The following is a 144,179-nucleotide window of genomic DNA, read 5'->3' as shown; positions in this document are numbered from 1 at the left end:
GAAACATGCAGACCATCAGTAGCCTGTAACATTTACAACTAGCAGATTAGGTAGCTGCCATCCCCAGTAACACATTTGAAGCACTTGACACCAGCAAGTGCCAGACAAAGTATGTTACTGAGCTGTGGATGATAAGCGTATCTCAAACAGCAGTAACTGCTGTAACTTACCCAACACATTCCCATACCAATTAACATCTTAACTGCACACACATTGCCTAAAGGATCTAGGGAATTTGACAAGGGATTAGTTTAGACAACTTGGTGTTATTTTTATCATGATCCTACCAGTGTTGTATCTTCCCTCTAAAAAGATATGATAAACAGTGTTGTCTGGTAGGCAGCAAGCTTCAGGTTGTTACTGTTGCCTCCAGGTTAAGTTTTTAAATCTTGGCAAGCAGAAATAGGGGCACTCCTGAGCAATACTAATACAGCAGTCTGTTTCCTCACACTGGCCTGGTAGACATCTAGCGTGCTGTAGAAATGCTTCCAGTATAGTTGCCTAGATAGAGCAGCACTGGGCTGGGATGTCCTTTTCAACCCTGTTTACCTGCAATTATATGTAGAGATAAAAACATGAGTACAAATTAGAGGCTTCTTTGAACTCCTCCAGAAAATCTGGACAAACATTAAACAAAATGGCAAGCCCAGCGTGGTCCGCTAGGATTCCTCTTCCGCAGGAGAATTGGTTGGTGTCATTCCAAGTTAGAATCATATTCACATCCCTACAAAACTCTCTAGGAACTAGACCAGTGTAAGATCAAAGCTCCTCTCAGTCTTTAGTGCATTTAATCTTGCCATCTGTCTCTGTAAGGTTTATGTGCAATTATCCCATTTTACAGATGGGGTAGAAGGTGTAGAGGCTAACAGATTTTACTAAGGTCATACAGGAAGTCTGTGGGAGGAGGAGGTATCTAACTGGCTAACATTATCACCTGAGTGAGACACCATCTCCAGTGTTGCACTGGAGGTTTGCCTTTATCACTGCAGTGGACTCTGAAAGGAGACAAGGAGAGTTTCTGCTGACAGTGAATGCATCTATGTGAACATATAAAGGGAAAGAATGAAGGGAATTGTATGGGAGGGTTTACAGCTTTGATCACTTTTTTTTATGGTACTGCAATAAGATGTTAGTAAAGAAAAGCAAGTCTCTTTGGGAAACCTAAAAAGAATGCAGCTCCTCTCCCTGCCATGAGGGGCTCTGAAACCCCTTGGGATGAAAAATCTTGGTTCAAGCCGTAGAATATTTATTGATTAAAAATAATAGCTGATGCTTTTTCAATGCCTTTGATTCTAACACACTTTGCATGCTAGAACTGCTGTGCTAGAAGTGATACTTCTGACATGCCGACACTTGAAGAGCTCCATGCAGAGCAGCATGCCACACAACTGTTGCTGAGGGGAGGAAATGTGGCGAGAATTAAGAATGCAATTATTCAGCTTGGAATTTTGCCAGAATGCAAAGAGCAACACCCAGCTTCTTACAAAAAAGAAACTCATTAGGTCTTTAGTTAGAAAATATGGAAAGATTAAAAAAACCTTAACACAATACACTTTTCATGCTTCAAGGTAAGGACTGGGAATTTTCTCAGAATGCAATAGCTATTATCAAGACTTATTCAAATTTGTCATTGCGCTTTCAGAAGTGCTACCCTATGACACCTCTAGGCCAAGATACAGCCTATCCCTCAGAGCACCACCCCTTTGTTTCTTGCAAAGACAGGAGAGTATCCAAGTCTTATGTGTGACAGGCACTCTGCTTCTATCCTCTTCCCCTTCAAATCCTGTAGGCATGCCAGAGTCTCCTGGCAGAGCTGCATGGAGCTGTGGAGCACATCCTGGAGTGTCTGTATCAGACTGGGTAGGGCAGGGCCAGACCAGACTGCTCACAACTCTGTCACCAACTCTGCCTTCAGTCTGGGAACTGAGTGTTTGAAATTGAAGACTTCTGCACTGGTGCATCATGTTAATGGAAATTTCCCAACCCTGCTGGCATTTCTATGTAAAGAGGCATAACCTGGTTTCAGATCTATCCATGTATCTATCTAAATAACAAGATAATCTTACAAATGAAATGTCTGTTTCATTGAAGTCACAGATTAAAAACCATAGACGGCCACAAAACTGAACATTGCTATGAGATGACAAGATAACATGCGTCACCTTTTCTATGGTGAAATAAGAATTCCTTTTTCTACAGTCAGCCTTTCCCTATGCCTGCAAAGACCGCTGTGCATAGCTTTTGTTTAGTTTAAAGAAAACCAAACCAACCAAATGAGAAACCCCAGCCCTTCAAACAGTGCTTTCATAGGCCCAGTGTATCTTTTTATCTGGTCTTTAAAGGTGCAGAATCTTCTTGGAAAACTATTCCCTAGCATCAGACCACATTGTCAGTGTGCCCAGGTGGCCAAGGCCAACAGCATCCTGGCTTGTATCAGGAATAGTGTGGCCAGCAGGAGCAGGGAGGTGATTGTCCCCCTGTACTCGGCGCTGGTGAGGCCGCACCTGCAATATTGTGTCCAGTTTTGGGCCCCTCACTACAAGAAAGACATTGAGGTGCTGGAGCGTGTTCAGAGAAGGGCAATGAAGCTGGTGAAAGGTCTGGAGCACAGGCCTTATGAGGAGCGGCTGAGGGAACTGGGCTTGTTTTGTCTGGAGAAGAGGAGGCTGAGGGGAGACCTTATTGCTCTCTATAACTACCTGAAAGGAGGTTGTAGTGAGGTGGGTGTTGGTCTCTTCTCCCATGTAGTTAGTGATAGGACGCGAGGAAATGGGCTCAAGCTGCGCCAGGGGAGGTTTAGATTGGATATTAGGAAAAATTTCTTTATGGAAAGGGTAGTCAAGCATTGGACCAGGCTGCCCAGAGAGGTGGTGGAGTCACCATCCCTGGAAGTGTTCAAAAAACGGGTAGATGTGGCACTTGCGGACATGGTTTAGTCTAGTCTACCCTTGATTGGTTTAGTGTGGACTTGGTAGTGTAGGTTAATGGTTGGACTGGATGATCTTAAAGGTCTTTTCCAACCTAAACGATTCTATGATTCTATGATTGTCTATTCTTGGAAGCAGGAGGCTTTCAAAATTGCTCTGGGATAGAAAGGCAAAGAAAGTCATTAGCCTTCTCAACTGCATAGTTCTTATGAGGGCCAAAACTCTTCAGGTGTAACACCAAAGCTACCAGTGCCACCTTGTTGTTTTGACTCAGGCAAAGGAACTCCTATTGCAGAAGGTTAGCCTTGCAGACAGGAACAATGTTAAATTGCTGTTCTCCTTCACTGTGAATCACAGATGTCAGCACAGAACCCACCTCAAAAGAAGGGAGGGAGTCAAACATGCTTAGCTCGTGGAGAAATCACCAAAAGATTTCTTTGCCCTTCCTCTGAAACATGTGGAATTGGCTGCTGCCTGAGGTGTGACACCAGCCTGCATTGAGGAGACACCAGCCTTGACTGAGGTGTACAGTTCCAGAGGACAGAGAAGGGTTTGCATCCTAATGGGAGTATAGTTCCAGACAGGGACTCCTTTTCCAGTGCTGTACCCTGGAGCAAGAGAATTGAGACATAACTCACCATGGTCAGAATCTCTCCCATTCTTTCAGGAAAAGACTGTACTTTTATCCACTTAGAAAAAGCCAGCTGGAGCCCCTGGGAACTACAGCAATCAATAAATAGCAAAAAGCTACTAGAAATGTGGCTGGTATGAATATTGGCAAGTAGACATATATTTCTAAAGCTGAACATGATTTAAAAGAGACATCTCATGAAATTACTGAGGGAAATTACTTGGTCTATTAAGCACAAAAAAAATCTGTGAGATTTTCTTAGTCTCCAGCTTTGTTTTCCATTAAATTTTAGGGGCAGATGATCAGATTTATAAACACTTGCTACTTACTTTTCTCTGCCCTGTCTCCATCACTTACGCTTTTTAGCACAGAAAGCTTTAAGACTGCTGTATTTAAATTCTGGATTTTCTCCTTTCTTTATGGAGCACTTTAGGCCTACAATATGATGCTCTGTTTCTTAGCATACACCCTAGTTCCTCAGGGATTTGGTGATCCCAATTAGTTGCTAAAAATGGTTCCTCAAAACTGTTCAACATGACATACTGGTGCTCCAGGCCTTCTCCTATGACAAGCTGCTCTTGCTGAATGATGCCCTCTTTTCTTTACACGCCAAATTTACCTGGGAAGGAAGTCTAAACACTCAAATCAATGATGGAAAAAATTACAACACTTAAGAATAGTTTCGCTGCACAAATTGCAAAGCATCTCAGGGCTCAGATAATTCAGACGTTACTATGCACTACTGTCATTTGGAACAACCCCTAAAAATGTTATGTATGCAAGCAAATATGATACAAACAAGTTCAAAGCTGAAAACTGAGAGAACATACTTATTACCTGGGTGGGAGAGAAGTGTGTGGAGACTGACTTCAGTTGCTTTCAAAGTCTTTTTTTCTGTTTCTTTTTCAAAACGGTCAGCATCTCTTTAAAGCTGTTTGACAACTCTGAAGATTGAAAGCAGAGCTTTCCAATGCACATTTAGCAGCAGTCCAGGAATGCTAGCAGGATGCAAAAGCCTTCTGTACAACCAGACAGGGACTAAGAAGAGAAGTGGCCAAATATGGTACTGCTTCAGCATCCCAAATGCCTTCGCAGATACATGTGCCTGAGTAGCAGCAAGTTTTTATCACCACACACAAGAACTAGGTTATAACAGAGAACCTTTTCGATGCCGCATTTTTCTGTAAAAACTACAACTAGTGTCCGCTGTCCATGCCCCCCCCCCCCTCCCCTTTTTAAAGTAAGATAGTGTCTTGGAAAGTCCCAGTGTGATAGCCATAGGAGACTCCTTCAGCACTAGCGCAACTGAGCCCTTGCCAGAGGCTCCGTCTGTTGGTATATGTGAAGGAGCAAGTCTACACAGTCCTGCTTTTGGAAGGGTTTCACAGCTTGTGCAGAGCTCCCTGATGCTGCAAGATGACAATTGCTGGCATCCAAGACAGCAGTTTAAGGCCATTTGGAGTGGTCAGTGCTTCACTGTGGGCACAGCAGATAAGTTAAATAAGGACAGAGGAGGTGTGTTGCGTGGGATTGCAGTCTTGATGATTCTGACAATGGAGAAAAGGGTTAACAATTTCATTTTTGTGTACAAAGTGGCTCTCTGCCTGCCTTATCGCAACAATTTATACCTCAAAGAAGAATTACCTTGACAAGAAAGAATACATAGACTTGATGTTAGCTTCTTCCATTTGTAGAGCTGGATTTCTTACAGCAACGTAGCATAGAGGTACTCAAGTTAGTCCTAAATGAGAGACTGGACACCAGAAGCACTCATATGAAAAACAAAATACTTCTGAGGAAGACCTTCCCTTCTCTTTGTTACAGCTAATGCTGCAAGTTACCACAACTGAGAAATTTTCCCTATTTTGTTTCCTTTTCATGATGAGCAGTTGATTCTGAGCCAAACATAGCAAGAATGAAAAAAACTCTAACAGTTTAATTTCAATTTGGGGGAGGGGAAAAGGAAAGAAGCTTTCTGTCATTTCACTTCCTGTGTCTCATGCCTCTGCGCATTACTGTTCTGAATAGATCATATTTAAAACCTGGTTTAAACAGAGCTGTCTGCAACAATTTGAAAACCAATTAAGAAACCAAATCAAGAAATTATTTTGTTGACCATTCCTACAATGCAGTTCAGTGTTTTGTGCCAAAACAGGTGGTGTCCTACTTACCTTAGACTCCTGAAGAAGGATGCTTCTCTAATTTAAAACAAAGCAAGCAACCAACCAACCATTTCACAGGTTATAGGAAAAGTTCTCCACAAGTATGTGAAATAATTTATTTTCCTATATCACCATGCCTGATAGGTAGTGGTTCTACTTCTTGTGTTTCTGTGGATTTTAGAGGTGTGGGTACAACTCTTCCCACAAGAAGGGGGCAGGAATGATGCCTAGCTGTGCTGCTGCTAAGTTTGGGTAAGTGTTGTGATGGATCTGAAGTGTGGACTATTCTGAGGTATGTTTAAAGAAGGTGATGTTCATTGGCTGATCTACTTCACCCAAATGTCTTTAGGGGATACAAATAAAGAGGAAGCAAAACAAGTTAAAAGATAATCTAACAAAAGCCAAAACTAGCATTGACATTTATCCCATTTTTCAAATTATTACATCATCATTTTTATTTAAAAACAATTTAGAAGTGATACCAAGTTACTTTTTGCCCAAGTTCACCCTAAATATTGCTCTACTGAGAAAAATGAATGCCGTTATCTACACTCAGTAAGAAAACGGAGAGAAAATTGCCAAGAGCCATGTAGCTCAATGGTAAAAGACATTCAGCTCTCAGGCTTGAGTGCTATAGATCATTAATGGAAGTTTTGCACAATGAAATAGTGAAAGTACAATTTCTGCTTAGCGGTAGTGACAACAAGTATGGGGGAAAGTGGCATATTAAGGCAGATGCATAAATTCCACCCAGCTCTTTGTTCTTTTGTTTCCCAACATTTGTTGAATTCTTCCCACTTTCCATGGTTTATTTAAGAGCTCTTGCAGATGTTTTAGATTTCTTCTAATCATGGTTAAGCACTACTTACATTGTTTTCTTAAAAACTATATGCAATATCTAATTTTGTATTAAGCTCCATTTTCCAAAGCCTATGTTCCCCTGCACCTTTTGTTCTCATATGTTACCCATTATAAAAATGGGCTTGTTAACCAGAAATTATTCCACAAATATTTTCAAGCTTTGATCATTCTGTCTGCCCATAGACATTTCATCTATCTCTGTAATACAAAGGTGCTGTGTGGAATTGTGGTCACTAGTATATTTTCACTTTCACACTTTGCCTGAAGAAAAACTGTGATACAGTTCAGCATTGCTTGCTGAAGGAGAGGTGAATAGTAGTCATGGTGTGGGATCAGGTGATGGAGCACAAGCAGCAGTTTTTCTAGGCGTAGGACCAGCTGACATCACAAGACACAAATGGGAGAAATCGGAAGAACTTCCTGAAGAACACTCTTATTGCTTTCCACTGTGTATCCTCACAGCTGGACAGTGCAAACAGCATGAGTGCCTGTGAGTTAGGTATGCAGGAGCATTGTACTTCTCTGCGCTCCCTGTCTAGGATGAAGGCCCTGACTTTGCCTCTGCTGTAGCCCAAACCTTGAAGACTCTGCAGGTTTCAGACCACCTTCGTGCCAGACAGGTGCTAACAAAACAGCTTTGAGAGGAGGCAAGAAGACTGGAGCAACATTAACAAAGCTAGTTTGGTTTGTGAGGCTGAGTTGGACTGTGAGCAGCAGCTGGGAGAAAACTCCTCCAGAAATCAATCATACGATGATGTTTTCCTACTTTCTTCCTTCCTCCTTCCCTTCAGTCTCTCAACTACTTTCAAGCAAAGACAAATTAAGTCGTCCCAAGCACCAGTATGCCAGAAACGCCAGTTAGGATTGATAGAGCTTTTCTCTTATGTTAAGTCCACAGGCAAGAACAAATGGAAAATGAAAAAATGAAGCTTCACCCAAAATCAGTTCCTGAAACATTCACTTACTCATCAACTCTGGGGAACTACAGGCCTGTCAGCCTGACCTCGGTGCCGGGAAAGATTATGGAGTGGTTCATATTGAGTGCGCTCAACAGGCATGTGCAGGTCACCCAGGGGATCGGGCCCAGCCAGCATGGGTTCATGAAAGGCAGGTCCTGCTTGACTAACCTGATCTCCTTCTATGACCTGGTGACCTGCCTGGTGGATGAAGGAAAGGCTGTGGATGTCATCTACCTGGACTTCAGCAAAGCCTCTGACACTCTCCCATAGCATTCTCCTAAGGAAGCTGGTGGCTCATGGCTTGGATGGGCGTACTCTTCACTGGGTAAAAAACTCGCTGGGTGGCTGAGCCCAGAGAGTTGTGGTGAATGGAGTTAAATCCAGTTGGTGACCAGTCATGAGCGGTGTTCCCCAGGGCTCTGTTTTGGGGCCAGCCTTGTTTAATATCTTTATCAATGATCTGGATGAGGGGATTGAGTGCACCCTCAGTAAGTTTGCAGATGACACCAAACTGGGTGGGAGTGTCCATCTGCTGGAGGGTAGGATGGCCCTGCAGAGGGACCTGGACAGGCTGGACCGATGGACCGAGGCCAACTGTATGAGGTTCAACAAGGCCAGGTGCCAGGTCCTGCACTTGGGTCACAACAACCCCATGCAACACTATAAGCTTGGGGAAGAGTGGCTGGAAAGCTGCCTGGCCAAAAAGAATCTAGGGGTGTTGGTTGACAGCCAGCTGAACATGAGCCAGCAGTGTGCCCAGGTGGCCAAGAAGGCCGACAGCATCCTGGCTTGTATCAGGAATAGTGTGGCCAGCAGGAGCAGGGAGGTGATTGTTCCCCTGTACTCGGCGCTGGTGAGGCCACACCTGGAATACTGTGTCCAGTTTTGGGCCCCTCACTACAAGAAGGACATTGAGGTGCTGGAGCGTGTTCAGAGAAGGGCAATGAAGCTGGTGAAGGGTCTGGAGCACAGGCCTTATGAGGAGCGGCTGAGGGAACTGGGATTGTTTAGCCTGGAGAAGAGGAGGCTGAGGGGAGACCTTATCGCTCTCTACAACTACCTGAAAGAAGGCTGTAGTAAGGGGGGTGTTGGTCTCTTCTCCCAAGTAGTTAGCGACAGGACGCGAGGAAATGGGCTCAAGCTGCGCCAGGGGAGGTTTAGATTGGATATTAGGAAAAATTTCTTTATGGAAAGGGTAGTCAAGCATTGGACCAGGCTGCCCAGAGAGGTGGTGGAGTCACCATCCCTGGAAGTGTTCAAAAAACACTTTTTTTGTGTTTGGGTAGACGTGGCACTCTGGGACATGGTTTGGTGGGCATGGTGGTGTTGGGTTGATGGTTGGACTGATGATCTTAGAGATCCTTTCCAATCTTAATGATTCATAGTTTTTACTTTCATTAAAAATAATCCAGCCACCAAGCCAGGAAACATGAAATTGCTACTCTACCCTTAATTGGTTTAGTGGTGGCCTTGGTAATGTTAGGTTAATGGTTGGACTGGATGATCTTAAAGGCCTTTTCCAACCTAAATGATTGTATGATTCTATGAACTCACTTCTCTCCTGTGGGCAAAGAGGGAGTGTGAACAGATGAATGTGAGCAGGCAATGCTTTCCAGTCAAACAATCCCACAGTGATCAAGTGCAAAGACAGCAGAAGTGGGTCATGCATGCAGGCATACAGGAACTGTCAGCACTAGCAGGCACAGCTGAGTGAAGAGGAGCTCTATGGAAGAGTTTGGGGAGAGCCTCCAGTCAAATCATCACATGAGCAAGTGGAGAGAAAGCCTGAGATTGCACAGCACAACATATTTGGGTTTCTACAGTGACAGCACTTTTCTGCTATCAGTAAGTTGAATCTCATTTGTCATGGCATGTGCCCAGTAGGTGGGAGGTTTCTTTAAATCCCAGGATCTGTTCCCTGGTGAAATGGTGCAATCCAGTTGGAGAACAAAGCCACTGAATTGTCCTTTATGGTCTGGTACACAATCCAGAGAAAGCAGACACTGTTCTGTCCCTCAAAAGAAAGGACTCATATACAACACATACAGAGAATATACAGCACTTGCAAGGGAAGAAGCAGTACTATTTTGCATGACGTTTCAGCCATACCTGCACTCCAGGGTGCAGTTTGCATGTAGAGTGAGTGGCTGTGTAAGATGAGTTTGCCTGACATATTCTGGAGGCAAATAGGATCAAGAAAATCTTGACACTGATTTTTCTTCATTTAGCACAGGCCCATAAACTGTTAAGAAAGGTAAGGAGCAAAGCTAAGCCGGTAGCCAAGTCATCTGGACTCTCCCTCAGCTATTTCTCTCCATGGTTCCCGGAAGCAGCTGGTTTAAGTGATGTTTATAGAGGGTGTGTGTGCTGCTAACTCATCCAAACGGTAGGCCTCCTGCAAACCTTTAAGAGATCTCTGCTTGGAGCAGGCAAATTTTCCAGACCTTGTTAAATGTTATTCTGGGCACTGGTCTATACCCTTGGGAAATTCCGTACTGAGCAGATTATAGGGGCAACCAGTGACCCAATAGCCTTCATTTTCCTGGGATGATGCAATGGCCGATTCATGCTCAGGAAGTACAGCGGGCTGAGCAGAATGCGAAATGAGCTGCTGAAATTCCCAAGTCAGCGTTTTGTTTCCATGCCATCAAGGGTAAGATTTCAAAGTGTAGAACGGTCCTTTAAGTTCTCTCTTTTATGAGGTTAGGCTAAATGCTTCCCTTTTATATATGAACAGAGGGTGATCTTTGCCAGAGTCCACACTGGGCTTGCTCTTGTTTTGATTTCTGCTTTGGTTGAGAGCTCTGTGTGGCAGGAAATGCAGCTTTCAACAGCAGTTCAGGCTTTGCTGGAAAGTGGCCCCTGCAAGAAACAGTGGGCTGCAGATGCATCGAAGCAATTTAGCAGCAGCAGAGAGGCTTTCTGCTGCAACCACGCTGTCTGTAGGCTCTGTCACTCAAACGCTCTTCCTTTCTACCCAGTCCTCAGCTTCAAGACTCTGTATTTGATTTTGGGCAGTGAATAACATGAATGAAGGAATAAGAGAAAAAAAAGCTGTGAGAGAAGGGTAACGATTTCAACATAAGCCTGACTGTGAGGCAGTGAGGGACAGGTTATAAACACTCAGCATTGCGTGAGAGGAATCCTCCAAGATATTGTATACCCCCATTTCCATCTTCTTGATTTAATCAACTACAGTTGACTTGACAAGAAAAAAACAACTCCCAGCGCAGTCTACAGGGATCTCCAGGAAAGCATGAGAAAGTATATTAAAACTGGTAGATTGTATGAAAGCACCGGAAAATGTTCTCTATTGGTAGTACTTGCAATAGCAGAGAAATTAACTGGCTGCACTAACACACATGTACTTGTGTCTGCGGACACAAGCAGGGACCTGAAGTCTGTACTAGAGAGGGTGCTTTTAAGATACAGCAGCCAGCAGAAGTGGCTTAGACACTAACGCCAGCCACGTAGAGCCATAGTCGTATCTGACCTTATAGTATGTCTCACATGATGCATGCTTGAGAAGCACGTCATGGTGAAACACAGTCCTACTGGAGAAAACACAGCATTGTGCATTGTGCTGGAACACCGTTCCCAGAAAGCTCAGATCAGTTTCCACAGGCTGCAGTAATCTGGGCAATTGTTTACATTAAATGGTTCAGGCTGATTAACCTGTAACCCTAGCACTGGGTTCCCGTCACAAATTTCAGTAACACTTTGTAAGGAACAGAGACAGAAGGGCCCTGAGGCCAAACCATTACTGTGACTGTATAAACCTGTTTCTTATTCTTGATGTCAAAAGCTGGTTGATTTCTACTCCCCTCTAGCCGTACTTAAAGACTAGTCCAGAATTGCCTTCCTGCCTAAACTAATTCAGGACCAATACATATCAATTCCTCTTATGCCAACAGCATTGTGAATTTAAACAGCTCCCTATCTCCCAAATCTGCACTTACCTTCTTGCTGTTTCTTTATGCAGAGGAGCCATATCTGCTCTCAGACTCTTAGAGCTCTCACAGACTTGAAATGCTGTGTTTTGACAGCTTGAGATTTCTGATCACAGGAGAGTTTCTGTAGGGAAAAAAGTCATCAGGGCAGTCAGAACTGGCACCCAGAATTAGTTCTGCGGGAATTAGCTTCTTTACAGAGCTCCCTGAGGCTCTGTGGAAGTGGTTAGGCTGAAGAGCTGCCAAGTGGGTTTTGAGCAAACAGATGCCTTTTTCTTTGAAAATCCGAATGAAACAAGAGGAACTCACTACCGATGGAAGGGGATGGACATGAGACTAGAGAAATACTGCTAATGCAGTAGAATTTTCTAGGGACCATGTAACAGCTGTGGAAGCAAAGCTGCAGTGGGATGCAAGATTTCTCCTTAGGGCTGCGACATTAAGAATAGTCTGTTCTTAGGGCAGAGGGAAACAAAACCAGAGGAATTTGATCCCAAGTAGTGAACCAAAAAATGCTAGGCATTTTCTGGACGTCTGTGTTATTACAGGGACCAGCCAGGGATGAGTTATTTGTCTTTGAGCTATACAGCTGTTAAAGTTCTAAGAAATGAAGTCAGGCTTTCAACATGCCCCAGTTATAGCATGTATTTCTGTTTGAACTCTGATGGTGGCCTGGACTCTCAGAAATGCATGGATGTCTCAAAAGTCACCACCTACTTGTCTGCAAGATCAAAAGGGACCAAAGCAACATCTGAGTTTACCTAATTTTAAACGTGATTCTGTAATTCACCATCATCAGTGTCACTGCAGGTCTGACTTACCCCTTCAACACTGCTATTTTTACTGGCAGGAAGCAACTACAGATAGTATAATCCCTATCTGGAAGTAAATATCTGAAACAATCCTCAAATGGTCTGCTTGCTTGTCTCAATTTATGTATTTTTAGAGTTTCGCTAGGAAATTGAAGGTAACACAGCATTTACCTGTTACAGGAAAACCCAAGTACAGCTGCACCCAATCCTTATCCTGTTTCCCTTTTGCAACATGGTAGAGATGCAGCAATGCCTTTCATTGTGTCCATAAAAGTGTGGAAAGCTGTTAGCTCATATTTTGCTCCCCTGCTCTTGCTCACAGTGATTTTTTTTTTTTTCTCCATCACAGGATTTAGACTTGCCTGTACTGTGGTGTTTGGCCTGCCCCATTTCCAGTACACATTCACACATATTCAGCGCTGTGCTGGCATCTCAATTCCACTGCAATAATGTAACCCACCAGACTTAGAGAGACCTCTCTGCAAACCCCAAAGCCACTTCCCTAGCCTGTGCCTGCCTTACAGTCCCAGAAGAAAAGAATAGGCAACTTTCTATTCTATATTCAGCAGCTCTCCCTCCACTCAAAGGCAATTAGTATATTAGGAACTACCCAGCATGTTAAACAGGGAGTAAGAAGGGTGTGAAACAACAAAATAAAAGGGAATACCTGTTATCTTCATCGATGGACATTATGAATCTACCCATTATGAATCTACGTGGACCAAACAGTGTGAACTCTGCTGCTAGCAAATACTTTTGAAAAAGGACTATAGGTTGAAGGTTCTCTTTTTAGTGGGTGTTACCCTTAAGATAGGGAAGAAGACCTGAATAGGCTCTGACCTCTTCTGAGACTGGTGCACTGGCAGCCTATTTTGTTGTACAAAGCATTTAGTCTAGGAGATACTCAGCATATTTACAGTTTTTCCAGTTCTAGGAGAGGAATAGGACACCCTTAAAGAGAAATTTTTGCATCTAGCCTCTTTTCAGATAACAAGATCTTGTACAAACCAATATATGAGTGATCTAGTTATGTCATAGCGAGCCACTCCCATGATCTGGAAGAGATCTGAGATGACTCCTGAACAGTCAGGAAACTAACGAGAAAATTCTCTCTGTGGCTTGAATTGCTGGGCTGCAGGATCTGGAAGCATCACAGGCATGCCACAGCAGTGGTTTGGCTTGAGAATTATCCTAAATAGCCTTATTATCACCACCAAATGATAGACGATGGCAATGGGACTGCAAGGCAAGCACAACGGAATGACCAATGAAGCTGTTTTTCTGAGGTCTTCTTTTTGAACTCATATTTTTCCCCCCACAGTTTTCATATGTTTAATCTCAGTAACACAAAGTCCCAGAAAGGCATCAGCAATATATGTGGGATCATAGTAAAGTTCCCTTTCATTTTTCTGAGGCAAAAAGAAACATACTCAAAGTTATGCTGGCACACAAACATTTAGCTACAATCACTACTGATTTCATGAAGCAAAAATTTGGTCTAGGCTTGAAGAATATATCGAATTTGTTTCCTAACACTCCTCTGTTTGAAGTCATAACACAGATATTCCTACAATGTCTGGGTTAGTTCAACTCACTAATTTTCAAATCTATTTACGAGAATGTGATTATTCATATTTATTGACCATAAAGATAAGGGGACAAATTCAGTTCCTGTGCTATAGGTTCATGAGTTTAGGGACTGAGTGTCCTGCACTAATGACAGTTGATAAATACCACTGGAGAATTTGATCTTGTTTTGCAGGAGATACTCCTCCTTATTTTGGTAATAAATCTTTAAGTTAAAAGACCGCTGTTTTCGTCACAGATAGACACGATTGTGACTAAACCTGCACGTACTGAAACATACTGACTTTCAGGGAAAAAAGCCAACCATGAGCAAATGAAAGCAGGCAAAACCAATAACCAAAAGAAGAGAAATAAACATTCAGCTGAAGTCTCCAATGATTTCATGAGACAAAAGTTCAGTCTAGGCTTGAAGAATATACCCGTTTTGTTTCCTAACATGCCTCCATCTTAGGTCATAACTCAAATATTCCCACAGTGACTGTATTGCTTCAACTCACTAAATTTCAAATAAAAATAAATAACAACCGTTAAATTGTTAGTAATGTGCTTTCCCCATCAGTAAAAGATAAAAAAATTGTCTCAAATATAAGCATGTAATATGCACTTGAGCTACTAGAGGTTTCACACCAACTTTGCCACACATGCCACTTTTTTTTTTTTTCCAAATAGCTAACAGTTTACACAGAAAAAGCAGAACTAAACATAATCCTCAGACTGGATCTCGAGAAACTGTGCTAGCATTTTAGAAATATAGTGTAATTTCAATTCATTTATTGTTAAAAAATGCAAACAAGAGATGAATATTTAGAAGAGACAAAATACTCATGCTTATATAGCTGAAGGCAAAGAGTAAGTAATTGCAGACAGACCGGAATCATTAGTGTGGCGTTCTTAATGTCTAAGTCTCACATAACTGCAGATGACTAAAGGCATCTCTAAGTAAACTTCAAAACTGGTTCTGTGGCTGAAAGTGTCACACCAAAGGCTTCAATGCCTCAGATTTTCGTCATATTTTGCAGGAAGCTTTGATAAAGCAAGAGGCTGATTTAAGTAAGCTGCAAGAGCTTTGTCCAAAGTATTAAAGCTGTCACTTCTCTTGTAGAAAAAGTCAGAGAAAAACACTGCATTAAGTCCGTCCTTACTGGAAGAGAACTGAGGCTGGTGCCTTAACATGAGTGGTTACAACATAAAGCAAAGCCAAGGCACTGAGCAGAGATTCTTGCAGATTAAATTCAACCCTGGAAGACAGGATGTTTGTCTAAAGCATTGGCAGTGAAAGATGGTTGTTCTTGGCACTAATCACAATCACTGTGTAAGTCCCTCTGCTATACAGTTACCGAAAAAGAATGCATTTGATTTCTCTGGAACTGACAGAGTGCAGAAACATTAATGCAGAAAATAATGTAGACCAGTTAGTAACTAGATGGGAATATAAATATTAACCCTTTCCTGGATATGGCTACTACTGGTCTATCTAGCTCTTGGATCACAGGAACTTGACTAGCTATTACATTCAGTGCAACCTGCTCTTTGGATTTGAACAAACTATCTCCCTTCCCTGCAACATAATTTCACCATCTGTAAAATAGGAGTGACTCATGTGACCACAATAAGAAATGATCTCTAACAGCAGAGTATTCTTACTAATACTTGAAACACACTATGGTGACCTTGGGATGGATATGATGGAGAAGGTGGTTCTAACTAGTTGCATGCAGTAAAGCATATGGGCCATGCATTGTCCCTCTGAGTGCCTGAAACAGTCATTTGGGAAGTCCTTTAAGCATAGGCATAATTCTGTTTAGGTCAAGTTGAGGTAACTATATTGCAGACAGAGTATGAAGGACTTTTTTTTTTTTTTTTTGAACACTAAGTATGTGCTACAGCTTTTGGTGAACTAGGGCATAAATACCTTTTCTGTTTCAGAAGCAAGGCTGATAAAACTATTATCTGGCAGTACATCCTTAATAAAATGCAATGTATTTATTGTCAAACTGGAAAATGTACAAGACGGTACAAACATGTATTTATAATATACCCATTGCCCCAGAATCTGACCACTCTTTCCAAGACTTGATCAGGTCGCCAGTTCAGTGACTTACATTCAAGCAAATATTTTAATCAATAACTTTGAATATACAATGAAATTTGAATGCAAAGACCATCAACTATAATGCTGGGAGAAACCTCTATATTAACCTTTTACTTGGTCAATTGCACCTTACAAAATACAAACAGCCACAAAGACTTTGAACCATATTCAGAGAAGATGGAGCATAGTACAAGCAATTATTCTAAACCAAAAGGATTATACAAACAGAGAAAGTACTGAATATTGATCTGTGTGGGATTGAAGATTCCAACCAGTATTATTAAGTTCAGCACTTTAACAGCAAGAACTGTATTAAGAAAGTAGCCAGCAACATTTTCTCACTGTCCTAATGCAGTATCTTTTCCACAGACTTCAAAATGCTTCTGAGGCTGCTAAATTAACATTTGATTTGATACCATGAGTGAATTTTCATCTTCAAAAGTTCTGAACTTCATGTTCCATGTATATTTTTAATGAAGAGATTTTGACTTTATAGCAATGCCAGTTACGGGTAAACATGCCAAAAGAAACCCTCTTCACGTGGGATAAACCCTCACAGTGGACATTTAGGATGCTAAGAAGTCACCAGCCCCTACTATCCATTTTAAAAATAAATAAATAAATAAACTTAAATAACCAGTAGGGAAATAAAATCATGTTTGTTATATAAGCTTTACGTTATCCAAATCAGACATGGATAAACCCCACATATTAGTATTTCTCCTGCCACACTAGACATAACTGACTTGCACAGGTGGAAAACTTAGTCTATATATTGTTAAAATATGCTTGAGGAAGAAAGAATCCAGCTCTCATAAATGCTCAGAACAAAAGAGAAAGGGAAAAGCAAAGGAATTTGTAAAGAAAGATAAGGTCAAAAGGGACCCAAGCATGTCAAACATTGTGGTTTAGTTTTCAAGTCTTAAGGCATTACTGTGCAAGAACAAAGAATTAACTTCCCTAGAGTCTCTAAAGTAGTGCTTAGAATGCTTTCAACACAAATTAAAATTGTGCTGCACAGAAAACAAGAACAGACAGCAAACTCAAATGCTTTTTTCTAGTAGTTTAAAATACCTATTTTAGAAGATTTTAATAGACATTTTAAAATATTTTAGTCTAAAACATGCCTAGGGCCTCTATAGCCCCCATTTAAATACTCAGCTAACCAACCCTAAAAGAGGAGCTTCGTCAATCTTGTTTCTGTCATGGAGAATACATGGAAGAAAGCTACCATATAATCAGAGACACGATATAAACATCTGGTGATGGATCCACTTGATGAGCACATGGAACGCCAAAAAGATCCCACTTTGACATGAATGCAGTCATGCCAGAAACAGTCCCTACTGGTAGCAGCATCAAACTAGTTATAATGCAAATCAGGGGCAAGATTTCTGGCATAGACTTAAAATGGAGAATTGAAGTAGCCGAACTGTATGTACACACAGAAAGTTATATTTGACATGGAAAAACGTTGAATGAAGTAGACATTGTAGCATATATAAAAGCAAATCTATCCTTCCCCCCCAAAATCCCAACACCACCAAGCATCCAACACCCTTGAAGAACTGGTGTTTGACTTTTGTATACATTCATGTGTGGTTAACATGTGCTTTATTTTAAGGATATTGAAGGGTCACTGACTGGGGTGGGTTGACCCTGGCTGGATGCCAAGTGCCCACCAAAGCTGCTCTATCACTTCCCTTCTTCACTGGACAGGGGAGAGAAAATATAATGAAAAGCTTGTGGGTCGAGATACGGACAGCGAGATCACTCACCAATCACTGTCATGAGCAAACCAGACTCGACTTGGGGAAAATCAGTTTGATTTATTATCAATTGAAACTGAGTAGGCTAATGAGAAATAAAACCAAATCTTAAAACACCTTCCCCCCCCCCCCCTTCTTCTTGGGCTCAGCTTCACTCCCAATTTTTCTACTTCCTCCCCCCCGAGCGGCACAGGGGGGCAGGGAATGGGGGTTGGGGTCAGTTCATCACACATTGTCTCTGCTGCTCCTTCCTCCTCAAGGGGAGGACTCCTCACACTCTTCCCCTGCTCCAGCGTGGGGTCCCTCCCACGGGAGACAGTCCTCCATGAACTTCTCCAACGTGGGTCCTTCCCACGGGCTGCAGTTCTTCACGAACTGCTCCAGCGTGGGTCCCTTCCACAGGGTGCAGTCCTTCAGGAGCAGACTTGCTCCAGCGTGGATCCCCCGCGGGGTCACAAGTCCTGCCAGCAAACCTGCTCCAGCGTGGGCTCCTCTCTCTCCACGGGTCCACAGGTCCTGCCAGGAGCCTGCTCCAGCGTGGGCTTCCCACAGGGTCACAGTGTCCTTCAGGCACATCCACCTGCTCCAGCGTGGGGTCCTCCCCGGGCTGCAGGTGGATATCTGCTCCACCGTGGACCTCCATGGGCTGCAGAGGCACAGCCTGCCTCACCATGGTCTTCACCACAGGCTGCAGGGGAATCTCTGCTCCAGCACCTGGAGCATCTCGTCCCCCTCCTTCTCCACTGACCTTGGTGTCTGCAGAGCTGTTCCTCTCACATATTTTCACTCCCTCTCCGGCTGCAGTTTGCATTGGTTTTTTTCCCCCCTTCTTAAATATGTTACTACAGAGGCGCTGTCACTGTCGCTCATGGGCTCAGCCTTGGCCAGCGGCGGGTCCGTCTTGGAGCCGGCTGGCATTGGCTCTATTGGACACAGGGGAAGCTTCTGGCGGCTTCTCACAGAAGCCACCCCTGTGTAGCCCTCCGCTACCAAAACCTTTCCACGCAAACCCAATACACTGACATATATCACAAAGTAAACATTCATAGTTTTGTCTATGCAGCAGAGCTTTAAGTAGAACATTCTCTCTGTCACCTGGGAATTCTGCCTTTTCCCAGCCTTGCAGATAGGTGTAACTTCTACCTTATTTTGCTTAAGGAGCAAAATGATCTTTTGCATGACAACCAGTGCAACACAAGTCACAAATACCCACATGCAGATAAAAAAGGGATTCCTTCAAGGGCTTATTGTTGGTGAAGAAAAAAAAAAAATTATTTTTGTGGCCAGATAAATACTATACGTAAGGGTGTGGCAGCATGACTACAAACTCCTTTGTGCCTTTCTTGGGGTTAAAACTTTAACAGGAAGGGAAGACATTAAAGTGAGAGTTCAACTCCCTAGAAACTCCAGCATATAATTACAAAACTCCCTTGAACAGAAGGTTCTTCCAATACAACTAAAGTGTACTAATTTGAGAGAAAACAGAAATCTCTACTGCTTTATTATTTTTAAAAAGTTAAAAAAGTGACAAAATGGCACTTATTTGTAGCTCAGTAAATGACAGATAAGAATCTTTAGGCAAAATGAATCATGTTGTCAGATATGAACTGTCATGGGTATAGCATTTCCACACACTAGGACACAGGGCTGCGTCAGCCTGCCCCTTGAACTGGGCCATGTCTAGTTTAGATCGATTCTCTTGTTAAATTTCTCTGGTGCTGAAACATTGCAGCCCAGAACTCTTCTGCAGTATCTGCTTTTTGCAGCGGCTGGGCAGATTACACAGAGTTTGGCACAACCTTTACCATGCCTTCTGGAGACCTCTGTGTAGCTCACATGCAGAAGGCTGAAAACAGCAAATACGCAAATTTCAGCACTGTTGAGTTTGTTGACTCCAACTAGGAAGTATCAGATTCAGGGGCCTAATCCAATACCAGGCAATCGACACAGGGGATACTCTGCCAGAATTATGGAAACTACCAGCTACTGAAGAAACAAATGCTGCTTGTGTTGTGCCTCAGTACCAGGTCCTCTTCCTGCTCCGTGCTGACTGAAGCAGTGTGAGTTAGGCAGTGCGTCCCCCTGACCACTGTGATGAAAGTAGGGATGTTGCCTCTTGGGCTGAAGTACACCCATGTGGCTCTACTCAGTGCTGCGTGCACTTAGCAACATTTGCTCAAGGATCTCTGCATCGCTCTGTTTCTGCATTTGGCATCATAAACCTTGTGCCACAAAAATATGTTGTTCCATTAACATGAACAACCACAGTATTTTTAATGTATACTACTGTGAATATGGAAAAGCAGGTTTCAGGAATCATGACAGTTACGGGCAGATAACTCTGTTAATCATGATGCAGTTACATACAGTATAAGGCACAAAAAAACCTAATCCAAAACCAGAGATTAAAAAAAATGTAGGGAAGATAAATGTAGTGATGGCACATGCCGTACTCCTGGGGTGAGTATCTTACCAGTTCGGACTGATTAAAAGCAAAAATGTGCTCATGAGCTAAACATACTTACATTGAGGGGGTCTAGATTATGTATTCATGCCTTCATTAGGAATTAAGTAATGAAGATGCAGAAAATCAAAGGGAAAGGGACAGATGAAACAAGAGTCTAGCCTTCAATTTTTGTTTTAAAACTTTTCTTACTTTGAGGCTTCCGATGGAGAGAAGTTTAGACAAATGATAAAATGTTCAAATTATTTTCTGAATAGTTAGAGAAACAACACTAGACTATTTGTACACAAACAACGTTGAGGCATTTTGCTTTTAATTTGCATACAATTCCTTAAAGTGAGTTCCACATGAAGAAGGGTGAGATACAACAGAGCTCGTTTACCATTTCACAAGCTAACAGAACAAAGTAAACATCTGTCCTTCTTATTAACTAGCTTCCATCCCTTACTCCAACTTGTCACTTCCTGCTGCAAGTCTCCATGCCAAATAAATGCATGGAGTAGTTCCAAACTACACAGACATTCACATGTGGACTTCAGTGGTACTGCAAATGATAACAGCAAGAAAAAATTGAAAGACTGTAGAAGAGCTTATATTCTCTTAATGTTTCCCAAATGAAGACCCAAAATTCAGAGTAAACAAATACTTCAGTTGTTCAGCTCAGCTACTCATCTGACTGTGGTTCCTCTATGGAGCACGTAGCTAAGGAGAAAAAAGAACAATACTTTCTGACAAATAAGGGGGGGCATTAAATCGGAAATAGAGAGGTCTCAAAATAACTGTCCTAAAATGGACTTCCCAAATTCATCTGAAACACAGTTTGAGCATGCTCTTTCCTTCTACATACTGATAAAGTTTTCTAGCTATACAATTTCCATACATAATTGCATTTGACCAGACTTTTGACTTCTTTCAAACTGGCAAATACCATCCTGCTCAAAACATACTACAACAGTATTATACCTACAATAAAACACTGTCATGGTGCAAAGCACAGCATCATCTTTCTTCGTGCTTTAATGAGACCAAATAATAGGTTAAACATAGGTTGAAAGGGAAGCAGTAACAAATCTGTCTGGCAGATCTTTCTGAGAGAGATGGGAATGTGAGGCTATCCAGGGAAAAAAAAGAGAAAGAGCCCTAAGTTGCAAAGAAGCTGGACCTACCAACAGCAGCAGAAAATCCCTACCACTAGAGATGTCTTTATTTAGGTCTTACAGCAATAAACATCAATTTAGCTTTCTGCCTAAAAATTTACAGGAAGCCTTTTTTTGTGTGTGGGAGTTCTTAACATCAAGATTCTGTGACACTGCTCCCAGTGAGTTGAGTGAAAAAAAATCCTATCAGTTGTGCTGAAGCAGAAAACTACAGAACTCGGAATTGCATGTCTCTGCTAGTAAGGGTCTGCATAAGCACACAAGCCTACCTACACATCACAGCACATCTGTCAGTGCCAGTGATTCCATTTGGGATTTGCCAATTTTTTCCTCTCATGATTGTGGATTCTCCAGCAACTCTACTGAGTCTGAAATACGTCAGTACCAGAGAAGAGACTCTAACAATAAAAATCTTTGTACAGTTTAATATTTATTAATTCTCTAGTAATTTTTTGCTATATATTTAACACTAGTGTGACAAAATTCCTGATAATTATATCTCATGCAGGTAACTTAAATGAGGAGTGCACACTATCTAGAACTGGTAAACCTACCACTAGGGGGGTTACTTTTGAATCTACAAGACAAGTATTTCTGCAACAATGACAACTAGGTGGGTATGCATATAACGTAACAGGCTCAGCTGAATGTACTTGGCAGGTATCTAAATGACAGCACAGCCTTCAGAAGGACTGTGGCAACATCCTTTGACCTAAATAGACTTGACATTATTGTTTAAGAGGGCTTGAGTGGAGTTGGAGGCATGTTGGGAATTGTTAGGAGAGATGGTGTTTCTGTAGTTAGTCAAATAGTTTACCTTTTGCTAGTTAAAGTTGCTGTGATTCGTGTTCATTCTTTGACAGGGTAAAATGTGTTACTCACTCTACCCATAATTGCTATTGTTTAGGTCACAACAGAGATATTGAGAGCATACCATACCTTCCTGCAGCTGAAGACAAAGATTGCTGATAGATTGCTGCTATTCCTTCTCTGCAATTCCTTGGTGAGTACATTTTCATCAATACCAACTATGAAAACAAACTCCCTAGAGTCCAGTTTTTTTTAAAATATATTACAGGAAAAGTCTACTTGTAAATCACTTATTCTTTTCTCCTACAATACCCACAGGTTTCAAACCAAAATAATTATAAATGAAATTATTAAAGGAATAACAAGAGTTGTGATAGTCTTTTGTTGTACTGGGCACTTCCCTTTTTTAACTAACATACATTCTAACAGAAATCCCACAGTACGAACCAGATAACTTCAATTAAAAAACAAAATGCAAACTATTCAGTCCAATGTTAGAGCATGTGTATGTGTGTAAAATACTGTAAAAGTAGTCACACATTAGAGGTATATAATTGAAACAGCATTTTCCTTCATGAATCTGCTATTATTGAGGCAGTGACAAGGTTTCCATTTCTTTGTTTTCTGAGCTCTTTAAAGAATGGCTATTGCCACATTTTGTAAAACTAAATACTGTACAAGCAGAAGCTTGTTGGTATCAGGTAAGGAGTAATACTACTAGTGCAAACAGGTGCAGAGACAATTCCTCCAGTTTTGGGGTGAACCAGCTATATAACACTGAAAGAGGACAGGCATCTTCTTCAAACCCACACTCATGCGTGTTTCTCCACTCAGACATACATCCTTCTCCATCTTGGTCTTCTTTTTACAAGGGTTAGTTGGGGGAGAACGACCAGCTCATACGATATTCATCATATGAAAGGTTTCTTGACTGTTTTCCTATTAATATTATGAATGTTTTATAACAAGTCAAGGAACGATAAATGCCTCAAGCATCAGGAAAGTGACAATAATACTGACTTAGTATCTTTAGTAAAAAGTGAAACATTCTCTCCTGAGATATAAGTCAAGGAAGGAACAGGAATGATGAACCTAACACTGTACCATTATTTGATCATCATGCACCTCAGCTGACCAGATGAGAAAGAACAAGTATTTATTGCCCTCTGCTCATCCAAAGCTATGACAGGCAGTTTATTTAGGTAAGTGCTTGGCATACCAGAATGTTGTCAGAGCAGTTCTCACTGTACTGTCCCCCTTTAGCTTATTTCTTTAAAAGAAAAGAAAAAAAAAAAAGAAGAAAAAAAAAAAAGGGGAAAAAAAAAGGAAGAAAAATCTCAGCAGGTTAACCCTCATCTTCCCTCAGCTCTGTGGGCAGAAATTTGTATTGCTGTTGGCGGATCTGAGCCAGTTTTTTTCTTGCCTCTTCCAGCTCTCTTTCCTTCTTCAGCATTTCTTCTTGGGCTGCAATGATCTAGAAAACAGAAGCATGAATTATGACAGCAAGGAATACTGTCTGTAAAACACGATTTCTTTATGACACCAGTCACAGCTAGGCCTTGAGCATTCTCCAAAGAAGCACCAAATTTCAATGGCTTCAGCAGGAATTGCTCAAATTTTTCCAGGTTCCAGGACTATGCCATTAAGGACAGTATCGTATTCCCACTTGTTCCTTAAAGAGGACTAAAAACAGAAAAAAAGAATCCAGCAGCAGAGTTTTACCATACATCCACGATGGATTTTATAGTGCTGTGCCTCCCCCAACGTTCATCGGGGTGAGGGGTTAGCACATGTAGGATAAGCACCATGTCTTAACATAATGTTTGAGTGACAGTAAAATTAAACACTCATTACTGCAGATATCCATAGCATTTTCCTGCATCTCAAAATGCCAAAAATGACAGTACTACAGACATGCAGAAATGATAAATTTCAATATCTTTTAAGTAGTGACCACAGGATGTGGTGTTCCTTATTCATAACAGTGAATCCAGAAGTTGGTACAACATCAAAGCCTTGGAATCTATTTTTAAATATTGTCATTATTTCCCCATATTTATTATGGTCACAGTAACTAAATGTCATCAGTTCTTATCTCTCATTCTCTATTTCTTTGATTATATACATACAAAACCAGTGTTCCATTAAGATTTGGGAATATTTAAAGTACATAAGGGAAGTTTGAAAAGATCCATTAACTTCATCAGAACAAAAATAAAAGATATTGGACAATGGTAACTGCTAATACAGTAAATGCTCAATGAAGAAGTGTAGACATCTTACAACATATCACTTTGCTGTTATGTCAGTGGTTACCTAACAGTGAAGCACCAAGTAATTTATCATAGATTTCTACATAGATCTGTCCAGCCTGCGATGCAGCAGATGGGCATTGTAACACTATGCTACATTTCTGTGACAGTTTTTCTCTGCTTTACTTCTTGGGTGATTGTACCAACCTGAGCAATGCCACCCACAAACTTTGTTTTGACCACAACGTCGTCATCCTCTGCTTTCCCAAATGCTGCTTTTTGGGCTGCCCTGACAAGATTGTCTGATGCTCGCTTGACAGCATTTCCTGCAGCCTTTGAAAAAGACAAAAGAAATTTAGTAATAACAGAAATGTGTAACTAACATGGATTCATCTGAGCATCAAAACTAAACCACCTTTGCTTGACTACACAGAAAAGGTGTGTTTTGTTTTGTTTTTCGCAGTGAAAAGCAAATTCAAATGAATCTTTCAAAATCAATGGTACAGACAGGAACAGAATTCCTTTATTTTAGAAGCTGGAAGTTGGGAAAGTCACAAATGAGATTTTTTTTTTCCCCCTACAGTTTGAAATAAAACAGCAAGTGAAATCGCAAGTTATGTTGTGCACAACACTGATCAGATTTTTTTTTTTTTTTGAGGAAAAAGAGAAAATTAAAGCTAGCATATAAAGAAACATTTTAAGGCAATGAAGTTTTAAAATTAATAGACTTTCATCAGGGCAATTAATGGACTTTCATCAGGCATCACTTACACAGCCTTGATTATCTCACATTTAAACTTTTATTTCCTTAAAAACTCTCAGATTTTTAAAGATAAACAGTCAAACATTTGTAATACATCTTTTGTTGTCTAAACTGAGTAGTGTCAGCAATTGTGCATCAAAAAGAAAAAGGTAACTAAGTTACCTGCATTCTAACATTGCCAAAGCTCTCTTTGCTACACTACAACACATACTGGTAGTACAGATTCCACACTGCATGCTCAGTAATGACCATGTCCACAGGCACTGGTTTAATGGATACAGAGGAGGATACCAGAGGAGTGGCCTTGGAATCTCCTAGTGTGATTCCCATGGAGATGAGTGGAAGAAGAGTCCTTGTCACACACAAAATGCAAAATGCTCTTCTACTAAAGCTAAAAGATAGAGTTGGCACCTTCATTGAAGCACTGAGGTCTTGAAGACCATTGGCTAGGAAATACCCTGTGCAGACAGGTGACTACTATAGGGCTCAGCATCGTAAGTTCTGGCACTGAATTTGCTCCAGTGTACTAAGAGCTGGTGAAAGTGGTGGAAAGCTGGCTCTGGGAAAAGAATCGTCCATGGTTTAATGGGTACTGCACATGGAGGTATAAATGAGATCTTGCATATACCACTGGCAGTCCTTTAAATTTGTGAATCCCAGATAAGGCTCATGTCTGTTATTTTGTATTTTAAATTGGTTGATACACCAGAATTTGACCTATGCCTCCTTCTTGGCTCTTACTGGAATCTTCCTCCTTCCCACCTCTTTTTCTATTCATCAATGTCAAGACAGAGGCATAGCATTCTCCTTGGGAAGCTAGCAGCTCATGGCTTGGATGGGCGTACTCTTCGCTGGGTAAAAAACTGGTTGGGTGGCCGAGCCCAGAGAGTTGTGGTGAATGGAGTCAAGTCCAGTTGGTGGCCGGTCACGAGCAGTGTTCCCCAGGGCTCCGTTTCGGGGCCAGCCTTGTTTAATATCTTTATCAATGATCTGGATGAGGGGATTGAGTGCACCCTCAGTAAGTTTGCAGATGACACCAAGTTGGGTGGCAGTGTCGATCTGCTGGAGGGTAGGATGGCCCTGCAGAGGGACCTGGACAGGCTGGACCGATGGGCTGAGGCCAACTGTATGAGGTTCAACAAGGCCAGGTGCCGGGTCCTGCACTTGGGTCACAACAACCCCATGCAACACTATAAGCTTGGGGAAGAGTGGCTGGAAAGCTGCCTGGCCAAAAAGAATCTAGGGGTGTTGGTTGACAGCCAGCTGAACATGAGCCAGCAGTGTGCCCAGGTGGCCAAGAAGGCCAACAGCATCCTGGCTTGTATCAGGAATAGTGTGGCCAGCAGGAGCAGGGAGGTGATTGTTCCCCTGTACTCGGCACTGGTGAGGCCACACCTGGAATACTGTGTCCAGTTTTGGGCCCCTCAGTACAAGAAGGACATTGAGGTGCTGGAGCGTGTTCAGAGAAGGGCAATGAAGCTGGTGAAGGGTCTGGAGCACAGGCCTTATGAGGAGCGGCTGAGGGAACTGGGGTTCTTTAGCCTGGAGAAGAGGAGGCTGAGGGGAGACCTTATCGCTCTCTACAGCTACCTGAAAGGAGGTTGTAGTGAGGTGGGTGTTGGTCTCTTCTCCCAAGTAGTTAGCAATAGGATGAGAGGAAATGGGCTCAAGCTGTGCCAGGGGAGGTTTAGATTGGAAATTAGGAAAAAATTCTTCATGGAAAGGGTAGTCAAGCATTGGAACAGGCTGCCCAGAGAGGTGGTGGAGTCACCATCCCTGGAAGTGTTCAAAAAACGAGTAGATGTGGCACTTGGGGACATGGTTTAGTCTAGTCTACCCTTAATTGGTTTAGTGTGGACTTGGTAATGTTAGGTTAATGGTTGGACTGGATGATCTTAAAGGTCTTTTCCAACCTAAACGATTCTATGATTTCTATGAAAGAAACTTGTGGGCTGATGTGGACTTAGCACTAAGAGGGGTCATGGGTGACTCATTCCGAGGGACTGACTGGGGGACCTAGCTATATGTTTTCTACTCAACTAGACATATAAATACTGAAAGGTGGGCCCCCAAATGTATTTCAAGTACTTTAGCAAAGAAGCAACTTTAGAGAATGGGACAGAGCACCATTCAAAGATATTTCCACCTCCTGAGCAAAAGAAACACCTAGATCACCTGTTACCATGGGTAAGTCTTCAGTGCACAGTGAATGCTATGGCAAGATATCTTACTTAATTGTGAAGAATTTAGCTGACATGCCACAAGCAACATGTTATCAACACTCCTGCAGTAACACACCCTGGTCAAAGTGACATGAATTCATCAGTACTCAAACTGACTTGTGTAATGCATTACTTTGTACCAGGTACTCTCAGGAGCAGCTGAATACTTCATGAAGAGAAGGATGTGAATGGTTAAATCTTGCTAGAACCCCTGCACTGCGGAGGTGCCTATCCTGTAAATGAAATTTGAGACCTGTGTGCTACAGGAGTGGATTTGCATGTCATTCAGCTATTCGTACTGTGTGGATTTAAACCAGCAGAAGCAGGTTGGGACAGACATAGGTACAGCTGTCCTAGCTTAATCTACGGCCCAAGAAGAGTTAATGAGACTCTGTAAGTTTACATGGGGTCAAGGAGGAGTGGATAAACTAAGAGGAGAAAACCTCTGACAGTTACTAAACATACAGAATCTGCATCTGGCTTGGGAAGTTCCTGAGTTGAAAATGCTTGGAATCTAAGAACATAGTAGAGAATAGTATCATGTATGCTTATCCTGTTCTTAATTACTTCTCTAAGCATTTCCTAGTGGCCACTGCTGGAATCAGGATATAGACTGGGCTTAATGAGCTTTTGGTCTGATCCAGTAAGGCTGTTTTCATATTAAACCCTAAACCCTAGTATCTAAGAGCAAAGCAGTCAATGCCACCAATAAACAACATTAATGCTTTCACAATGTGTAGAAAAAGGGTAGGTACTTGCAGTGTTGTGACAGGCAGTGAGAGAGAACAGAAGTAGAGTTCTCTGTCCTGTGGTTCCTGAATGTCCCCAGGTGTTATGTGTGCTGAGAACACTCATTCCTACACAGGCCGCTGGCCAAGACAGCCTGCTCTCACATGCTGGAGACACACCGGCACTAGGAGAGGAAGCCACATGGACCAGCACTGAACCTGCCCCCTGCTTCGCCCCAGTCCTGTTCCATATTTCCAGCTTCATCGCCCTTTCAACTTAACTCTCTTCCCACCTGAAATAACCCAAGGACAAATTATTTGAAATTTGCCCTGCTCAGTCTGGAGCTCATCCAAAGAGAACAGAAACATTTCCATTTTGTTTCATTAAGTTTTGGAACAGACTCTGTAACACAGTGCGTTGCAAGTTAACAGTCATGGGAAATGCAGTCCAAATGTCATCTTCCAAAGCTTGCAGTTGTTTGTGGGGTAGTAAAAGAGAAAACTAATACACTCAAACTCCTGAACCTAACCTATTGATTAAAGCTATGTGAAAACATTTGTGCTGGAGGCAAAGCCAGCTGAAAAGCCTCAGTCGTTTTGGCAAATCCACCAGTAGAAACATTTGGTAGATGTCAACTCACTGGTTTTACTATGATAAAGGATGTTATTTCCAAGTGCAAACTGCTTTTCCCTTCATTATTCATTCTGGGACTAATATGACGTTTGGTAAAGCGGCAAGTTCAATTTCAATCCGAGCTTGGGCTCATTTCCTTTTCACGTTCCCTTCCAACTTTTCACATTCGATGTAATATTTGCCTGCAGTGACTGAGTACCCTGAACTTCCTGGCAGAGCTGAGAAAACAGTCTCTAGTAGTTGATTTTGTTCCTGTTTCTATTGTTTGTTCTGCATTTAAAATTCCTTCAGCCCCATCTTGTCATTTCGATATTAAAGTGCAGGTTGTGTTACAGTCAGAACTATGTTCCGATTACTGATACCTCCCCCACAGACCTTTGACAAAGTCAACCTATATGAATCCACTATAAAGCACTAAAACTATCTCATCCCTAGAGATAACATTAACATGCCACTGTTTTCTACAGAAACAAACAGATTTTTCACACACTCACGCATTTATTTTTTCCTCCTAAATTTTTAACCCATTTTTCTACTTTGAAAAAATTGATGACATCAATTCCTCTTGCTCAGATAGATACTTAGTCATACGTATTTCTGTTGGACTTGATTTTACCTAACCATACATGACGTTATATTGAGTGTCCATTAGTAGCATCTATGCAAATCAGAGAAAAAGGGGAAATTTCACTATCATCAAAGATGCTCCATGTTGATGGTATGAAAAAAGGAGCTGAAATAGTTCTTAAATTCCAGGCTGAGCCTGCAGGACAGGATGTCAGAGAAGGCTGTAGCCATTTTTAAAATGAACACCCTTAAACAAAACTTCTGGAGACATCAGATTTTACCAGGCATAACACAGTGTTAATTCAGTAATAGTTCAGAGAAGCTCAAGATGAAATGGATGTGTAATGTAAAAGGAAACACAATTACTTCATCCTTTATGAATGAAAGTGCCCCAGAATCCCACAAGGAAGAAAAACTGAACAGCATTCTGAAAATTCAAGAAACTGTTCCTAAAATTTGGGGGTTGTTCACGCAGTGCTAAAACAGTGTTTACACAGCACTACTATGGGTTTTCAGTAATTAAGAACACAAGTACCTGTAGCCTCCTCATGGCTTCAGAGTCATGATCCGCCTTCACTTTGCAAGCCACAAGCAACTGTGCTGTAGAAGCTGCCACTTGTTTGGCAGATGAGATGAGCTTCTCCTCGCTAGCGTGGCCTTGTACTGAGGCATTAGCTGCTTCACAGAGATTGCTGGTTGCAGCTGCCACCATTCGCGCCTAGGAGACGGTAAAAAAAAGGCACTGTGTATTCTCACAGGATATTATTTCTTCAGAGAAGGTGCTAGTTTTCCTTAAGAGAAGTGGTTACTCACAGCAGAAATAAGTCCCTGAGACCACTGTCCATCATCAGCTGCATTTGCAGGGATTGCTCCAACCTGAAAAAACAGTTCAGAGATGGCTTACAGTGAAACAGAAAATACAATTGCTTTGTCTCAGATTTAGACAAACAGTAATCCATGAAAAAAGGAAACACCTGCACCTGTGACCGTACCCAGCACATACATGAGCAGAAAATCCAACTGAAAGTTAGTTGTCGGAGCAAGTGTGCTTCCAGCACACATCTGCCTGCTCATGTAGTGTCTGTCCAACTTGCTATGCTGCTTGAATTGCCCCATCCTTGGAACATGCGTAGAAGTCCCAGAGTAATGATTGTTGCAGTCGAGACTTTGGCCTAAGCAACAGTTGAAGCAGGAGTTCCTAATCTCCTGGCCTTTAAAATAACTTATTTCTGTCTCCACAACACATTTGGATTTATAACATTCCTGAATCTCTTCTGATTCTGGCACTATGGGAAGGTACAAAACAGAAAGCTCCACAGGGAAGCCCCCTAACTGCCTTCGTGCCTAATAATGACATTTGAGGAAAGCAGCCCATTTTTCTGCATGGCTCATCCACTGAAGCATTCATGGCATCAGCACTACTGGCCACAACCAGGAGAAAGTTTTCCTCCCACATTGGATGAAAGTAATGAAACAAAATTCTACATTTAGTTGCCAGCTCTCCACCCCCAGCTGCCTGGGTCTGGGAGCTTTTGGGAGAGAAGCTAGAAGATGTGAAATGTAAACATGGTCCAGAAACTTGTTGTATTTTAAAAGAAATGGGAACAGGGATTCATGTATAATGAGGATCTCAGGGATCGGAATTGAATCCTTATGTGTAGCATCAACATAAACAGAAGATGTGTTCTCTCATAGCTGTGGTGATACTGAGAAATCAGTTATACAAATGAATACACTAGGTGCCTGAATTCTTTATGTTTCAAGGTTTTCTTGCCTAATCATCCCCAGAAAATGTATTTTAAGTAGACCACAGATGCAGGAGTCTAGTTACTGGTGTCTGAATTTTATGTGTGTGCACATATGTGAGTGAGTGAATAGGAGGGTGGTGTGGAAGAAGACAGATCAGATCCAACTTCCCAGACTTCATCTATACTGCAGAAACGGAAACAGTTGCCTAACATCAAATTAATTCTTTCATAACAATTCCACAGGGGAAAGTAGTTTCACTTAAAATTTCTTTAGCAAACTCTTCAACTACAATATTGCACTAATTTGCCCTGTAAGATACTTTCACAGCCTTTACCAAGCAATGCTGGAAATTTATTTGGGACAAGAACGTGCCTGGTTCGCACACATCCATGCAGTTGGGTAAGAATTTCCTGCTGCCTCCACACCAAATAAAAAGGTTGGTGAGGAATCTAAGCCGATAGTCAGCACCATTTACTGTTCAGTAGTGAAGCGATGGATGTGGAGCAAATCAAACTTGTCCTTCCTGCCTACATGCCAGCCGTGCTTTTTCTGGGAAGAGTCCATACCACATGCCTCAGAAGGTTTCTTACAAAAGCAAAACATTTACCCCAATATCAGTAACAAAATCTTCCCAGCAGGCAGGTTGGATCCACTATGGGCAAGAATTTGGTCAGTCATTTTAGAAGCCAGCTTCCTGTACTTCTGGCTGACCTGGAGATACATGCTACCACAGCAGTCAGAGGATACCCCATAGTGACAGTTACCTAAGCACTAGTAATTAGTAAAGAAAGAAGGAAAATGGGTTAGGGCTTCTTTATTTCAGAAGTATCTTAACGGCTTTATTTATTTGTGAGAAGGATCATAATGAGAGGATGTGCCACAAACAATTCTGAAGTTTGATGTTTCATTAAATTTTGATTTTGTTTGCGATTCATTTCTTCATTTTTTTTTATTTGTATTATTTGCAGATCCTCCAAGAAGGCAAGAAACTATCAGTAAAAGCTATTTGCTGCAAAAATTCCTGATCTTTCAGCAAGTTACTATCGAAGAGTGACGGATAAAGCAAACAAGCTAAGTTCAGTAAAGCAGGCTGAACAGATCTGCTAATATGGCACTATATTTGACAGGTGTGCTTCTGTTAGAACAGCAAACTAAAGCTTTCCTCAAACAGACAGATTAAAGTGGTTTTAGCAATTATCTGAACTTGGATGGAATACGATGCAAGTGCTGTTAGCCTCCATCTGAAAGACACAAATAGAAATGTATCTGTGGGAGCAAAGAAGCCAAAGCTACCTGATGGAGATTCAGGGCTGGTACCAGGATAGAAATACATTCTGTATTATTCTGTATAACTTTACAGTGGTGGTGGTGAGGAAAGTAAAGCAAGCTGTACGTCATAATGAAACAAAACAAGAACAGGTCTTATCACATAAAAGCAGACTGCACGATAATCGAAGTGAAGCAGGTAGGTCAAAATTCTCACTTTTTGGACTGTCTCCACAGCCAGATTTCAATGGGTATTAATAATATCTTGGTTTATGCGTAAGGAATTGATAAGTTCCATAGCTACAGCTTATGGTGGGTCTTTTCAAACAGTTACATCACTATCGTTCTGAAACAAGTCATCTGCTCCTGCTGGAACTAAAAGCACAAGTTCCCCAGGAATCCTAGCTGAAGTAGACAGCATACTGCTTTTGTGACAGGATCCATGACACAGTCTGCTCAGAATAAAGAATTAGATGAGATTGGAAACCATAATTATACAACAACAATAATCCTATATAACAAATTGTTCTCACAGGCAACATATCTGTTTGATGTTCAGATTTTAAGTTTCGAAGTATATTAGCTGGGAAAAAAACAGATGGATATGAAATGAATTACAAAGACCTCAATCCTGACCAGACCAAAAAGCCAACACGTTATAAGCACTCTTTCCATTGGTCCCAACAATAATTACAAACACGTCCACTTAAATGTACTGAATTTGCATGCAGGCCTGTGTCCGCATTGAATCAGACAAGAAAACATTGAGGGCTCAATTAGTGAGGCCCTTTGCTATTCTGGTCCAGAGTGGTATTGTATACTGAGACATTTATTTTTGGATCCCAAGCTGTCTTGTGGGACTGTACATTGCTAGCCTGAATCACAGATCTTCATGAAATGAAAAAACACCCACAAACACAAAAACTCCCCACGGCTGAAACATCTGAAGAGCCAAACACTTGATTACACTTGCAAGGTTTAAATAAACATAATTGTGGGTTTTTTTAAACAGAACCAGGCCTGGGCCATGTATCGTGATGAGCAATGAAAAGATTTACATTTTCATTAGCCATTCCCAAGCTCCTTTCCTACTGTTTTAACAGAGAGCAGCTAAGAGAGTAGATTCAGTTTTGATGCTTTCCCCCACTACTGTTGCTACTTGTCCTGTTTACCCACCTTTCCCTGTGCCACCAGTTCTCTCTGGGCTGCTGAAGCTGACTTCACGAGGGCACTGGTAGCAGCTGCAATGGATTTAGCTGCTTCCAGGATCTGTTCTTCGAAATCCAGAGTCTCATCTGCTTGCTATAACCAAGAAAGAACAATGTCACACATTATTCACCTGAAAGCAATTGTATTTTCAAGATTGAGGACATATAGAAAGTGAGACAAGAAGATTTTGGAACACATCAGTAAATTCAACAAGACCTACAACATCATTTTCTGCAGAGGAGTTTCATGTGAACTAATGCTGGGAGTCAACATAAGGGAATTCAAATATTAAGTTGCCCTTGTGGCTGCTCACACATGAAATTGAGTATCACACAAGATACTTAAAGAATTGCCTTCAACTTTCTAATACATTACCTCTACTAGGGCTACTCAAAACTACATTCAGAAAAGCGCAGGTCTTGAAAGAAATTGTTTTTCCATATCAAGATTACCTCTGTAGCACTATAATACTGGCTTCCAGGATTGCTAAACTAGGTAGAACATTTTCTAAATACTTAATACTTAAGACTTAAAGCATTAAAAAAGAACAGTGATAAATTTATAGTCTCATTCACCCGTACTAAGAAATGTAACATAGATACCAAGCAAGCGCATAGATTTAACAGCTTTTGGTAAGAGCTGTCGTTTCACACAGAGCAGCACTCTGAAGCAGTCCAATTTAGTCATCTTGGAGTTCCGAAGTTCCAAAGGTCTGTCTGGAACACTTCAGTCATCCAAACATGTCTTTCAATAAGCACGTGCAAATAGAGAGATCAGCTGTTCCTAATGAGGTTTCTTGCTATTTAAAATGCAAATCTATTGTTCCATAAAACAACAACTTCCCTGACTTTCTAATGATTTAAACAAATACTGAAAACATTCATCCATTTAAGCATGCTTACTAGCTGCTGAACAGTTAACAAAATAGAGACAAATGGTTATTGTTATTTTAAACAGAACCAGGCCTGGGCCATGTATTCTGATTGGTTTTTATGCAAAATAAACCAACAGAATATATTTTGTTTGTGATCAAATCACAAACCTACCAGAATCCAATGCAGTATGACCAGCAGGGCTAGTGGATACAATACCAGAACAGACCACCTTGTGAGAGATGAGGCTTTTGAAATACAGGCTTCTTCCAACTTACGCAACCACAGCATTCTTGCGTCAAATAACTAACTTTAGGAACACCAGCTTAAGTGGGCTTTGGAGTTAGAAAACTGGGCACTTCATTTGCAAGTCTAAGCGCATCCATCTAAATTTAAGTCAGGTTTAGTTCTCCTGTTACTGCAATCTGATGAAACAGTAGTCAATTATAAAATAATAGAAGATAATGATGAAGAATTACAATTCATTACAATATGGCACATCAAGGAGTGCTCAGTCCTACAGCACTTCACATAACTGCCACATAACTAAAACAAAGTCCAGGAGATGAAACCATAGCATCCATAGACACCAGAAAAACTGAATGATCTGAAAATAAAAACTGATGTATAGATGAAGTTGTTTGGCACTTTAAGGTTTTTCTTATCCTTTAGGAAAAGCCAATTAATTCAAGGAAAAGTATTTGTCTTGCCTTGCTATTGGGCTAATCCCATCAACTGAAGCATATGTCTTTGTAATAAGAGTAGAAGAAATTGCTTTGTAAGGTAAGCGAGTCGTGTTCCACGTGAATTTTTGGCAATGCTTGCAATGTGACATCATGACCATTATTATATCTAAGTGGTAATCATGTTGGTCCTGAATTTATGGCAAGAGGCCTTAAGTCTTATTTATAAAACTCTTACTTCAATCATGACATCACAAAACCGAAGTCGCTAAATGGAATTCAGTATAGTCACTATCAGATTGCTTTTCATTATTAAAATAGATGTATTGCTGACTTTGATTCAAGTTGACTAAAGACTTAAACTGAAATATCAACAGAAGTACCACTGGATGACAGTCAATTTAACAGACTGTTACCGCACTTTTACTTTTGTCCAAGGCTCCCTGTTATTGAGAGTTTCAAAATTTTCATTTCCAACATAACAAAATGCATTATATATATTATTCTTTATATGTCAGCACTGTCAGGAATTCAAACTTAAATGAGTGAGCATTTTGGTATCGGCTTATTTATTTTAAAGGAGGTGTCATTCTTTTGTAAAGTTTAATAAAATGCCCATGGCCATACACTGATCTATTAGGCAGCTGTGTATATGCCCAGATGGTATTCAATTTGCAAAAAACCAGCCACCAAAAAGAGGCTGAAGTGGTTGTCTGAACTCAGTTCAGCGTACGGAGTGGACTAAATATGGCACATAAGTGCTAAGCAAAAGGGACTACAATTAAATGGAATGCAGAGAAATCAGATCTTGCATTACTGAGAATGCTATTGTACAATGGCTGGATTAACTTCCACCAAGCAGGTAAAGCTCATCAGGAAAACAGATAGCTAAACCTTAGTATCTCACCAGATAACAGATCTTTTTTTTTCCCCCTGTGTACCAAGTGAATTTCTTTCCAATTACATTGAAATTTGGGTGGTGGGGAAAACAAACCACACCCTGAGTTTCTCAAACTTCCAAATCCTACATTTCCTGTCATCTCACAACTTCTTTTATTTCTGGAAAAAAGAAAAAAAAAAATTTCTATTGACAGTTGATCCCTTCTGTGGAGAATTTATTTTTGAAGCAGCCTTACACAGCACTCAAACTGCAGAACTTCTGTTGAGTTTTTATCTTTTCTAACAAACCCTTGTTTTCCAGTCCTTCCCTGCAGTTTTCCCTTCAGCATTCTCAGGTATGACATCTAAAGGGCTGGGTACTCATGTTTGAAATGGGAAAGTAGGCAGAATGCTCAGTCAGCGCTGTGGGTATGTTTACCTGCCTGTACTCTCCGAAGTGCATTCCTTAGCAATAAGGACATGCAGTGGTCCCAAGACTGAACACAGCAAAAAGCCCTACAAGAGAAGTAATTCTTCTACCCATTCCCATTATGAAAGAGTGTGTCCTGAGCTGTCTTAAGTTCACACTTAACAGCATCCTCACAACATGTGTCGGTTCACAGCCTTCATGCACAAAGTTAGGAGCAATGATGTGATACATGGCAGAAAATTTCACCTTGTAAGATTTTAGTTACTTGAGAGGGCTACTTGGGTTTCTTTAGAAAACCAGGTCTATGAGACAAGTGATTAGCTTCTCCTTCCTCAAGTAGCCCCCATGAAGACCAGCATCTCTTTTTCTACAAGCTTAAGCTAATAAGCTGTTATTGACTATGTACGGGTATTGGAAAATTAAGTCAACAGAACAGACAAACCAAAATTATCAGGCTAGCTACAAATTCTGTAGCACGAAATATCCTGAAAATGTTGATTGTGCCATTAAAAAAATATAATTTGAGATGTTTTTGTGCTGTATTTTAACGAGTTTTCTATGGAATCTCCATTATTAGGGGTAGCATAAGTAAAGTCAGGGCTAATAGGAGATCAAATGAGCCTCCAATCTCATTGCTAAACAGTAGTAAAAAAATACAGAAGACAAACCATTTTATTTTGAACCAGCTCTCATCTTCTATTTCATAAAAAGAAAACCAATATGGGTAAGTTACTGCACTGAGCCATGGAAAACACAATAACCATTTCAGTGAAAGTCAGTTCTTGGCACAGCTGCTACTCACTGTCATAAAAGGCCCTACACAACTTAAAAGTCCCTCCAAGAGCAACTCTACTGATAAAGGAGCCCTTCATGTATATGTTTTAAATCAGATTAGATTAGGAGTCTGCAGGAAGTCTTCTAAACCTGCTTGTGAGTGAATGTACTCCTTCATATTGCCTTCTACTATGTTAAAACCCCCGGAGACAGGGCAGGACACTGTAGGAATATGTTTGATATATAGTTGGATTAAATAACAACCTAATATATCAAACATATCACACAGAGTCCTGCAGAAAAAGGCATCCAGGTTTGATTCATCTTGGGGAAAAAAAAAGGACAAACTGCTGAAAGCTAACAGCAGGGAACTCTTATTGACTAGCAAAGACACTTGTGTCTGAAGGCATAGGCCTACATAGGAGCATGAAGAGCATACCAACAGAACAGGGTAGGTACAGCAATGCTCTCTGCTGTTCTACCTCATCTACCGCACCTTCTTCCTTAAAAGTGTTCGTTTGCCAGTATTAGTGAAGCACGTAGGTTTTATTAGACAAAATGTTTTTCTTCTTCAAAAATCTGTTAATTTTGGGGGCTTGTTAATTTGCAGCTAGTGGCACATTTGTGTAACAGGAGGCATATGTGGCTGCATTGCAAGACACTTGACCCTCCAAAAATGGAAAACAGGGGGAAAAAAAAAAAAGAAAAAAAAAAAAAAGAGCCCACACTCAGGAAAAATGTAATTGTATTTAAAGGAAATATGACAGCCAAAACTTGCTTAATAAACAATAAAGATCTCATTGCTTCACAGATCATTCCCCACCTTGAACACTGCAATGAGAATACTGAACAGGTTTTGTGTTACAGGGAGGAGTAACAACACCTACTTAAGAGAGTCCTCAAACTGCTTGCAAGATATAAGCTCAGAAGACAGACAGTTATTAACAGGGTATCAATGGGGCAGTGGACTAGTGGACTAAGCATTTTAGGAGCACATTCACCAGCAGCCAAATGACCAGGATTTAAAGCAAACAGAATATGCATCATACAATAAAACATAGACAGCAGTTAGCAGGTCTGGGTCTTATTAGAGATTGTTCTCTGGGATAAGAAGATTCCCAGTAGTGGAAAGTGAAGGCATCTCATGCTATTGGTCTCAGTCTAAGACGTCAAGGGGGTATGACAGGTGCAAAAATATGAAGAGAAAACAAGGAAAAGAAGAGTTTAAAAAATCCAAAAATATAAAAAAAAAGAAGGTAGTGGAATAAATGAGAAAAAACCCTACCTTCAACTATTGATTTTTTTCTTTAGAGTTAACAGACAAACTGGAACACACAAAGATGAAAATTCCAAGCCTAAATCAAATGACTCCCACTCCCTGCCCCAATAACAGAAGCTTATGCAAAAATAGAGAATCAGCCACCATTTAATAATGATGAAGATGATGGATTTCCTGCAGGCAGATTATTCTAAAATGACCAGCTAAGGACTTCCATGCAAGTTCTCTTGATGATGATTACTGTTAACCAAAGCAGGGTATTGGTCTACCTGGACCAGCGGTCTGTTCCATTGTAGAAGATAGCTACTATTCCTGCATGTCATAGACTAAGCATAAGAAAAATCAATTGTATCCACCCCCTTACCTAGTCTAGGCATTCACACTACAACACTACGTGTGTTGTCAACGATGAGCATCAGAAAGACAGAGCCTGTTCAAAGCAGGAAATACCACTCTGGGAGGATATAAGCTACAAGTCTTCAGCAGCAAAAGTGGTATTTGAGCCACTCTGTGATCTTCCTAGTACCTTTGATATGTATTACAATCCATACTGTGAAAGGGATTAAACAGCTAAAAAAGGATGTAAAGGCTGTTTAAATGCCAAATTAAACAAACAGTTGGATATGAATTTTAGTTTCAGAAAATGACAAATAAACAGACCAATAAATCACAGGCAGACTGGATACTCAAATTAACATGTTAAATGAGGAGCAGGTGTGAGATCTGCATTCACTGGGAAATTACAATGACCCTGGAGTGGCTTAGATGTTGGAAGGAAACTGCTCCATGGTTACTAGGCAACACACATGTGCTATTGTGCAGTGATTGTATAGAAAAGGTGATGGAGGACTCTTCCTCTCCTCAGACTCAGCCTGTGTCCTCTGCTCTGCAGAATCTCATTATAAAGGACCATTTTTCTTTATAAACAAAATGGATGTACTTGTTAAAAAATGCAGGACAAAGAGCATTCCTTTTTCATGAGCTAATTTATTCCCATCACTAAGTGGGGGGGTGGGGTGGGGCAGTGGGTGGGTGGGAAGTCCTCAAAGAGTGAAGCTACCAAGAACTATTTCATCTGATGTTCCTGAATGACAAAATACCACCCTGCACTGAAAACAATCATCCAACACTGAATGTTCTTGAGGCCCTGCTTTTCAGAAAGACTTCTCATTAGCTTTACTTAGAAAACAGTTTTGCACCTACAAAGCAGCATAAACAGGGAAATAGATACATAGTCCTTTCCTGAAGTCAATTACACAGCCAAAATATGATTTTTATTTTAAAGAGATGCAATTCTAGACAACATGGTAATTTCTTCTAAAACCTGCCTGTTATTCCACACTAGGCAAAAGGTAGCAACTGTCTGTGATCCAGTCTTGTGAGCTATGCACACAACCATAAGTAACAGCACTTTCATATATTCCCTCTGTATCACGCATGAAAATAGTTGGCTTAATTTTATATAATCTATTCAGAGACATGTTTGAAATGACCTGGCAACATGCAACACTACTTGCTTTCATAATGAACTGTAATTTATTTTCCTTCAGGAAAATTAAATAGAAATGGTCATACCACATATCTGATTTGATACTGAAGCAGCTACTCTTTTAGCATGGCATAAAATGCTGTGGTTTTAATCTTAGAAAATCCTGAAGGTCTTTTGCATTCCGCTGAATCCCTTCTGTGTTGCTGCTGCTTTCTCCTGCTATACTACACACATTCAGATGAGAACAAAGGGTCTCAAAGGAAAGCAAGTGAGAATGACTTTTCACATCAGTAAAATGTGTTTGGAAACAGAGAAGTAAATCGTCAACAGTAATGATACTGTAACTCTCAAAAGCATTTCTAACATTTGTCTTTTCTTACTTTGCTTGCTCATGGCTGGTGCTTAACTAACTCCCTGAAAAGCATCTTTTTACCCTCTTCCTTCAGGGGTAAGTCCCATCCAGGGCAGTGTCTACTGCCACTGAGACTGATGCAAGGTTTGATTGTTTATACCATTATCGTGGACAGTAACAAAGTATACACCAATATATGGGCTATATGCATCTTCTGCTTTATTAACGTCAAAGAAACAATGGGGATGGACACTCACCTTTGGCTTGGCTCTTGGTTTCAGCTGCTCTAACTTCTTTGCTGCAGCCTCAATTGATGCTGCAGCTCCTAGTAGCTCTGTCTCTGCAATGACTGTTGGGTCTTCTGGATCCACCCACTCTGTCCCTGAAATTAATGGAGACGAAGACAATAACTTCAGTGCCACTGTGAGCTGCCATTCAAACAGGGTGATTTACAATCATACTTCAAGTGTCAAATACAGAATGCACATTGTAGAAAGCTGATTTTAGTACCATAATGGCATAGAAACACTGTAGTTTATGCCACCGAGAGCAAAATGTAACTCAAAGTGAAAAAAAGCATTTAGCAGGATTCTTCTGTAATGGAAGTGACTTGATTAAGAACTGTGTAAGCAAAGCAGCTTCAAAAAAGTCTACTGTCGATACTGGAAACAAAACTAGCTGTCACTCAACTTTCATTTATCAGAACTCTTACTAAGATGGTTTCTAACTTGACCAAGTTGTAAGGTACATTAAGAAGTCTGACAGAATGGTAAAGAGGAGATGTTATAAACATCAGATAATCATCCACAGCACACTTTTCAGAGTCTCTTTTTTGGCAGTGGTCAGAGATGAAGCTAGCATTAACTGAAGAAAGCATGCTTTTGGCAATGTGTTTCTAACAGCAATGTACAGAAGGCCAAAGCAGTTTCTGTAACATATCCAAAGGCCAACTTTTTTTTTTGGTTGAGTTTTTGGCATTTCTCATTTTGTAGGTCCACAAAATAAATACTTGGCTGGAGATGACCTCAGATTTTGGAAGTTCTCAGTGCATTATTATTTTCAGTTTCATAACATTATTCTCTGGATGACAAGATTCTGGAAGCATCCACGTTCTGGATTGAGGGAAGCAATGAAACAGCCAGAAGGAAAATCAGATGGAGAGAGAAAAGGAAACCAGAAAGAAAACTTTTACGTTCGTAACTACTAAAGGCAAGGGGAGGAAGTGGTGTCACAGATGGAAACAGAAAAGGATGGGAAGCAGTGTACACCAGGCAAAGGAAGGCTAAGCTAGAATGAAAAAAACAAAGGAAAAAACAAATCTCTTAAGGCCTTGTTAAACTTATTGAAACTGGATCAGAAAGTTTGGGTGAATCTAATATTAAAATGTCAACTGAAACATTAATCGTTATTAAGGAAGAGCAACTGGGGAGAATGATACTGGCACTTTCAATCACGAATAGCACAACCCACGTCTGATTCATCAAACATCAAAGGAAATAACCTTGAATGCTTATAGATCAACATTGCACCAGCTAAAGAATGAGGCAGTTTCTGCTGTGGATGACCAAATCACAGGAGAATACAAAAAGACTGGCTCCTACTTAGGATGTGCTGGGAGAAAGCTGAAGTACATGGTACTGTAATCCTAGTGAGCTACGTTTCATGCTGCTAATCCCTATATAGTACGGGAATATGTATTTTATATCAAATATCAAAACGTTACCAAATACAATTTCTCAGCTCAAATCATGTACAAGATGAAGGAATTCTATATTAAACCCTAATATTGGCAGATAAGCAGAGAAAAAAACATTTTTGATACAGGCAGCATGTATAAACAGTCAAAACCAAACTTCTAATATGTAGCAGTTCCTCTTCAAAAAAAGGCATTTTACAGAGGTGAAAACATTTATATGCTAAATTGGTTAGGAGACAGAATTTTATCATGTATCTATAAATGAAAATTAGGAACGGTTAAAAAACATTTCACTTTCCACAAAAAAGCTTCTAAAGTGAATAAAAAAAAAATCCCCTACAGGCAGTAAGTGACACCCCCCCCCTAAAATCTGAATGTTTATTTTAATGAATATGAATATATGAATTAAAATGAAAAAACGACTGGAAATGAATAAATGTCTCCAAAGATGAGGACAATAAAAAGATTTTTAAAAAACATTTATGGAATAGAAAAATTCTGATATTAGCTTGGCTTGTTGGCAAATGAAAACGGAAATTTTGAAACATAAGAAAGAATGCAGAAAAGGCTGAAGAATTCAATAAATTTACCTGATCAGGGCAAAAGCATAATGTAGATCACTGTTATATGAAATAGTGTAACTATATTAAGACATAGAAGAAAAAAGCCCGTAAGAAAATAATAAGGGATTCCCATATATGAAAAGTGTTTAGTCAGGATTCTTTTCCAAGGAATGAGTACTGATAAAAGCAGGAAATAACTGAGGAAAACCTGCAGTGTATATTACACAGAATATCAGAAAAATGAGTACGGTGTTCTCTGGCCTAGCTTAGGAAAGAATGAGTGAACAAATACGAGTTTACTAGAACCCTTTGTTGGGGGCGGGGGCAGAATTAAAAAAAAGTTATTACAATGCTTTACTCAAAATATTTCATTGTAGCATTCTGTTACCTATGAGATTAGAATGCTCATAGGCCTTTCTGATGGCTGTGAAGATTTCTTTAGACTAAAGTTCCCAGTAAATCTGGTAGTAGATGTGCTTCAGCAGTAGTGGTCTAATATTTAATAACACCACCCTTAATATGTATCCATCTCATTTAAAAGGTAGAATGTTAGAACTGTCATCCTAAGAGTTCGCATGCATCACTGGATAAAAATTTTACTAAGGAAGTCAGTATCTGAGAAAAATATCACTCGTCTGTTATAAGAACAGTGAACTTCTGTTAAGCAATGGAATTCATTGCTTATTTGAGTTTTGGATTTATATTTGTCCACAAGTTGTTCAATTCTAAGAGTTCAGGAAATCAGACCACAATTTTCTGAAGTGTCATTGTTGCATTAACACGCTTTGTCAGGGCAGGACCCAGACGGAGGACTGTAAGCACCATAGATCTAAAATTGACATAATTGCTAGAGCTATTAATTCAGTAAGATGATGCTATCCCCTTTTATTTGAAGTCGGAAAGCAACTATCACTGCAAAGCAAAAGACTTATTTTGACTGAACAAACATGAGTGTAAGGAAAGGAACCAGCCATCTCATTACAATTCAGCCACCAGTTCAAGAGGAGTGATACTGTATTTTGTTTTCTGCTACTGTGGCTCTTGAGTGCTCTGCTTGATGGTTCCATCTTCAAAGGCCACATGATTTACAGATGACTTATGACTGATCATATGAAGTGGGAGAGGGTCAACTGGAGGGTCAAATAGGTCATGTTTACCAACACTGTGAACAAGTGAATACCAGCAGAGAAATTAAAAGAATGGAAGTAGGTGGTACCAAGACACCTAGAACATAGTAAAAGGATTTTTGTTAGGTTTTAGTTTTGTTTTAAACTACAAAAATGACAGATCATCATCTCTGGAGTAAAAAGCACACTGTACTGGTAGCCAGGCTGCCCAACTCACCTTTCATTGCTTCTGCTGATTGGATGAGCTCTGTAACAGCACCAGCAACCCGCTTGGAGAGAGAGGCCAACTGATGCTTTAGTTCTGGAGTTGGTTTTTGAAGGATCTAGAGAAAAAGATAAAGTGTAATAATGTGTATTAGTAAGGATTTCAGAGAACACTGGAACATTCCCAAGGCACACTAGTGAAAGATTTATTTTATACAGCAATCGGCTGAGAGAAAACATGAGTCCAGTGAAAGAAATACAATTGTCAATGAACCACTAGGAGCAAAGGCTTACTCTGCAATGCCTGATGCATACCAGGAAAGTGGCACTGTCTTGCATTTCTACAGGAACTAACAATATTGTCTGGAAGTTCTCAGTACTAAAATAGGACAGAATTCTCCAAAACAGAGACACATATCATAGAATCGTAGAATCATAGAATGCTTTGGGTTGGAAGGGACCTTGAGAGATCATCAAGCCCAACCCCCCTGCAGTAAGCAGGGATTGAACCTGTGAACTTGGCGTTATTAGCGCCGTGTTCTAACCAACTGAGCTAACCCGGCTGGTGTGGCAGGAATATATAGCTTTAGCACTCCATTCTCAGATATCATAGTCATTATACTTATGCATCAGGCTTAGTCTTTCTAAATTGCTGGAGAGGAGCTGATTTTCTAGTATTAATCATAGAATCATAGAATCGTTTAGGTTGGAAAAGACCTTTAAGATCATCCAGTCCAACCATTAACCTAACATTACCAATTAACAAACTGATTGGTCACTATTTCTAAGAAACAGAATTACAGAGTTCTGCAAGCTAATGCTTGCCTGTTCTGGAAAAACATCAGCAATAGTGAACACAATGGAAATGCCAACCCTGGGCAAGACCCTTAAATAGAACGGAAAGACAGACACCTCTGAAATGAATTTGCATCAAATATGAAACTGTGCTTCCTCAAATGGAGAACAGTCAGACATTCAGACAGTGAAGTTGAATTCTTCCCCTGAACAGGAACAACATTTGCATTTTTAATTACCATATTGTAAGGAGAAAGAAGATTAAGTTCTGGAAATTCATATATACTCAAAAACTGCTTCTGAGAGAAGAGTGACAGATATATATATAGAGAGATTTAAGAGCAAAACAAAAGGTTGAGTCTCAAAAGTCACATTCAGGTGTGCATTTTCTTGATGTTTTCAAAAACTCTCCCACAAAGTAGCTCTGAAAACTAGGTGCACATTGAAAATACATTTTATCTTTTTGTAACCGTGTTTCCCATTTGCAGTCAAATAACTAACCCCTTACTTTGACAGAAAAAAACTAAACTGAATTGTTTTCTTAACTTTGCCTGGTGAGAACTCTGCCACATGAGGAATTATATCTCTCTGGAACTGCCATGTCAACGTATGGGTGGACTGGTCTCCTGCTTTCTAAGAGTGATCTTTAGTCAACTAGTTTCCATAGTAAACAGAGGTACATGAATCCTCAATAGCTAAACAATCTGCAATGCTAACAAAATGTAACAACACAGTTATAACCAAGGTTTATACACTGCATAATCCTTTAGTATAGCAGAAATTGAGCATCTCAAAGTTACTTTCCCACTCAAGCAGAAAAGTCCAAAAATACATGAATGTGGTCAGGACTACAGCAAAGAATGACATTTTCTGCTCCAGCAACTGTGACACTAGTACTACCTATGACGGTGGTGATAATGTTGGAATTGAACAAATGGATGCAAATTTTAAAACTAGGCAGTTCACCAATTGCACTGTTTTAAAGCCAGTTTAGAACCCACAGCAGATTCTTATCCCCTGCAGGGTCATGTATAGGCATGACACAAGAACAACAACAAAACCTTCAGACTTCCCCTCAGCTCAGTGTGCATCAACACTGACCGAGAGGGAACTGTCTGGGTATCGGTCAGTGGGTGGTGAGCAATTGCATTGTGCATCACTTGGTTTGTATATTATTAATTAATTAATTGATAATAATAATAATAATAATTTGTTATTATTATCATTACTATTTTACTCTATTTCAATTATTAAACTGTTCTTATCTCAACCCAGGAGTGTTTCTCACTCTTACTCCTCCAGTTCTCTCCCCCATCCCACCGGGGCAGGGGGAGTGAGCGAGTGGCTGCATGGTGCTTAGTTGCTGGCTGGGGCTAAACCACGACATCTAGGAATTACATTAACAAGTTCAGTCTTTCTTGAACTATTTTCCCTGCTAGTGGCAAGCATAACTGTGACTTTACTTCTATGTTACGTATATTTCAATGAGTTTATGTAGATGAATAGACATGCTGTATTCTCAGCAGTAAAGCTGACTTGGATTTGCTAATCTGCAGTTAGAGGCTGGAAATTTCAGTTTCCCAGACTTTAATATGTCAGCTTAAAGCCACTTAAAAGAAATCTCTGGGCGTCCATGAAGCTGATTGCTGATTTAGATCACATTATTTACACACATTCCTACAAATGTAATAGCAACAGAAGAACAATATATTATGTGATAATTATGTATGGTCAAGAAAAGCCAAGTGACAGCAGGATGCATGTCTTTGGATTTGTGTGAAGAAGTTTCATGTGGAGCTTTGGGGGTGTCATATCTGGCATGAGTTGGAGAGCTCTTTGTGAGGCAGTGCTGCCTTGGGGTTTTGGGATGGCATTGAGTAGGTGCCTCTTATTGTCCTGGAATCAGGACTGCAAAAGGCATGTAAAAGTGCTTTGACAAAGATTATGTAACCTCTTCAGTCTGGGGGACAGGAGTGTGCCTAATATGTCAAATGCTTATAAGTGGCTTAAAAGAATACCAGAGTGTCTTATTTTAATTTCTTTGTTGGGGACCATTTTTAGGCCAGGACCCGTGCTGCCTCCAGATCTGATCCAGAATTCAGTCCCACTTAAGTACTTCCAGTCTTCCTTCTGTCTCACAGTTTGAGCTGAATTACTGAGTTTATTTAGCTTGCTTTCCCTGAATAACAAAACTGTTCATAATCTTGTGACAAATTAATAAAAATGTGTCAATAGCAGCCACTACAGAAAGGGGTCAGAGAGATTATTTTCCTTGAAGGGGATCCATTATGAGCATGCAGACGACTCCTTACCAGGAGAACATGTTCCAGGAGTTCCAAGTATCCCAGGGTACATTCTGTTCCAAAGCGCAGGGCTCTCTCTCGAACTTCTTCGCTCACATCTGGGTGATATGATGCTTGCTGAGGAGGCAAAACAACATTAGTGTCCCAAAACTGCTCCCACAAGAGGAGGTCAACAAAGAGAAGATAGGGGAAAGAGAAGGGAAGAGACTTTTCATGACGTGCAAATGACATTTGAGCTTGAGGGCCAGCCGTTTCTGTTGTAAAGGTGTTAAGCAAACCGTGCTCAGAGAGCAGCAGAGCTCCAGTTCTGAAAACGGCATTGGGAGCACTTTTTCTTTTATCAGCACATCCTCCTGCCTGGGCGTGCCTCTCTAGTCTTTCTTAGGGCCCCTCCTTAGGTATTGTCAGCAGTAGTACTACTTTCTGCCAGCTGGGAACAAATAGAGAAACCCTTGAAGAACCATCTGAAAAAACAGGAGGATTTATGATTTCTTCTAATGAAAATCTATCACTTGGAAAACATCTTGGGGCTGGAATGGGCTCTTGGGTTGTGTATATATAGTGTTCTACAGTGCAAAGGCTATGCTATTGGGGCTCTTCTTTTTTACTAATACAAACAAACATTAGGACGAGAGGAAATGGGCTTAAGCTGCGCCAGGGGAGGTTTAGGTTGGAAATTAGGAAAAATTTCTTTACGGAAAGGGTGGTCAAGAATTGGAAGAGGCTGCCCAGAGAGGTGGAGGAGTCACCATCCCTGGAAGTGTTCAAAAAACGGGTAGATGTGGCACTTGGGGACATGGTTTAGTCTAGTTTAAACCCTTGATTGGTTTAGTGTGGACTTGGTAGTGTAGGTTAATGGTTGGACTGGATGATCTTAAAGGTCTTTTCCAACCTAAACGATTCTATGATTCTATAAAAATTTTAAGTGTAGTTTTGCCACCCACAAATGGCCGTTTACATTTTACAGGTTAGAAATATACTAAAACCAATTTTTTAATTGTAAGCCTGTACAGCCTACCATCAAGGAATGAAAGGAGAAATGGCCATCTGGTTTAGAGACCAAAGCACTGGGCTGGCCCCAGAAGACTTTGGGCCAGAGGTAACCAGCAGCCCAATGCGTGGGTCAAATGTGGGTGTCTCACTTCTCCATTCTGCAAGATAAAGATAATAGTTTGTTCCTTATAGAAAGCTTTGAAAACAGCAGATTAAAAGTGCTATGGAAGTGCCAGGATATTGTTAATCTACACGAGAGAGACAAAAACCAACCCAATCAAACAACCTGCCCACCCACCCCAAAAAAGCATTAGCTGCTTTTTGTTATCTGGTAACATATTGTAAGTAGAAGCTTATTAACGGCTTTAGCTTGACATAGGGATTTAACACAGCAATAGGCAGTGCTGGAACAATCTGTTTCAATACAGAGAAGCAGCAGCAGAGTCAATTCTTTGACTTCTTAAGGATTTCCACTAAGTGTAATGTCTGGCATCTGACATAAGCCTGACTAATTCAACCATTTTACTTTTAATAAAAAGTGAAAACTGCAGCCTCTTCAAGCCTTGTATTTTCTAAAATAAACTTCTAGGGAACTTGTTTATTGAACAGAAGTGCTAGTTGTTGACAAGTGAAACTTCCTGAAAATCTTAAAAATTAGCATTTCCTCTAACAGAACAACTCCTTCTGCCCCTGCAGCCTCACAGCTTCCACTGGGACGGGGGATTATCTCACTGCTCGCTTATTTGGAGCCCTTCCTGCACCCCTCAACATCACGAGCAGGCGCTGCTGTCAGCGGGGCCCGGTGCTGGTCTATGCGCTCCCTCTGCCGGGAAGTTCAAGATCAGCAGAGCACGAAACGGCTCTCACGAGCCGCCCGCATCTCTTCATCTTGTCAACAAATAATCTGAAGGGAAAGGAGATGGGAGGAAACAGGATAGGATTTTCCCCATCTTCACCATACTTCAAACAAGCTCCAGAAGCCCAAAAAATCCAGAACAGCTTATTTTTCATTTTCAAATAGGGCAGAAGGATCCCCCAGTGTTTCATATAAATACATTGTAAGCACCCCAATATGCCTCTTGTGCACTTAAGTATTATTGTTACACACACAATTAGAGCAAACATCTGTAGGAGAGAAATATAAACTTCCTTTTATGCTTTGCATATATAGCCCAGAGTGATAGCAGAATATTTTGGGAGCATTTTTAAGGTTCAATGAGTCTTAAAACAAACCATACACTTCACAGCAGACTAAAGAGCTGATAAAGTCCTTTTAGGAAGGCATTTTTGTAACCCAGAAACATCCCAACAGAAATCTCACTACAGCAGTTAGGACTTGCAACAGAAATACTTCTCCAGACTTGCACAGAAAGCCTGCTGAAGCATCTGAAACCGAAACATGCGTCCAAAGAACCAGAATGCACATTTATTTCCGCATGTCGAGGCTTCTCTTCACTATCACCCCTCATTTTCTCTTCAAAACAGTAAGGTAGCAAGCACTACTTGACTCTAGTACTACAACTTCTAGCATGTCAGCACTGATGAATAACTTGTGGAGGTAAAATGTACTGAGACAAAGTCAAAGTCAAAAAATGTAAAAAAAAAAGTCAAAAAAGGTAAAATGTACTGAGACAAAGTCAAAAAATCAGTGCTGTTTGAAGGAAACTGGAGAATTCATGTAGTCCAACCTCCTGCCTAAAGCTGGGTCAACATTAAATTCAGACCAGATCACTTAGGTCTTTGAAAACCTCCAAAGATGGAGATTTCATATCCTCTTTAGGCCCCTGTCCCAATGCTTAATTATCCCCAGAGGGGAATAATTGGAAGTTGCTGTGTTTCGATTTTTGACCATTGTGTTTCGTTCCCTTGCCACGCACCTCAAGTAAATAGCCCAACACTGTGTCCTCTCAGCAATCTCCTGGTAGGTTTTAGAGGGCTGCTGTGAGATCCCCCCAAAGCAGTCTCTTCTCCAGGCTGAACAGGCAGCTCTTCAGCGTCTCCTCACAGGGCCTGCGCTCCAGCCCCAGCCGTCTGGGTGGGCTCTACTGAGCTCACTCCAGTTTAATCAGTTGCTTTCTTCTTTCGGGGAGCCCAAAACTGGACACAGTATTCTAGATGCAGTCTAATGAGCGCTGAGAAAAGGTGAATAATTGTTTCCCTCAGTCTACTGGCTACGTAACGATCTAAGTCATTACTCACTTCAATTATTTCCTATGCTTTTGATGGGCCTTTCATACCTGTTTTCTTTCCAACAGCAATCATTCAAAATAGTGATATTAAGCACAAGTTACTGCATAGTCAGTATTTTATACAAATAGGTAACAAAGACAGAAATTGTTATTATCTTAGGGCCTGCTCTAACCCTCAGTAAATGTAATTACAGTGTTTCCACTGACTTTAACGAGAGTTGTCTTGGTTCATTATATCCTGCAGTAATCAACCTCATTGTCTTTTGAAATGGCATCCACTTACAAGGGTAGAATTAGTAATAGTCAGTGTAAATTCATGTATAGCAGAACAAACACAAGCATATATATAACTCCTAATAAGTCAAATCCCTTATACTACTTGCCTTAGGCAGCTGGCAATGAAATAGAACTTAAATTTAAATTCCTGATATCAGGGGAGTCTGAGCTATGTTCTATACAATTCTACCATAGATCATATACATGCACTTTTGTCTTAGCCCAAAGGACAACAAAATCTGATTATTTGTCAGTGCTTATTGTACAAACTTAATCACATTGGAAACCCCTCCAGTATTTGTAAAATACCACAAAACCCAAGTTATGCTGCATTGCACAGCTTTTACAGCATAGTGAAGCTAAGACTGCTGGTTCCTATCCCTAAAATTCAAGGGATGTGGCTTATCATGGAAATGCCATGTACAGTTGTGGTAGGTTGACCCAGGCTAGATGCCAGGTGCCCACCAAAGCCCCTCCATCACTCCCCCTCCTCAGCTGGACAGGGGAGAGGAAATATAACAAAATGCTTGCGGGTCAAGATAAGGACAAGGAGATCACTCAGCAATTACTGTCACAGGCAAAACAGACTCGACTTGGGGAAATTAGTTTAATTTATTACCAAACAAATCAGAGTAAGGTAATGAGAAAATAAAAACTAAACCTTAACACACCTTCCCCCCACCCCTCCCTTCTTCCCGGGCTCAGCTTCACTCCTGATTTCTCTACCTCCTCCCCCACCTGAGTGGCACAGGGGGACAGGGAATGGGGGTTGGGGTCAGTTCATCACACATTCATCACATTTCTGCTGCTCCTCCTCCTCAAGGGGAGGACTCCTCACACTCTTCCTGTGCTCCAGTGTGGGGTCCCTCCCACGGGAGACAGTGCTCCACAAATTTCTCCAACGTGGGTCCTTCCCACAAGCTGCAGTTCTTCACGAACTGCTCCAGTGTGGGTCCCTTCCACGGGCTGCAGTCCTTCAGGAGCAGACTGCTCCAGCGTGGGTCCCCCATGGGTCCACAGGTCCTGCCAGGAGCCTGCTCCAGTGTGGGCTTCCCACGGGGTCACAGCCTCCTTTGGCCACATCCACCTGCTCTGGCGAGGGGTCCTCCCCGGGCTGCAGGTGGATATCTGCTCCACCGTGGACCTCCATGGGCTGCAGGGGCACAGCTGCCTCACCATGGTCTTCACCAGGGGCTGCAGGGGAATCTCTGCTCCGGTGCCTGGAGCACCTCCTCCCCCTCCTTCTCCACTGACCTTGGTGTCTGCAGGGTTGTTCCTCTCATATTCTCACTCCTCTCTCTGGGTGCAGTTACTCAGGTTCCCCCCTGCCCTTCTTAAATATGTTATCACAGAGGCGCTGCCACTGTCACTCATGGGCTCAGCCTTGGCCAGCGGCGGGTCCGTCTTGGAGCCGGCTGGCATTGGCTCTATCGGACATAGGGGAAGCTTCTGGCAGCTTCTCACAGAAGCCACCCCTGTAGCCCCCCGCTACCAAAACCTTGCCATGCAAACCCAGTACAACAGTAATCAATTTGTAGAAATCAATGGCATAAGATTTCTAAGTGTTTGAGCAAAATCTGTAGAAACAGGATATTCTAAATGAAGTCTGGTACAAACTGTACATTTAAAAGCTTTGTTAAATGACATAGCTATTTTGTCATACATTTTAGATAGTGCATAAAATTAGTATACCTGGAGACTTCTACTCCTGTTTGCCCAATAACTGCTCTTCATTTTAGGAAAGCTAGACAAGACAAAACTAGATCTTAGTCCTTGTCAGTGTGTCATTACAGGTAAGTAAAATGATTCCCAGCCATTTTCCTTCTGTAGATTGCTTTCTTTGTGAAGGTAATTCCCTGGGAGATCACAAATGCTTTTCCAGCATCCCAGACCTCCATTGTGCAGTTTGCAGGAAGTTTCATCCTGTTGGCCACTTGCAATGCATGAACTCCAAAACCATTAAATTAACTGGAAGCAAATGTAGACATAAAGTTCATAATTAAATGTTCAAAATTATGTATCAGCCTGCATATTGTGTATGTAAGTGTGTTTATAGGATAGGATATAGGAACAGAGGATTCTGTTCCTGAGAATTTGCTGTCTGTTTGGAGAGATCGAAAAAAAAATGTGTCTGCACTAGCCACTTCCAAATGACAAAGGATGTTTAGTGCGCCTCAGCATCTGAATTCATGTCTGACTTCATTTGTCAGTGTTGCACAACTATGACCTGTTCTTAGCCTCCCTTAAAAGTTTCAATTATCTGGATTGTACGTAAGACATACTAGGCTATAGTAGTTCTCATGTAAGTAGCACAGTTTTTTTAATTTTCCCATGCAAATTAGAGCTGCTTTGTTTTGTTGTCCTTCTGAGTTTATGAAGCGGAGAGGACAGTCAAAATTTGAAGCATGCAACGTGGTCAAGAACTGTTAGATACTAAAAATCCTGTCAGAAAACTAAGTCAAAATAAAAAGTTTAATTCAATGGCTTTGTATAAATCCAGTTCTAAGTTATATTAGAACTTGCACTTTTGCACGAGGATCATTTTAAAAACAAAATTAACCCTGGGCACTATTAGGCTAAAAATTGATCTGGGACTGACATAGGCAGTTAGGATTTGACCAAATACTGAAAATCAGACACTGTCAGAGAGCACCATTATTTTACTGTCATTTTCCATACACGTAAAGGCAAAAGTAAATAAATATAATTTACAGGCAAAGGCACTTTTATGTTACCACTGAAGACCAAAAGGAATGAGACCTTTATAATCCCCCTTTTTTTTATTTATGCCTAGATCTTTTTTATCATCAGAACAAAGCCAAATGGCTTAATAGCCATTTATATGACACATGCTTTCCCCCCCAGTTTTGCAGCTCAGTTTTTGAAAGTTGCCTAGCTCAAGCCAGGGTACCAATATTTTTACTGCAAAGGCAAACCACATTTTTGAAAAGCACGGCAGAAATTAAGCAAACCAACAAGTTTGGTTAGGGAGGAAAGGACTATTAAAAATAGACTTGAGTGATTCCTTTCACCATTCCTTTCACTGTTCCTAGAAATATTTAAGTTGTATTTGTGACCATAGGATTATTCTTATATTCTACTACTTGCACAGATTGTTTGTCTTCCAGTTTAATAGGAGACCGAAAACTAGGAAATTTCAGGTCAAATAAAACTTCTCATTTTCACAAAAAGAAAATTGTCAATATTAGTGATGCTTCTTTTTTTGTGCATAGCACAGAAAACCCTTTCTGAGAGAGACGTTCCCTTAAAATTATCATAACCATTAACTTTCTCGTCTGAAAAGCAGAGCATTAATACAAAGAAACTGAACAGAAACTGTAACATTCAAGGGATTTAGAGGCGCACACACACATAGAAAAAAAAATCAGTCTTAGGCAAGGAAGTGAATCTTTACCTTACAAGCTGTTAGCATGTCAGCTACTGCTTTGCGGCTCAGATTTGCTGTAGCAATCACATCCTCCTGTCTGCATGAGTTCCCAGCTGCAACAGCTTTGGCAGTTGCCATGGTGATTCCTTTCGTCATCCGGATTGATTCTTCAGGTGATGATGTCTTTTCTGGAACCTCGCTTGACTGAAACACCTAAAAGTGAAAGCAGAAGGGAAGCCTGATACCATTCAAGTCAAAGCAGAACAACCATGAGGAGGAGACAGCAACTAGAAGCAGCCTTCAAACAGCAGGAAATTAGAAACATATTCAGAGTACTTGAATATTATTCTTGCTTGTCATAAGCCTGGTCCTGATAAGCCTGCTCACCTACAGACAGCAGAGAGAAACAATAAGCTGAGGGAAGCATACAAAAAAAGGTTAACCCATTCATCTCATCTGCCTTTTAACTACCTGGATGACAGTTTGTTACAGACAGCTGTTCAGAGTATTACAAGATCAAAAGAATTACTATTCCTTTAATTATATTCTTTTTTTCATCTGGACTGCTAGTTATGCTGGTCTACTCACATGAGGAGATCCTTCCCCTGCAAAGGCTGGGCCCTACCAAGCCCTTGATAGCTCAGTGCAGGGCAGACTGAGAATATCACTAAAATATTCAAATGTCTCTTAAAAAAGTAGAGGTGGAGTGTTGTCTCTTACGCTATACTTAGCCTCCCTTAGAAACTTAAAGATATAATTTTGCAGGGTGAATCATGTGAAAAAAGTTCAAATTATCTGACAGTACGCACTACTTTCATGAATACTGGAATACATGAACTGTGGTAAGATGTAGGCAGTAAGAGCTGGGTAACCTTACTTTTCTCTATTATTTCCTTTTCCTAAGCTTTAGTCTGTATTTGCTTGCCATTCTTTTACTGTGCAGGGGCAATTCAGAGTGCATAATTAATCAGGAGAGGTTTCTTGACTACACAGAGTACAATCTAAGCAGGCTAGTGGTCACAGAATGCAAATGTCTGGACAAAAATGAGCCTGGTCTGTCCCATGCTCCCGGTTCATCAGTTTTTTACTTTCTCTCTCCAGAAATGGAAGCAATGCTAAAAAACAAAGTCTAGCTAAATATGTGAAGGACACCCCTCAGTGTTGCTCAACTTCAGTCCCTGGCATTCCAAGTCAAGCTCGACACGTTTTCTTTAGCACACATGTGCCACCCTCGGTTCCTCTCGACCCTCTCCTACTATTCCACTTTTCTCCTCATGAAAGAGATGGCAACACCACCAAAGACCCATTCCTTAGCAATGCTGACAAAAGGAAAAGGAAGAGGAGGAACATTTCAAAGAGATACCAACCAGACTGAGAAAGCAGATGTGGTAATGCACAATCCTTCAGTGACAGATCTGGACAGGTTTTAGATCAGAGTTACAAGAAGGAAAGTAACTTAGCCAGGCCTTCATGAGGATACATGACAGTAACGTGCACTAGATGATGTACAGAACATTCCTGATCAGGTACTGAATCAGGAGTTTTTACCGCTGCAGACACTGTATGAATTCCCAACAACTATATATAGATATTTTAAAAAAAAAAAAAAAAAAAAAAAAGAACAAGACTTATGTCTTCATTACAACAGCATTGCTCCCACAACAAAAAATAGATATTTTATGGAGAGCACTTGACAAGACAAAACTGTGCCAGTGCAGTTACAGTGTAAGAATTGCTAATCCACAGACGACACAACAACTGTTTTCTGCTGAAGACTGTGTCTACAGTTTTTTTATAAAAATGGACTGTAAGTAAAGGAAGGGAAAAAAATCAGGCTTCTTCATAAACATGCAGGTATTAATTTATGTCACTGACTAGAGTACTAGTAAAAAAAAAAAAACAAAAAACTGAAAGCTGCAGCTGCAGCCTATACTTCTATATCTTAAAGAGGAAGGAAAACAATTGCCATGGTCTAACACCTAATTTGGGAGAAAATTCCATGCTATTGCTAATTCCTGCTCACACAGAATATCAAATAGCAGGCTCTGTATCACCAGTAGTATCATTTCATAATAAAGGAAAAATTGAAACAAGGTTAAACTGCAGGTGCAATACGGCCATGATACTGAGGAGACATTACCAAAGCCGGGATCAAAAAAAAGTGAACAGCATTGGACTCAGAAGAGAGTATCTGTAGTGAAAGCTTAACGTCTAAAGAACAAAGAAGCAGTTGCTTCCAGATTTATACATGATGGTAGCATCTCAAATCTCAAAGTGGGGGCTGGTGACGTCTGAAAGAAGATAGGCTGAAGTGGCATTGTAATTGTACTTTCAGAGATGATCTGCAACAGGCAGAGAGAACCAAACTGCATCAGATGCACTGCAAGGCAGTAAAGCATAGCTTGAGGAGGAGTGCCTGGGCAGGCTAGTTTGAGTGTAAGAGCATACTTTCAAAAACTGCCACATATGGCTCTTTTGTTCTGTACCGTGAGTTCCTGTTTGATGTACTCAATTGTGGCCTCAAGAGCTCTTGTCCCTCGAGTAGCTTCATCTTCTACTGCTTTAACAGTCTTCAAAAGCGATGTGACATTTGTTACCATCACCTGAAGAAGAGAGAGGTGAAGACAAAAACACGTGATTCCTTCCTCCCACTTTTCAGAGACAGCAAGGTATGAAGCAAGGCAAATTAACCTAGGTAGCATTATTACTTCTAATAGGGCCTAAGAGGCTTCATGAACTGTACTTACTATGGGACTAAATATCAACTCTCCTGTTGGCCAGTTTCTGAAAGCTCCCTGTAAGTTGCAGAAAGGTAGCAAAACTAACTGCAGAGTGATGCCATCTTAAGTGTGAGTGTTCTGGCAAAAAATTTACAAAAAAAAGGAAAATTCACAACATTTCCAGGGTAGGTCTCTTATACAGATTGACTATGTTAGTGTCTTTTCTTCCTGCACCTTACACTGCAAGCTGAAAGAGATGTGAATTGAGGTATGGTATTTCTTTTTGAAATTTACCCAGTACATTCTCTGCAATCAGACAAAACCCCAGGTAAGCAAGCAGCAATACACCAGTGTGAAGCTCAAATGCAGACATAGAATCAGTGTTACTGTTCCCATTACAAACCCAATAGCCCTGATGCAGAATAACCTAATCGTCACTGTAATAATGACACCTTTCCTATACCCCACTATGTTGAGATACAAATGATAGCTACAATGAAAAGAGAAGAGACAGAAAGGCCAACTTCTTGACAATTATGAATTAAACCACAGAGAGCTCTTCATAGCAGGAAGAGCTAAGAAGCCACTTTTCTTGACTAGATGGGTCATTATCAAGTAGTACCTCAACAGTATACTGTTGTTATGTGCTCTGAAAGGGAGAGGCACAAGTCTTACAGGTAAGCAACAGACATGAGAGCGAGAAGAGCTTCCAGCCAAGCAAGAAGCTGCCACCACACTCTCATAATGTGAAAGCAGAAGTAATACCACCTAAATCTCCACATCTGGAAATATTTTGTAGACATGAAGCCACAAGATCTTTGTGAGGCAAATGACATAATACATCTCAGGTGCAGGGAAAATAAAGCACAAAGATGTCCCAGGTATGGTGTAATCTGTGCAAGTTTTGAGCTTTGATACCTATGTACTTCCTGGAAAGATCTAGGAGAGAGGGGTCAGAAATACACAATACCCTGCTGTAGAGTTATTGGAGGGTTTTTTTCCCCTCCCTCCCTTTCTCTCTCCCCTTCCTCCCCTGCTTCCCAAAACTGTAAGGTCTGAGTAAGGAGGCCGCATGCTTATCCTGAGCATATGTCATTGTTTAGAATGTAGTATTTAGGTACCATTTTATACTGGATAAATTTTAGTCTATAACATTATTAAAGGAGAATCTGTCCTGAGATACAGGCTTGCAAAAGAAAGAAGTTTCTCTTTGGAAAGATTACAGTTCTTTCATCAAACCCACAGAAGTCATCTGACAGCCTATAAAAAATAATAGCTTCACGGAAACTCAATAGTGTCTTCTTATTTTTCTGTATCATCCCAGGATGATAATGAAACAAAGAAAAAGATGAGACTTCAGGCAATCAGAAATCCAAGCTTCACATGTCTATCAAGTGTGACGGCGGCACAGATACTTTCAAATAAAATGTAAGAATAAGGTTTTACCTTGGCAGCACCTTTCAGCTGGTACATGGATGGATCATCTGCTGGTTTGCTGGCAGCTCCTTTGGTAGCACCAATGAGATCAGAAAGGGCCTTTGCAACATCCTTGATAGCATTGATCAGGACAACCTGTAGGAATGAGAAACAGCCATAAGCCTCAGACAAGAAATGGTAGCCTGGATGAGGGTGTGATTTTTAGAACACAGTTTAAAAAAAAAAAAAAGAAAAATCTACTACTCGCACACAAATAGTACCACCCTCCCTCTACCCCAGTAAAAGACATAATATTTTAGAAGAGGAAAAGCTCTGTTGATAGCTACAGTATTTCATACAACTGGTCAGAATCTATAAATGACTATTTCCTGTGAAGAAATGGAAATGCTGATTGCAGGTAGGATTTCCTTCCTCTGAGCTTCCCTAAGAGGGGTTTTACTTGTCTCCATGTTCTTCACCCTTTGGGTGGAATTGGGACAAGAGCAAGAAAACAGATTGATTATAAGCTTACACTTTAATGCTACAGTTATGTACCCATTCTGAAATCACCTACTAAAAGATCAAATGTACTTGCTATGGCTAGGTGTTAGAGGGAGACATTCTTTCAGGAAAAGGAAGCTGAACCTCTGTAAGAGGCTATGCACACTGAAATGCTGAGTAACTTGGTTGGCCTTAAAGTCAGGAAAAGTCAAATCCGGAGATATTGTCTCCTAACCCAAGCTCAAAGACAGAAGTCCTAGACAAAATACAGACACTACAACAGGCTTGTTAATTATTTTAGGGTATTATTGGAATAAATCTCTCCTCCAAATCCTTCTCCTTTACCCTTTCTACTAGTAGAAAATCAGATGGTTTTAGTATTTTTCTGGAATTCAGAAGAGTTCATTTTAAGGAAAATGTTGAAAGATGCATGAAAAATGAGAAAGCTCAGGGAAAAAAAAAAAAAGAGGTTTGGAACAATCACTTCTCAATAACTGTATTTCTGTAGCATTATAAATAATACAAAACCAGCCTCATTCCTTCGTGTTTGTAGTTTACTGTAACTTATATAGAAGTGAAGTCTTTGCTTTTCCTGAAAAGTTTATTTAGCTTTTGGTATCTCAGAAGCTCTTTGCCCATAGAAAGGAGAAAAGAACCTGACATGCAGGACAGATTGATGTGATTTTCTGTTGTCCAACTGCCTAAGTTGTGTGGCAACTTGCTGTGTAAGACATCTGAAAGTCTATCGCACCAGGTGAAGTAAGTGTTGCTACTACGGAAAAATGTTGTGACAGTATCGTGTGCCAAAGCTATTAGAAAAGCTCCATTTAGGACACATGATGCACCTACGATTTCAAACTGGCAATATAAGATTGCTCCAAATAAATAATTACTTGTGCACAATAGTTTTTATTCGAAGTACTGTATTCTCAGCTTTTACATACAGAGAAGAACAATGTGATAAATACTTTGCTAGTTTAGGTGAATGTTGCTAGTTTATGGAAATCCTTCTGTTATAAAAAAGAAAAAAAAGGAAAAAGAAAAAGAAGAGTGCTTCCAGCAGTATTTTCCTATAGAGGAAAATCTCTGAAGTTTAGTCCATTACACAGGTCAAGCAAAACAGAACACACATCCCTGTCAGAGCATTATGCAAATGAGCAGGCTTTTTCAAACTAATTTGGTACCACCACAGGCACATCTGCAACATGCTTGCCAACCTCCATTTCACCAACACCCAAACAAAAAACTGAAGAAATATTTGAGATAATCTACGCTGAAGGCAGAAGTTACTGAGTTAAATGAAAAACAACTCTCATATGGAGGATGGCAATAGCTTGTTAGCTTACACAAGTAACACATAGTGCACAGCCCAGCTGTAAGCTGGATAAGTGGTTTTAAAGTCATGCAAGCTCTTCAGAACAAAAATGGGATGAGTCAGGGGTCCAATCACAACTTATTAAAAACCAGACAAATACTTGGCCAAAAGCATCCCAGCTGGAACACACCCATGAAATAAAAACGAAAGTGCTTAGTTCTAAACTGGAACTGTCTAGTTCCACTCAATGCTTTAACCTCTTGACTGCATTCTAAAACAAGGAGTGATGTCTGAGTAAACACAGAAAAGTCCCAGAAGAGATGAACCCTATTGTGTTGCTTAAAAGCCGAAGTCCCACAAAGTCTTATCAATGGAAAACTGTCTCTGGTCCCTTTAAGAGTATCAGAAAAATTGTAAAATATCTCACCTGTGTTTCAGGATCATCAGAACCCAAGCTAGCCGCTCCCAACTTCACTACCTCAGCAAGCTGAGTGATGGTGTTAGCTGATGACTGAGCTGCTTGGGCCAGTTTGTCCTGACTTGAGGCGGCACCAGAAACCAACAATTTTGTATCTTCAACTAAAGCTTTTGCTGTTTTCAGAATATTTTCCCTGTAGCAAAAAAAAGAGGAAGCAGGGAAGGAAGTGGAAAAGGAAAAGAGGAAAAAACCCGTGTTTTTCAATGTTATGGTGACTAACAGCCACATAAAAGAGCTGATGTAGGTCATCATGTCAGTGTCCACTCATGATAATATACCACAAGCCAGGTTGCAAGTTAAAAAAAAAACCAAAAACACACCAACCCAAAAAACCAATGACTGTTAAAACAGTAGCAATATATTTTGGGCTAGATGCAAGGCAGTTTATTAAAATGACCCCATCTTGAAAAGAAATGAGGTAGGGCAGTAGCAGAAGAGAGCACTGCATTTTAACACCAAAAGAAAATCTGCCCATGTTTTGAGGAAAGTAACAGCTGTCAAACCTCCATCTTAATCAACATATTATAAGGAAACTAAAAATAATTATTTGTGAGGAAGGCAGTAGCAAGAATGACAAAAGGAACAGAGAATGTGACCTAGTCAGGGTTCCCCCCCACCATATACATGTTTTGACATGTCAGGACAACAAATCCAAAGCAACATTTGGGTAAAAGAAGAAACGATTTTGAGTGTACACTTCACAAACGAGTCAAGTTAACTGAGAACTAGAACCATATTAATGTAAAATGTCAGTCTGGAAATTAATGACACCTGTATGAAAATCCCTGACTTTCGGTCTGCAGAATGGCAGCAACTCACATCCCACTGCATCTTTCCTCCTTCTTGAGCAACTGGCAAGGTGGGAAATAAATGCTGGCCATGCAATTGTCACATAGGCCAACTAGGCTGCGAAGCAGTAAGTCAGTGTCTCGGCTGTGAAGCCCTGGGTTTTACTGCAAAGGAAGTAACAGATGCTGCCAATCTATTAATGTGATGAAAAATGCTATGGGATTATTTTGTTGCAGATGCTACTTGAAGGGAAAATGGGCTTATCTCTGCCAAAGGGGAAAATGCGTGGCATAGCTGTGCCGTTTCCATCACTGCTGTCCACAACAGCATTATCCATAAGCATGATTTAGCAAGACAAACAGCCAGACAGTCAAGAACAGCTGATGGAAAAAAGTATATATAAGATTCCTCTTCAATGTCACGGACAGCTAATTTTAGCTACTGGAACAGCGCATGGCAGTCTATGCAATAAGACAGCTTGAATAAAACCAAAAAAAAAGCCAAAATAGTGCTACAGTTATGGTCTTCTGTTGGAAGTGCTCTCTGCAGATGTTCCCCAGCTTTTTAAAATTCCTTCCTCACAGAAATAACCAAATTGAAGTTTGCTGTCCTCTATATCCCAATTTTCCTATTTCTCTTCTCACTCCACTGCCTCATTCAATTTCATTCATGGGAATCTAGAAAGGTAAAAAATTTATCTCCACATGCCGGTCACTTCTGCCAGTTCCACTGTTCTCCTGTGCACGTGCTCTTCCATCTTTTTCAGTTACACTGACCTGTGGTCTGCAAATGATTCGTTGTTCTCAGCATTAAGGGTTCCAGCAGTAGCAAACATGATAGTGGTGTCTAGATCTGCAATTATCCCAGACACGGCACTAGCTGCAGTAATACAGGCTTGCGTGCCTTTGTTTCCTGCTTGAAGGGCAGATAAAACTAAGGAGACCTGGAAACAACATAAAGCAACAAGGCAGTCATCGAAAGAAAGCCTCATTATGGGATATTAAGTGAGCTCTTCAACATGACTGGAATCAACAATGGAAATTCATTCCGCAGTGTCATTTTGCAAATTTTAATAAACGTCTCCTTCCCCTTTCCCTTACCTGCTCCCTTTGTACAGTAGTCATTGTGATGACTAAAGATTGTCTCAAATTAAAGGGGACTTCAGCTGGGAAGTCCACTTTTCAGACAGAATGACGCAATCTGTTCATCATAGGATGAAGCACATCAGTTAAAACTTCCTTGAAATACAGCCAAGAGGTAATGTAGTGAAATTCTGCCAGGATAAATGTCAGACCCAAGAGCTACTGCTTTTTCCCTAACATGCACAAATAAACACCGGCTTCAAGCACTCCAGGAGGCACGTACAGTACACTGATATAAACTTTAACATCAAAGAAGCAGTAAGTATAGACTCTCTGAATCCAGATACTAAATATTGTTATATTAATAGAAAATTATAAAAAGACAATATATGGCTTTATATCTAGGAATATTTTTGATCACTAAAAAAGCTAGAGATTCCATTTCATCTAATTAACACTGTACTTACAAAGCTCTGCAGCTGGGATGCTGTTCTCATGCCATACTATGGTCCTAAATTCTGTTTTTGCAAGGATCCATGTCTGGGGATATGTATACTGACTCCTAATAGTACAGTTCTTCTTGAGGTTCTGTTCAGATTCAAAGTTGTCCCCGAATAGGTTGTCCCTGTGATTCATTATTACTCTCCTTATCAGCTTTAACCCTTCTTACAAGACACTGTCTACCCCTGCCTAAATTTGGAATTGCTGATACTCCTGGGGCATGACATGGTAGAAAATTTGTACAGCTGAGAGCACACTAACACAGGCTGAACAAGTCATGTTTGGAGAAATCTAAAAGTAACTGACATTTGACTCTCAGTGTTTGTGCCCAACAAAAGGAGAGGCAGGCCATCAAAAACGTTCAGCAAAGCCAAGCTACCCAGGCCATCTGTTTGACATGGACATTTCCAAAGACCAAGAAATCCCAGACAGTTTGAAAATGCAGCTCTAAGTGCGTTATAGCTTGGCCCAGTCTTAAAAGGGGAGGACACTGCTGCATGAAATCACGTGTCATCGACCAACCTCATCTCGGTAACTGTGGCCATCCATGGGGACTTAGTATTTCCAAGGGAGTGCCTCGCAAGGCACAAGTGCCATGTCATGTCTTAGGGATTAGTTTTGGACCAGCCTCCCTCTGGTATGAGGCTGAAGTTTTATTACAAGACATGAGCAAGGGCTAATCATGGGCTACTCTAGCACATGAACTGCACTGAGCACTTGAAAGAAAAGTAAGAACTTAGTACAGCCAGTACTATTATAGTTATATTATATTATTATTATAGAACAATTCAGCCAGTATTGTACTATAATGGGAAGTTTAAAAAAAGTAATTTCCTGAACCCAAACAATTTGACTGGTTTACTCCCTGGGGAAGCTCAGTAGACAAACACCGTGGGGCAACATAGAGGGATGCCTTACCTTTTCCGTGACAGCACGAGCACATTCTATCAACTCCCTTTTGGTGTAGCTGTCTGTAGGGCAAATCTGGAGAGCTCCAGCTTTTTGCACAAGAAAGATACAGCCGTGGCCAAGTTCTTGCACCCGAGTCCTGATCTGGAACCCTATCTAGATAGTAAAGGAGGTACAGGGAAAAAGGAAACAGAAGCGAAGTGAATAAATAAATGTCATGCTGGTACATTGGGTCAACACAAATGGAAACATGGTCACTCTGGTGAATCTTTATTACCAATATTCCGCCCATCGCTATACTCTCTGCAGAGATCAGAAAAAAAGGACAGGTGTAATACCATCTACACATGTAGCACAACCCTGTAAAAGGCTTACTGATGAAACAGAAGCACTAGTGAACCAGACGCCAGGAAAGAGAAGGCGTAAGGCATGTACCCAAGTCAAGTGTACGTAATTCAGTACACACAACTTCACCACATTTGAATAATGCTACTTCATCTCCCAGAACTGTACTGTCTGCATGAGCTGTATTCAATGTATGTACGATGGGTAAAAAGTACACAGTTACTCTACACTTCTGAGACTGGGTCAAAAAGTTTTTGACTCTGTTTGGTTTTGAATCCCGCACAGAGTCTCAACTCTCCAGAACTGACCACATACATGCAGAGCACTGAAATGTGGGAAATCCTGCCCTAACTGCTTCTGATTTATTAATAACCCTACAGCATAAGCTGTGCAGTCCCTGTTTAGAAACACGTCAGAGTTTTAGTACCTGGATGTACCTAGGCATACAGGTGTGTATTGGGATTAATAACTAAGCAGGAATCACAGCCATTAGTATAACAAATGGAATTATTTCAACTTCAGGCAGAAAGTAACGTGCAGAAATGGTAATTCAATTTAACAATATCAAGCCAAATGCAAGCTGTTGGTTTTCATGTAGCTACTGAGCATGAAACACTCAAGTAGCCTATCAGCGGTGGAACATAATTACAAAGTCCAAAACTCTTTGAAGGTCTTTTACCTAGATAATCAGATACACCCGGTGATGGTGAAATACCCTCTTACCCCATCTCGACAAAGTTTGTCTATGCTTCATGACTGGAGGCATGCAATGAGAAGAGAGAGGTGAAGGGATTTCTGTAGTTGTGCTCAGAGAATATGCAGCAACTACTGTAACAGGTTAATGCAACTGAGGTGAATAGTCCATACTCCTCTGTTAGCATGAGGTGTGTAAGACTGCATGGGGAACCCACTTCTCCTGCATCGCATTCTGACTCTGAGGTACAAAAGATGTCCCATCAGGAAAAGATACTCGTGCTCCTACTGGTTGCCTGCATCTCACTTTCAGGACAGGAAGGTATACTTGAAATCGCTTACGCTCAAGATAAAAAAGCATATATATATTTGTAATCCATCAAAACAAAAGCTGTATAGTAAATAATTAAGAGTTTTCTTTGCATTTGTAAGTTGTCTGTAAGCGAAAGCCCCAAGCAATTTAGAAGGTTCTGTTCCGGTCTATGAAATTGCCTAATATTATTGCAAGCTCTTTCTTTCTGAAGCTGGATCGAGGTTTTGACAAAAGTTTTCTGTTCTTTGGGTAATTCTTATAACAAGGCTTGTAGCATAAAAAGCCACACTTATGAAATAAAATGTCATGTCTTTTGCATAGTCCCTAAGTGTTGTTAAAAATCTGCTGATTCATAGCACTCCTAGGAGAAAACTTGTTCCACAGACAATTCACATGTATTGAGAGCAACGGGAGAGCTGAAGAGAAACAGAAGCGAAGCCAGTTTGAAATTCTGAACGTTCACTGAAAACATTTTGTAGTAAATCCTAATTCCTGTTGTTATGCACCTGTGCACACAAGCAGCGGTAAAACTGAGGTGTGTTATCAGTAAATATGTACTCTGTAGTACTGTGTGTAGCCCTGCCGCAACCTGTGAAGACACGCTGAATAGAGAGCATATTTGGAGGAAGGAAAAGTCGATATCAAAGACTAAAATAAGTATCTCTCCACAAACCGTAAGAAGGAAATGGTACTTACAACACATACATGTAAATAACTTGATGTTCTAAGATTTCACAGCATTTTGAAAAGACAAGTAATTTTGCTACGCTCATCGGTTCCTTTCTGTCCACTGAAAACAAACTCGGTAGAGTTTTAGTCTGGCTGCGAACAGTTTGTGTCTTAAAGTCTGTTTTTAGCAAATACAGAAGTAGATCGTAGAAGAGACAGATCTGTATAGCCAATGTGTGTCTATACTATTGACTCCGTTCGTGTCGTGGTTTTAATCGACTGACAGTAGGCCAAATGAAATTCTTCTGGGAACAGATGTGCTGCCCTGTCCCACATTTCAAGTCTCAGTGGGCCAGAGGTAGCGCATCTGTCTGCCTATCAGAGCACACATCGCATAGACAGCGCTTGCATACAAAAGTGTCTAACGAAGCAAAGGCAGTGGAAACACATTCACTGCATTCATTTCAGAATCATCGCAAAGACATTTGAAAGAAAACACATTACCCAATTGTTCAAAACCTATTCTGTCTGATCATACAAGGGATGTATTGCCTTTGGCAATGGTTGCAAGCGTGTTGCTGCAATCGAGTGAGGTGAATATGCCTTGTCACTTTGCTCTGTGTTTATTGCATTCTCTAAGGTAAAAGAATACCCATATTGATGCCACCGTGTACAGAGAATAAAGAGGTCTAGAAACTGCAGACCTCCTCTGGTTCTGCTGTAGCTGCAGCCATTCGGCCCTGGAGAGCCAAATGCCCATAGTCATTGGTCATTTGTGATGCAAGTCCTCCCAACTCTTCCGGGTTAGTAACCGACTTAGTCATCTGAAAAAAGAACACAGGCAAGAGAAAAAGAAAAATGACAGGCATGAGAATAATTTGTTAATACACTCCAGCTTAGAAGCACACTCATGTGTTTGGCCACACTGATGAAATGGGGTAAACCACTTGCCATGTAAGGCACCTGTCCTCCAGCAAGAATTCCATGAGGAAACTCAAGCAAACATGCTTTATTAGAGTCACGGTAACCAGGCACTTGCAGAACATACGGAGTAATCAAAGAGCAGCAGTTAGAGCTGGTAATTCACTCTTTGAAACAGCGGGGCGACGGGCCAGGTACACAGTTACCAACGGACTGGGTGGGGAAGTGGGTTTTGTGTGTTACAGCCACCTTATTTTGTCAAAAGTGAACTAGCCTACATCAATCTCAGCATGGGAGCACAAAAATGGAAAACAAATCTGAGGACCGATGCAAAGCATGTCTAAGATACGGGAAGAGGACCAAGAAGAAATAGGGCTATGCAGAATGCCTCAGTAGAACCTCAGTATAAATAACTAAATCTCTCTTTAGAAAAAGCCTACCTTTTAACAGAGATACTTCTTCTGTCTCCAATTTATGTTAGTAAAAGCCATGGAATTCCATCCTTGGGGCAAAACTAGTTTAGACAAATTTATGCTGTTTGCCAATAAGCTGCAATGTCGTAGATAACAGAATCATCAACCTGTCTTGATTGCAACAGCAATCAGTTTTGTAAAAATTCCAGTCTGTAGCATACATAAACAGTCCCCTTGTCTCTCTTAAAAACAACAAGCAAAGGAAGTACTCTTCAAAAGGCAAACATGTCATGGTGAGCATTATTGTGAAACATGAGTTAAGAAAATCTCGATTCAACAAGTGTCCTTTTTTCTTTTGTTAAACCCAGGTGAGTCACAGAAATGCAAGAAAAGAACAATTTGAGATGTTGATATGTGTTCATTCATAAGTATTACAGGGGTCTGAAAATATTGACGTTATTTCACAGGCTAAATGAAACAGCAAGTGTGAAAGGGTAATCTCAAGTCATCAATAAATGTAAGGTGATATTTCAGTGACAATTAAACAGGCTGATGAAAAAACATGTAGGTGAAATATTTTCCTTTTATTTCTCATAGCAAATGAGCCAAATAAAAAGGTTTTGTGAAGAGCCACAACACAATCCAGCACTCTTCCTGTAGAGGGCCACCCTTACGATCACGCCATTAAGATCCAAGAGTTAAACTGACAAAATTATCACTTCCTTTCCTCCATTACCCTTAAAGAGATAAGCTTACTGAAAACTAGCATTATAAAGTTTCACAACACTGTGCAAATCATTCCACATTCTTTATATAGGGAAAAGAGTTTGTACTTGGTTCTAACCAAATATCTTACCATTTCCTGTGCTGTTACAGCAATGGCTTTAGAATATTTCACTACAGTAGTCTGATAATCAACAAATGTTCCCTTGGGATCTGGAGGTGTACCTTCATCGAGCTGCAAGAAAGAGGAAAAAATACAGCAGAAATAATAAGGTCATAACCAATAGGATACTTAACACATAATAATGAAATTGTATTACATATTCATTTTTATAATCTCTCTCTCAAAATATGCAAGTGAAGACCGCACACCAAGATGTACAGAGAAGCTCAGAAAAGACTTTAGCCCATGTTATGAGCATGTACAATGCAGAGAATTTACAGCGCAGAGTTTTTGAGCACAAGGTCAACTTCTCACACAAGATCAAACTACCTGTAGTTCTCAGTTAATGTAGAAAGGAACATGCAACAGTTATGAAACAAAATGTTACTGCAAGAAGGTACTGTAAGATTCCTTTACGTGGCAAAGGCTTCAATCCTGCATACCTTTAACTTGACATTGGAAAAGCCAATTATTTGGATTGAAGTAATTTACATTTTGCAACTATACATTTCAGTAGAATACTTCATAAAGCATAGCAGAGCACTTCAGGCTTTGACATCTTCTCTGAAAGCAGTTTGCTTCAAGGTTGGCCTGCTGTTCATTTAGAAGACTAACGTGACAGATAAGTAGGAAGAGGAAGCAAGACCAAAAGGCCAGTTGAGGTAAGATCGCAGCTAAATACCAGCATGTTACCGAATAATAATATTTTGTAATAATTCTACCAACAGGTACTGTGTAGGTTGTTAACACAAGCACCATCACACACATCAGTTTGATTTCACAATCTGCAAAATCAAAGAATCTATAGGTTTCCGGTCATAGCGTGTCAGTTACCAACCATCGCCGAAGTGAATGAGCAGCAGCTCTTCCAACCCCCTGCAATGTGGATCGGCTTTCATGTGCAAAACGAAAAGAGGGTCTGGATTTCTATGCTCACCTTGCTCATTGCCTCTGCTATCGAGTCTACCATACCTCCAACCATGCCTACTTCGCTTGCAGCTTCATTTAAGGTAACCATGATATCATCCACAGCCTCTTTCATCAGCTGAGCAGCCTCAGTGATTGCATCGTGAGTATGGGATGCCTGGAAGAGAGAAAATGAGAAAACAGAGATCATCAGAGAGCATTATGTGCGCAAATCAATGTGCAAATCAAAAGTGTAATTAATTAAGAGAATACAATAACAGCTCTGAAAATCCCCTTTCAGGTCAAAGACAAGAAGCTAAATCTAACAGCAATGTCGACAAAACAAACCCTGCTCAGACGAGAAAACACAATCATAGAATCGTTTAAGTTGGAAAAGACCTTTAAGATCATCCAGTCCAACCATTAACCTAACATTACCAAGTCCGCCAATAAAGCAATTAAGAGTATAGAAGAGGAATTGCTTAGAAAAGCAACAGGACCTTTTCCAGAAAAAATTATGAAAATGACTCATATGTAACAGAAGCAACAAAAACAAGGGAAGGGAAAAATAACACCAGACAGTGAAACAGTCTACTTCTGTACCAAAAAAAACCCGTTCAAAAAAGACACTTGTAGACATGTGAACAACAAGAGGAAAATGCTTGCCATATAAAGGAAGAAAAAATATCACAATCATATAATATCACTAAAAAAATACTATAACAAAACCCACTCCAAAATTATTTCACAAAACAATTTTTCTAAAGTAGTAAATAACATGAAATACGAAACCCCAAACATCCTCTGTCTTCAATCAAAAACATACTTAAAAAAACCTGCTTGCATACTAATAAAAAAAGAAAAAAAAAAGCAACCCAAAAGCTAGAGCAAATACAATAAAAAAAAAAAAAACCTGCATGAAAAAAAGGCATGAAAACAAGTGGAGCGTGTGAAAGCCCCTCAGAGAAAGGTGTGGGAAGTGTGCCAGAGGAAGAAGCATCGTGTACCAGCGGCTTTTTATAATGGCGCATGGAGCACGCCAGAGGAAGAAGTATCATGTGCTGGCGGCTCTCTACTCGGGCGCACGGAGTGTGCCAGAGGAAGAAGCGTTGCATGCCAATGACTATAAAGGTGTGTGGAGCACACCAGAGGAAGAAGTGTCATGTGCTGATGGCTCTCTATAAGGGCACGCAAGAGGAGGAAGCATTGCGCAAGGCCAGCTGTGCTATGCAGGCACATGATGTGCACCAGAAGGAAAGCATCGTGTAATGCCACCTGTACAAGAAGTGTCACGTGCCGTCACCCCTCAGAGAAAGGTGGGCGCAGCAAGCTCTAAAAGAAGCAGTGTGTGATGGCGTCCCCCAGGGAAAGGCGCGGGAAGCATGCTGCAAATGCCGGGAGCACCCCTAGGGGCAAGGTACCGCTGGAGGGGGTTGTGACATACGTGAAAGCACATTGGGGGGCGTGTGCCCTATCGTGCATTTTTTGAACAGCACGGGGCGTGGTGTGTCATGACCTCGGGGGCAGGACAGTGCATGGCTGGCTGCCCACTGGGAGAAGGGATGAGGTCTGGGTTGTGCACGTTCCTTCTGCTTTAGGGTGGCTTGTGGGACGGTGCGTGCTTCCCCGTGGAGGTCAGTGGCAGAAAGCATGCCCTGTGCTTTCTTCTGGGTGGTGTGGGGCATCCCCCACAAGCATCAGGGCCAGTGGGCCCCCACCCATCAGGCTGTGTAGCAGACAGGCCCTGTCTTTTAACCGGCTGGTGTCTGTAGTAGTGCTCAGATATTTGCTATTGTCTGTAGCAGTGCACAGATATTTGCCATCAGACCCTGACTTTGTTTCCCGTGCGAGAATGCTGTGAGCCGGACTGGAATCCTGTCTTTGACAGGTGTTTCCACTCTCCAATGAGAGATGTCAGGAGAGCCATCAATGGCATTTTCACTGCAAACATATCCTTGAGCCGTGCAGTAGGTAGGTCCTGTGTTTTGTGCCCTGCCTGCCCTCTCCCCTTGCGCACCTGCCCGCTCCCCTTGCCCATCTCCAGTAATCCCTTAGTTACACGTGGCAACCATACCTTGGGGTTTCCTCCCCCTTCTTTGGCGGCATACAACATCTGTAAGGCAGATTCTGCTAGCGTCTTGCTCTGGTCCAACACTGTCATCTGTTGCTGATGGTCTAGTGTCTTGGATGCCACGCCAACTGCAGCTAAAACCAGGGGTTCGAAGTAACTTGCCAGCTGCGTTACCTAAGAAAGCCAGAACAACCACAGAAAGCCATTAGCTCCATTTCTCAGGTGTAACCGAGAGGAACTGTATTCCCTGATTATCACTGGGCCATGGGTTAGCTCAAGTTGTACACTATCCTAGTGATTCTGTGCTGTACAGCGTTTAGTTTGTATTATGTGCCCACGTAATTCTGTTTCCCCTCACCTTCAAATTCCTTGATAAAGCCATGTGTCTCCTCCCTTAGACACACATGGGCCCTTGAGGTCAGATGAAATCGTTCTCAAAACTGTCACTGGAGCTGCATTCTACTTAGGAGCATCCATGACAAGTGTCTCCTCCATGCAAGGCAGGAATTTCTCAACCTTTGTTGCCGATGACAGATAACAAATGGGACCGCACTGGATTTGGGCTGCTCTGTTCACCTCAGGGACTGCTTGTATTCACAACCTTCGCTCCCTAACCTCTCAAACCCTCTTCATCAGATTCCAGTGCAGACCTGGACAGTTGTCTGCTGTGTAAGACACCAGAGTGGGCACAAGTACTAACATTACTTCTGGACACAGTTCATCACTCCTGATGGGTGAACACTTCCCTAAGACAACCCTGCACTGTTTCTTGCTGCTAAAAAGGAGGCTAGTGGCTAAGTGCTGGTCTGCAACCCAGTGGCTGATATAGGCCTATAGGAATATGCATGCTACAAAGACTGCATACCAAGCACACTGCATTTTTCCCTCAGTTAATTACTTGGGCTCAATACAGTGTTTGGAATATCTGAAGACACAGTTCTGCTAGCAGCTTCTGTTGCTGCATTTTAGTGTTCAGAAATACATGGAGTCAGTCTCTGTTTTCCTCAGTTTCTGATCTGATTTACACTTGTTTTGAGGAAACATCTGCTTTTGGCTATACATGTATTCAAAGCAAACAAGCAAATATTTTTATATGAATGAATATTTTTACAGCCTACCTGTCATCTGATGCATCTTCTACAAAACCACAACAGTGTTTGGTTCTTGTCAGAAATCCATGAGACTTCGCTTTCACCGTTTTTACCGGATGTGAAAACCCTGTACTGCTTTGGGCCGACTACTCCACAGAACATGCACAAATAGCCACTGGTATACCTGAAGCCTCAGAAGTTCAAGCAGTGTACATTTGCAGGGGCTATAAGCAGCTTTCAGAGGTTGGCATGGGGAAGCAAAATAGCAGTACTTCATGTGCAGGAAAAGATATTGATATGTTTACTCTATCTAAATGACTATATGGATAGCTAAGAGCCAATAACATTTTAAGACTCAGTCAGACTTCTTTTTCTATTTTGTTTCTCAGAGGATTAATTCCGCCCACCCCTCCCCCCGCCCGAAAGGAAAAAACCCAGTAATAGGAAAGATTTCACAAAGATAAGGTCTTTAAATTGTGTCAAAGTAAACAGCAGGAACAGTTTCTTCTGCATTCAGCAGGAAAAACAGGCTCAAGAAAAATGCTGTTGACTTTGGTCAACATTTACTTAACAAGCGGGATGAGGAATGCAACTCCTTAACTACCTGTATCTTTGCCATCCTGACTAGTTGTGTGCCTCAAAGGGCTAGGTAGACTGAGAATCAAAACTGCAAATAGTTGAGACATTATGAAATATTTGATAGTTATCCAAAGCTAAACGGAGTTATTCAGGTACAACTCTGGAAGAGCGCTCACACTAACAAAGTGATTCCTTTCCAGTATTAAGTACGCTGACACAGAAAACTCGTATTTATTTTCCTCTCAAGAATATATTGTAGGATGAGGAATTACTCTGTGAGAAACTACTAAAAACTTGTAATAAACACAATAAATAATGCACACTTCTGGTACACCCGTTGTAATGTTTCATTTTTGGACAGAGATCTAATGAGCACAAGTTCCACCACACTTACACTCCACATAACAGAGGGACATGTTGACACAATGCTTACAAGAGAATGCAAGATTGTTATAAGCCTTTCTTCCCTCCAACCCCTAAAAATTTTGCAGCGGGGGCTGAAACTCAGGTTAGTTCAAAATCACTAATTTTTTCCTAATAAAGCTAACACTCCCTCTATAATCAATGGAGACAGAGTGCCTCCCTCAGAAGGTGGAAAGCAGGCACATCACACTCCCCCTTTGAAACCAGAGTCTAAACCTCCCTCTCCTCAGGCTACAAGAACCCACTTCAGGAGATGTGCCTCCACAGGCCAGAGGTAACCTCTGTGCATATCCCACACTTTGCTCCTTGCTTCATCATGAGCTGGCCAAGAAATGGAGTAGTGTGCTTTATGCAAAGACCTCAGATCAGAATAGGATCTGACAGACCTTTGCCAGACTTCATCAACTGGCCAAATTCTGCTGTATATACATATTTGAACTATAACTCTGTGACTTGCTGAACAAGCCTGAGTGTGATGGGCCCCAGGTCCCGCAGTCACCTTTAAACACAGTAGAAGAGACAAAAGAACCTACACATCTGTACAGCTGCTGCCTGCAACAGCCAGAGGTAGGGAGACCTATAACGTTGTGTTCCGCCCTTCCATCTTTGCTTTTCCCTCCCCTTTGTTTGTTTGTTCTTTCTCTGTGAACCTGCCCCTCACCAAAAACCTCAATGAAAATATCTTTCCAATGGCCTAAAGCATAAACAGGTTTATTTGGTGTCAGCTCCAAGTATTTGGAAATCCCAGATCTTCCCTCCTTCCACATGCTTTCTTCTGCTCTTTCACAGGAAGTGAAAAAGCTACTAAATCATGGTCTCCCCTAATGTCCAGCTGTCCAAGATTTCAAATACCTTCGTAATGGTAGGACAGTACCTTGTGCCCAAGCTGAGCTGCCTCTCCCCGAGCTGCAGTAGCTATGGGATCAATGAGGTGGCCAATTTCCTGGACGACCGAGGTCAGCTGCTCCTGTAGAGCCTGATATAAAGAGAAATTGTCAGTTACTATCACAGCTGTTCTTTTATCAAGTTGTACCATACCGTAACAATCACCCTCAGACCGAACAACATACTCAGAATGCTGTTCAAATGACCCACTACAGGAGGACACACAAATCCATGCTGTCAGCTTTCTTTATGTACTTGCTCATTTCTTCTCCTTTACCCTGTCTCAACAAGAACCCTGAGATAGGCCTGCTTCTCTTTAGATTTATATGGCAAGTCTGGGGAGAGAGGGGGGAAGATGGCTCCCTCCTAATGCAACTTGGGAGTAGGTGACCTTTCTCATTGCAATGTGACACCCCTGCCCTGACCCCACAACTATTCTTGCCCTATGAAAGATTTCGTATCGCTGCACTGATCAGAGAAACCAGCAGGAGCTCCGATTTAAATATGAAAAAACATTCTTCAAAGTAGACAATACCACACAAGAGCAAAAAGGTCTGCTGTAGACTTTGAAGCTAGCAGGAGAAATTCACCTATAAGGAAAGACAAAGGGAAATATGACATCTCTGAGGGACAGAGGTGTGGACTGACTTCCTGAATACCACCTCGGGGACAGGAGTATAAGAAAAGCAAGTTACTGGGCTTGCCAAGACATAAATACTGGCTTTTAATTTAGAGCCACTTAGTGTTTTGCCAGCCACTGGGATTTTGCTCACCCTCATGAAAGGCAAGAGAAAACAAATACTATTTTTGCACTTCGTTACATTCCTGTACTACTTTATAAATAACTGCGATTTTCAGTAACATCTATTTCAGTTTGACATGGCATCCAAGATGATGTCATTATTTACATAGAAATTACAGAATTATATCTATGCTATGACATATTTCCTGTAATAACAACTTTTGTACAGCTTCATTCAGTCTGAGACGTTTCTAGTACGCGGTGTTACAGCCCAAAGAAACCACTGGAATGCACAAACAGACATGTAATTTCAGGAAGCAATAGTACAAAAGGACACTAAATACCAAGCTGAGAATCTGATCATGAGTTGCTGACTTTTCGTAGGCAGTCTGGCATGACGGCCCTTCCTCAATTAGGTAAAGGCTGAAATAGCACAGGATCGCTCTACATTATCATGGGGCGGCGGGGGCAAGGAAGCTTTTTTAATGAGAATATATCAACATCAACTCCAGATTTCACTTATTTAATGACAAAACAGGCATTAAGAAAAATGACACAGACATTTACATCACCAGACTTCTAGTAATAGATTAGTTTCAGAAACATCCCAACTTCCACATGGCAAGGCACCAGAGAAACACTATCAGTCAGTCATGTCAGCACAGGAAGTCAGAGTAATATGTGGGTGGTAGTTAAAAATAAGTACTTTCACCCCTACTTTTGCCTGGTGATTCTGGTATCTTTCCAGAAGTGATACACTTTGGCTGGTACATGATTTTGCCTAGAATGATTCCAGTAAGAATACTTCTCCCCTCACTGGTAGATTGGGCTGAGTGCTCAGCTCCAAATCCTCAAATGGAAGGAAAAGCAGCAGGGTAAGTGAGGCTGCTCAGCATTACTCTGTCTGTTCCTGTGCTATCTCCCTTACCTCAACTGAGATGTCATCCCTGGTGGCCAGACTCTGACTGACAGCTGCAAGGGAGGCCTGCTCAATGTCTCTGATGCATCTGTTGATCCCATCAATGGAGAAATCACATTCTCGCTGGCCTGGGGCCTTGTCCCTGAAAGACAGAGACAGTAAGCCGTGCATGGTGGGAAGGAGGCAGGCTCTTTCACGAATGCACGCAAACATACTTCATTACCTGACAATACATAATGCACGTGGGAGGAGAGCAACAAGGACAAAAGTTCGCCTTATTCTACCTACGGGATTTTGATGTATGTACAGAGTACTCTGTACACTTTCATACACACACACATAACGCTCCTTTCTTAATGATTAGACAGAAAAAGATTTGTTGCCTCAGAAGAAAATGCAAATTCCACCTCTTTGGGATGGCCAGACTGGCCCAATAATGAAGGTTAACATGAAAACACAACAGTCACCAGGAAAAAATACTCACATTTCTGTACAGTGCGATTGACTGTCTCGGAAAACAATTCCTTAGGAACTGGGTGTTACATTCAGTCCACGGTATCTTTTAATGAAGGTTAGTTTCTGACTACTTTGTCCTGACATGCAGTTTGCTATTTCAGTACAATCATTATCAAAGATCAACAAAACTGTAAACACTCCTTAGTTCACTGTTTTCATACCATTTTGATTTAACCAATATTAAGAGGTTAAGTATAGAACTACATTTTAAAATTTTCAGTAAGAAAGAGGTAGAAAGGTTTAGTCCAAAAAATAAAGAATATTCACTTCTTGCTACAGCATTCTTGCAACTAAACTGAGAACACTACAGTAAAGAATAGATTGCAAATTTATACATTGTCTGACCCACCTTAAAGAAAAATACTGTTTTCCACGTACTAAATGTTGGTACATTATCTGGATGGAGGTAATATTAGCTACATTTTTTTTATTCTACTGCATTATCTATTACATTTACCTTAAACTGAATCAGAGGTGGAACCAGGGAAAGAGAACAGAATACAAAGAACAATCCTATGCTGCAGAGTGCTGCAGTCATCAATCATGATTAAACACCCGGCATAACTGGGGAGATACTGTACATGACAGAAAAAATAATTTCCATTATTGAAAAATATCACAGTGCTAATGGCCATACGGTATTATTCTTTATGAACAGATGCTCAATTATGATGGCTTAAATGTGGACACAAAAAAGTTACTACAAAATACACACCTGATAGAGGTGATAAGACTCTTGATAGAATCTGAGACAGTATGGGAATGCCCAGCTAGTACAGACCATGTAGGAGGGTCTTTTGGATTGATAGCCAGAGAACGAGCAGTTTTGATCAATAAAGACGAGCTCTCCAACATTGTTTTAGCAGAAACTAGAATTGGTTCCTGTGCTCTTGATCCCTGTGGTCAGAAAGATACAAGAACACAAAGAACGTTTAAATAATTATTTGAGTTTGTCCACACTTTCTGCTCCTAAAAATCTGTTTAATTAACAGCATTAAAATGGCATTATCATTTCTCGTATCATACTACTATTTTCACAGATAGTCAACATGGAAATAGTACTAAAATCACCACAGTCCAACTGTTTTCTCTTTAACACTTAAGAAACACTTTTCAAGTTTAGAAAGGCACCATCCAGTTGAGAAACAGGACAAAACAATGACACTTGTCTATCATAGACTACAGAGATACCATTGAAAAAAACCTTTATTTGTCACAAAACTTGCAAGATACAACCAAGCGTGCTCTTTTCCCAGGAATTAGTTGGACTATAACATTGTAATTGGGTTATTATCTCTGTTATCTATTTTATTGCCAGTAATCTGGTAAACCCAGGTACCACAGGACAGGCTTAGATTTCAGTTACAGCCCAAGAACTTTAAGATTGCAACAGTCACTGCATCATCTGATATTGATAGCTGGAATAGAGGCTGTCAAAAGCAGGAAGAAGCAGTTGGAGAGTCAGTAACGATACATGACCTCTACTTTAAAGCTTTTATGAAGCTTGAAAGATTTATTTTATTTTTTTTCCCCCTGAAAAAACCCTTTATTAGTTACTTTAAATACTATTCTGTTGTAGTTACAGGGGTTGAGGACAGAGAACTCAGGAAAAAATACAGAAGGCCCACAGAAAGTTATTCTTCCCAGAAAACCTGCTGCTTGTCATCATGACTGCATCATTTTTGGAAGGGAAAAACCCCAGCTATGTCCCTTCAATCCTTTTCAGAACTAATTAGGTTCCATGTGTTAAGGCTGCTCTTGAGAAAAAAGGGATATTTATTACTTTATCACATGGAAGAATCCAGCTAACAAGACATGCAAGTCACCCGTACTGTATCACTTTATGAGCAGGAGACTGGCAGCACTTACTGCAGCCTAACTAGTTTTATCCTAGTGGTGCAAAATTCAGGGTCAAAGACAGCAGAATTCCCTATGAACATCCAGGAACACAGAAAGACGTTTCAGGGTCAGGACTTTACACTCACTTCCTCTCTCCCAACACATGATTAATTCAACATTTTCAACTTTTTGAGGGTGGAAGTGCAACATCCTGCCTTACCTCAGTGCTGATCTGTGCTGGTATGCTGACAAATTCTGGATTTGAAGCAAATGCCGTCAGATTTTCCACAGCTTCTATCAAAGGTGCAGTAGCAATTCTGCACTTGTTGCGGTTCTCTTCAGAGAAATCACCATCCAGGGCCTGGAAATTAAGTCATGACTGAGTTCTGTCTGAACAGGTTTCTTTGCAAAATTGAAGGAAGATAGTTTAATTCTTCATAGTTTTAAACTGTTGCATGCTTATAATATGTGAAAGTTCCTCCACAAACAAGGCTGATGCAAAGAATGTGATCCTTTAAGTGTGTGTTTCTTTACTTAGCTGGTTATTGACCCTAAACTTAAAATGGCTGCTTTGCTCCACAAGACTGAATAAAGGTTTTCTATCATTGCACTCTGATGACTCTCATAAACCGTGTCTCAGCACCTCATGCTCTAAAGGGTGGAAGGGGCTAACAAGGTGGTTCTTTCCTACAGACTTTTTTTTTTTTTTTTTTTTTTAAGCAAACCAGTAATTTATTGCTCTCATTTTCACATGAGTCAACTGATCTTTTTCATAATCTCATAGGAAAGATTTCAATATGAAGGACCTTCTGTGTAACATAACAGAACCTTCCAGTCCTAAGAGCATAATTATTTTAAAAGACTTTCAGTAGCAGACCAGCTAATGGCTTCCAGGAGGGTTTAGAATTGCAAGCCCTCTATGGCTTAACAAGTATTATTTCTCCTTGCATGAGGAAAAGCTACCTCCTGCCAAACTGCAGGCAGGTATCTGGAAAATAAAAGATTACTGTTAACACAAGACTATTAAACAGCAGCAACATAAACGGCTTCTGTTTGGTCCTCAGTATTATTTGTTTATTTATTTTTCTCTTGTAAATATGGTAAAAGCTATAAGAAATACCTCCACAAACTTCCAGATATTGAGCAATGTAACACCATTAGAAACCTTCACATTCAGTTGTTTGCTAATTATTCTCATGGTGCATGCTCATTAAGTACATCAATACAGAGGTGTCTTATACCAGATGGGCCAGCTGCTTCTCCTAATGCTAATATAGCCCAATTCTTTCCATCTTGACTATGGCACAATTATACCACTGAACATGTTTTCCAATTCAGGTCTTCAAAAATGTAATTAATGATTTCTTAAATAATACATATCACAGAAGGTAAAAAGATTTCTAACTGGTCTGATTCTGTCTCAACAGAAAAAAAAAACCCAAACCAGAAATAAAAACACAAAGGAAGAAGGGAGCACAATTAAGCAGCATTTGTACCTTGATAGTTTTAACCAGGTTAGCAGTGCTGTTTGCAACTTCCTTGGCAGACTGCACAAAGTGTCTCTTGGCAACGGGATTTGCGGTCTTTGATGAAGCAATGCGACAAGCATTGCACAAAGCAGAAGTATGTTTGGCCACAATTGTGGCAGCTGATAATACCTGTAAAAATAGATGGCACAAAACAAGCAGATTGTCAAAGGAGCATGACAGTTACTATACTTCAGCTCTGCAAAGTCACATTTCAAAGCCATGCAACAGTTTCAAACCAAAACTCCTTTGCTTGGTCACAAATAAAGCGAAGTCATGTGTCCTAACAATGATGGTCTCACTGCAATCCTCCAGAATCACCTGTGATGGGCTGCTTGCTGGATCTACCAAATTCTGGCAAGCCATCTGGATTGCTTGATTGGCTCTGGCAAATTGAATTGGGTCAACAAGACCTTGCTGACCAGCCTGACTGTTTGGATCTGAGATGCCAACCAGGTAAGCAGCCTAGAAATGAAGAAAGGAAGAAAACAATCCTAAGAAACAATGCTAAATCTGTCTTGGTTCTTTTATAAGCTTACTATATGTCATAGCACATGGTGGTCAGAGATTATCCAGAAATCATACTGTGAAGTACCATCACCATTTTTTTTAGTAATAAATCTCCAGAATCCTCTGAAACTGAGAAAACTTACCCTTACACTTGTGAAATTTATTTAGTCAAAACAAAACTCTCCACTGTTTAAGTAGCTGGTATCCCTGGAAACATTACTTTTCACTTGCATAGCCAATGGAAAGAGCTTTAATGGTCACAAACATCAGCAAATTATTTACTGGATTAGCCACAGCTGGAGGTGGTAAGGGTTTTCATCAAGCCTGAGTAGAAAACCAATTCACAGCAAATGCACTACTGCTGAGTGTAGGACCCATCAAGTCTGCAGTTGCTGGTCTCGCTGCAGCTCAAGATGTCTGATGGCCAAACTTGCTTGCTTTCTCAATTAAATAAGTTTCATGCCTCTCGACAAGCAGGAATTGTCTGAACTGCCAAAACCATATTTGAAGAGTTCTTGATGAATTCCCATTACAGACAAAATTATGTCACCTCAATATGCCAGTAAGGCAATGCGGGGTTAGATGTGGAGGAGATTAAGTCCATACTGAGACATTTCATACTTGAGGAAATCAAGAAGCGGTTTCCAGATGCAAAGCATGATCCCCCACAGCCAAATCCTTCACTGAAGAGGCTGTATCAGCTCTCAAGAGTTCAAATCACTCAGTTATCAGATCAGTAAAACCACAGTGACCAGTTCCAGACACTATTTTGTTGTAGTAGCTTAAGAATTTTGGTTATTCTGAAAGTATCTGAACAGCTGAAACAGGTTGCTTATAATTTAAAATGTCTGATATTAGTAGTGCTCCTTAAGAATTTTTACAAACTAAATCAAACTTGATTCATGCATTTTAACTGTGGCTGGTTTTTGTGCACTTCTCTATGATTTAATAGTTCAGCGCTTGCGCTGCAAACGTGAATTCCGTATGCTGCAGCTTTGACATTTGCTTTATCCTCAGAAAAGTTTCCCTCTTGATATCATTTCCCTTCCTTATAAAGTACGCATGTTATTGCACTCTGCTGCTTCTGCAATGTATGGCAGTGTGTGCACAATTTCTGAGGATCTACACAGAGTACACCATGTAGTACAAAGCCATCATTTGTCTGGCCACAAGGAAGTGAATCTCAGATTTACACAGATACAACATGAGCTTTCTGAAAAAATAAAACATATACTTGCTTTACAGTCTTTAGTAGCTTACCTGAGCCGCTGCCTCAGTGAGGCCACAAAGAGCCTTGGATGCAACTCCAACACATTCTCCAAAGACTAAAAGATCCCCAGTTTTTGCATTCTGGGAAATGCCTGCCATTGATTCTCCAAGAACCTCAGAAATTAAAAAAACAAAGTTACCTTACCAATATGCTTCCCTACCACTCAAAGGCAAGTGATTCCTGGTCTTGAGCCAGTTCTGGCCCACAAACCTCTTTGACATGGCTTCTAGAAATTTTAGCTAGTTAACAACTTCACTGAATTTGGCACATTCCTCTGTGTGGCATAAGGATGTGGCCATCTGAATGTCAGAATACACATTAATTCCCACAGTGTCTCCCACTGAATTCAGTTTATTTTCTTTTAAATTCAAAATAAGATCTGACTGCAGTAGAGCATTAGATGCAAGATGACATGCACATCCACTAAGCACTTCCTTTTTCTTTTACAGAAGGAAGGATCTGAGACAATTCCAACACATCAAATAATAGGGACACCAAAAGCAAAGCTTCAAAGAAAGATGTATAGCACGGTATGTTTAAAAATAAGATTTCACACAGATTTTCTGATGTGCTGGAATATCTGGACTGCTCAGACATTTCTCTTAAGCTGTTTTGCACAGAATGATACAACGATATTTCATTGCCAAGCCTCCCATTGACACTCTGGGCCGTTCTAACATAGCTGCAGTCAAAATATATCATGAAAGTATGACATGCTGTTTAATACACAGGAGAGGAAGGGAGACAGAGGGAAACTTTAACAGCATGGCATACCAGTCGCTTAGTTAAAAATTTCTTACCAAGGCAATACACCTTCTAAGTGACCAAAACCTGAAATTACCTGTAAGAGACCTATCTTGTGCTGAGTTTTATCAAGGAATGCAGCATACATTTTAGCTATAAACACTGTGCTGTGTTTCTAACGTGTTTGATATGCATGTGGAAACTTCTGATAATCAAAATGCACTTTACAACTGGCACATAGGTGGGAAAAGGAAATTACCTTTGAGTTTTCCATTACGCCCTCAATACAATCAAAATACGAGAGATCGCTCACAGGTTCATTGGGGTTATCCAGCATTCCCTTAACTGTCTGAAATAATGAAAGATACTCTGATTATTGACACAGCTTGAAATACTGAGCTGAGAAGAACACAGACCGTCACAACTATCCTGCTTATACCAGCGTAATCTTACGACTTTGTCTCCAGCAAGCAAACAAAACTACACACTCACTGAGGACTTGCATACAGATGAGCATGCCACGCATTAAATGCTACCCTACTTTAACTGAACTGCGGTAACTATACATTTGTACACTATGAATCTGTTGGCAGTATAGGCTAATGTGGTTTACCTTGTGTTTGTGATGAGTGATTTATGGTCAGTTAGCAATGCTTGGCTGACGTGAGGTAATCTGGTTTTCTGTCAGTTGTCGACAGTCTAATACGTGTTTTCAGTACTATTTTAAATTTCATAAATGGAATTACAAGAGTGATAGGAAAACCAGCTACCATTTGTTGAGTACTGTCTAGAGACACAAAGCTCTACCAAACTAAATGTAAGTCAGCCACCTGCCTGCCTCTTACTGCTGTCACAGATTCCACCAACATAGCTCCCTCTGCCAGAAAGCTACATATACTAGTTGGGTTTGATTTCTTTCTCTGAGGTGATTCTGATTCCTGGAAATAACAACATGAAAGTCAGTCACATATTCTTTGAGAAGAATCAATGCATTTAGACAACAAAACTTGTAAAAAGCTGTAAAATGCAGCAGACTAATTCTCTTATGTGTAAAAAATCTACAATACACCTTTTTCCAAGTTTGGAGGAACAGTATTTTCTGCCAAATATCAGGTAGAAAAGACTTTTAATCTTTCCAATGAAAGTGAAATCAGTAAGTCTAAAAAGATACTAACATCTGTATCTGAAGTTTGCCTTCCACCTGAAGGAAATCTAGGCATGATTTTAAACCCTTAGACTTTTCTCATAACTAAACTCCGAACATTAAGATATACCTACAATATTTTTAACAGCTCAGCTATTGCTTTTTAAAAGCTATAGCCTAACTTAAAGCCTTACAGCAATTGAACTGTGAGAACAAGGTGATGTGAGGAAGAAGTCATATATAGAAAAGAGTTTCCAGTTGCCTCTCATCTCTTTCTCAGTTGTCACAGACATTGCAGCAACTCTTCATTGTTGTGCTCCATCTTCAAATAACAGCTTGCAAAGCAAACAATGTTCCTGCAGTACTTGCACTACTATGGAGACAGAAGCCCTCAGAACGTGAGGAAACAGAACAGCAAAACACAAGCCAACACAACTTCCCACTGACATATATTTGCTATTACTAGAACACCTTTGTTAATCCTTTCAGCTGAAATTCTGGGCAAGTTTAGCTATCTCATTGGAGGTCATACAGTAAGGACCTCTCTAAACAGAGTTTTTCCAGAGTCTCCAGGGAAAACTACGGAGCATACTAACAGTCTACCAAATCCAAGCTGAGACACACACTTTCTACAGAAACAATACTTTTTAGTACTTTTAAGAAGCCTTGGGGAGACTAGAAATAGTAGGCAATGAATTGGGGAAATGAAGGGAAGAGGTAAGAGCTTTATCATTGTAAAGAGAAACTGAAAGTTAAGACTACTAAGAATGCTTTCCCCACAATCTGATAGGTTCCTCAGGTCACTTTGATACCAGTCTCCAGTCAGGTTTCAGGACTGTGTAGTTTTGCCTCAGTTTCCCTTTTCTCAGAAATTAATCTAAACGCAGGCTTTTCTCACTAGCTGTCCCTCTCAGGCAAGTGTTTCCTGAAGTTCAAGATGCTACAGATCTTCCTTCTGCCCCTCCCAGGCTCTGCTCGCAATCCATGCAAGCCATGCTATTGGCACAGAACCTTCTGCAATGGCTTCTTAAGGTTGTTCTGCCCCACATTTCCCCCTAAGCACTCAGTTTTCTGTGGCTCATTAGCTGGGAATTCTGACCTTTCACATCCATGCTGTTTTGCAGATCTCTCCCCATCAGTCTTTCAGGAAGTCCTGAAAAATGGCGTTTCACTACCCCTGCTTGCTCCACCCCTACATTCTGCAGTGATTTCAGGCAGCCATTACATTACGGCCCAATTTCCATTTTTCTCTTTCTATTATTTGGACTTGCTGCCACTCCCTTTAACAAAGGGATGAACACTTCTAAGCTCAAGAAGCTAAGAATTCAGAAGTACAAAGCAGCAACTAGGCAAAGTCCTACCAATATTTTGGGATGATGACTGTGGACTTGCATATTACAAAATCTCACAATATCCTGGAATGCACTGCAGTGACATTTGTATCCTTTTGATACCAAGGGGTAGAAATAAAAGCCTGAAGGTGTTTTATGTTCTCTATACAGGCCAGTCATCCCTCAATGATCTGACCTTGACAGCAAACAAGCATTTTGTTTAATTAAAAAGATGCTATTTCCTATTATTATAAGCAGCTGTCCCTGTGATCAGTGCACAGCCTTAGAATTACGTCTTTCAACTGACCTACTACCCACTATTTAGCCAGCCAAACGTTTCACTCATGAACCAGAACATACCTTGCAAACAACTGTATTGACACACATGTCATATCAGCTTGGCTGTGACAAAGTGGGCACAAGGCATCAAAAATCTACAGTAAGAAATGGCAGGGAGCGACAAGGTAAAAGATGGTGTCATCCCGAAGTGGGATGTCAGTAACAACATTCTATAAGCAAAAAAATCAAGATACTGCAGCTCCCTCCAGTGCACTGCTGGTAGTGGGAATGTCCATCTTGCCACGATTCTTCCTTAATTCACAGTAAGTATGAATAGTAAGGACTAAACTGTACCTTTTGAGGGGCAGGGAAGAGGAGGTGGGGACAGGGCAGCATATTTCATTCTGGCCAAAACTACAAGATGTTCACAGAGGTTCTATGCTTACCTTGTATGCAATTAGTTTATTTGATATGCCACAGATATCAAGTGAGAAGACAGTGACAGCAGCTAATCGGACAAAGAAAACAAAGGAAACAAACATTTTGGGCCCATTTTTATTCATAAGAACTTTTTAAATGTAGTAATACCTCCAGTTCTCTGAGTGCGTTATCACATTCCTTCTGCCCGGGAGCTTGCTGGGTGCACAGTGTGATGAGCTGGTTTATACTCTCAGTCACAGCTCTAGGGAGAGAAAGAAAAAGAAAAAGGTGTATTTTAAAGTTAAACTATTCCTCTTACTAAAAAATTTGTTTCATTAACTGTACACTGTGTAAAGATTTAAAACTCTTATGTTCTACTAAATTTTCTTTTCTTTTCAGTGTTTGGGGATTAATTGTATGTTAAACAGTTTACCTAGAGACCTCTTTGTTAACAAGCTTCACAGAAGCAAAAACATTCTCACTAAAGCCTTTGATAGTGATCCACACCTGAAAATCTATCCCTTCAGTGTGAACAATTAAGAAGTTAGTCTAGAAGAAACAGAAGCTTCATCTCACAGCAACAAGTGTATTGCGTGTCTGTGGCAAGGTTTTGGCTGCACGGGTGGCCTCTGTAAGAAGAGGCCAGGGGCTGCCCCATGCCAGGCACAGCTGGTTCCATAGAAGCTCCAACAGACCCACCGCAGGACACAACTGAGCCCAGCAGCCAAGCTGGTGGCACCTCTGGGAAAACACAGGTAAGAAAGGGCAAAACATCTGACAGCAGGCCAAGGTCAACCCTCTACACTAGCACAGTGACATAACTTTGCTGCCAAACGGTATTTTAGTACTTCTCCGTGTCTCATATTAACTGAATCATTTCTCAACTAGCACCCCAGAAATCTTAAAAGACACAGAAACAAGTGGCCAGTATTTCAAAAAATGTTTGAATGTAAAGTTATACTTTATACAAGTTATACTTGTATACCCTTTGCTAGCAAAGTCTTGTGTCTTGTCTGACATACTGTATTGCACACACACACACACATATAATCCTGCTATATATTTCCGTAGCCTGTTATCAAGTTGGTTTTTTTTCCTCTTTAACTAATCATTGATACTCTCTGAGTCAACAGGCATCAGCTCCCTTAGGTTTAAATCCACAGAGAACAAGATATTTTTGCATTATGTTTCTATGGGAGTTTACAGTTCTGGTGCTCTTGAACACAGGCTGAATCTGACATACTATATAGTCACTATTTATGTTTCCGATGAATGCTCTGATATTAAGCAAAATTAATTATAACTACATTCATTTTAGACTAATGGCTAACCACCCAGGAAAGTAGCTTCTAGAAGAAGAGGCTTTGTAGGAGGAAGTAGAACTCTGCTATTCATTGTTATTTATCTAAGATCATTTTCTATAACTAGGCATGTTGTCCCCAGTTTGCAAAAACTTAGCTTGTATTGTGACATTATAGTGGAATGCAAGTTTTCTGTGTTGTTTCTCATGACAAATTAGAAAATGAGTGAAATCAGAGTGCATGGAGAATATGCTTTCCTCTGGCCTTGAAAGCTCTGCATGGCATTTGGATTATTTTCTCTTTAAGAAAACTGGCACTTGATAATGTGATTGGTAACATCAATACCATGATTACCTAGACGGATGGTATCATACTGTTACAAAAGGAAAAAGGATGTGCTTATTACGTATACACCAGATTTTATGTTTAATTCCTGGGCAAAAAGAATGGAAACTAACAGACATATTTGTTTAACTGAGACTCCTACCTTTTTCAGTAGCTTTGGTGTCCTTGTGGAGCCATTCTTCCTGACTTCCTCTGCCTTTTAGGACTGTTACATATACATGTCTTGTGTCCTGTCTGGCATACTGTATTATACACATGTAGTCCTGCTATATATTTATATAGTTATCAAGTTAGGTTTTTTTCTTTAACTAATCAGTGATATTCTCCGAGTAAATGTATGTGTATATATACAAATATTTTTGCAATTATTATCTATGAAAAACAACATGCATGCCTTCACCAACGTAACACCAATACAAATGATGGGTTCTCAGCCTCCCGAACATCAGTGATTTCCATGCATCTGAAAAAATGTCATTGCATACAGACATATGAATAGATGGCAAAAATGGAAGGTTCTGTTCACTCCCAGAGAAACTTCATGCAAAAATATCTTGTCCGCTGTTGATTTTAATCTAAGAGAGACAATGCATGTTGACTCAGAGAATATCAGTGATTAAAGAAAAAACCCCACACTTGATAACAGACTAGAATTGCCAGCTTTGTAGAGGATGCAGTGTGGTCTCATGAATATCATTACCACACACCAGGTACCTGTATGCAGGAGTTACACCCAATGTACAAACATTACTTTTAAAACTATTTGGAAGCAGTAGAACCAGGAAGGTGGTCCCTCAAACACCAACCCCAGAGTAGAAGAGGACTGCTAGGACTCTAAAACCCACATTTGTTTTCACAAATACAGCATATAAATACTTGCACCCTGCAGGGAACTCAGTCACTGTTGCAGTCCTATAAGACTGTCAGAGGAAGTCAAGAAAAATGCCTCCACAAGAAGGCCAGAGCTACTGAAAAAGCTGGAGTGTCTATTATAGCTGGGAACAAAGGGGGAAGAAAGGAAAGAAAATACAAGAAGATTAATCTCAGAAGATGAGAGAAAAATGAGAAGATAAACCATCTTATAAACAGGAAGCAAAGGAAGCTGTGCCTCTTTTTTCATTTTCATGAGAAGAGAGAGAGTAAAAATACTTGACCCTGATCATATCATAGCAGGGAAAGAGAACAGAGCCTTGGCAAGCTTGTCACAAGCAGCCACGGAGGATTTGAGAAGGGAAATATGGTGTCTCCTTAGCATCTTAAACAGAAACTGAGAACTGATACAGTATTTACTTTTCATTGTTATCTGATGTCTATGTAAAACCTTATGCATGCAGACACACATACACACACTCAGCATGGCAAAATAGAACATCTAAAGGCTCTGCATGGCTCGTCTCCCTTTTTTTATTACATGCTTCTACAGAGGGAATACCAGCCTGGCAGAAACTAACAACTAACTGGGCTTCACTGGGGACACTACCTTCCTCTACACTCCAAACAGGAATGCTCCAAGCCTAAAGCAGAAATCTGTAGCAGTGTGATGCTGCAGCAGTAACAAAAGCTCATGCAACAAATTAACTTTTAAGCAGTGTGCCTTTGATTACCTACAGTTTTCCTGGAAGCTATTTTCAGGGAGACAAGATGGATGTCAGAATTGTTTTTTTGTTTTGTTTTTAACAAGTATGACAAAGTAAAGTAGCATAACTTCTTTAAGTCATCCTTTATTAAAGGAGTGGATTTATTTTTTAAACATAAAGTTATTGGTATTAGCAAAGGATGATTCTAAGGTCCAGGACAAACATCAACCACATTTTCCCCAAGGAAGTAACAGTCTTAACTTACTCACTTCCTCTCTGGGCTAATCATTCTGAGTGTAAACATTTTGGAAGACAGTATTATAAGACACATCCACACAGTCTCAGACATTCATCTGATTTAACGTTGACATTTCTAGGCGTGATGTCTATTTGTCCTTCAGCAGTCCCCTTGCAGTTTGATATTTGAGCATTCCATTTATAAACTCAGATAATTGAATAAAAAGTTAATTTGGAAAAAAAAAACTGTGGAAAGGATTCAACAAAGTGAAGGAGAGGCGATTATCCAGTCAAACAGCGAAATGCGGTGTTATTTTTCACACAACCACTGAGCCCCTTGACTGTGAAACAGGGTCCACAAGATGAAATTCAGGGCATGGTTGACAGAATCCTTAAAGTAAGGGTATCTTCCACCAAATAAGAATAGCATCTAATCCTTTCAAGTGTTCTTGATCATACACACATACACACTATTAGTGATAGGTAGCCACAACATGTTTTTAAAGAACATTCTATAGAAGAACATTATTCAATCTCTTTTCTTTGTTAGGGATTGAGAGGCTTACTGTTAGCTACTGCCTTGTCAGAACACAGATGGTAACAAACCAGTAGGTAAAACACACTAGTCCCTTTCAAAAACCAGGCCAACTCTTCAGCTGCTGGTTCTTATTTCCACCAAGGGTAACAAGTTATGTCAGTTAACGAACTACTCCAAAATAAGCAGTTTTCCTCCGGCCTACTTTCATTTAAATAGAAGTGCAGGTTCCAACCTCTCAGTTAACTGTCAATAGCAGAAGAATATATAAACACATTCTAAATATCACAGAGAAAAGCAAATATCTTAGTAAAACCTAAAGCAAGCAACACATCCTTACCTTGCTGCTGCTGCTAAGAGGTTCTTGGCATTAGGAGCTCCAGGATCAACAGACAGAGACTTGGCAGCTAGTAACAGCTTGCTGGAAGCCATAGAGATGCTCTTGAGGTTACCTATTACTTGAATCTGGTCCTCTTTAGTCTGAAAAGCCACAGCAGCATAACATTTAAGTGCAGAGTTTGCAATAAAAAGAGTGTGCTAAAACCACATTTGGAAACCCAGTGTGTTTATCCACCTGAAACCACTGACACGCAGGGGACTATAGTCCAGAGAAGGACATGGACCAAAGCCTCTGTTCACCCGGACAGGTGCCTCTAGCTTCACTTACATCACAGAAAAAGAAACCCATATAACGGATAGCTTGGTTTCTAACAGTGGCAGTATTCACAAATGAGCAACGGAGAAACTTTACTACTTGTTGAACAATGCTTTTGTTGTCAAGACTCTCATGTGTCTCTGCCTGGCACAGCTGATCCACATTATTCAGTCAGTGTACACTGACTGTATTCTAGCATCTTCTGTGTAACCCACAGGCTCTCTAGCATCTAACTGGAATTACTCACACAAAAAGATCCCTCCAGAAAGTGCTCTATCCCAAGAAAATACGTTTCTATTAAGCCTACATTGGTAAACATTCCGACTTGGATATTTGATTGCTTATTTTAAGCCATTGCTTGAAAAAGAAAACCTGCATACACATACAATTACAGGGAAGTACTCCATTATCACAGCAAATAGCTGTGACTAGATTCTTCTGTCAGTGATCAGTAGAAGTGAATCAGTTCTTTCTAACAGTCTGTTCAGGGTTTTACGTAAAGAGGTTGCATATTACTCACTGATGTGAATAGCTTTTACTGTGTATTTACATTCTGCTTCCTCCCTACCCCCCTATTTTGCTAGGCATCCAAAATATCTGGTATTGCTTCTGTTCAGGCCAAATAACTAGACACAGACAGAAAGCATTCTCTTTTGAAGGATCAGCCATTAATAACTAAGATGACTATCATCCCCTATGTCAGCAGGATAAGCAAATCAGCAAGGGCCACAAGGTCATCAGCAGCTGGAATTCTCTTTTCAAGTAGCTATTTGCAGTATCATTTCTACCTTTGCCTTCATTGAATTGCCTCAAGCAACACATTCCAGAAGTCAATGAGGCCCATGGCTAAACAGACAGTCAGGTACCTAACTCCTACTCAGAGGATCAGCTGATATTTGCTGCCTAACTCACTTCATGGGTCTGGAACCTGAATGATTAAGTCATTGTCCAATCTCTCTACTCATCTCTATCTACAAAGCATCTGCACTATAGAGATATTTCACAAATGACTTCAAAGGACTGGCACACTCAAGACTTGCTGGCTAGTTTTCTTTCAGCAATCATTTCTTAGGTTTGCAAGTTCCTCCTACTAACTAGGGCAAAACAGTCTGCAGATGCTTTTTTCTGCAAGTCCTCCTAGCTCTCCTGGTACATGCTGAACATTTGTTAAGTCACCTCCAAATGACCAATTAGTGTAATTCAGTACACCTCAATCCAGTAAGATAAAATGAAGGCGATACCTCCAACTTCAAGTGAGTACCTAGACTAGTAGGAATAAGCTAGATAGTATGTGAAAACATTCCTGATTGTTACTGAATTCATCAGAATAGGACTCTGCCAGATTTTAAATCACTAACCAGAAGTCCAAGTGCTTGCTGTCAGATCGATGGCGTTTTAGCCAGCCCTCTTCAAATGCTTGCTCCACTCTGTAGCAGGTCCACACCAGCACGCACCATAGAGCAGTATCAAGTCTGGATTTTAAATGCATCTTTTCCTTCCTCTACTTAAAGCATTTGAAAATTAGCAAGGAAAGATGCTAAATTTTGAACAGTGTTCATATAAATTATGCTTCATGGTAGTCCTACCAAAATAGAAGCAACCCTTTCCATAAGCTTTGAGAGGTTCAGAACACCTTTGTACCTTCAGATATACAGCTCAAACTAGTTAACAGCCCAAACTAGACAGAGGAGTAGTATGAAGTCATATTTCTGACTGGGCACAGGAACAAATACCAGTATCTTGCGTAAAAAGCAAATGCTGAGTTGACTTCACTCGAGTTAACCAGTTACAGATGACTGCTTCATAACAAACATCACCTGTCATATTTGGATACGCTCACACTAGCATACGGTACTGTGCTAGAAGATAACCAAAATACCGCACTGCCAGATACTATGCCCGAGATAACCCTTGGTCCCAATTAGCAAGATAAAAAAAAAAAAACAACTTACTTGTGCTTGGCCAGCCATTTCAATACCAGCATCAAGAAATTCATCAAAATCATCGCTGAATTTTCCAGAGGCTGCAGCCAGTTCCCCACTTTGGCCCCGGGTAGCATGGACAACTTCTCCTGCTGACTGATTCAGGTCTGCTGCTGCCTGGTTCAGTTCACTCTGAGCTTCTTGAAATGACTTAGAACTTGGAGGTAGCTGTGAGAGACCCAAGTGTCCTATTTTATTGCCTATCACATCACACCAGCCCTTCACAACTGGGAAGCTCAACATAATTCAAGAAGACTAAATGCAATACAGTCATGAGCTTTACATACAAGCCAGAATGGAAGTACTCCATTGCAGTAGCAACTGGACTGCTAGTGATTCAGTTCTGAATGCAGAATAGTCCAACTATGGGACAGCTATCAACTAGAAATCTATACAACGACCTTAGTCCCACTATTTCTTTCAAGGGACAGACAAGTACGTAAGCCTTTCAAGGGACAGAGATGATGACAGCCATTTTATGGTTCAACGACAAAGTTTGAAGTGATGAACTCAGTGGCAAAAGTTGGAGAATTTTGGTCTCCAAGTCATCATTCATTTCCACAAACAAGCTTTCCAGAACACCACACAAGTATTGGCAGCTCTTCACAATGACTCTAAGCTCCTGACCTGGTTTTACCAAAAGGCATTGCACAAACATATCCAAGTACAATTCCTCCTTCATTCACAGGTAGCAGGATCACTGGTATGTGCAAAAAAGTTATTCAAATCATATAACCTTCTGGCAAATTACTAATTCACAAAGGGTTGTTTTTGACATGGATGCAGTTAAACAGAAATATAACAATTATTCTCCTTGCACAAAATGACCATAGAGGCACTAAACATTTTTTGACCGACCACAATGCTCCTTAAACTGAACTGATCACTTCTAGGGGGAAGATCGATTATAATTTTCAAATCTTCATATTCTTCACAATATTAAGTCACAGTTGGCATTTTCTAAAAACCAAACTAATGGTGATCTATGAAAACAACTTTAATACTGCCTTTATAAGCCACAGACACATTTTACCTTTCCCATAAATGAGAAGAACAGCATTTCAGCAGAAGTAACAGCTACTTGAAAGCTGCATAAACTTAAACAAAACTTATATGAAGTATACCTAGGGCATATTTACTACATAATAATTTGACACATGGGGAACCTAGATCTGCTTTTCAGTTCTCTGAAATTTATTTCTACGTTAAAAGACATCTCACCGAATCAACAAGGAGCTTCTTGCTAGATTCCCCAATACTCTTCAAGGCCACATCCACATCCTTTTGTCCAGGCAGACAATTCACGCAGTTATTCAAAGAGTGAGACACTGCTTTTGCCACCTACAACACAGAAGTAAATACCTCCAGTAAACACTGAGAAAGGCTTAAGTGGTCATTTATCTAATAGGAGGCACATTCTACAGCCAGCAATTCCTACATTCCAACTCTAACAAGACTATTTTTGAGGCTTGTGACTTTCTTGGTTTGCTCACCTGTAGTGTAGCAGTAGTCATTATTTATGCTCACCCATTTGATAGGATAGTGTTGGCAGGGCAGATCCACAACTGCTCCTGGCACCTGGGATAAAGGCTGCAGCACTGCAGAGTGCCCAGGTGGCCAAGAAGGCCAACAGCATCCTGGCTTGTATCAGGAATGCTGTGGCCAGCAGGAGCAGGGAGGTGATTGTCCCCCTGTACTCGGCGCTGGTGAGGCCGCACCTGGAATACTGTGTCCAGTTTTGGGCCCCTCACTACAAGAAAGACATTGAGGTGCTGGAGCGTGTTCAGAGAAGGGCAACGAAGCTGGTGAAGGGTCTGGAGAACAAGTCTTATGAGGAGCGGCTGAGGGAACTGGGGTTGTTTAGCCTGGAAAAGAGGAGGCTGAGGGGAGACCTTATCGCTCTCTACAACTACCTGAAAGGAGGTTGTAGTGAGGTGGGTGTTGGTCTCTTCTCCCAAGTAGCTAGCGATAGGACGAGAGGAAATGGGCTTAAGCTGCGCCAGGGGAGGTTTAGACTGGAAATTAGGAAAAATTTCTTTACGGAAAGGGTGGTCAGGCATTGGAACAGGCTGCCCAGAGAGGTGGTGGAGTCACCATCCCTGGAGGCGTTTAAAAAACGGGTAGATGTGGCACTTCGGGATGTGGTTTAGTCTGGTCTACCCTTGATTAGTCTAGAGTGGGCTTGGTAGTGTAGGTTAATGGTTGGACTGGATGATCTTAAAGGTCTTTTCCAACCTAGATGATTCTATGATTCTATGATTAACCATATATTAATCACAGAAATCCTTTGCATGCTACTTTTTTCAGACAAAGTCCTGATTAAAACAAATGTCTCCTCATAAGAAATTATTTAAAATATAGGCCAATTATAGAACTTTTCAAACCAGTAAAAAAGAATCTGTTACTTCTTAGAGTCATCAAAAGCAGTGGTGCCACATGTGTGGAAAACGTGCATTCATTTTTTTTAATTTAACATGAATACAGAGCCTTCACTTGATAATGATCAGTTTAACAGTTGTTTCATTTTTGCAGTCAAGCAGCCTACCCAAATATGTTGTGGGTAAAAGCACTTAACTGCATCTTTGTTTAAGTTTATTTTTCTAAAAGATTACTAAAATACCACACTTTGCACCATCTGCATTGTTTAACCTAAGTGTGATGTTACTATCCAAGAGTTGCTGGAAGGACGAGAAAGCGGACATTCCTTGCAGCCTTATTTTCTGTTGTTCTCTCTCATTATTTAATCCTGTGTTTCACTGGGTGTTTGATAATTCATGTAGCTGCTCAAGTTGCAACTTACCTGGGCTAATCTCTGCTGACTGTCTGCATCCCCTGGTGCAGCCAGGGCCTGCTTCGCCTCCTGAATAAGCATAGCAGAGCCTTCCATGACATCCCTTGCTGAATCCAACATTGCATGTGCTGCCACAGGGTCAGTAGTAGATGCTGCAACCCCTCGTGCCGCCTGAGCCAAAGTCTTCAAAGCCTGAGCAGTTTCTCTGGCAGCAACTCCTGTGTTCAGATTTGATCAAGGATTCTGTTAGTACCCTTTAAGATGATCTTTGTATTTTATGACAGATGAATTTGCAGGTAATGATCCCATTGCAAAATAACATTACAAATGCAGTTCAAAAGAAAGTCTTCAAACACGAACACATTTAAAATATACAGCATCATTTGCCTAGAGAAATGTCTGAAGTGAAGCCATAAAGTAACTATCATATCCCAAAGACCACATTCTGGGCACGGCTCTACATCAGTGACTAAATCTGAGTGAAGCACTGAAAAACAAGAAAATCTAAAACCTGGAAATGAGGAAAAACTCATACTCCAAGCTGTGGGGAAAAGTGATTGTCTGCAAGAACAGTGTACACGACTTCAGAGCCACAGCACCTCTGCCGCTTCTGAAAATGCGGCTTTGGATTTTTTTAGAGAATAAACACAGCAATAGCTTAAGTTCAAGAAATTTAAAAAAATTAAGAGAGATCATTAGAGATGATACAACTTGCTATAACCTAACATCACTGTGAGTACAAACATATAAAAATAACTGAATGAAGTCCCAGAGAGGACATAATGAAATTAGTTTCTGTGGTCTGTCTGACCAACATTATAGGACATTCATCAACTCTAGCGCTAAGACGTACAACTGTATGAATAATGGTCCCATTCTTCTATTTTTGAAATTTAATTCAGCCCTTAATGAAAACAAATATAAAATAGTCTTCTAAAAGACCTTAATTAGCACATAGTCTAGTCAGCAACACATGCAATTACTGTAGGTGGTATATTTTGAGTGATAACGTTAAAATCATGCTATTCCTACCAAAAGAAAACTATAGAAAAGGTTCACATTTGCTGTACAAGACCTCTTGGTTATCGCTATTTAAGCATTAAAAATAATTAGAATGTTTAATATCCCTGTTGGAAATGTTTAGAAAGCTGGGACATCACAACAAAATACAACCCACAAAGTAGCCATGTTAGCATTTTAACACCAGTGCCTTTTAACATTTTTCTCTTCCAATCAACTGAGCATTTTTAAATGCAGAAACTTAAGAAGATAATGAAAAGCAAGTGATATTATATGTCAAAGTAAAGCCAAGCTAGGCAGAGAAACAATACTGCCTACGTTGCAGTTACAACCTTTCTATTTGACAAACCACAGAGAGCTTTCTATGTTCTTAATTTAAAGAAAATTTCAGGAAAAATACCCACACTTTTTGTTCCCTTTATTTACAGTACCCTTAAGCATCTTTTAAGTTTGACTTAATTTATCACAGCACCACAAAATAAAAAGGCCTGATTGTTTTGCTTTCAATCTGGTGCTGCTTTCATCCTCTACAATGACTTCAGTACACTTCAGTACAAAGTAAAAAGAAATTTGCAGTTGCAGACAAGAGGGAACTATTAAATAGTGAATATAAGGTGTAAAGAATTTTTATCACAGAGAAACAGCAGAATGTCATAACACCTGCAAACATTTGGTCCTTGCTTGAGTACACAACAGTTTTTGCATAAGACGACAGTACGAGATAGAAAGGAACTCATTGCTTTGTAGGATTTCCCAACCAAACAGCTCTTATAGCCTGATGTTAAGAGAGCTACTAGATTCAATTATTCACTTACTTGATATCAGCTGCAAGTATCTGTATTCCTTTGCCAGATACCCAGTTCTAACTTCTGCATAACTGTGATAGAAACATGAGCCCCCTTAATGCAATTACATCTGCTTCAAATGAAAGCAATTGTAAGTTATGCAGCCCTGATGCAAGTATATCCAATGAAGTGGTAATTGCCATAATGCATTTTATCAGTCATATTTAAAAAAAAAAATCCTACAGTAGCATTTGCGTCAACAGCTTTCACTTCTTACGGAAATAAGGAGACAGAACATTTTACCATCTAAGAGTAATTCTTTTTTCCCCCCTGCAAGGAGCATTTTCCTTATTAAGGTGTTTCTGGTTTCTAAAAGTACAGGTACAAAAACAAATTGCAGAATCTGTGTGCCCACACTGAGCTTTAACTCAAACTATGCAAATGTGATCAATGAGTCAGAGAGACTAGCTGCATTATACATGTAAACTGGTAACATCTAGTAAGAGATGCAGTTTTAAACGTCACCAAGCTATCCCAAGTACGTTTGCATCCTGTGCTTCAAAAGATATCCAGAGACCCTTTTAACCTTCTGAAAGGACATGGCAACATTTCCAGTGGCACTGACCTTTAAATTGCATTACATTTTAGTTCTGTCCTTCACAGAGTTTGCGGCATATATTTACAAAAACAACAGATGTCTCAATCTATCCTGATTATATACAGGCACACAGCAGATTGTAACTCTATTCTTTTATGAAGCACATTATTTACACTGGTGATTCCTAAATTGCCACAAAATTCACTATCAGCATCAAGGAAAAAAAAAAAAAAAGAGAAGTGAGCAATTCCTTGATTTAAGTAGTCTGTCATAACAAAAAATCCTATCAAGTATTTTATGGAAAGCAGAGGTTTCACAGAGACTCTATGAATAAAACACTACCTGTGTAGTGCTCGTTGCCTTGAGCAGCACAAGTTAACAACTGGGCCATTGATGAACCGACCGCTTTGGATGTACTTCCCAGGTCCTGAGCACATTTCTCAAGCTGTGAAAAATTGCAAAGGACAAAATTCTTCGTTTAAGCTCAACTAAAACACGCTTGTTTTTTAAACAGTATTAAAAAATTCCTTGTTCCACAAAACCCAAGCTTCTACCTCAGCTACTGAACACACACATAGTTTCTCTGAAACCTGATTAGCATGTTTTCCCTGTCCCAGGTGAAATAAATTAACATATTAGACAATATGAGCAACAAAACTATTTTATAATCAGCAATGGAAATCAATACCTTCATCGGAGGAGAAGGGGCGGGTGTTGCCAAATAAAACATTTCACTTTCTAAGCCTACCAGGACTGGTAGTCTTAGAATTATTGAGTTCTCATCTTTGTCACTATTGAAAAGAAATTCTTTTTGACAAGAAAAGACTGAAACACTGCTGCTACTAAACTGTAATTTGTACAGGAAAGAAGGAGGCCCTACAGTCCTAAGAGTAATTCTGCTACAGAACGTGCTTCTGGTGTAGTAGGAATACATACTCTTGTCAAGAGAATTAGTGCAAAATCCTATCAGTGTCATCATTATCCAAAGCCTAATGACTTGTTTTGCCTCTAATACTTAAAATTTTTAACAGCTAACTTTGTTTGTTTGTTTTTAAATGAAGAACATCCTTCCTCAATTACAGTTTCTCCTGGGAGAGGTTTTAACTGTCCATCCACAGCTGCCATCTTCGCATCTTGCAGTTCATTTTTGAGTGTCTGGACTGTATTCAAAGCAGAGTCGATTTCCATTGGACCACATGCTTCATGAGCCTATTCAGAAATCAGACCAGTATCACTATTAGCAGCCATAAGCCACTATCAGAAATAGTAAAGGCTTCAGATACAATCTCCCCCTCCCAAATTATTGCTCTCATGACTTTAGAGGCCATTGTGGGCACTTTAAGTGTTACACATCATGGATTCCAAACTCCTGCACAATATTCTTAGCTTGTGAATAGAATAACACACTGTTAAGAGCCACCAGGGGAGTGAGATGCACGTAGCTTGTGTACCCATACCTTCACACTAGGCAGTCCAGGTACTGAGAAAATAAATGCTGCAGTCTGAACTTCACCTGTGACACATAGCCTAACTATGCATCGTGACTAAAGTCATCCTTCAGATGTAACAGCAGCTCAGAGCTTTGATGTGCTGCTCCACATATACCCTCCTCCTGTCTTTCTGGGTATGGGTAGCACAACCTTTTCAGTTTTCTTGCCACGTCTCCCTCCCCTTTCTATTATGACACAGAAGCCACCTGGGAGTCTGAGCAAACTGCACAAAAAGCAGCACTGAGAAGTGAACACTGCCTGAGCACGAGCCATTCCCTTGGGGGAGACACAGTGGGAGCGAGCCTGTGACCACCATCCAAGCCACCTTGCTTTAGCTGATTAAAACTAGCATTTACCCACCTTCTGGGAGGCGGTTCGTAGCTCAGCTAAGCTGGTAGCAAGATTCTTCGCACACTGACTTAGCTGCATTGCTGCTGCTTGATCAGTCACAGTGGGGACTGCAGCTTTAGCAGATGCCACCATTTTACTTCCAGGCTGTTTAAAGAACAGTGAACACAATTGGTTTTACTAGCTCATTTTCTTTAAAGAAGGCTTAGGGTTCAACAAACAAACAGCTTCCTTCATTCACACACTCATGAGGTTTCTAGATCTTCTGTAATGACCATTTCATGCACTTCCCTGCTCCTTAACCATGCACCATCGAGGTCCCAGCCTTTTAGTCATATGCTGCACCCTGTCATAATTCCACATTGCAGTGTCCTCTGCAGCAGGACTCGTAAGTGCTTTACTAGTACGATGACTACTTCATTAGTATCAATGTCTGCCTGAGGCCTTTGAGTACTCATGTAGACCACTTAAAAATATTTAAACGTGCACTTTTGCCATTCAGCATCCATGTAGTACGAACAAGTCCAGGTGGCATAGATGGCAAATTTGTCTCAATGTTTCTAAATATTAAACTCTGCCAAAATTCTATAAATTGAAAACTGTAATTCAAGCAATGACTCTTCACAGGGTTCGCTGCTGATACCATTAAAATACTTTGCTGATTCTCACCATCACCATAGTGCACACATACAGCCAGAAGGGAGATGGATCATTTTAATGACTCCAAAGGGAACCATATAGCAAAATGCTCAGAGAGCATTGTTTGCGATACCTCTGTCTACATGGGACCATAAAGAATCTACTAACAGCAACCAACGAAAGGGTTTATTTCCATTCCACGTTTAAGGCAGGACTAACTGGTGCCAAGTAATGATCATGTCATTACATGGAGAATTGGTTTCTTCTGTTTGTTTCTTGTAACGTCAACAGTAAACTCAATAGTTTTGTTATCAACGCTCAATATTTAATATTTTTTTTTTTTAAAGATATTTTGGAAGAAGCACAGAGTCAAAGTTTGTGTTTTGTTTAAAACTTCAATCAAGATCCATTACATATGCAGGCTAGTATCTAAAAAAACATGGTAATATTCCCTTTTATTTGTGAAGAATCCTGAGCTTGTTGGTGCAACACTAACTTTACTTTCACTAAGAAAGATGACAACAGCAGCTCACATATTCAGACCTCTGCTTAGAAAGAGGCTGAATTCTCTCCATCTTGTTCTTTAAACTCTTTTCCAGAAGGCAAGTACCACAGCAATGAATGTTTCTTCTCCATACACTTCAGTTTTCTTGTTACTTTTATCCTCATCCATTTTGGCAGTTTTCACTCTCCACAGATTCAACATACTTCAGCCATCTGACCTGAGGAACTAAACTCTCCTTAGCTATGGCTCATTGTCAGTGATGAACTTCTTTACATGGTTCTTAACAGCTTACTGCTTATTTATCACAAATAAAAACATACAGCACTAAAAAATGTTTTTTGCTCTGACAGAATCTACTGCAGCACTTAATTTACTTCACCTGAAGGAAGTTCTGGCTGGAATTTATTAGAGCAAGCTGGGCACTGAGGTCTTCTGCCTGCGCTTGACTTCCTCTTACACCCTGCACCAACTGAGGAATGTGGTCTGCAACATTCTGTAATAAACAAAGGGAGAAGCTTTTAGTAGATAAATAAAAACTCCAAACCATCTGATACTAAAGCAAGCCCTCTCCCCATCTGCCTTAAAGACAACCTGTAGTATTACAGGTACAATACTCCTGTGCCTTCGCAGAATTTATTTAGGATTCCATGGAACTGAATTAATACACGATAGAATTTTTCAGAGACATTCTACTTAAGAAATCTTTATTCAAGATACTCATTAGTTTAAAGATCCTACAAGATCTACAAGAAACCAAAAAGTTGTGGTGAATGGAGTTAAGCCCAGTTGGCAACCGGTCACGAGCGGTGTTCCCCAGGGCTCTGTTTTGGGGCCAGTCTTGTTTAACATCTTTATCAATGATCTGGATGAGGGGATTGAGTGCACCTTCAGTAAGTTTGCAGATGACACCAAACTGGGTGGGAGTGTCCATCTGCTGGAGGGTAGGATGGCCCTGCAGAGGGACCTGGACAGGCTGGATTGATGGGCCGTGGCCAACTGGATGAGGTTCAACAAGGCCAAGTGCCGGGTCCTGCACTTGGGTCACAACAACCCCATGCAACGCTACAGGCTTGGGGAAGAGTGGCTGGAAAGCTGCCTGGCCGAAAAGGACCTGGGGGTGTTAGTAGATAGCCAGCTGAACTTGAGCCAGCAGTGTGCCCAGGTGGCCAAGAAGGCCAACAGCATCCTGGCTTGTATCAGGAATAGCGTGGCCAGCAGGAGCAGGGAGGTGATTGTGCCCCTGTACTCGATGCTGGTGAGGCCGCACCTGGAATACTGTGTCCAGTTTTGGGCCCCTCACTACAAGAAAGACATTGAGGTGCTGGAGCGTGTCCAGAGAAGGGCAACGAAGCTGGTGAAGGGTCTGGAGCACAGGCCTTATGAGGAGCGGCTGAGGGAACTGGGGTTGTTTAGCCTGGAGAAGAGGAGGCTGAGGGGAGATCTTATCGCTCTCTACAACTACCTGAAAGGAGGTTGTAGTGAGGTGGGTGTTGGTCTCTTCTCCCAAGTAGCTAGTGATAGGACAAGAGGAAATGGGCTCAAGATGCGCCAGGGGAGGTTTAGATTGGATATTAGGAAAAATTTCTTCACGGAAGGGGTGGTCAAGCATTGGAAGAGGCTGCTCAGAGAGGTGGTGGAGTCACCATCCCTGGAAGTGTTCAAAAAACGGGTAGACGTGGCACTCTGGGACATGGTTTAGTGGGCATGGTGGTGTTGGGTTGATGGTTGGACTGATGACCTTAGAGGTCCTTTCCAATCTTAATGATTCCTAGTTTTTACTTTCATTAAAAATAATCCAGCCACCAAGCCAGGAAACACGAAATTGCTACTCTACCCTTACTTGGTTTGGTGGTGGACTTGGTAATGTTAGGTTAAAGGTTGGACTGGATGATCTTAAAGGTCTTTTCCAACCTAAATGATTCGATGATTCTTCTATGATTCTATAAGACAATCTAAGATTTTTCTGCAAAATTATGTACACGAAGTATTTGAATTACTTCCTTTGCATGTTCAAATGCCAGCAGTGGAGGTGACAGATTTTTCAAGAGAATGTTTCGCTTTCAGAATAACATTGTCTTTTACACACAAGCAACTCAGCCTACTTTTCCTTGACTTCTAATAATACAAACTTTATAGTATGGCTGGAGCATTCTGAAGTGTGTATTGCTAAAACTTTATTCCTGGACTGTCCACATTCATGCTCCTTGTTAATCCCTTCCACAATAACACTTACATCAGCAGTGCAATACTGCTTATTTTCCCTCCAAAAAAGTTAAAAAGTAAGTATCAGATCTTCTCTGCTATCTAATAAATCATCATCAGGATCAAATTAGAATGAACTATAAACAATACACTGATTCAGCTTTTTCTTTTTGTAATTCATACTGAAATAGCAGCTGCCTACAACACAATCTCCAGATGTACTTGAGCTACGTTAATTCCAACATTTATTAGGAAGACCATGACAAGAAATAATTGCTGAATGTTAATGTGGCTTTTAACGGTGCTTTCTTTGATGGTTTGGTTCTCGTTCCCCACATAACTGCCCTTCCATCCAGAAGAAAACCCTTTTGTATTCTGTTGTGTTTTTCAGGTTTTTTTTAAATGCAATTTCTTTAAAAACCCTGAAGCAACATTAGTCAGAGCTGGAAATTACACTGCCAAATGTAGCTTAAACACAAAAGAGAACAGCTTCTCACCAGACACTGAATTCTAGCTTAGAACTATAAAAATGTGCTTGACTTCAGGCATACCTTGAAATGTGTTGTCTTGTAGCTTTAACTTCAAGCTAGGAATCATGTTAACCCCATAGTAAGGTCTATAGCTTATTTTTTACAGTGACATTTAAGGCCCCCATTGCTTGTAGGCTGAGCATCTAGAACAGCAGGATCAGTGTTGTTAGTTATATAACCAGTTATATAACCCATACATTAAAAAAGGATTTCACTCCATCATAGTATATTCATATCATATTCTATGATTCTATAAATCGCTACTGCTACTCCATCCTTCGTTGTGGAAAATTCAAAAGTTACCTTTATCCCATAGCAGACCTCAGTCCCATTTCACCGCATATATCATTCAGCAGCCTGTTTTGATGATCATAGAGCTACTCACCTGCTAAAGAGCACACTCGTGCGCTGAACGCATGGGCAAGGCTTCTTGCCAGTGTACAAATTTCTGAGCAACCGGACCCCTGCACACAGTGCTTCTAGCCTAGCTCTACCTATACAGTAGTGCTGACTGATTTGCAGCAAAACTTTTACTTAAAGCATTTGCTTCAGGTAAATTGGTTGTTACTCAACAGATACATGCTGGGGTATATATGCGTGTCCATCCTTTCTAGTAAGGTGCTTGCAGAGATATTTGTAACAGGCAAGTACTACGTGGCACTTACTTTGAAAAGCTCAGCTTTTCAAAGCTCTCCATACAGTAATGCCTGGAAACTACAGATAATACAATAAATGAGGGTTGTCCAGAATCCGTACAGATGAATATGTGTGGTGGTTTTTTGGTTTTTTTTTTTGTTTTTTTTTAAATATTCTTTCAAGGTTGCAAAAGTATTATAGAAGGCAATCTTCAGTTCCCCATAAAGCAGAGTTCAAGAGTTATTTGTCCGTGGGTAGTGATATGTTTACCTTACAGCTCTGCACAAGTTGCTGGTGGGCTGCTGTGTTCTTATTTGAAACAGCTGCATTCTGAGAAGCTGCAATAGTCTGAGTAGCAGCAGCTGCAGCTTGTTTAGCTGCAATCTTTGGAGAAAAGGAAACAGAGTTAAATCAGTTGTAAAAGTCTGAGTAATTCAGAGGATGAAATACATACTATAGGTAACTTTGACAGTAACAACTTTGACAGATTAATACATCACATCCCTTGATTAATTTGATTTGCCTCAAGGAAACTCAGGATTGTTCTTCTCTCAAGATGAAAATGAGCTGAACACTGTTATCCATCTCTAACTTGCCAATAAAGGTGGAACTAGAAGGATGCTAAGCTTTTACTCCTTCATAGCTTAGGTTGCAGTATGACCAAAGGAAGTCAATTACAGAGACCAGAAATGGTCTAATCAATTATCTCCCTACAAAAAAGGCCAGAGAAAACAGGCAAAGTACATATAGTGCTTCACACTGCTACATTAACACCTCTGACCAAAGACTCAAGGGAGCCAACTTCTACTGAGATTGCTCTATGGCAAAAGCAAAGATACTAAAATGATGCAAAGGTACTTAATACTGGTATTACTGAGTCTAAAAGCACCGAGAAGACCTTCTTCAAATCTCTAGGAGTCTTATTATCAAATTCTCCCAATTACAAAATTAGAAATTCAACAATTTATCCAAGGTATTCCAACATGTTGTACAATACTTTCCTTTAACTGCCCCACTAAATACAACCAAGCATGAAGTTCATTCTCATCATTACACATTTCACTCCTTTGTAAGGCAGTATAACATTATAACAGCAAAACAAAACATGTCCTTTCTATAAAGCTTTCTTGCATGCAGTTAGAAAATTGAGACATCAGCCTTTATTTCCTGAAATACTCCTGATTTTTGGTTCTAGCCAGATACAGTAATTGAAATGCACTTCTGGAACATGGTTACCTACTTAGACCTCCTTGTTTGTTTAATCTTATTGCACTTGAATCAGACTACTGTAAAACCACAGTTGGGAACTATGAATTATGAAAGGCTTCTTTTTTTAATCTGTCTTTTCTACATTTTAGCTGAGAATGGGAAGATCAAACCTTGCCTCCAAGTCAAACTTCAGAGATATTTTATCCTTAGTCCACAGTAAATTGCCTTTCACCCCCTTGGCTGGGCTACCTTTGTTTCTGCTGCTTTGATTCTCTGAATAACTTACCAGTTTAATTGGATAGGGTGCAATTCAACATATCTTTGTATGGAAATCTACATGAAACTCTGGCAGATATACTAGTAAAACCACCAAAAGATACTGCGTGTAAATGACAGATCATACAGATAAATTAAAACAGTAATGAACTAGTTTCAGCTCAGCTGTTTGAAACCTCAGCTGTTCTAATTTTATGACTAAGCCACCATCAAATGCCTTCTGAGTCAAATTCATACACCAGCTTACTACATCGGTGATACAAGTTGCACAGTTTTGAGGATTATGGTATCGTATGCTGGCATCTCTAATTCCAAGCCTTATACTCTGAAACCAAGCTTACAGTGCTATCATTCTATGCTTAGCACTTTTCCTGAAATATGCATTGCTTGAAATTATCTACAGATACTAATTATCAAAACGGAGTAAACTGAAAATTCAACAATATCTAGTTTCCAACCTCTAATCTGTTGACAATTTTCTTCTTGATGGCATTCTGTGCAGCAGCATTTGTAGCAACCCGCAGTCCCTCTGCTGCTTCTCTCAGACGCTGCTGTTGATCCTCATTTTCAGGATTGGCTGCAGCTCCCTGCACAAAATTTCAGAGCAAAAACTATGAGCCTCAGTAAAAGTTCCTGGAGAAAACGTTGATGAATATCAAGGCTTTAGTTCCAGACAGTGTCTGCTACACCAGCCTTTATTTTCCTTGTATTATCTTAACCAAAGTTAGAAGAACATTAAAATGTTACAAGACTTTGAAGCGGAAAATTTATTGCTAGTGCAAGGTTGTTACTGTGTATGTTAGCTACTTTGAGGAAGGAAGTTGAACATTTGCTTCATATACTACTTTAAGTGCTTGGGAAAAAAGCTTCTGTAAACTGCTTCCACTATGATCTGTAATAACATACTTTGATTATTTGAATATAGGTTTTGAAAAAAACAGTTTTTACAATTCCCAATTCAACATGCCTTTCAGTAACTGCAGTCCAAACCTCAAGATCTAACACAGTAGGTTTTCTCCATTTGAAGTCTGAGGAAGTACTGGAAAGTCAAGGATATGCTCTGTGGCCAGGCACATGGGCCTTCTAGAACCTTAGCAGAATGGCTGCTCCTGATCTATAAAAAACATTTAAGTGCACGATCTGGGAAACAATTCAAAGAATATATTCCTCCCTAGTGGATTTAAATAGGTTTCTAGCACAGAAAGGAAAGGTTAGATATTTGCGCCTCTTGTGAGAATGGGGGGTGGGAGGGAACAACACAGGCAAGATTTCCCAGGTGGAGGAAACTGTTCCTAAAGACAAACAGAGGTAGAGTTGCTTTGTTAACGGCTTTTGTAAGATATCTGTAAGAGATCGCTATGTGTTTGTTGTTCCTTGTACCAGTATACTGGTACAAGACTTTGCATCACAGTGGTTATGGCTGGTAGTGACTGCCCTAGTGGCTTGAGTCACGACCACCCTGCACACAGGTGAGTGCAGCAGTGCAAGAAGGGTTTTTAAAACAAAAAAAAACCCCAGGTAACTAATACATTGTTTTTCTGAACATACCTAGGATAAGTCATTCAATGCAGAACATTTACAGGATAAGAAAAACCATCTCTACCATCAGCCAGATCCTATCTATAGTAGCCCATGTACCATCTCTTCTTTGTATATAACCATACAATTTTAAGCTGACGGTTAGTTTGTTTTCCTGGTACCTTTGCAGCTTCAACCATGCGGGCTGTAGAATCTGCCAGGAGCTTTGCGGCAGCCAGAAGCTTCTTAGAGTTGTCCATGTCGATTTCTGCTTCAGCATCTGACCTCATGGCATTGACAAGATCAGAAGTGGCTTGAGCCAGTACCCTGGCCTGCCGTACCATTTCACCTGCGGTATACAATTACATTTTTACTTTCCTTCTCTCTGCATTTCAGTTTTAGTTTCAAAAGTCATCTCAAGAAGATGAGAATAAAGTTACATTTGCTGAAGTATTCTTTTGATTTGAAAATGATACACAGATAGTTCATAACTTAGAAGCTTCATAAACAAAATCTTGGATCGCAACATAAATGAAGGAAATTGCTACAGTGGAGATTAAGAAAAAAACATAGTATTTGCATTCTAGAGAGCAAGACAAAACCCAAAAATCAATACTTTAATGTAGTTTTGAATATGCAGTTCGGGGAAACTCTTGGCCCAATGAAGACTAATAATTTTGCTTTCAAATTACAGGCAAGATTTCACTCCTTTAAGAAAAATCACCCATCTTTCACCTATTCTTCTTCTGGAAAAGTTATTTTGGGGAATTATCTTCTGTCTAACATAAACTAAATTTAAGAACTCTGTCAGAAGAGACTCAGCACCAATTAGGTGGTTTTGGTCAAAAACAAGGTGTATATTTAAGATACCGGAGTCATGTTCTGGTCACGGTGAAGCTCAGAGATGAAACAGCAATGCTTCTGAAGTGGATACATACCCTTCCTAGAGCAAATTCTTTTGGTCACTAAAACATATGCTTGAACTCCTTCATAATAGACTTGGACCCACAAAGCTTTTGGCTTTCTTTAGGTTACCAAACTAAGTAAGATGTGTTTGGGCCTAAGACCACATTCTTTTCAAATGCTCTTAAAAAATCACAGGAAAGAAAACCAAAGCAGCATTTTTCTTATGTGTTAAAGGTGACTTGTGGGCTTCAGAATTAAATGCTCCACCAGGCTCCTTTGGTCAGGCAGAGGCAAAAATTTTAAAGTTTTCTAGCTGTAATCAACTATTTCCCAGTATGCAATTTTGCATTTAAAATTTTTACCAATAATGGATAACTCAGGTCCCAGTCCAAATACCCCACTTGAAAAAATCCCTTTCTTCCAGTATTAAGCCAGTAAATCAAACAGAAAGAATAACCTGCTTGGGCAATAATACAGCAGTCACAAGCCAGAGTCTCTTTGCTGTTAAAATTGCAACTGCAGGAGTGCAATGGTAAGCTGGAAACACCGAATGGAATCTGAATGCCTTCTACTAAAAACTAAGTATTGCACAACAAGATATTTGACTGTGAACAGAAAATAAATGCTATCCAAGATCATCTCTTTTACTGCATCCTTCTGTACAGAAACTGAATAAGTGACACCTAAACATAAAACTTGACATGCTTTCTTGTGCACATGTACAGCAATTAAATTCCTTAGGATAGTTACAGAGCATTAGAAAACCTTTTCCACAACGTTCAATTGCAAGATTAAAAGTGGTTCAGCAAACATTCCTGTGCATCTTTTAAAAAATTTAACCACTCAGATTTCTCATAAAGAAGATTCTACGGTGAAAATATGCTGAGAATTTCACTAATTACTTCCCTGCACATGTTCCTCTAGAAGAGTGCTGCATGGCTGAAATGACAATTCCTTAAAGGGAGAAACATCTGAAAGTTTTACCTCTTAAATGTAACAACTAAGATGACTCTACAAGAAAAGATTAGGTTGTTCATATAATCTGTAATGTGAATACAGTTGTGACTGAAATATTTACTTTCCTAGCCTTGTGATTATGTAACATGAAATAAAAGACCAAAACCACACTAACCACAGTAACTGCTTTTAAAAACTGATCCCATTTTCAACTTTCTATGATTTGTCTTGATTTTAAGTTGATACTGCCCCTTCATGGTGTTCTACTTCATATCATTTATAGCTATTGAAATTTCACCATTCTAAGTAATTTACTGTTTCTTTACTAAAAATTCATATTGGATCAGTTAAATGTTAGGCATCTCAAGTTTTGGTTGGCTCTAGAAGCTGCACATTTTACAAATGTCACAGGAAAAAGCACACGTAAGTTTCAAAACCTACAACAAAATCTAAGCATAATAAAATCAATCACTGGGAAGTATTTGCTCAGGTACCTGTCTTCGTATTTGGAGATGAGAAATTGCTACACAATTCTGTGAAGTGAAGCAGTGGTAGAAAACAGACAAAATACTATGTGAACCTTTAGCATGATATTGATTGTTTTCACAAAATATTCATTCTACCTAACACACAGCTACATGCATTTTGCTGATTTAATATTATGGGTTGAATGGCTACCCATCACAACAGCACTAGCCTAGAAGCCCAGTATGTTTCAGAAAAGATTTTTTACTTGCATTATTTGAAATGTGCACACCTCTGAATCACGGGAAGTTACTATCCATTAGAGAAACTCACCAGCATCTCCCATTGAACTGAAAATACTCTCTGTGACACACATGATGGTATCTGTAGCCTGGTCATAGCGTCCAATGGGCTCTCCCCTGCTCGCAAACTGGCGGACATGCTGCAAGAGGTCATTCAGGGCTTGGCTGACAATGCTGGCAGCTGCACTGACCTGCTTCAGTAACTCAGTGTCATCTGTGGCAGCCTGGCAGGCCCTCACACAGTTCTCCACTGAGCGGTCTACCAGTTTCCCTGCCTCAATTAGCTGTTCCTGACACACTGGAGAGCTGATGGTGGGACTCACAACCTGCACAGGGAAAGGACACAAAGCATTCAGAAAAAGGCTTATTTGCAAATTTCCTAACTACTCACAAGTATCTACTACATTAGTTTTTAATCTTTAACTTATCTGTTTTCCCTAAACAGAAAACCCTGAGAGAGAGTATTTAAATAGGTAGCATCAGACATCTAGATTAGGAATCCGGGCTCTGCATACCGTTAATTTAATCTCAACTTAGATTCTGAGAATGAAGGCCCCCACCTTGTTTCATGCTGCTTCAGCAGCTACTGAAATGAGAAAACACTAGACAGTGGTTCTGGAGCGCAGGCATGGGCCAAACTCCTCCAGAGTAACTACGTCCACTGGCAGACTTCTGTACCCTGGAATTCCAAATAAAATGAAATCTTAATTGGAATTGGTCTTGTAAAGCTTTCTTATATCAGCCTTTTGTTTGTTTGTCTAAATAAAAGTAGTACTTGGCACAAGCCAAACAACGTTCTACTTCTGAAGCCACAAGACAAGTAATAAACACTGTAATCTACAGATTAGAAATAACCCTCTCCCGTTTTGTTCAGGCATATCCAGACAGCTTTTAGCAATGGGAAAACTGTGCATATCTTATGAGGAAAACAGGATGCCACTGGGTGTCTTATGCCATATTGAAGAAGTTCACAGGCAGTAAGAACATCAAGTCCAAATAAGGAAAATTCGTATTTATGCATTACAAAAAGCCCTTGCAGCCAGAGAAAGAGAGTAGAAAATATTGAAAATTTAATACCTAATATTGGGTATAAACCTTCTGGATGTTTCACAACAGTTGAATACCCATTTCCCTGCAAAAGCCGACAGTGCAGACTTCAAAAGCGCATCCAAGTAGGAAATGCGAACTGTTTCATTTTTAAAATTAAATGCGTATTTTATTTATTTATTTTAAAGAAAAAAAAGGCTGCAGAAGATGTGATGCTCCAGTTGCAGACTTCAGAATTTGAGGTCTGATCTCAACTTCTTCATAATTTGCTTAGATTGAAAATCAGTACTCGGCCAAAAGCAATTGATCTATTAAAATGACTAGGCTACTGTAATTTAGTGCAAATATATTTAAAATCAATGATCACCAACTTGATTTTATTTTCAGCAAGAATACCAACTTTTGATTATCTAGCTTTAGATGAAGTGAACCCATCCTAATTCTAGGCTTTATTAGAAAACCTACATAGTCCCCCAGGCAAGCTGTGCTTCTTGAGCTAATATTCTTTACTTTTTTATTTTATCAATATTAGTAATTCATCAGATAAGCTCTGTTATCTGTGGAACCTTCTGTGGAGATTACAGCAACACCTCACATCCTCTGGGCTCCTGATTGCCACTGTTATGGGTGACAACTTATTAATCAACAACTTTGATATTGCATAAATCTAGAGCTATGATATTAACACAGTATATTGCCTGAGACCATTGGAAATACACAGAAGCATACACTTGAAACGATGCCTTACCACCTCATGGACATTGCTAGCCTCACCTTCGCACAAGCCACAAGCTGGGAAGTAGAAAGTGCACACTGTGTAGCAGCAGCAATGACCCTGTTCTGCAGGACTGTATCCTCAGCGACCTGTGCTACATTCTTGGCCTTCAGCACTAACATGGCAGCAGCGTTTGCAACAGCTTTGGCCAGACTCATCAGAACATCCTGGTAAAATAAAGGGAAAACTCAGTCTTATGAACAAAAAAGTATATACTTTGTTTATATTAAGATGAAGTCTCCTGAAGGTAACAAGTTCTCCTGTATCAAAACTTAAACATTTTGTTTGGTGTAAAGCAGCAAACATGCCTATTACTCAGTTTTCTGCTCTCAGTACAACCATTTCTCTATTTACATTATCAATTTACTGGACCGAACGAGTATGAACTGTCAAGTTTTGAATTGACTCAGAGTCCCTAAGAACAAATCTATGTCCCAAATTGCAATGTGCTTATCTTCACTTCCTGAGAATACACTATTAGTACAAAAACATCTGGAGATCACCACTAAACATGTGATAAATATCTGCAATAAGGATGACAACCTCAAAGAGCAAACCGCTGAAGACAGACAGTACTTGAGTTAATACTAAGTTCAACTACTTAATTGTGCTTAACAGTAACGACAACTGCTGCTCCATTTCTGAAAATGCCGTTTCCAACCACAATATTTCCTTGCCCATGATGTAAATATAGCCCTATAAATTACTGCTCCAAAATACAACTCAAAACAGGTCTTAATTCCAGAACAGTTTTCCCTCGTATAAAAATAATTTAGTTAACTCTGAAACTGTGAAATTAAAACACACTCATGTGTTAATTCCTGCAATGAAGAAGTTCAGAAAATTTCTTCCCATTTCCCCACTTGAAATGCTACATTCTGTATACTTCAGATTTTAGTGGGATGGAGTCTTCCTAATGCCTGTACTGTTAAAATGACCTGGCTTTCCTGCAAAAAGATACTACAGATACACTTATGCATAATTTTAACTTCACAGCAGAAAGAAAACCTTGGATTTCAACAATTAAGAACACTAGTTTTCATTTTGTTTTTAGGATATGAAGGCACGATAAACCATCCCTCTCCTTACCCACCTTCTCTAACACTCCATAGCACTTATCAGAATGTTTAGGTTCTTTCTCTTATCCAAGAAAGAGAGGGCTGCAATACATACTCAACTAGGAATACAAATGAGAACTCTCATGAAACTTGCAGACAGATTTACTAGTGGATCAAGTGTTTAAAATGGCCTGCAAGTTATATTAGCAGACATCTTGCATACAGTGCACTCCAGAGGTCTATCTGTTGCTGTAAATTACTTCCCCTTGGTTCTGGTGCAAACCTGTTCTTGGCACTGAGTGAAAAAATCCAGACATGTTTTTAACAGAGCATTAAAGACAAATGGTTTTAAACTGCTAATAGCTAACACTGTTATTAAGTCATACAGGCATTATGATTTGATAACTGCTAATACGAATCATCTTAAAGAAATTATGTTTGTAATACAATAATTTTCTTCTACTCAGTTTACCAACAGCATGTAAACTTTTGGTTTACATGCACACACACAGACACAACAAACACTTATGTGAAAACCACTATATTTAATGAGAAGAAATACTTGTTATTTATTAATAAACATTAATTCATTCTTCATAAATATATGGCATAATAGGTCATTAGCTTGCAAAGACAGTGAAACACAAGGAAGGGCAAGGACTGAAGTTGCTTGTGTGCATGTGCAAGTTTTAATACACTGCCTTCCACAAAATCCCTATGGCATTCGGAACGATTGATTAAGACTACGCATGTCCCCCTGGAAAACTCAATTATAATCTTGCATCTGACACAGTGTACTTAAGTGAAGATAGGCAGAGTTTTTAAAAATAAGTTGTTTGCTGTTCCTTATATTCTGTGTCTGACTTGGCACTGTGTGATGTAACTTGCATTCTGCTGCAACTAAAGCAAATGGGAACTGTGATTCAAACATATAAAGTGTGACACAATGTCAAGAATTTTAGAGATCAACAGGTCATAGGGTATCTTAAATTAGCAGATCTCTGGACTTCCATGGCAAATTTTCCACCTGTAAAACGGAATCACAGTTCCACATCCTACAGGAAAGCTATGAAAGATATTATCTGTGCAAGAGTGAGGTACTGAAAGTCACCATAAAAGAAGCCAGTGATGAATGTAGTGGTGAAAGTAAAAAGCAGAGTAGAATTTGAAAAGCGAGAGTCTGACCAGTATGCAAATAGCATGAGCCATGCATTTTAAACACTGAGGGGAGTACAGTGCAAACAGCTCTCCATGAATCAAGAAAGCATCTGTGTGATGCACAGAATGAAGTAGGAGTTCCTATGAAATCAGCACTCTGTGACTGTGTGATGAAAAATAATTTCATAATGGATTAACCTCAGTTAGCATACAGAAATTTCAAATCTAGCATTTCCTAATTGCACTTTGGGAAGCCTGGTTTTATGCAGTGGCCTCCTCATTAAAAAGCTGCACAGTTTTGACAGTGACAAGCCACCCCCTCATTACCTGGAACCTTTCATCGGTTTCATTCTCTCCAATTTGTCTCAGTAGCTCCCCGCTTGCTTGCCCAATGCTTCCAGCTGCAGTCAAAACTGTCTGTCGAGGCTGGAAAAATATAATGGTGAAATACATTAATTCAAAGAAAATAAGCTTTACTTGAATTTTAGACTTCCTCAAGGAACTTCTGCATTAGCATGCAATCAATATGGATAAAAAAAAAAAATTACACAAGAGAAATACTTTGGAAAAATCTTTACTTTTCCACATGCACAACTGCACATCCGTATTTCAGGGGTTTCATCTGAAGTGCTCCCAGAGAACATGTAAAGAATTTTGAAGAACTTAAATAGACATTGTTGTAATAACTCCAAGTATAATTAAGGATGGACAGTCAATATGCCAACTGATCTGAAACATCAGGAGATTTCACGTTCTTCAAAACATAAATACCTGAAGAGATCTAAGGCAAACTGGCTGCAGACTCCAACTCATAACAAACTGATCAAGATAATCTATCCTGGTCAGTACTACTCTCATTTCTGGAAAACTACAACAGAGGGATTAACTTCTCATTTTGTATGTCAAAGTACACAAAGATAGTAAAGAAAAAAATAATTAATTATTATCATCTATCTAATTATTAGTTATTATTTATTAATTTTATTGATTATTATCTATTACTATTAATTAATTGTTATTATTATGAGGAGCGGCTCAGGTAACTGGGGTTGTTTAGTCTAGAGGAGACTGAGGGGAGACCTTATCACTCTCTACAACTACCCGAAAGGAGGTTGTAGTGAGGTGGGTGTTGGCCTCTTCTCTCAAGTAGCTAGTGATAGGACAAGAGGAAATGGGCTCAAGTGGTGTCGGGGAGGTTTAGATTGGATATTAGGAAAAATTTCTTCACGGAAAGGGTAGTCAAGCATTGGAACAGGCTGCCCAGAGAGGTGGTGGAGTCACCATCACTGGAAGCGTTCAAAAACGGGTAGACGTGGCACTCGGGGACATGGTATAGTCTAGTCTACCCTTAATTGGTTTAGTGGTAGACTTGGTAATGTTAGGTTAATGGTTGGACTGAATGATCTTAAAGGTCTTTTCCAACCTAAACGATTCTATGATTCTATGATCTGTCCACTTCCTATTAAATTGAGTCATAGTACTGTTTGAAATTTGTTTCTAAAGAACAGGGTACCCAGATAAATTAACTACTTATTACAGAAATCAATGAACCTCTGCATATAACACAGAACATTCCAGTATCAAGGTGCAAGACTTAAAGGCATAAAGACAGAGACAGATAAAGGAATAAGAAGTAGTCAAAAGAACTGCTTGCATGGGGGACATTATGTGGCACTGAGCAGGTGAGGCTTAGAAGCTAACATGTCTCAAAAAGCCAAAGCCATGCACTTCAAAGAGGGAACCTGAGAAGTTTCCATCTACTAACCTCTCCTGAAGTAGGTTGCACAGCTTTCAGCAAATCTGAGACAGCACTGGCCAATGTTCGAGCAGCTTTCAGGAGGTCTTCTCCACTTCCAACTTCATCATCCATGAGAGCAGCAAGCAGTTTCACACCTTTAGACATCTCAGTGAGGTTGGAAGAGATGGTTGTAATTGCACATCCCACAGCAGTGTAATCAGTGTCAACCGGGTCCCCTGTAGAGCAAATAATTTTCATGATCAGAATGCTTTAATGGTTAAGAGGAAAGAAAAAGGCAGCTACTACAACCTACACTCTGGTGAGAGACAAAAGAGACATTTCAAGATAGCCAGGCAGTGCCTACTAAGTAATTTCATTGTCACTTTAAAAAATTAGAGACTGCTACAATTTTTCCAATTTCTACATTTCTTCTTCTTCTACAAGAATTTATCTTCTAATAGAATTTCTCTTCCCAGTTTCAGCTATCTTTCAACACTGAAAGAACCAAAGGTAATACAGTATTGACCCCTTTAAGCCACTCCTTCAACTTGTAATTTGCTGAAGAAAAAAACACTGTCAATAAACACATCACCTCTCTCTAACAACTGTCAGATCAATAACACTTTTTTGTAGTAACCTTGCAAACACTCTCAACTTTACTTTGTTGAATAAGCAAGCTACGTTCTACCTTCATCAATGGTCATACCTTTAGTGCAAGACATAAACTGAAGATACAAAAACTGCATTGGGAGGGACAGAAAGAAAGCTTGTTCTGCACATCATGCACTTAGCTATTAGGGTATTTTGAAGAAAATTTTTCTCCAGCTGCCCCATACTCAGTCCCTATGCTACTTGAAATAGACTGATAAATAACCAGGAGACTGTAAGGAAATCCCTCCCTTTGAAATTTACCTGCTGTAAGGTTAACAACAGATGCAGTTCCTGCAGTGATAGCATCAACCTGAGAGTGTATTTCATGTTTTGATTCATCAACCTTGTTCTGAACCCATACTCTTGATGCCTGAAGAGCAATGACAAAACCAAGAATTAAGGATTGCAGTGAGATCCTGTAATGTAAATCTCTCATTCCTTCATGAACCTTTAAAAGTGAAATGGAGGACAACGACCAAGCCCTTGAAGTGAAATATGAAAGCAAGCATTTTCTTTTGCTGAATCATTCACTACAGAATTGCTATCACATTTCAACAGCTGCCCTTTTAAGGTAAATGCCATAAAGAGTGCAACCATGAAGGCTAAACACTCTTGACTGACAGTCGCCCTTAAGCAATAGTTTCTAGATCTGTCCTCCTGCCCTAACCTGGATCAGGAATGACAGAATCATATTTTGTTCTTATGTTTCAAGTGTTCGGGAGGCAGTCACTCCTGCCATAAATATTGCCCATTGTTTGCATTTAATTGTACATAGACACATGAAACAAATAGGATTCCAGACACGGTTATGCAAGGAAGTCTGCTACATCTAATCTCAGAAGACTTATTAGAGTGAGGTGAAACACCGTACTGGAATTCCTTAAAGAGAGCACAAAATTTTTATCTCATTTTAAAAGCCTTAGCAATACCACTTCAGATCCAGGGCCAATGACTAAACTGATCTGTAAACACCCCAAAGCATTAAGAACTATTTCTATGAGGGATTAGCAAAACTCACCATGTCCTGCCCTAGAGGTGGTAGGTTATCAACTTCATTGAGGTCAGCTTGTGCCTGTTGAACAGCGTGCATACTGGTATTAATAGTCCCCATCAAGGCCTGCTGAGCTGAGGTCTGAAAGGCAAAACAAGGAAATGGCTGTGTGCTGTGTTCCAAATGGCACTTCAAGCAGATGTTACATATGCATGGAGACAGTGAGTGACAACAATCACACCAGGCCAATTGAGATAGCTAGCTTTTCCCTGGTGCAACGGAGAAAGCAAAGCTCTCTAATACTCCTCTCACAGAGTCTTGATTCTGCCTATGCCATTTTATACTCCTCTGTATTTGCACATATTTATAAAACAGTGAACTTTCTCAGATCAAACAATGCCCAACAGACAGATGCAAAAACACCAAGCTGCCTTACTGACTTGCATTCTAGGAACATGGACATGAAAACTGAATTTGCTTCTAGGATGTCATTATTGATTTCCTGGAACAGCCTACCAATGTAATCAAGGACGATTCTAAAACTAAATTGCCATGAATATGCATAAGCTAACAGAAGACTGAAGGGTTTTAGGCAGAGCAGGATGGCTATCTGCATTGGGTGTCTGTGGCAAGGTTTTGGCTGCACGGGTGGCTTCATGCCAGGCACAGCTGGTTCTAGACAGCTCCAACAGACCCACCGCAGGACGCAGCTACGCCCAGCAGCCAAGCTGGTGGCACCTGTGGGAAAACATTGTTAAGAATGGGCAAAACATCACATGGCAGTGAGGGGGGAAAAAAGAGTTCAAGAAACAACCCTGCAAACACCAATGCCTGAGAAGGATGGGGAAGAGGTGTTCCAGGCATAAGAGCAGAGATTCCCCAGCAGCCCATGGAAGAGACCATGGTGGAGCAGGTATTTCCCTGCAGCCTGTGGACAGGGTCATGCTGGAGCAGAAATCCACCCTGCAGCCCACAGAGGACCCCACTCTGCAGCAGGTAGATATTTCCCTGAAAGAAACTACAGCCTCTGGAGAGCCCATGCTGGAGCAGGGTCCTGACAGAAACCGCAGCCTGTGGAGGACCCATGCTCGAGCAGGCTCTCCTGACAGGAACTGCCGCTCATAGGGGACCCACACTGGAGTCATTTATCCTGAAGGACTGCAGCCCATAGAAAGGACCCATGCTGGAGCTGGGGACAAGTGTGAGGAGGAAGGAGAAGCAGAGAGAGGCTGTTATAAACTGACCACTTGGGGTCAGGGAGTAGAATAGTCAGAAATGAAGTAGTGAAGTTGAGTCTGGGTAAAAAAAGGGGATGGTGGGAAGGTGGTTTAGTTTTTGTCTGTTTCTCACCATCCAACTCTATTTTAATTGACAATAAATTAAATTAATTTTCCCCACATTGAGTCTGTTTTGCCCTTGAAGGTAATTGGTGATCTCCCTGTCTTTATTTCAACCTATGTCAAGATAAAGCTTTTTTCAATCTTATTTTCTCCCCGCACCCCCACCATCCCATCTTGTTGAGGAGCAGGAATGAAAGAGCAGCTGGGTGGGCATTTGGCAACCAGTCAAGGTCAACCCACTACACATACTACACTTCTAGTGGCATGTCATGATCCTAAGCATTGATTATATTCTCCACAGCCTGTTGAGGCCTTTTGATAGTCTTTTAAAACTCAGCATCAGCTTTAAGCATGCTAAAAAAATCTAAATTGGTGGGCTAGAGATAACCTAAATGTAAACTTCTGTCTTAAAATTGCTTACTTTTGCTGGTCTTTAAACCTTTTTTTCTGACCCCTGAATACTAGTTTAACTACTTAGAAGTAAAGAGAAGGCTGGAAGAGCCAGCTTTAAGGAAAATCAGGAAATAAGTCAAAATGTGATACCCTAAATATTTCAGGGATGCTCAAAGCTTATGTTCAGTAGGACAGCCAGGAAGTCACACTCGATATCCTCCTCCTGCTATTAGTAATATGTATAACAGACTATTTCTGACTACTTGCAGCACAGACAAGTTTCAAATGCAAAAAAAAAAAAGTTTCAAATACAAAACAAGGAGGTTCCTCACAAGCGGGGGCATATGTCCTCTGTGCATCTGACCAATTGTGACTTGTTGCTGGGGAGAAGGCATGATGCCAATGTTGAAAGTCTCTGGTCCGCTGGACCCTGAACGCATAACAGCTGGTAGTGCCACAGAGCCATGCTCCACCTTCCCTGTTCGGTTGAACTGCTGCTGCAAGATGGTAGATCTAAAAAAAAAAAAAACCAAAACAAACCAAAACCAAAAAACAAACCAACCAACCAACCAAAAACACAAAAAAGAAAAAAGGAAAATCCAACACAAAAAGAATTAGTTAGCTCTTGCAAATCAAGTTCTGCTGGATGTTTTTCCTTTAGGATTTTAAATTGCCTTTCACAACATTTTGAGAAGCTGGAAAAGTTTACAGTCTTTTTTTCCTAACTGCTTTCTAGCATTGTAGAAAAAAATGAATCTGGGGCCTTTGGCAGATATTAATATTAATAGCACTAATAAGCAGGCACTAAGGAAAGAAGGCAATGTGCAGCTTCGGTGTATGTGGTACAGTAACTTTACCCCTCTAAGATGCATGACAGACAGAACTAGAACAAGGTTTATGGCATAACAACTGCTTTGCTTCAGTTGTATCACAGGCTGATCAATAGAAAATAGAAGCTTGTGGAGATGCCTTTTGCAAGCAATCCCTAGATTTGGGATAAAAACTAATGTGCTTTTTTCCCTCTTTATACATACATAGTACTTGCTAATAATCTGGCAGCCTACCAGATAATGGGCTAGGAGGCAGGATACTTTCAAGAATAATAAAGTTACTGTCAGCCATGGTCATGAACCACTTTGCCAGATACACTGCTCTTATTTAAATATGGTTCAAGCTTTAACAGCTAGAAGCGTTAGCAGGAATTCTGGCTTTAACAACAACAATCTGCTGCAGAAAAAAGTAATTTCAATTGTGAAAAATCTTGTATTCATCTATTACAAGTTTTGGGCTTCTCCGCACAGCACTTAGCTAACAGTATATTCTGGAAGTGATTTGGAAAGGGCAATGTCAAAAGAAAGCACATCTGAACATGTGTGATCTGTCAAAAGCTGAAATTTCACATAAGGCCACATTAAATATCTAACAAGTCTATCTCCTATAAACCATATGTTTAACAATAAATCAAATAGACTTTTCCCATATACACTGCTGACACTGCCATCCTTAGAGTTCCAAGAGGAGACTTGAGTGGCTCATTACAGCTTATAACATCACGAACCTATTTCTATTCCTTCACAGCAAGGGAGGACTTAATATTCCTTTTATAAGAGTACGGCCAGCTCTACAGTTCTGCTTTTTGCTATATTCAGTTACTCTCCCATCAGAACCATAGCCTGACCTACTAGTACCAAAACCTTACCTTTACCCACACCACACATCTGATTGGTTTGTCTAAAGTGGTTTGGTGAAATAAGCCAGCTCTGTTCATGACACAGTGTACAATATACACTGACAGGAGTCAAATTTACTGGAAACCATGGACCCAGCAGACACAAGCAACTAAGACCTTGTAAATGCTAGGTGTTTGCATGAAGATCAAAAATCTAATATGACATTTTCAGCTCTGCATCATTACTGCCCCCCAGCATTTTACTGAATTACAGCCTTAGTTCCTTTGTTCAAGAGTCCAGTTACCACAAACTGATACCACTGCCGGTTGCCTTAACCAACAACTTAAAGACAAATACTTGCTCTTCAATCCTCAAATGAAGCTAGGAGCCTGCTGAATTGCCTGGGGACAGTGCTTCCTTCTATTGAAATACTCTGTAATTCTTTAACAGTAATAATTATACTATTTCATTTGAAAAAAGCTGCCACAGCTAAAATGTGTCACTTAAATAAAGAGCATTTCCTCCTATTGTATACACTCACTTCTTCGGTGAAACAGATTCTTCCAACATGGTTGATTCCTCATCACCTTCAAGCCCAAATCTATCTTTACTTTGTTTCTGGAGGGGGATGAAAAAGAAAGTTAAACACTACATGTTGCTTTTTGCTTTCTCTCCATCATTGCCTTGCCATTTATCAGAAACCTAATCAAATCATTTGCAGAGTCTTGTCCAGTGCTGAACACCACATTTTTTGGCAGTGTATGACAATATAACCTCCACCTCAGAAGAGGCAGTGCCCTTCAGCATCTAACAGACGAGGTTCTAAGCCCTGGCAGATTAAGTGCATAAAGGAAATAAGCCTATTGGTGCCTTTTTGAACAAAGAGATATAAAGAAAGTGCTGAGATACTGTCTTTTCTCACAGAAAAAGAATGTTCTGAGGACCAAGTGATACGCAACAACAGCAAATCCCAGCACAGACAGGATATGTACCAGCCCCTTTCCCATTCTCTTCTAACTCAGGAACATCAGACTGACTCAGCTAACTAGAACTCATATTTAGTCATATTTAGCAACCTGAAATGTTACCGTATGGTGCTACCTACCACTAGGAAATACATATCCATAGGAAAGATGATAAATTTAATACTGTGTCCAAGTTATTTTACCATAGTTACTTCAAACTTCTAGACAGTCTTCACATCTGACTTTTTGAGGCATTTTTTATAGTGGTATAAGGGAGGTAAATATACAGAAGGAGAGTAAGTCTAAACTACTAGGAAACTACTACAAGTCATAAAAGTAGTGCCTTGTAAAAACAGTCCATTTCTACTTGTGACCTAGTCCAAAGATACTGTCTGCTTTCCACATTGCTACATGATTTGTAGTCTGAATATATGTACACACATATATAAGTGTATAATTATATTTATATGTATATACATATATATACACACATGTATATATATGTATAAATAGATAAACATCCACTATGACCTCAGGTACATTTAACAGGAACACGCCCTCCCCCCCCCCCCCCAACTTTCTCCAAAGAAGTTCTTACTACTATAGTTTGAGTTTATGCGTGAACTGAAACCACCTATTTCTAGTCAAGATTGTGCCTTACTTCCATATTAATGTGAAGTAAGACAATACATCTAGATTAAAAAGTGGTAAAAGTTAATCAAGTTCAGGGCTCCCTGTCAACTGGTTAGTGACCTATCACTAAAATTGCAGGAAAAGAGGGGTTGGCGGGTGGGGAGCGCTGAACCAATAAAACTTTAGCAGAAAAGAAAATGCGCCACCAATCCACATCACAGCAAGTAAGTTGGAACAGTCCAAAACACACCAAGAATTAACATTATGCTACTGAGAGCGATAAACCATACTTTGAGGCATGCATCACAGAGAACTTGGGCGTGGCAATTGAAAACTGCATGCTTCTCATACACATCATGAAGCATCATGGGTGTCTATTACTTAACATGTTCCTAATTCATTCATTTTAAAACTGGCTGTGTCAGCAGATTGTAAAGAAGAAATCAAAGGACTGGAAGGGAGTGGAAATACACCCATGTGTATTCTATCAAGACAGAAAGGATGCTTTCATTTGGCATTAGAGAGCAAAGCTACTTTTGAAGCTTAAGAGCTAGAACCAAGTTTTAAACCATCTATAGAAACCTCCAGTTTATTTAAGATTTATTAAATCTGAGACTGACAGCCTCAGAGAAAAAGGCATGTACTGTGATGAATTCTGGTAATCCTCCTCAACCTCTGATTTCATAACATTTGATGTTACAGCCTACACTGTTCGCATGAACAAAGGCAATAAATTCTCCTGAGCTGCTTAGTTTTCTGTCATTTTTTTACTATTAAAATCTATTACAGCAAATAATGATGTAGTTTGGTTGAACTTTAAGAAAGTAAAAACTTGTCAAGGAGCAACCAGCGCTATTTGAAACACCTCACTTTTCTATACAACATTGCTTAGAGTATGACCATTCAGCTCCACGTTTGCTGGCAATACTAGTATTTTTTGCTGTTGTGCTTATTTGCTTGTGAATATTTTGAATGCTGGAGATGTGTATCAGCCTCTCCTCTCTCCTGCCAGGCATGCTCCACAAAACCAAGTTTCAAGACAGTCTGGCCTCTTCACAAACACAGATTTTATCCCTCTCTCTGCATAAATGAGATGTAATTCTTTGCTTAACTGATCACAATATTTTTAAAGCAATATAATGATTTCTTTATATTCTTTCTTAATTTTGCCAAAAATCTTTCTCAGCTTTGATGCATGACACACAAGAGCTGCTGGACAACCATTGTGTAGTCCTTAATGTAGTTTTAAATGCTGCTTCCATGGGATCATTTCTTCCCACCTGATTCACCGCTTTGGTCCATAGCTTAAAATCCATAGTTGAAGCTCTAAGCTTTTCTCTGGATACACACTCTTAGCCAGCAGTTCACCTTCCAGACAGAAAAAACAAAGCCCAAGTGTGCTGTACTGAGCCTGACCCATACCCCCCCTATAGTTAACAGCCTTGATATTTTCCAGAAGCTCTCACTTAAGTTAAACAGAAAGAGCTTATATTACTTAAAGGTAAAAATAAATAACATAAAAACATAAGATACAACACTGACTTTATGAGAGAAAGAAAACTGCAGCTTGCACACGTTTGAGCTTTTACACTGCTGTACAGTGATTTTTACTGCATTTTTACTACATGTCATCTTAATACTATACCTTCTTTAGGATGATATCAATGTAACCTGCAATTAATTGAGAGATCTGTTCTCCTTCAGTGGTCTGTACTGAGTAATAGCTTTCCTGATATTCACCAAAATCCTAAAGGGAAAAAAAAAAACGTTTTTGAAAATGGAAAGTAATAAATGAAGAAACAGTACTAAATATGAGTGAGCGAATTCAAACTTTAAAATTGTTTGTATAGACATTTTATTATATCCAACAGTAAATGAAACTGCTCCAAGATTCTAAACCAGTCTATATGGGAGGTGAGGGAGGAAAGGGGAAGGATGCTTTTTATTGCAGCCTAATCACAGATGTTTCATAAATTGAAATGCCAGAGGACCACGAAATACTTAGTCTGACTTCATCAGACTCAGTCACTGAAGAATTTTCTCCTAAAGCATAATCACCCATGCAATTGGAAATTAGATGCACATGATTAAAGTGAATATAATTTTCTAGCCACTGCCTCTTGCTCTACCACTTTAAACAACTTTTCATATCTGAAATATTCTTGTTGCAGTGGTCTCTTATGGACCAAATAATTAACGAAAATATTACATTCATGAAAGTTCTTGAAATCCATAATTATAAAATGTATTAAAGAACCATCTAGCTTTGTTTATGTTCATATCTTGCAAGTCACAAAGTGGATTATGGATGGCAAACACCATAAGGGTTTAAGCAGGTGCGAATAATGATGTTTTCTTAACTGTTTTAGTAGTTAGGCACAGAACAGATTTAAACAGTGTTTTTTTTGAAAATATTTAAACAGCACTCTTCGGGAAATGGTCTGTCTGGAAACATCAGAATACAGATTGACCCAAGACACCAATATGGGCCAGTTTATTAGTTTAAGACTCAGTGACTATATAATGCTAGAAAATTACAGAGAGAAGAAGTTACATTAAAGCAACTGTTCTAAGTCCATCTTCCTTTCTCCTTGTCACTTAGATCCCTCTTCTGAATATATACAAAAAGACTACCAGTGTGAAGCTTTTAGGTGAGGCAGCCCAGCGTTTCACAGTTGTCAGTGGCCATTCCTGCAACACTTCCTTGGTCTTCTCATCCACACGCATCACTGAGTCTTTGGTGACACCCAGCAAACGAGGAACCAGCTTGTTTTTGCCTTTCATTTTTTCCTGTAACAAGGTGTGAAAGATTGTTTTTCATTCAGATGGAGCTTGCCATAGGAGAAAAGAAAAGCATGATGGAATATACTGACAAAGGGAAGCAACTGGCATGCAGACAAGGACAATTTAAAACTCCAGGCTCAGTTTCTCTGGTCACAGACAGTGATTTTCAAGCAATGCATTAAGAAGCTCTAGTCTTTACTGGATCTTTATTATGCAGTTCAAAAGATACTCCCTCTTCTCCCTTCCCCAGGAAACAGAAGCATTTTAGGGATTATGATAACAGATCTTGGAAGTTACTTTAAAAAAAACCATGATGGCAGTCCTTCTAGACACAAGACTTCCTCTGTAAAACCATATTACAGAAGCTGAATGTTGGAAACGGGCATCAGGAGGGCTGAGAAGTTAGGTTGCCCTCACCATTTTTCTATAACATTTCTGGAGAGATAAAAGAAAAGAAGGCCCACGGGGTCTGACAATTAGGCAAGATCAGCCATAATTTGTCCCATATTTTGAATTTGAAATTTTAGTTATTTTCAATCTCTGAGACCATCCTAACCCATGCAAAACATCACAAGGGGCTGCCAGCTCATGTCTCCTTATTTCTTGGACATTCTGCCTCTCTAGTTTTCCAAGGTTGCGGAGCATAGGCCCAAGTTAACAATTTGCTACATAAAATCCATCATAAAATAGAAATAAATCCACATGTCCCATTCCCCTGAATTTATGTAGGCCTCAAAGAATCAATTCCTATTTACAGAGTAGATCATTTGATAGACTTTTAAAAAGACCAATTATTCCTTCCAACGGAAGTTTCATGACATGGTTACTTGGTTCAGTTACTGTTTGCTTTAAGCTATGACAAAGGAAAGCAAGATATTAATGAAAAATACAAAGATATTTTTACCTTTTACCATACAGGTCAGCTACATTGTGTTAACAAATCCCCACTGAATTAGCAGCTTGTTCTAAACGTGCATGCTTGTTAGTTTTAATATTTTAGTTACTGAAAACTGCACATTGTAACTTTAGCATAGTTTCTAATACATAACTTAGCTCAACAGCTGTGTTAGAGTTGAGACCCCTTTCATCATTAGTGGTGCTTAACAAGACATTTTCCCTTAAAGGAAGCAAGACAATGTAATTCTTTCAAAGCATATTAATGGTGTTATCCTCTGCACATTTTGCATTGTATTTTCACCTTCTATCTGCTTCACTAGAATTTGTGGATGTCTAAGTACTTTAGGAAAAGACAACCTATCGATATTCAGCTACCTACAAAGATTCTGTACTGTAACTATGGGAACCTAAGAATGAAAACATTTGCCTAAATTTAGCCTCCTTTCAATTCTATGTCAGTGGTTACTGAATACTTGGGTACTAATGCTGCAGTCCTGTTTTCACATCAGAACATCAGTATCTTGGTACTAGCCTTAAGACCATGACCTGTTTTACTGTAAGGATTAAGAGAAATTAATCATGCAGCTGATGAAGTTGTTCTTCAGATGCAGTTTTTCAGCATGTAATTCATATTATCATTAAACTTCTAAACAGGAACAACTTATGAGTTCTTTGGGAATGTTTTTCTGAAGACAGTACTTTGTTGGTAATCAAAAGAAAAGAGAAGAAATGTCAATTCAAAGAAATTAAATCATGACAGACTCAACTTACTTTCTGGAAGGAGTATGACAAGGATCTAAAGTGAAATTATAATTCTGTCCCACACAGTAATTTACACTTTTTTCCAAATGCTGTTTTCAGAAAGAAAGCTGAAAGAACATCTTTGACCTTTGCTTCATGCAGAATCTGAGGTAACATATAACCAGCCATACAATATGGTCAGCAAGATCTACATTACCTTAACAAGAAAAAATGACACTCCATAGGTCCGCAGGGAACGGGCTAGCTTCACATACTTCACTTTGGCTTCTATTTCAGTCATCTCACCACAGTTTTTGTGCTCCTGTAATGAGAGTTTATTATCGCCTAGGCAGAAACAATGCTTTCTGGAAACAAATAAAAGAAGGATATAGCTTATATCCGTTTAAGAATGCTTAATGCAATCATTACAATTAGAATATTTGCAAAAAATACTGGCTAGAAATGTTAGCAAGACTGTACGCCATAACTGCTCACATCGGAGAACATAAATGACCTGTGCAAATGGAACACTCCTCTTTCACCATCATCCATTCTATCTGTGCCTCAGATCAAGCACATTTAAATCACTTCTGAAACAGTTTATAATTATAGGTATTGCTACTATTTGATACCGTTAGATTTCATACAATTGATGCCTCTTCACTTGGTTTTCTAAAATCATTTAAAAGTCGAGCACCCATATTTTTTCCCAGGAACAGACTATTTATTCCTGTTTTGTGCCCAGAACTTCTGATTCATGAGAACCTCACGCCTTGTAATTGACCATTTCTCATCTCTTGTAGGTATTTCCAATGGGCTTTTTTTGCCAGTTGCACCGTTATCCACAATTTTTTCATCACATGAAAAGAATTCTACAGGTGAGGAAGAAGCAATGATTTTTCGAAATAGTTCCCCCTGAAACACTCATCTAGGTGTGCCTTGTAACTCAATTTCTATTTATTATTTAAACAATTTACTCATTAGTAAACCTTATTACCTATAAATACTGACAACTGCCAATATTACCTATTCAAACTTCATCTGAGCATCTGCTCTCCTACCCCAGACCGTTCTGCTAAAAATCCTATCCCAATGCCCTGCTATTTAAATACTGTTTGTGGGATTTCCTATCACACCCCATCTTCCCCTCATATTCTTCTGAACTGCTGGTTGCCACCTCTTCCATGCTGACTGATGGCAGCAGGGTGGGCACCGAGAACATGGGAAATGCTTTCCCACTCCAGTTTAAGTTACCATCTTGACAATGTTCCATGGAGGAGCACTGGGAGGATCAACTGCAACTCCAAAAACCCTTTTGCATCCTAAGGACATAGACTGATCGTATCTGTCAAGCTCAGCACAGAGAACATAACCAGGATCCCAAAAGAGCAAGGATCCCAAAAGTAGTCATTGTAGACGGAATATTTGGCAAAAATCACCTGCCAAACTCAAGAATTTTACAACTCGGGGAAACAGCTGATTTTTTCAAAAAGACAGCTTGCTTATTCTACCTTGCTGTTGTATCTTTGCCCAGCATCGGTGCCCTCACTGATGAACTTCCTGTCAATGCACTGAAGCATGTAATGATTGAAACTACTCATAGATCATATTTGACATGGGCAAAAATCACATGCTATGAATAACATGACAGTGATACTCAGAAGTGAATGAATCTTTTTTTGCTTAAACTGCAACATCACTGCCACCAGCTAAAGGTATACAGAAAAGCATTAGAAACCCTTATCTACAAGGAAGTACTACAAACTCCAGGTAGAACAGACTTACTGAGTTACAGAATTCCTAGGCTGGGAGTATAACAAGCATAGGAAAGTATGTGACCTGCTCCTGCTTGTCAACTTGTCTCCCAAGTTGAGATCACAGATCACTAGTATATCCTTCCAGAAACCATATGACTTGATTTCAGCTGTTGACATCAGAATTTTTCAACTTACATTGTATTGCCAAACTTGTATTTCAGTAGGTACAGATATCTAGTGCGTCTACAGTACTCAAACTCTGAGACCATTTCCAACAGTATCAGTACATTTTAAACTCATCTGCTTCAGTCTTTTACAACTGTGACTGCCAGATACATCACTGAACTCAAGCATTAGCTAGCAGAACTCCATATTACTTGATGCTTGTGCTTGGATAATGAAGACATGAAATCAAAACTGGTTTTCCTAAGTGTGCTTCTATTTTAGTACAAATACACATCCTTACATTTCAATGCAACTGAGAAAAAGGTCTTAAGAATATTGAATATTCACTCTCTCCCCTTCAACAAAGTACACTGAATAATCATCAGTGAAGAAAAAAGGATCAGGACAATAAATCTGCTGAAGAAAGAAAAGAAAAGCTGTCAGATTCTTTACACTTGATTTTCTGATAGTTATATAATTCAAGTATATACAGAATATACACCTGTGAAAGCTTGTATTTTTCTTATAAAGGAAGTGAAACTATAGGAGGTTTTTCAGCCTCACAATTACCTGAAATATTCTCTTTTCAGCCCCTCTTTGTTTGGTATATTCTTTAGGCAGGAATTCTTTTAGGCTAGAAAAAGAAAACACAACAATTCCATAGTTAATGGTGCCTTCTTGAGGAGGGATGCTCCTTTATTGGCATTGTTTCCCCCCAGCTTCCTAAAACGGGCACAAAATACCTATACAATGAAACAAAACTCTGGCTAAGTAGGGTGAGAGCAAGAGGGTACCTTGCATAATTAAGAAAAACACTTTGGTCACATCCCCATGTCATACCGCCTCATGTTTGAAAAGTCATCAAAAGTAAATAATACTTGGGACACTTCCCATTCTTAAACTATATGATGTTTCTCAGCAGCTCAGAAGGGTTTACATCTAAATCCAAATACACTCATCATAATCTAGGGGAAGAAGGGGACATCAAAGCTTGAGCTTGTCTGAACTCAGACATTGCTATTACCTACCAGCAGCACTTTGATTTATTGACGTGCAGGAACAAGTTCTCCCTCTGTGACTTCCAAGAAATGTTAGAACACTAATATTGTACTGAAAAACTGCAAAGCCGTTTAAATGGACAATACCAGTCGCTATCTCAAAAACAAAGTCAGAAATAACCAGTGCTGATTTCTGTAGCACTCAGATACTAAGGGTCTTGGAATACAAAGTAAAATAAGCAAGTTCAGCCTCCATGATAGAGCTTAGTCAGAAAGAATCTTTAAACACCTCACCTGTACCTCCTTGCTGTATAATAAAATAAACCATTTATCTCAGCCAAACATCACCCCAACTTGAAGACATATCAACATCATGCTTTAACAAACATTGGTTCTTTTCTGGATTGCACCTTCCCATCTGGAAAACTCTACTCTGATGAAACTATGTCGTATATTCAACAGTTCATTTTCAGCCTGCAGAAACTTCCACAGTTCAAAAAAATTGGTTTCTAAGGATCGCCCCTGCTTTGGACTATTAAGAATCACAGAAAAAGTATGACTGGCGAATCTCCTCCTCATTTTGATTTATTCAGTAAGCAAGCACACTATTAACACAGAAAGCTAGTACTACCTACTTATCATGGTGTCCTGGTTTCAGCTGGGACAGAGTTAATTTTCTTCCTAGTAGCTGGCATAGTGCTGTGTTTTGGATTTAGTAGGAGAAGAATGCTGATAACACACTGATGGTTTAGTTGTTGCTAAGTACTGCTTATGCTAGTCAAGGACTTTTCAGCTTCCCATGCTCTGCCAAGTGCACAAGAAGCTGGGAGGGGGCACAGCCAAGACAGTTGATCCAAACTGACCAGAGGGCTGTTCCATACCATATGACGTCATGCTTAGTACATAAATTGGGGCAAGTTGGCCGGGGGGCAGCGATTGCTGCTCAGGGACTGGTTGGGAGTTGGTCAGTAGGTGGTGAGCAGCTGCGTCACTTGTTTTCCCTGGGTTTTGTTTCTCTCTCTCTTGTTGTTCTCCTTTTCATTACAATTTTTGTTACTATTATTTTATTTCATTAATTAAACTGTTCTTATCTCAACCCACAAGTTTTCTTACTTTTGCCCCTCTGATTCTCTCCCTGATCCCACCGGGGGGCGGGGAGGGAGGGTGAGCAAGCGGCTGTTTGGCTGTTAGCCCCTAGTTGCCAACAGGGGCTAAACCACAACACATGGAAAGTTACAAGTTTTGAGAAGGATGGATTTTTTTAAATAAGATTGGCAAAAAATTTGCTTGACTGTTCTGTGGGGGTTTCTTGGGTTTTGTTTTTTGGTTTAGTGTGGTTTTTTTGGTTTTGTTTTTAAACACAAAAGCCTGCCATTGCAGACAACAAACAAAATAACTCAAAAGACTAAATCAGGATTTTGTGCTTTCTTCAAAAATACTCTTCAGTAGTGAGATCATTCATTTAGTTCTTTTCACACAGCTCTAGCCATATAAATCCAAGTAAGAACAACTGTCCTTGCTAATCTTTCTTCCAATGCTCCAGTAGTTACATCTCACTAACACATGATAATGAAATCTCTTCTCAGGACTGACTTGCACAGACACATCATGGGGTGGGGAAGGCTGGAGGGACAAATTAATTTGGTAGATAAGGACTGAATACAGCTTATTATCCTAAAAAGCTGGTGCCTTTATTCTGAAACAACTGGTGCTTTTACACAGAATTTTGTCGGTTTAAAGCAGTTCGGTTAAATTCACTTCCAAGGCAAATGGAAAAAAACCCCAAACCAAACCTGAGTTAAACCCAGTTTAATTCTGAAGTGGATTTATATAGAAAAATGATAGTTATCAATGCACTTCTAATTCTCACCTTTTATTAACTAGAGTTAATTTTCTCAGCTATCCGTATGTAGATAAACTATCAAGACCATTACATTTTTAAGCATGTCTACTTACTTTGTTAAGTAATATATACTTTAAGAAGACATTGCTAAGCAAACATTATTTGGAGCTTTTTAAGCAGCAAGAGTTAACAAAACAACTTTGCGCTTTGTCCACTAAGCACCATTTGTATACTCTTGCACATGTAGCTGTCAGTTAGATTGGATGCTTTTTTCTTGTATCACCTTCCATTCTTTTTCAATCAACAGACAAATAATAGCCTCAACTGAAACGGTGAAATGCTAGTTGTAAACAGACTAAAAATATTTTAATACTGTCTATAATCAAGATATTTTCTTTATGATGCAACAAACAATAGTTTCACTTTATTTAGTAGCTTGTTTAATGGAGTTAGCAAAACCACCTGGAATATATTATCATTTAGCCTTCTTTAAATCTCTTTAATTACACATTACTACAATGGACAATGGACTCGGTTAAAAAACATCTAATAGCAAGCAGTGTTTATTTAACTTAATTTACTGTGAGTTTGTTCCTACAGTTCTTAAAAAACTTATACACGAGTGCCAACATATTGATTGTTTTTCATTAGCATAAATGTATATCCAGTGTTCTTGAAAAAGACAGTTTAAGACAGTAAAACAGGCTAAAGAATTGAGCTTATTGTCACCAAGTGTGCTTGGAAATAAAAAGCAGATGTGGGCAGTTTTAGCTGCTCCTTTCCTATCTGCATATGAATAGTATGAGTTCTTTATTAGATATTCTCTCAGCAAATTTAAACACAGTATACCTCTGCAGGTGCAATGCAAAACTTCAGCTGTATAAGGAAGGGCATGAAGAAGAACTATTGCAACTTGATAGTTTAAGAGCTTTCACAGTTTACTTTGGCATGAGCTTCAAGGAAATTCCAACCAATACCAAAGTGTTAACAAGATGCAGGCAATAATCTTCATCTGTGCCAAGAATCACTTATCAATGACAAAAAAGGATACAAAGGATCTCTCTATATAAACATATTGCAGACATGGCAAACTAAACTAAGCTGTTTCAAAACAATGCTTTGAAATACTAATACTATTCCATTACATGCTGTTTTCTGTATGAGCTGACAGATTCTCCTTAAGGGGTTCTGTAGCATGCTCAGGTTTCAGTGGTGAGTGAATGGACACCTCTCAAATGTATTTCACATATTGAGCTACAGCATACAGTTTACATAAAACATAACTACTTTCACACTTGAAAAGAATCAATGTTCATCCACCAAAAAGTGGGAAATAGTTGGATGAAACTTTAAAGAAGCTTGATCTTTTTCAAGAAAAAAAAAAAACAACCAAAAAAATTTTTCTGAAAGGACAAGATGCATTTTCAGAAAAAAAAAAAAAACAACCCAACAGCATTTATCTACACTATTTATATATATTGTTCATAAGGAGTCAGGAGAGCTTGTCTTCTTTAGACTCAAATGCATGAGGTTTCACAAAAAGGCTGTTATGAAGGCTATGTACAGCCAAAAGCATACAACACAATCATAAACATGAATGCTTGAAATTAGAAGGCAACAACTAGGGACTTATGGTTCTGGAATAGGCTCCTCTACAGATGGCAAAAAGATAATTACTTCTAAATCAGAAATCCTTAATTTTATGAAACTGGTTATACACCAGGACAGTGAGCGATTGCCCTTAGTGACTTGCAAGGCTTGATCCTAATACAGCCAAAGCCCATTTCAATGAAAATAAAAAAAAAGTAAAGAAAATTCCCCGCAGAAAATAACAAGGTTCTAAATTTTGGAATTCTGGTTCTCAATGATTTCCACTGGAGTAACGATCTCTCTCTAACATATGGTTCAGTTATTTATATCTTTCATTTCTATTAGGATAAAAAAAAAGATAATGCACTTTATATGTGTGATGACTTATTCTGTGATGGAATTCAATCTAGCATTGCATACAAAGTAGAAATATCATCCAGCCAGCAGTTTCAGTCCGCCACAAACCACAACTACCATATGGGAGCTTAAAAAAGAAAAAAAAAAAAATCTTTACACAGAAAAGACGAAGTAAAACACCTAGAAAAATCTAGAAAAATTTAAGCTACTGAACTCTGCACGGCAGTTTGCTTTAAAAATTAAAACCAACTAGGTGCTGGGAACACCTAACTCTTGAAATCATTACCATGACACAACACTAGCCTGTCATGTGGTAATACCCTAATGGTTTGCTGCAGGAATACTCAAGTGAGTGGAGGGAGAAGGGAGGAATAAGTAGACAACAGACAAATCCCAGAGGAAGACTGTTGCGTAACTGGTCACAGTTCAAGGGAATAAGAACCATGAGTACACTGAAGCTATTACACTGTATCCCCATAATTCTTAGAAACACCAGTAGCTCTATTAGGAAAGGTTCATGGGCCAATGAGTAGCAGACAAACAGGCGGTACAAAGAAAAGCTGATTATTAATTAGAACTGAAGGATGTTTGTTCATGTGGTTTGTTGTGCATAACTGAACTGCTACTTCAGGAAACTCTTTCAAAAGTGAAGTGTTTCAAACAACCAATGTTGCAGCACTGCATGTTCCAAAACAAGCCACCATTTTAAGGTGATTCTCTGAGATACAGTAAACAGCAGACTTGGGCTCACAAAGAAAGTGTAAGAGTCAGCACTGAGCACTCAGCCAGTGGAACAGGACAGAAACCAAATACGCACCCATTGTTTCCTGCATCCTATTAAGGTATATATGAGCCTCATATGTAGGCAAGGCTTGATGGACTGTACAGTAAATAGCTTTCTTTTACTTTCCTACATTCCCTTCCTCAGACTCCAGCCCTCGGTTAATTCTACTGCAGTCAAACCGATCAGAAAATCAAAATTGGTAGCAAAATGGGACATCCAAATTTTAGTAAAACTAAACCTGTCCTGCTGATAGCAGTAAAGTAAGTATCACAGTAAAGGTTAAAGGATGGGTCACTTGTAAGCAGGGCTCCTGCCCACGTCTGAAACCAAGAGCACAATTCTAGATCTCCATTTGTACAGTGCCATGAGAGGGTGAATCTGAACAACTGATTAATGTCACTAAAAAGTTTGGCAAATTTAACCTCTACACACAGCAATATTAACTTTATTCAAATGACAAAGCATCTTTCCATTCAGGTACTTTCCTAGCAAATCAAACATCTGTGACACACACTGATGTATGCTTAATGCACACATGGCATTACTAAATGCAGGCAGAAATAAGACTTCTATGGAAGAACAAAATCCCAGTTCTCCCACATTACCGGGTGGCTGGGGAATCCAACAGTGCACTTAACTGGCACCCTGGGGTCAGCTGGTGCCCTGTGCTACCTAATAAGCCACTGCCAAAGGTCCCCTCATCAGCTGGGGCTGCTGATTTGTGCAATAAGGCTCCTTTCACAGGGAGATTCCTACAGAAAACACACTGAATCTGACTACCTCTGCTTGGAGTACTGAAATGCATTTAGTCTGTGACAACTCGACATTAGTTACACTTGAGGTCACCCGAATTTATAAGTTAGAAGTGTTTACTCTAAAAATCCAGGTTTGTGTTTGTGTTCTACATGAGGTCCAAACTGGATCTGTGCTTGAAAGCCTCCAAACTCGCAGGCCTTCTCAAAGGAGACAGGATGGGAACCATTCAGAATGTCATCACGAGCCTAAAGGAGGTAAAGCAAAGACATGTCAGGGACATCCAGAAAAACATTACATCTCTGAAATTCCTTGAAAGCTTGAACATGGCCCAAGAATCCAGCAACACACTTTTCTGTCTGAATGTCTTTATTATTCCATTCTGGATGTGTTTATGAGTAATAAAATAAACAAAGGGCTAGATTGTTTTCTGGTGAGTATCTACAGAGACTTACTGAAACCACGATTGTAACAACTTTCATCAGAAAGAGGACTTGGCACCCATTTCCTGTGTATGTGTATATAAAATACAACATATGTACATACACTTACATGTATGTACACATATATACACAGATATATGCGTGTGTGTACATACATACATGTAAACGCTTTTATCTTACCACCTTGTAATACCAGGGAAAATGATCTGCATAACTAGTAAGTAAAAAACAGATTACTATTATAGAAATGGCAACAGGAGAAGGCAAACAGCATTTTTCTTCCTTTTATTTAAATTTAGTGGTCATAGAAGATGATGGATGTTATAGCTCTGGCAGTAGAAGGCTCAGCTATCCATAGAAAAAACAATGACAAGGCAGTATCAACACATACTACCGTTAACAGTAGCCTGAAAGAAATATCTAAGTGGCAGGAGAACAGCTCAGTGTGATAGAGTCTTCTAAAATACTTGAAAAAGGTAATGCAGTCTTACAAGCATTGCCATCTTTATCTTTTGCCTCAGGGTTTAAAATGTAATTTAGAGCAATCCCATTTGAATTAGCTGAAAGTGTAACAACTGAACATTCCATTAAACTTTGAAATTTTTTTTTTCTTTTTAAAAAAAACTTTCACAGAGAGTTTAAAAGCCTACTTTTTTCATACTGCATTACGGGCAACTGCACTGGAGCCTTCAGTTAAATAGTATCTTCTGCATAAAACTCTTAGCTTTACTAAGGTATGTGTAGTACCTCTAACAGTTTGGGGAACCTGCCTAGGTGGACTCCCACCATGTTACGTGATATGGTCCATTCTGAACAGGAAGCCTGCCTGTCTTGTGTGCTGTCTGAGTTGAAGACTGGAAAGGGAGTGCAGAAGCAGCTCTCTCACTGATCAGGTGGAAGAGAAAAGATATGAGAAGCGGAAAGCTGGTTGCAAGACTGACCTGAGACTATATTACAGAGAAAGCATCACCTGTAGAAGAGAATGGGGAGAAGAACTAAAAAGAACAACTTAAAGGACTGAAGACATTAATGAATTTTAAGGAAACCAGGACAAGGACATGAAAGTCAGTGGATTTTTGGTTGGGTATTCATTACTGGGTTGAAAGTATTTGATTAAAAAGAATCAGCAAAGCCTGTGTAGTATCACGTGTTCTTGGAGGGACAGACAAAAAAGTAAAATCAAAGCATATCCAGAACTGGAATTCTAGAAGATGGAGTATTTCAGCAACAAAATTTTTCTAATTGACCTACACACATTTCCTCAGACAAGGCAGAACCTGTACTTCTGGTCCACATACTGTACCTGAACATAAAGTAAATTAAGTTGAACAGGATCTCTTGAATCTACGTTCTGGTCTGAATAAAAGAACTTTCGTCTCAACAGTAGTGTTTCATTTTCATCGACTCCTTGTTCTCTAAATGTTCGGCTGTGATCTAGCCAATTTACTGTAACAGAACCACAGACATGCACATTGCTAAATACGCAGTGTTGCCAGTATTAATAGCTGTTGTGAAAACCATGTGATAATTGGCATTTCCACTGGAAGGGGAAACTCCACAAAAAATGTTGCTTTCATTTCTGTTTCTAGTCATCAGTGTTGAAGGTTGCTACAAATGAGAATTGAAGAACAGCACTGCTGAGAAACAAGGATTTACTACAGCATAAAACACTATTAATATTGTTGAAGAAACAACTACAGTAACATTTTAATACTAAATTTTGATCTTCAAAGCTTCATTGCAAAATTACTTAGAAGTTTACCACATTTTCCCCCTAAAACCAATTGTTATGTTTACTTTTCTTATCCCTGAATACAATTTTATAACAGCTTCCTGCCAGTCACAGTTAATCTTAGTGCCTTAACGTAAAACAGAAAAAATGGTTCTCATTACTTTACACATAACACAAATCAAATACTGTCTTAGTTCTTTGGCAAACTCCATTTATGCTTAAAATTTATACCTTCAAAGACAAAACTACCTTTTGATGGCTTTCAGTAGGCATCAGTATTTAAATATCCAACTTCAATGAAGGGGAGAAAATGGTCATTATGGAAATGACCCTTCACACTTAAGTTACAACTCCCCTACCAAAAAAGTAACCAAAAAAGTAACCAAAACCACTTCAGAAGATCCGCTAACTCTCATAGCTAGACACAGCAACTTCTCCATTTACCTAATTTTGAAAATACTCAGTAGTAGATGACATTATATATAAACAGATGCAAAATACAGGTAGGGATCAACTGTGACACACTGAAGAATCTAAAAATGCATTCCTGTATGGTTTTCTAGCACTATACTGCGGAAAGATATTAATTGAAGAACTATCCTGGAATACTCTACTCACAATCATCATCTGTATGAAGCTTTGCCTTCAGTTTTTCCATTTTTCTTTCATCACGCAACAATGTCCTATCTTTCTTAAGCGTTCCTGTACTCTCCTCTTTCTTCTCTTCGATGCTCTCCTGGATTAAGGAATATTCCTCATAATTTGTTATTCCTGGAATTATAAATAAATCCAGTGTTTGTAACTATAAAAATTTAATACATTTTAGGATGGGTGAAATATTCTTTTCCATACATTAAAACACCAATGGTTAATTTCAAGTATAGTAAAGATATTCTAGATGAAATGCTAAAACAGTGAATGGTGAAGGAGATCCTAAGAATAATCTACAGCTTCCGCATTCAAGACATCTCTCCAATGTCCAGCATTATCCTTCAGATACATCAGTCCTTCGTCATATGCTGCATTCGCAGCTTTCAGAAAGATATTAAGGGGTTTTTTTTTTGTTATCTACCAAGAGAAGTTGCCAGTTTAAAAACATGATGGAATTTAAAATAGCAGTTCCAGAATGGAGACACACCATAGTAAATTTCCTTTCATGGATGCCTACAATTGCTTCCTGAGAACTGAATAATTTCAGCTTGCCCACGATGTGTAGAAGGAATGTGACAGAGCAGACTGAGGAACAGAAACCATGTGAAATATATGTTGGGTTTTTTTTTTTTTTTTGAGTTTTAAAACTCAACTCTTCCTATGAATTTACATGAAACTGAATAAAAAATCAGTTCACATGTCCTAAGTCGCTCTCATTTCTTTGTACTGCTTGTTTTTTTACACTGCTTGGTAAAGCATGTTTATGTTATACAGGAAAGCAAATTAAATGCTCACCTACATGACCACATTCATGAAAATAAGTCAAACTAATTTTTCAAGTAAATTAGTTACAGCACATTAGAAGCCACCACAGAAACACTCAAACAAAATTGAAATGGATTAATTTAAATTTAGCTTAATTCACTTTCCAAGTAAATTAATCTAAATCAAATTAATGCCGCTTTAATTCTAAATGAGAATTAAGCAAGGGTTTAAGATGATTTAAACTAACCCATGTTGGAAGCATGTTTATAGTTAAATATGAATTAGTTTTCAAAAATGTCTCTATTTAGATAAATACAAAACCAGACTATAACCAATATGACACATTTTTGACCAGCTGCTCTGGATGGCTTCCACACGTCGTTTCACAAATGATATGGTACTGTGATCAGCTCTTACTCGTAACAACATAGAGCCCTAAGTTTAGGTAAATTTCAAGGTTAACAGTATTTATCTTTTATCCCATTAAAATTAAGTATAAATTTCATTCTAATTCACTACCACATAGCAGTAAAGTGTATGTAAAAGGTAACATACGCTAAAAAAAATTACAACTGTACTGTCACATAACTTTGTGCCTTCAACTGCTAAATGCTGATGTTTAAGGATTACAGCTACCTCTCCACCGACTTTCATAAAACCTGGACAACAGACTTTAAAAAGTGTTTCGTAAATGTTAACTGATAACATATTTAAATATTTTTTAACATATGTGCCAATTTCTAGCCAGTAATACACATAACGTCCTAAAAATCAAGATGCAAATATGGCAGAAAACCATTAAGTGTCTGGGTCCCAAAATCTTACCTATCCTACTGCAAATGGTAACCAGCAATTCACCAACTGTTTTAGAATCATCCACCATGACTGTTTTCACTGAACCATCCAACATACGTATTTTCTGAGGTCTCTGTTTCTTTTTGTACTCCAGTATATCCTAGGAAGTAAACAATACTGTTTCTAAATGCTTTTGGAAGCCATCACAAGCCAACCCACTAACTTAGATGCCTAAAACAGGATTCCCTCCCCACCCCCCAAGCTGGATTTTTCCTTTGTTATAGTACAGGCAAACTTATTCATGTAACAAACTTGAGAGGTGACTACTTCTAGTTCTGCCAATGTCATTTTTCAAGAACTTGTCCTAGCTGGCAAGACCAAAATGTAGATAACGCAGGATAGACCAAAGTACCTTTGTGCTGCAAAAACTAGTTTAGCATTGAAAAGGACAGCAATGCCTTTTGGTTGTAAGCAAGCTGGCCATAATGTGAGCAAGTATGACCTCATCGTCTTTAGTGTACAAGAAACCTACACTATAATGCAAGGTCACTTCAAATATAAAGCTTATTACAAAAATTATTTTTTATTTTTTTGTTAATCATTCTAAGAAGACACCATCGGCCACAGTAGCTCACAATCACAACCAGATGCAAGAAAAAAAACTAACTACTGAGGCACAGCAAGGAAGAGAAGTGGGCCAATTTCAGGAACAGAACCAAGACCCTCCTACCCCTCCAAATGCTAAACATTCTTCTTACTACTTGGGAAACAAGTTTTCTAAAAACGTGATGATGAAAGAGGCAACAGACTTGCACCATACCCCATTTCTCAGCATGTAATAATCCAGTGTTCTTCCAGCCTCTAGCCATATACCTTTTCGAGGATCTTCGTCTGACAAGAACAATCCATAGTCAGAGGCTGTGGAACAGAAGAGACAGAGACTCACTGAAAAACTCAAAACTAATAAAGCCAACGTGGTTTTACTCAAGGTTATTCAGCTTCAGAGTTAAGCTTCCATTACACTTACCTTCCATTCTTAATGAAGTTGGATAGTAATTTTTTTCTGTGCTTCAGTAAATATTTAGCTTAGCAGCAGATAGCAGGGTAGATCAGGCTTTATAGAAGACCTGAACAAAAGCTTCACTAAGCAAGAACATGTTGCATCTACTATGTAATTTGTATTATATTTGGAATTGATCCTCTTCAAGATGACCTTTTTAAATGCTCACAGGTCCTGCTTTGGAATTGACTAACCAAAAATACAAGCAGTTTCGGCTTAACCGTAGTATACTACTTCAAGCAGTAGTTCTGTTTTTTTAAAAAAAAAGTTTGTTTTCAACCCTTCACATATTGAGTTTATGCTAAACTGTGGAATCTTTTTGGTAGATGCTTCAGGTTTAGGCATTTAAAAAAATACAAGGCTTCTAGAATTATATCCATAATAACAATCTCAGGAAAAACTTGCATCTATTGCAGGCTAAACACATGCCAATTGATTCTTTCAGAATCACAAGTAAATGATAAAACTCTCACTGTCACAGAAGAACAAACCCAGGCTTAGGCTTCAAAGACTAAACTCCACATATACAAAATGAAGGACCACAACTGTCAACTTAAGGCCCATCCAAAGCATCTCTTCTTGATAAACATTTGCATGAAGAATTGATACAGAGTACACTTCACTATCACAAACACTGTAAAGTACTGCTCATGAGCTGAGCCTGCTCTAACTGCAGTTTTACAGTTTAAGCTAATGGCTTTTTTCACACAAGCTGGCCAGCTGCGTGCACACAGCCTCGGAGCAGGGATGGTACCTTGTTTACTTTCAGCCATGTGTTCGGACCCTCGGATCAGAAAGTCAGGTAAAAATGGCTACATTTTTTGGCCAATACTGCATCTTTAAATATCATGCATAGCAACAATTTACATTTAAGAACATTTACATTAAACACATTGTTACTCATACAAGTATATAAAAGAGCTTATACTTAATTAAAAGAAGTGTAACTGACTTACAGATACACAATTTTGAAGGAAGAATCCTTCTAAAAACAACTGAATAAGAAGAAAAACTTTTCCTGCTGACCTTAATTAAAAATTCCACTGAAAAGCCAAGTGATCTGTACGTACAGAGATGTTTATGACACAAATTCAGTACAGAAGCAGTTATGTAAAAATTTAGAATTTGTGCCTATAAATAGGTTCTGACCTTTAGAAGCACACAAAGCGCCTTGCACAGAGCACAGAATTACCAAGGAAGCACAGACTGCTCTGATACTCATTTCTGAGGGATGCACCCTAGTAATGAAATAGTAGTAGCTGTGCAACTTGCACGTTAACATCATGGCCACCTTTGCTCCAGCATGCAAGCTTGTTGGAGAAGTGAAATGTGCATCGTTGACAGTCATAATGCAGGACAATTACATTTTCTGTTGCACAGGAACTAGTTTGATCAGTCTATACTGCACACTGCCAGTTTTCTGAACTAAGAGGCAAACACACATTTTAACAGCCACAAAGAAGGGGAAAGGATATGTTAGTAACTTTATTTCTGTTCAACGCTCAACTTCATAAAGCTGTTTGAAGTTCGTAATTGCAATGTAATCACATATAAAGCAAAAGCCCTACTGCATAATCTGAAGAGAGTTCCTAGGCTTTTCTATGAGGTTCACGGTATTCAGGGATATTTGTTACTCAACTCCTCTGAACTCATCAACTGTTCAAAATAAATGCCTTGAGAGCAGTATGGTAAAAATATACAGCCTGCATCTGAAAAATTGGAGCTGTATAACTAGACTTCCTAAGGACTCCTGCAAAGAAGCATTTCCAAGTAATAGTAATACTGTCCATTACTGCTGAGTTTTTCTAACAGTTCAGACAACATTTTCGAAATGGCTCTAAAGGTTGAGAGCTGTGCATAAAACTCAATAAACAATCTGCTTTAAGAATTACGTTCCAGTGACATTATATACAGTAGAGCACCAAAGGATTCTGAAGAACCTGAATTTTTTTGGCAACTTTGACTACACTTAAAGCAGAGCTTTTGCCCAAGTGAAGGCCTATTTCGCAGTCTACATTCATCTAATTTGCTCAATAGGTACAGAGACAGTTAAATCTGACTAACACGTAGCAGTGTTCTGAATATGGTACGCACAGCATGGTGATGCTTTCACTTATTAATCAGTTTCAAACATTTCCCTTTGCACATTTTGGAGATGTCCAGCCATTCTTTTGCAATTCACGTTGTCCCTTCCTTTGCTGAGCCACAAAGTAAGTCTGCCCAAATTCTCCCAGAAAGCATTGCCACAAACATTGCTTTAAAAAGATGGTACCACAAAAATTGCTCTCCAAGCTGGGAAAAAAATCATCTTTCAGGCAAACAAGCAATTTATTTAAGAAGTCAAAGTTCCACAAAAAAGTATCCTTCGTAGAAAAACCTCTGTCAGGACAGAAGGAAGAAAAAGAATGCAGCTACCTTCTGTCACTTAAAAATCTGTCTGTACTTTGCGTCTTTCACTTCAGAGCCTTATGATTTAAATAAAAAAACAAACCCTCCAATCTGAAAGACAAATGGAAGAAGAGAACAGTGTAAAAAAACCAATGGGTCTATGTTTATTTTCAATTCAGCCAATGAATTGACTAAGGACAAATACAGGAACTCACCTTGCCCTGTTTGTGCCTCTGGCACTCGTTCACGAATAACTCTACAGGCATCATACACTGCAGTGGATGGTTCAAACTGCATCGTCTTCACTACATTGCACTGGCGGACACAGATCTTCAACGAAAGAGCTACCATGGTGTCAAGTCACTTGCAAGTTCCTACTAAAGTATCTGAAAAAGCAGTAATGGCATTATTACTTAGAATTTTCCATTTAATGCTTTAATACACTCAACTTTCCATTAAAAAAAAACCAAACTAGTTAAACTAGTTCAGTAGAATTATATGCATTCAAATGCAGTTCTATATAAAGTCTCATTAGCATCATCAAGCTAGAATCTATTGAAAACATTAATTTTTCTTGGTATATTGGAAAATCATTTTCCAAAAACTTGTGTACACATACTTAAAGGTTGATACTTTGTCCAAGGTATGTCAAAATGGTGCATAGGAAAACAATACATTTACTGGGTATATTGCCAACATATTAACTACTGGCAAAATTACATTTCTCTCACCACACCTTTTTATTAGACCATTTAAACCATTAGTAACTAACTAACAGCTTAGAATAACTACTTAAATGAAAGCACGGTTTTCTTAGTATATAGCTTCTCCTTTCCGAAGATTCTAAAGTGTGCAATACTGTGCTGTGTTTTTTTTCCAAGTCTCCATGTAGATCTGCTAGTCTTTTTTATCCTCTTGTGCAGCTACCCAGAGCTTCAAGAACGATCTATTTTTCATTTCAGCTCTATTTCAGAAACTTCACTGAATTTGACAGTATTTGTCTACAGAAACAGGAAGCTACAGACGCTTTTTGTTTTGTTTCATTTTGTAGACAGTCTGGGTTTTGTCTCAAGTGTCTTCCCTTGCTGTCATAACACTCCAAACAACTCTTCCATCATTAGACTTTCCACAGTGAACTCCAAGAATTCTTCAGAACTGAAGTCCTTTCTGCATAAATACAGAATCTACTAGAATCCCCAAATCCTTTCCGCATAAATTCATGTATGTGTATTTTAAATAGGAGGACATGAGATTCTATGGACTCCTGCCGCTGATGATAATTTGAGCAGGACAAATTCCAGTAGTTAAACAAAATTTAAACCCCAGTTGTGCATCTTTTTACAGCCCAGATACTTAGTACTATTTGGCAAAATCACTTTAAGGAATAGGAAGGAACCACCATTTACATTTCATCAGTGCACCGATACACTGAGCTCAGTGATTGCATCCATTCCCCAAGGCACAGACAGCAGACAAATAATTTCTCTACTGATAACATTTAGGAGCAGCTTTGGCCCTGGGATGTCATCCTCCCCCGTATTTTTGTGGCAGCCCATCCATCTGCCTCTCAAAAGCAAATCATCCTACTTCAGATTTTTTTAGTACTTCCAGACCACTCACTACCAGTATGAAATGCTAGACATGGTAAGACTATCTGACAACGGAAAAGGGGTGAGTGAGTGAAAAAACATACAAGAAACATTAATGTATGCGCCTCAATGCTTTCCTAATCTATCAGTGTCTGACAACAAAACAATCTGTATTTTGAACCAACCATGCTAGGCAGAGGTCTGATAAATAAATGAAGACCTCTCCCTACTACCAAATAGCAGTTCCTAAAACCCATCCAAAAGGTCTTTATGTTTCAGAAGTAATTGTTCAGTATAGCAGCAGCAAAAAATAAATGCAAGACAAAAAATAAATCCCTGCAGTATTTCCATAGAGATTCACCATAACTGGGTTCAGTTTAGCACTTTATCATCTATACATAAGCAAACCTCAGAGCATTACAAAACCCAAAATACCCCAAGAAACCACAGATTGGAACAGTTTTCGCCATCCAGAATCGTCCCAGGAAGAATAATTATGTTCATGTGTGCTTATGTGCACTGTTAAAAAAAAAGGTGGCACACTAAACAGCTGGAAAAGAGACCAATCAGCTTGGAAAACAGTCTGGCCAAGTTGCTCAGAAGGCAGTTCTAACTCACAGGTCACCTCTGAAACCTCACTGTCAGCTTCCAGTGTGGTAAGGTGAGCCACAACTCCTGCTCCCTCCTCTGTCTGGTCAATGTGTTACAGCAGGGCCATTACAATGCAACCCGCTGAACTCTCTCTCCCCCCCCTATTTTCTACTCCTCCTAAAAAGAAGAAATGACATAAAGTGACACCAGTGAACAGGTAAGTTCTAGAAAAAGCTTTCCTCTCCTCTTTGCTTTCTAT

The 144,179-nt window shown here is 39.8% G+C and overlaps 1 protein-coding gene across 1 annotated transcript; it reads right to left on the bottom strand.

Annotated features, from left to right (window-relative positions):
- Window positions 1-23,526: 23,526 nt before the first annotated feature.
- On the bottom strand, window positions 23,527-142,091 carry TLN2 (talin 2). Its single transcript, XM_075713535.1, has 56 exons — window positions 141,956-142,091; window positions 139,113-139,210; window positions 138,323-138,452; window positions 136,700-136,852; window positions 135,653-135,795; window positions 134,027-134,154; window positions 128,152-128,215; window positions 125,877-125,981; window positions 123,872-124,027; window positions 122,883-122,984; window positions 120,181-120,257; window positions 118,302-118,482; window positions 116,264-116,377; window positions 115,507-115,615; window positions 114,622-114,830; window positions 113,184-113,282; window positions 110,640-110,807; window positions 108,850-109,144; window positions 106,371-106,537; window positions 105,129-105,257; window positions 103,456-103,569; window positions 100,197-100,310; window positions 98,686-98,820; window positions 97,916-98,044; window positions 97,178-97,280; window positions 94,442-94,650; window positions 92,863-92,982; window positions 91,612-91,809; window positions 89,345-89,484; window positions 85,178-85,271; window positions 82,095-82,184; window positions 81,082-81,204; window positions 79,633-79,776; window positions 79,282-79,443; window positions 78,006-78,146; window positions 76,662-76,843; window positions 75,440-75,572; window positions 73,759-73,860; window positions 70,795-70,965; window positions 68,752-68,898; window positions 67,785-67,886; window positions 66,299-66,418; window positions 63,584-63,730; window positions 61,859-62,025; window positions 60,243-60,426; window positions 58,030-58,155; window positions 56,350-56,466; window positions 53,891-54,076; window positions 47,027-47,134; window positions 43,933-44,038; window positions 40,587-40,711; window positions 33,539-33,664; window positions 30,161-30,223; window positions 29,883-30,065; window positions 24,641-24,766; window positions 23,527-23,655 (listed from the first exon to the last, which is right to left on the bottom strand). Exons 1-56 carry the CDS (start codon window positions 142,089-142,091, stop codon window positions 23,527-23,529), a joined length of 7,629 nt encoding a protein of 2,542 aa, XP_075569650.1.
- Window positions 142,092-144,179: the final 2,088 nt, after the last annotated feature.

This window comes from Pelecanus crispus, chromosome 7, assembly GCF_030463565.1.
Source record: "Pelecanus crispus isolate bPelCri1 chromosome 7, bPelCri1.pri, whole genome shotgun sequence".
Classification (NCBI taxonomy): domain Eukaryota; kingdom Metazoa; phylum Chordata; class Aves; order Pelecaniformes; family Pelecanidae; genus Pelecanus; species Pelecanus crispus.
This window is presented reverse-complemented; position numbering and strand designations above follow the sequence as displayed.

Bases quoted from the DNA above. Each gene is read 5' to 3' on its own strand.
- TLN2 (XM_075713535.1), bottom strand. From the start codon at position 142,091: ATGGTAGCTCTTTCGTTGAAGATCTGTGTCCGCCAGTGCAATGTAGTG. The intron at 82,185-85,177 runs GTATTACTACAT...TCATTATTTCAG, and splicing joins ACGCACTCAGAGAACTGGAG to ACAGTTAAGGGAATGCTGGA. The intron at 73,861-75,439 runs GTAAGGGAGATA...TCTTTATATCAG, and splicing joins GGGATGACATCTCAGTTGAG to GCTCTACAGGAGCAGCTGAC.